At 41.3% G+C, this 121,896-nt stretch overlaps 4 protein-coding genes across 7 annotated transcripts; 2 read left to right on the plus strand and 2 right to left on the minus strand.

Annotated features, from left to right (window-relative positions):
• Positions 1–12,084: 12,084 nt before the first annotated feature.
• Positions 12,085–19,840, minus strand: C5H6orf52 (chromosome 5 C6orf52 homolog). The gene is made up of 4 exons (XM_046004180.1): positions 19,771–19,840; positions 19,352–19,548; positions 15,547–15,592; positions 12,085–12,293 (listed from the first exon to the last, which is right to left on the minus strand). The coding sequence occupies exons 1-4, from the start codon at positions 19,838–19,840 to the stop codon at positions 12,136–12,138; spliced, it is 471 nt and encodes a 156-aa protein (XP_045860136.1). The 3' UTR covers positions 12,085–12,135.
• A 5,650-nt stretch (positions 19,841–25,490) lies between these two features.
• Positions 25,491–38,955, plus strand: PAK1IP1 (PAK1 interacting protein 1). Its single transcript, XM_046004114.1, has 10 exons — positions 25,491–25,834; positions 27,848–28,013; positions 31,056–31,176; positions 31,250–31,324; positions 31,852–31,904; positions 32,469–32,614; positions 32,708–32,805; positions 37,145–37,244; positions 38,171–38,291; positions 38,439–38,955. Exons 1-10 carry the CDS (start codon positions 25,748–25,750, stop codon positions 38,654–38,656), a joined length of 1,185 nt encoding a protein of 394 aa, XP_045860070.1. The 5' UTR covers positions 25,491–25,747; the 3' UTR covers positions 38,657–38,955.
• Positions 38,956–44,959: 6,004 nt separating this feature from the next.
• LOC123941189 (transmembrane protein 14C) lies at positions 44,960–53,206 on the plus strand. 4 transcript variants are annotated; one of them, XM_046004105.1, is made up of 6 exons: positions 44,960–45,082; positions 46,091–46,157; positions 46,470–46,546; positions 47,398–47,499; positions 51,703–51,790; positions 52,688–53,206. In XM_046004105.1, the coding sequence occupies exons 2-6, from the start codon at positions 46,135–46,137 to the stop codon at positions 52,740–52,742; spliced, it is 345 nt and encodes a 114-aa protein (XP_045860061.1). In that variant the 5' UTR covers positions 44,960–45,082; positions 46,091–46,134; the 3' UTR covers positions 52,743–53,206. The 4 variants fall into 4 exon arrangements, with proteins under 4 accessions (XP_045860061.1, XP_045860062.1, XP_045860063.1 ...); XM_046004106.1 differs by having other exon boundaries at positions 44,971–45,082; positions 46,076–46,157; XM_046004107.1 differs by having other exon boundaries at positions 44,974–45,077.
• A 7,958-nt stretch (positions 53,207–61,164) lies between these two features.
• On the minus strand, positions 61,165–120,637 carry MAK (male germ cell associated kinase). The gene is made up of 15 exons (XM_046005657.1): positions 120,616–120,637; positions 114,517–114,852; positions 103,084–103,138; positions 102,278–102,399; positions 98,555–98,634; positions 95,097–95,229; positions 91,507–91,678; positions 90,450–90,617; positions 86,277–86,588; positions 81,067–81,239; positions 77,727–77,875; positions 71,236–71,367; positions 69,501–69,572; positions 66,758–66,877; positions 61,165–62,654 (listed from the first exon to the last, which is right to left on the minus strand). The coding sequence occupies exons 2-15, from the start codon at positions 114,615–114,617 to the stop codon at positions 62,500–62,502; spliced, it is 1,944 nt and encodes a 647-aa protein (XP_045861613.1). The 5' UTR covers positions 114,618–114,852; positions 120,616–120,637; the 3' UTR covers positions 61,165–62,499.
• Positions 120,638–121,896: the final 1,259 nt, after the last annotated feature.

The raw sequence follows: 121,896 nt of genomic DNA on the forward strand, positions 1-121,896 counted from the left end.
TCATTCATGGCCATGTGGTTTGACTCTTGTTCTTTCTTTCTTTCTTTTAAAGATTTTATCCATTTATTTGACAGAGATCACAAGTAGTCAGAGAGGCCAGTGCGGGGTGGGGGGGTGGGAAGCAGGCTCCCCACGGAGCAGAGAGCCCAAGGCGGGGCTTGATCCCAGGACCCTGAAATCATGATCTGAGCCAAAGGCAGAGGCTCAACTCACTGAGCCACCCAGGTGCCCCTGATTCTTGTTCTTTAGAACTCCCCATCCCCTTTTAAATTGTCTTTCCTTTGAGAGCTTCTGGTGACAAAATTAGACTTTTTTTTTTCCTGAACTTTTTGAAATTTTCTATCTTAACATCATGCCCCAGGATCCTTTCCTTCACCGTCAGGGCAACTGTTGACTAAAAGGCCTCAGACTCTATGTGCTCCTGGTCACAGGAAAGGTGTGAGGACCCCAGACTGAGAAGCACTCTTTCTTGTGTAACCTGTGACCTAGAAAACAGACAGTGTGGTCAGCTATGAACCCCAGATTAATGATCTGAGCCCTTCCATTCTGGTGATGTTGGTCAGACACAGTGATCACAAATGGAGAAGCCGATAAGAGACAGAGTAATTACATTTTCCCTCAACCTGGGGACTATGCAGTCTAGGGAGCGTTCCGAAAGATCAGTAATTCATTCACAGACAGTGGTAACAAGCAGGGACTAAATGTAGACATGCTGTCAACAGCCTTCCTTCTAGCTGAACATTAGTAAGCGATCACAACACACCAGAATATTATGACACAAATTCCTTCTTCTTCAAGGCCTTGGACCCCTTTGCACGCCGTCCACTGAACACTCATTTCCTTAGGAGAGCAGAGGTTGGCCAAAGGGTTGTCTTAGAACTGGCCAGAGGGCTGGATGATCTCTGAGTTACCTGGAACCCCAGTGACTACTGATTTCTTCCCATCCTTATGTGACTTCCCATAAAGATGGATATTAGTACATCTTACCGGGCTAAGTTAACTGCTTCAGAAATAAAAAGAGAGTTTGCAAAGCTGGCCAAATTGACAAACTAAAACATAGGAAATTCAATTGCTTTCTTGGAGTATCTCTAAGAAATATATCGGGGAAAGATCCCACCAACATGAAGTACACATAATAATCTGAATGAGATACGTTCAAGATAAGAGGCAAGGTGGGAAAAATAGTTTTAGCCTCTGTGACTGACAAAGATTTAATATTCTCCTTCTATATGAAGAGGGCAATTATAAATCCATGAGAGGCAGTTTAAGTTTAGTTTAAAAGAGGAAGAGGAGGATAGGGTGGGGGGAGTTGGAGTTGAGGACAGATCGCTTCACAGTTGCTGCCGTAGAAATACCAGGAGAGAGGAAGAAGATGGTGAAGTGGCAGATTTAGTATTGGTGTGTGAAAGTCCCTAGTTAAAAGGGAACTTGACAGGACCCAATCTTCCCAACTCCTTGGATTTTCTTTGTCTAAGAACGACAGCGTGTTTCCAGTGGGGGAAGGGTATTGCTGGGGTTGTCTCTCTTCCTCTACAAAATTAGTGTGTACAATAGGCATTATAAGAATTCATCAAGATGTAGGGTTTTTTGGTACCCCAGCAATTCTCAGAATACATACGGTCCCTGGAGAAGCATCAGTACCAGCTGGGAACTTGCTGGATATGCAGATATTTGGGTTCCGGCCTAGATTTATAGAATGGGAAACCCCAGGAGTGTGAGAAGAGCCATGTGTGTTTACCTAGCTGGCCAGGTGGTATTCTGACGCATGCTGACCTTTGAGAACTGCTGTCATTGTTAACATTTCCCTTTATTATTTCATGAGAAATTCAAATAAGCAGCTTATGTGTTTAATACATATTGTACATGTTAAGTCATATTTATTAAAATGCTAATAACATCTTACATCTACAAAATGAACTTTCTAATGTACTAAATTTCAGTATCTCAATAAGTAAAAGATGAACAGAGGTGGATCCAGGAGAGGGTGGTTCTGGGTTGGTCACTTTGTCTTTTTTTTTTTTTTTTTTTAAAGAAAAAAGCCCATGGAAGGACAAACAGCAAAGCAAGAAAACATGCAAATTCATAAACGGTCACCCAAAACATGGTTTGTTCAGGGAAACGCCACATGTTCCAGTGACTTATTTCAATCCTTCTGTCTTTTTCCTCATTGACTCTCCAGGTGTCCCTGGACCCTTGGCCCAAGGATTCTCAGATATGAGTCTTAGAGCCATGAGATGTATTTTCCAGAAAAATATTCATAAGGGTTGCCATGGGAACACTTTCTCTCTTATTTTTTGGGTCCCTCGTTGGGACTACATTTTCAGCATTAGAATGAAAGGAAGAAATAGGATGGCATTGAGAAAGAGAGTGTCTAGCTAGAAAGAACTGTCTGGATCACAGCAAGTGGCCAAGAATTAATGCTCTGAAAACATGTTAATAGATCTGCAGTAATTATTTTATCTTAGGGATTTAGAGTTTTAGGACTCTAAGACACTTTGGAAATCCTCTGATCTCGCTTGTTTTATAGATATGAAAAGATAGAGACTAAATGACAAGCCAGTGAGAGGCAGAAGTGGGAACAGAACGTAGCCATCCTAACTTTGCGTCTAGGATTGTGTCCCTATCATCCACTTTCCCTTAAATCTTTTTTTGGAGTAATAACTACATAGAACCCAGAGATTCCTGGAAGTTCTCGGAGATCACTCGAAGTGTTACTATTTGGCCAGCCTTCCCCACTCACATATGTATTTGTTTGATGTGGGACCATTGACAAAATTCTTGGGCATGTTTTGTCTTCCTGGCTCACGTATCATCTTTAAGGTACGTGCAGGTATGAAAACGACCTCCTAAGTGTGAACCACAAGAGAGGTTCGCTCTGGTTTTGTTCTCAGTCACCTTCAAGGGAACAGTTCGTGGAAAAGCCCTTCCTCCCTCCCCCTCCCTCTTCCTCTCTGTGCCCGAACGTGTCTGTCGGTGGTTTTCACAGCTTAGTCTACGAAGAAGGCCGCTGTGTGACAAGGTCTCACTGGTCCTTGACAAAATGAGAAGGAAAGAAAGTGTAGCAAGTTTTTCAGAAAGCTAGCTTTCTTAGCTATGAAGTACTATTCTTTCTTTGAAATTAAGTTCTTCCTCTTTTGTTTTTATATTAAGATGCCCCTTAAAAATGAAATGATGGGAACAGATGATGGAAATCCAAAAATAATAAAACAAGCAAGCAAACAATAAAACAAAAAGTTGGCCATTATATATAGATTTCACTTCCAAAAAATTTTTTGAATCCATGAAATCAAAATGTGTGTGAGAACCATATCTCTAGGCCAATGCTCTTTTTAAAAGCGCTCATTGGGGGTGGGGGGGTGCCTGGGTGGCTCAGTGGGTTAAAGCCTCTGCCTTCGGCTCAGGTCATGATCTCAGGGTCCTGGGATCGAGCCCCACATCGGGCTCTCTGCTCAGCAGGGAGCCTGCTTCCTCCTCTCTCTCTGCCTGCCTCTCTGCCTGCTTGAGATCTCTGTCTGTCAAATAAATAAATAAAATCTTTAAAAAAAAAAAAAAGTGCTCACTGAGGAGCCTGGGTGGCAAGGTCAGTTGGGGTCAGACTCTTGGTTTCCTTTCAGTTCAGGGCATGACCTCAGGGTCATGGGTTCAAGCCCCACTTTAGGTTCTGTGCTCAGCATGGAGTCTACTTGGGACGCTCTCTCCCTCTCCTCTGCTCCTCCACGCCCGCCCCCCCCCCACAATGTTCTCACTCTAAATCAAGCAATCTTACAAAAAAGTGCTTTTCATCACCTGTGACGAAAAGCCAGTTTTTTCTCTCCAACCAGGTGTGGAGTGATGCCTTTGTAAAAGACAATGACATAAATTATTAGAAAAGTGAAATGCTCCTTGGATGCTGCAGTGATACCAGATTGCTCTACAAGTTTCCACAGCAGCTCAGCTTCTGCATTAACCTTGCTGCAGACTGGTGAAGCGTCGGCGGACCAGCTCTGGCCTGCAAAGCACGTGCTCAGTACACTAAATGTTTCATTGACAACATCACAGTCTTTCCAACACTAGGCCCTGCAGAGGTGTGATGGGAAAAGGGGTTCTGTGGTCCAACCCATTCAGGAAATGTGCAGCGTCTTTCATCTGGTTATATGGGGAATAATACTGCAGAATTTCTTTCTTTCTTTCTTTTTTTCCATGTTTTAAGGTTTTATTTATTTATCAGAGAGAGAGAGAGAGCGCACAAGCAGGGGGAGCAGCTGGCCGAGGGAGGAGCAGACTCCTGGCTGAGCAGGGAGCCTGATGTAGCCTCAATCCCAGGACCCTGGGATCACCACCCGAGCTGAAGTCAGAAGCTTAATCAACTGAGCCACTGAGGCGCCCCGGCTATCTTTTTAATGTCCTTCTCTGAACTCTGGTGTTCTATAGATCGCAGTTTGGGAAGCAGTGCTCTGAAACACAGCATATGCCTGTGACTTGGAGGAAACCACTGACGTCACCTTCCCCGTGCTAACTTTCCGTTTGGAACTTCGAAATGAGCCATACTAGAAATGTGTGCATGTGCTGGTGTGCTCACACTTCTTCCCATGACTGCACCTTATTACGAAGCACAATTAATCCAGAGTTTCCCTCTCCCTGTGCCAACGGATACCCCTTCTGAACCTCATTTCTATTTCCTCCACCTGCTGCTCTAATGAGACTCCTGCGCCTTGATACCTTTCGCCCTTCTCTAGTTAGTCCGACCGTTAGCCATTCTCCCTCATCCTTTCCTGTTGTGCCCATGAATTCACCACTTGGTTGTCAGGTGAAGCCATCTTTTTCCTTTAAATTCCTCCGTTAAGCTGTTGCCAGAGCCTTCTTTCAGAGCCACAAATCCAAGCATGCCACAGCTCTGCTTACAACTCTTCCCTACCTTCTCAGCAGCGTTCTGTGACAAGGGACGAGAGCATCCCAGCCTTGTGCCTCCCAACCCTGAACCACGCCCCCAGCCATTGTGTGCTCAGAACCCTGGAGCCCTTCTGGCAGGTTTCCCCACAGGGTAGGATGGCAGTGAACGGAGTGAGACAGATGAAAAAAGGCTAGAGGAGAATAGGACATTGTGAGATCAGGCTTCTCGAGGGACTGGCAACATGACTCATAGGGTACCTTAGGTTTCTGTCCAGGTGAAGGGTTATGGGGAGGACGTGTGGCTTCTAAAGTTCTAGCTTGGACAGAGGAGGAACTCAGCAAGAAGGGATGAGAAGAGGAGTCGACTCTTGGGAAGGATGTAATAAAGAACGCAGATCCACCGGGAGAAGGGAAATCCTTCCCTTCCAGAACTTCCAACAGTACACAGCAGAACTGCATTGAAGTCAACAAGCATGGTCATGGCGGCTATGAAGCCACGGACGACTTTAAGGAAATCCCCTCACAGTGAACTGAGTCACCCAAACCCTTGCTTCTTGACTATACAAAGATGATTAGGTGGGACTAAGGTCCAATTTGAGACCATAAAAAATTAAATAAAATCCACCACCTCCAATAGAGAATTATTTCTACATCCTGATCTCATCATAACTTCCACAGTACTCTGTACATCCCTGGGGCATGCATTCTATTTTATCTTGTATTTTAGCAGTTTGGGAAGTTTCTTTAAGCTCATGAGCCTCTCCAGGTGTGACCAGATGCCTGATTCATCATGCAAATCTGAAGTGGGATGTCTAATATTTGTTTATGGAAGAAATTACTGCTATAACTCCTTGGTTTGAAACTTGCACTCTCTCACAAAATTCTATTTCAGATTCACCTCTGCTGCTCATGCAAACAAAGGCAGTTGATAAATTCCCTTGCAATGACCTGTTCATTGAAAAGTGAAGAAAAAGCGTATCTTACATAAGGGCTCATTTTAGAGAGTCCAAAGAATCTAAAACAGTTTCCTTCTCAGGGATGTGAGATGTTTCGTGTCTTTTTTAAAATATTTTATTTTTTGTCAGAGAGAGAGTGAGAGTCATCGCACAAGCAGGGGGAGCAGCAGGTAGAGGGAGAAGCAGACTCCCTGCTGAGAGCCCGGTGTGGGAGCTGAAGGCAGATGCTTAACCGACTCAGCCACCCAGGCATCCCTTACTCTGTGTTTTCGACTCAGCCACCCAGGCATCCCTTACTCTGTGTTTTTTTTTTTTTAAGGTTTAATTTATTTATTTGATGATAGAGAGAGAAAGGCAGAGAGGCAGGCAGAGAGAGAGAGAGGAGGAGGAGAAGGAAGCAGGCTCCCCGCTGAGCAGAGAGCCCGATGTGGGGCTCGATCCCAGGACCCTGAGATCATGACTTGAGCCGAAGGCAGAGGTTTTAAGCCACTGAGCCACCCAGGCGCCTCCTCTGTGTTTCTTGATGTCTTATTCATTTGCAGTCACTGTTAATATATGAGTGTCTGTGGACCTGGTGACTTACAGGGTCTATAAATCTTCTAGCATGTTTGTTAACAAGTTTGAGCTGGAGTCATAGCTATAGGAATGCCTAGAAGTGAGAATTGATGAGAGAGCCCTAAATCATATTGAAGTCCCAGTGGAACGAGATTAGTATTTGCTCCTAAATTATGAGCTACTTTAAGGAATATCCTACAAATAAGAATATACTACAACATAGGAATATACTGCAATAAGAAGACCAATAACTCATTTTGGAATACATGCCCTATTTTCATCATAGATCTTGCCTAGAACCCATTGCAGACCTGTGGCCTATCCATGAATTTGCAGTAAGAATATCCTCAGGTCGGGGCACCTAGGTGGCTCAGTGGGTTAAGCCTCTGCCTTCAGCTCAGGTCATGATCTCAGGGTCCAGGGATCAAGTCCCGCATCAGGCTCTCTGCTCAGCAGGGAGCCTGCTTCCTCCTCTCTCTCTCTCTGCCTGCCTCTCTGCCTACTTGTGATCTCTCTCTGCCAAATAAATTAAAAAATATATATATCTCCTCAGGTCACTCTGAAGGCAGATGACATTGGAACAAAGTTCAGTCTTCTGCACTTGGCACCTCGTCACCAATGGCTGTTCCCCAGTGTTTAACCACCAATCTAACCCATTTAATCAAAGCCCTTACGTATTTTGTGTGTTGCCCCAAAGAAGGAGATAAAACTAGGTGCCTTTCCCCATCTTCATGAGAGGAGGGCCCAACTATTTCATACATAGAAAGTCACTGTAAAGCAAAGCAGATTCTTCTTGTTGTGCCAAACATCATTAAAGGATTAAACATGCATGGAAGTAATAAGAGCATTGTTATCCTAGAAGAAAGGTACAACAAAACCCCTTGAATTTCAAGAGCTTTGTAAAAATCGGCCTTACTTCTTAGTGGAAGCATCAGTCACCAGAAGAAAGACAGTGGAACTAACTTTTGAGGTGGCTGTGGTCTATGCCCTCCATGGGCAGATGGCACCTTGGGGAATGGACTAGTGAGCTGAGAACACTGATGGCCAAAAACCCTATTACTTGGAGCTCAGGCCTCTTTGTACAAGACATCCTGGTAACAGAATGTAACCCCCAGACACTGCTTTGCCTTCTGCATTCATACCCGCTGCATTCATATCAGCATTATCTGCAATGGGCAAAACAGGGAAACAACCCAAGTGTCCGTTGATGGATGAAGAGATAAGCAAACTCCAGTGTGTACCTAACAATGGACTATTTCTCAGCCATAACGAAGAATGAGATCGTGCCATTTGCAACAAGAGGGATGGACCTTGAGGGCATTCTGCTAAGGGAAATAGCCAGACACAAAAGATCACATCTTATATGATTCCCTTTCTGGGAAATACCCAGAAGAGGCAAATAGAGACAGAAAGTAGAATGGTGGTTGCCGGGGCACCTGGGTGGCTCAGTGGGTTAAAGCCTCTGCCTTCAGCTCAGGTCATGATCTCAGGGTCCTAGGATCGAGCCCCACATCTGGCTCTCTGCTCCTCAGAGAGCCTGCTTCCTCCTCTCTCTGCCTGCCTACCTGTGATCTCTGTCAAATAAATAAATAAAATCTTAAAAAAAAAAAAAAAGAATGGTGGTTGCCAGGAGCTAGGAGGAGTAGGAAATGTGGAGCTATTGTTCATTGGGTACAGAATGTCAGTTTTGCAGATTGAAAAGGGTTCTGGAGGTAGATGGTGGTGACGGCGGCACAATGGTATGAAATATCTAATACCGCTCAACGTTACACTTAAAAATGGAGAGTCAATTTATGTTCTGTATATTTCACCAGCAATAATAATAATTTTTTAACCCTGCTGCAAAAGTGTTCCAGCACCCGTGAGGGCAGCCACTGCAGCGGGGGTCAACTCCCACCTCCCCACCTGGCCCAGATCTTCACTAGAGTGGGGGGGGTGCTTTGCCCTCCTGCAACCCCAATCTCTACCTTTCTCTACAGTCAGAGGCCCGAAACCTACCCTCCAGTAATAGCAGTAGATTCATAAAGTTGTCTATCTCTCCTCTCCCATGTCTAAATTCCTCCAGTTGGAAGTGCGTGGGGCTCAAGCATTGCTTGATTGAATGTGGCATTTATTAATAGTGGTAAGACTAAGAAGAGTCCATTACAAATTTGGTAATTTTGGAACACCTATTTGACATGCAAGGTGAATAATCAAGTAAGCAGTACGATAAAGATACACGTAAGGTGGAGCTCCAAAGAAAGGTCTGTGCTGCAAACATAAATGTGGGCTTCTTGCCCAGAATGCATAGAGTGGAATGGGGGTGGATGAGCTCACCTGAGAAAAATGCAGAGACAGAACCTGCAGCGCTAGGAGGTTGTTAACTAGCAGGCTCAAAAGGGAAACTACCACCCAAGTCTTTCTAACCTGCTCAGATGGGATGGCCAAATTGAGAACCTGACTAAATTTGGACACTTTTGGTTGCAATGAGGGAAACTGAAGGAAGAAAGGAATCATATTAGAAACTGAATGATTCCTAAAAAGGAAAGGGTAAAAAATAAAAAACTGGAGAGTACACACCACCTGACTCTCTCCCATTAGAATGACTACATGCTTCTCTCTGTAAATTAGCTTTATCCTGGAATTGGAGCCATTGCTACAGTAGCTCCTGGACCCCATCTCTCCCAGCTTTACATCAGAGGACTGAGTGTCTTCAAAAATTTGAGTGAAGATTTGATGGGTTCAACGAGGTTATGAGATCACTCTGGCTTAGGCTGTGTTGGAACCCAGGGATAGAACAGTCTTTGGATGTGTTCAAGAAGGGTCATCGAGAGTCCACAATAGCCCAACTATAGAAAGAGCTCAGATGTCCACTGACAGATGAATGGATAAAGAAGATTTGGTATATAAATACAATGGAATATTATGCAGCCATCAAAAAAGAAAGCTTGCCATTTGCAATGACATGGCTAGAACTAGAGGGTATTATGCTAAGCGAAATAAGTCAATCAGAGAAAGACAATTACCATATGATCTCACTGATAGCAGAATTTAAGAAACCAAGCAGAGATTCATAGAGGAAGAGAGGAAAAAATGAAACAAGATGAAACCAGAGAAGGAGACAAATCATAAGAGACTCTTAATCTCGGGGTGCCTGGTTGGCTCAGTGGGTTGAAGCCTCTGCCTTCGGCTCAGGTCATGATCCCAGGGTCCTGGGATCGAGCTCTGCATCAGGCTCTCTGCTCAGCAGGGAGTCTGCTTCCTCTTCTCTCTCTCTGCTTGCCTCTCTGCCTATTTGTGATCTCTGTCTGTCAGATAAATAAATAAAATCTTAAAAAAAAAGAGAGACTCTTAATCTCTGGAAACAAACTGAGGACTGCTGGAGGGGAAGGGGGATAAGAGAGATGGAGTGGCTGAGTGATGGACTTTGGAGAGGGTATGTGTTGTAGGAAGTGCTGTGTATTGTGTGAGACTGATGAATCACAGACCTGTACCCCTGAAACAATACATTATATGTTAATATTATAAAAAAAGAAAAAGAAGAAGGAGGGGGGGGAGGAGGGGGAGGAAGGAGGAGGAGGAGGAGGAGGAGGAGGAGGAGGAGGAAGAAGAGGGTCATTGAAGATAGGAAAGACCTCACCAAAATCCCAAGATTGAGGAGAACCTGACTCTTGATTTCAGCTCAGGTCATGATCTCAGGGTCGTGGGGATGGCCCCACGTTGAGCTCTGAGCTCAGTATGGAGTTTGCTTGAGATTCTCTCTCCTTCTCCCTCTGCCCCTACCACTCATGCATGCTCTCTCTCTTTTACTCTCTTTCTCTCAAATAAATAAACCTTAAAAGAAGAAGGAGGAGGAGTATAAGGAGGAGGAGGAAGAAGTGGAAGGGGAAGGAGAAGAAGGAGAAGAGAAGGAGAATCCCAAGATTTGAGTCGGAAAAACATTTCCTAGAAAATATAGGCTGACATACAAAACCAAATGTCCACTATACAACATGCAGACTGTTGAGGCAGGGGCCTGCTTACCATAGGTACAGTGGATAAAGGAAGCAATGATGCCAGCCTTGTTCCCTCTCCCTCTTGACAGGTCACATCTCAGTGACTCTAGGATACCTGTTGGCATGCAGACCATGAAACCCCAATGGAGTTCACTCAGGGAAAACTGAAGCTCACCATGAGGTCTTAAAACACCCTAGAACAATCAATGGAGACCACCACGGGCCCACACGGTCAGCTCGCTGCATTTCCCCCCTCTTCCATCACAAGGAAGAGTCTCATCCTCCCAGCCTCCAAGAAGGCTGCTCGATCAGAAACAAGGGTCCATAGGTCCACACAACTCTAAAGTTGCCTCATCAGACACTGGAGAGCCATCCCGTTGGCACAATGGTTTTCTTGTTCTTTGGCAAAACATAGCTATGCCAGAAATTAAAGCATTTTTCCAAGCAGTGGTCATTACTAGGTGACTACAAGGTTCCATCTTTGGTTTTCTTAGCTCGCTGCTTGCAGCACAGAAATACTGCCCATCCTTGCTCTTAGGTACTCATCTGCATGGACACAAGAACCACAAGCAGAACTGCAAAGTCAATGTTGATTATCTAGGACCCAACATAGGGTCCCAATGAGGGTTATCACAGCCAATTAGGTCACTGTTAATTCTCAACAGAAGGATTTGAATAGGTCTGAGGCCTTCATGGGGCACACATTAACCAGTGACCAATGACCACTGTTACCCAGAACTTTCCTAGAGGCATCCAACTACACCAGCCCCTAATATTTATATACAATGTTGACAGAGTAAACATCTGTGTTTTTGTCCATTTTTCTCCTGTTTAGAATTGAGAGCTCCTACCCCTTTTGCAGTTATCACTCATTCCAGTTGGCAGCAATCATTGCTTTTCATACTGCGTTTGCCACAATCTGGTTACTATCAGGACAGGAGTCCTCTGCTTGCAATTGACTTTGACCCTATCATTACTAACCTGAAAATTCTGAAGATCGTTGATCTCCAATAGAGATAGCTGGTCATTCTTGCTTTCTGTGCTCCACAACCCAGCATTTGCTACTTCCATGTTACCCTTGTCCCATCTGGTATAGACAATGTAAAGACATTCTCATGCTTAAGCTGATGTTTACCCTTTCGTAGGACTAATAAGAAGCAGTAAGAGATCAGAGGCAACGCGGGCTATTCCAGCAACAGGGCAGGAGTCTTGCCAACGTATATATTTATGCTGATGCTTTCGTTCTATCTTTCACTTAGTTCTTCTCTTATTCTAAATCTAGACATTCTTAATCAAATATTCTCAATTTCTGCATGGGGCAGGATATATATTGCCCCACCAAACTGAGTTTCAATTACAAAACTGCCCCAAACTTTAAAGCATCATCGTTCACTTGCTAACTTCTGCTATTAATTCCCACCAAGCCAGATGATGTGGTACCATACTCTTTATATATTTATATGTTTATCCATTCATGCACCAACCAGTTCAGGTCAGGCCCATTTTCCTATTAGACCTATTTTTAAATGTCTTATAGTTCAGCTTGATCTACCACGATAGGGTGTCTTTTGGCACTTACTTCATATAACACGCTTCCAGAAATGGATGTGCTGGTAAAGTTGATTTACATCACATTTTATTATGTCATTCACATGCAAGTTCTAGAAATCTGCATTGACATATAGCATCCAGTACCTTCCTGGAAGAATTTTTTTTTTTTTTTTTTTTTTTGCAAAAACTCAAACAAAACAGCAGGCGATCAGTAGGATCGTGGGGTAAGCTTAGTGACCACCATGCTTCTCCGGGGGCTCATGTGGGATTTCAGAGTGAACTGTATCCAAAGGCTGCCAGTGGCAACTCATGAGAGAGTCGTAGAGCTCCTCACTTTTCACCATAAACTCCTTGTTTAATTCCTCAATATTCACATGAAGGTTTGGATCTGCGAAGGCAATACAAAAGTTTTATAGAACACATATAGGCAATGGCTTAAAAATCAGAGTTTCCCAAAAAATGAGCAGGAAAATATTGCAGACATTTCATGTTAGAATATTTAAATTGCATGCTTTCTTTCAATAAGATTTGAAAGTAGAAATTAAAGCTGGAAAATCATCACTACCAGACTCAAAGGGGATCTGTGTGGTGGAAGAGATGGAGGGGAGGGAGGGAATCGAGCGAGGTTTGGAAAAGGAGTGGACAGGATTCGGAGATGGACTCACATTGGGGCCAAAAAGAAAAGGAGGGTCAAGGATGAGACCGGAGTTTCTAGCATGAGCACCCGGGGGGACACACAGCCAGGGATCCCAGACCAAAACCGTAAGATGGGGCTTTGAAACAATAAACATGCTGCTTTATTTGCTTAACTAACAGACTGATGTGAGTGATGCAAACTAGATAAAGCAACTAATTCAGAAACAGAGGGAGGCCTGGCCTTCCTTCTTTAAAACCTGGAACTCGGGGCTCCTGGGTGGCTCAGTGGGTTGGGTCTCTGCCTTCAGTTCAGGTCATGATCTCGGGGTTCTGGGATCGAGCCCCGCATCGGGCTCTCCGCACAGCAGGAAGCCTGCTTCCTCCTCTCTCTGCCTGCCTCTCTGCCTGCTTGTGATCTCTGTCTGTCAAATAAATAAAGTCTTAAAAAAATAAATAAAAATAAAACAATAAAACGTGGAATTCTGTGATCAGGTGGTGTTAAGTTATCGTGAAAGCATCAGACCTAGATCTTCCTCCCAAGTTGCCGGGTTTCCAAGGTTTTTAATGCCACCCCTTGTTTTCTCTCCTTGTACTGAACATAACCAAAGAAGCCCTCTCGTGTTCCTAATTTTTGCAAGCCTTAGCTCATTCAGGACCGTCATTCTTCTACTTCCAAATACTCACATGGGATCATGATACCCATTTGTATTTATATGTGCTGTGCGCTAAATGTTTGTGTCCCCCTCACATTCATATGTTGAAACACTTCCAACGTGATGGTGTTTGGAGATGGGGCCTTTGCGCGATAATTAGGGTTGGTTGAGCTCTGAAGGTGGGGCCCTAGTCTGATGGGATTAGTGCCCTTACAGAAAAGGACAGCAGTGCTGGGGCACTCTCTCTCCCGCGCCTGGTGAAGATACAGTAAGGTGGCCATCTGCAAGCCAGGAAGAGAGCTCTCAGCAGGCACTGAATCAGCTGACACCTTAATCTCGGACTTCTCAGTATCCAGAACTATGAGAAAAAACTCTGTTATTCAAGCCACCCAGTCTGTGGCATTTTGTGAGAGCAGCCCCAGCTGACTAATGTCCTTCTATACTTATTTTAGAACCAATATCATCAAGTAACTCTAAGGCATCGTGTATGTTTCATGAGCCATTTCCCACTTTCTTCACTGGAGCCATTCGTGACTATGCGGTCTGTGTGGCCTAGAAAACAGATGCAGTGTGGTCAGCTATGAACCCCAGACTAGTGATCTAGGCCCTTCCAGTGACGTTGGCCCTAGTGGTAAAGAAACCAACAAAAGACAAGCTCATTACAGCTTCCCTAAACTCGTGGGCCCTCGAGACCAAGTTGTCCACCACAGCAGACACTCATCACCTGTGGTTACTGAGCACTTGAAAAGAGACTAGTCCTCACGGAGATGTGATGTAATATACACTGCATTTTGAAAACTTGGTATTAAGATTTTTTTTAAAAATCTCATTCATTTTTATATTCATTACATGTTTAATGAAATATTTGGGGTGTGTTAGGTTATAAGTATTGAAATTAATTTCATCTGTCTGTCTGTCTCTTTATAGCTTTTGTTTTTTTAATTTAAATTGGAAGATTTAAAACTGTCTACATGGGTGGATTGGTATATTAAGTCATTTCCCCTGGACAGAGCTGCTCCAGCTCTCCAAACAGCTTACACTAACTGGTGAAGGCACTATTCCCTGCCAGATGCTGTTAAAACACTTCAAAGCACTTCAGAGCTATTGTCCTCATACTTTCTAGGAGGTCGATTTTAACATCCCATTTTACAGATGGGGATGCTGATGCCCTGGAGATGAGTTTGTCTGAAATTACAGCACTCATAAGTGAAATTTGTGGAATTTCTGGAATTCAGGTGTGAAAACCCTGGAAGTCTGCACCCAGAAAGCACACTCTTTGTAGGTTTTCCTTTAATCTTTACACTGTCTGCGGGACTGATGCAAGCAGGGAGATTTGACTTACGCTCGCGTGTCAATCAAACATATCTCAATAAAACTAGAACTGCCCCATCGCATTTAAAGATCAGAACAACAGTTGCATTTCATTTGAACATTGAACACTGCTAACCTGTGACTACAAAGTCACAAGGCTGTGGGTGGGTTTGGTCTGGTAGGGGTGTCCTGGGGGTGGAAGAAGGGATAAGAAATAGACAAAGGTCTTATCTCTGCCTGTCTTTTGCACTTCTCTTTCCTACAACTTAAGTATAATAAGCCAGACATTTTCTTCCCTTCCTCAAAGAAGGCATGGTCAGAAACTGGTCCTGCTCTGGGCAGATGCACTTTGTGTTCATACAGATCAAGAACTACAAGGGGAACTTCCTGACACCACAGACAGGGCCTGTGACGTCCTCCAGGAACCAATAACCCTGAGGGAAGCTAGGAAGCCAGACCACAGTGAGCACCTCATACTTCTCCCCTTAGCAATCAAAATTAAAGCAGAATTAAGGGGGTACCTGGGTGGCCCAGTCAGTTAAGCCTCTGCCTTCAGCTCAGGGTTCTAGGATCAAGTCCCACATCAGACTCCCTGTTCAGTGTGGAGACTGCTTCTCCCTCTCCCTCTGCCGCTCCCCTTGCTTGTGTGTTGGCCGTGTGTGTGTGTGTGTGTGTGTGTGTGTGTGTGTGTGTGTGTTTCAAATAAATAAGTAAATAAATAAAATCTTTTTAAAAATAAAGCAGAATTAATCCCAAAGTTTACATTTATGGAGGAAACAGGTCTTAAAAACAGCTTATTATCTTACCATTTGGAAATGTCCCCATTTCCTAGTTCTTCAGAAAGACCCAAACAGGTGGCTTTACTCAAGCTTCCCACAGAAGCAGTTTCCCAAGACCAGACAAACTGCTGAAGAAAATAGCTTACGGGACGTAGGTGGGAATTTTCCAGTAGAATCTCTCAGCTCCTAGCCAGCTGAGTAATGAGTAACCTGGAAATGGGTTAGCTTTCTTTTCGGCCATGGCACACAGGGTTTCTGTTACCTTCCAGTGGCTCTTCATCTTGCTTCTCTGCCGGTGCTGTGCTTTCCTACAAGGAAATCAGGATGTTGAGGGAAAAAATCATTTTTTCTTAAAGGTTTACTATCAACACATGATTTAAAGAAAACATTAGCTGTCAAAATTATGAAGGACTAGGGGCGCCTGGGTGGCTCGGTCATTAAGCATCTGCCTTTGGCTAGGTCATGATCCCAGGGTCCTGGGATCGAGCCCTGCATCGGGCTCCCTGCTCAGCGGGAAGCCTGCTTTCCCTCTCCCAATCCCCCTGCTTGTGTTCCTGCTCTTGCTGTCTCTCTCTCTGTCAAATAAATAAATAAAATCTTCAAAAAAATTATGAAGGACTATACTTATGAAATAGGTGAATGAAGTCAAAGGAAGAAAAAAATCATCAAGGAGGAGCATGCCTGACAAAGACATCAGGGCTCTCTGAAGCTTCTGGGAACCAACTGGTCTTCCAGGGCCTCACATGAACTGGACACCAGGGACCCAGGCATCCAGACTCCACAGTCCCTGAACTAAATGCCCAACTCTCTCCTGGGGGCTCTGCCCTTCCTTCCAGAAGACAATCTGCAAAATCTTCATGAGCATATTCTCCTTGTAGCCTTCTAATCACACCCCAAGCCCACAGCTCAAAGGACCAGGACGGTCCATGCTTAAGCAGATAAAGAGACCATAGAAAAGCAAACCAGTCAATCAGAGAAGTAAATTCCAGAAGCACTCCCCAGATGAATCTTGGTTGGTTAACCCAGATCCTATTGGCCCTCCTGGGACAGTTAAGTTTTTATGATTCCTCTCCACAGGCACCTGTTGAGAACTGTCTTTGTTAAGGATATACAGCTGTTCCAAGGAACCAGCCCACCCAGTAAGAGCCCTGGTAGCTCCGGGCACCAAAGAACTCAATTAAGCCTCCCTTGCTAAAAAAAAAAATGAGATTATATCGAAAGCCAAAGACCCCCTAGCTCTTCTTTTCAATCTATCCGAAAGTATGCCTCCCTTCCCTTCAGAAATAGATCCCGGTTTGGAAAATAAATTATACGGTTACCGTAAGTTTCATCTCACCATTGGCATATTTTTCCTATTTAGAAAGGGCAAAAACAGCCAGAATCTGTGCTTGAATGAAGCCTTTCTTATGATACAATATTTCCAAATAACTTCACATTTCCTCTTTTTCAGTAGGTGTTCTGGTAAATGTGGATCCTACGCTACCAGGGTGGGGGGAACAGATGCTCTCTGGAGACAGAGTTTCTCTCTGTGTGAGGGGCACCTGGGCAGTGCCCGGTGTTTGGGACAGATGCACTGAGGAGCCCAAAGACCTGAGAATCATATTGAAGATATCCACTTCCTCCTATCTTAAGGCACACTGTCAAAAGGCAGGGGGCTCTTGGGAGGCTGAGTTCTTGGAGAAAGAAGAGCTAAGAACACAGGTGTGCTATATAGTAGGGGAAACAGGCAATAAACTGTGACATCTAGCAGATGTCACGCTTCCTTAGGCAAGACTAAAGCAAGGGCATGTGATCGAAAGAGGCCCATGGCACACAGCCTTACCATCTGGAATCTTGATCTGCTCCTAACCAAAACCCCGCCAGGAAAGCAGGCAGGCGGCACAAGGGTGCTCACCACAGCCACCAAAGAGAATATATTTATAATTCTTGAAATTGCATGTTATAGTAGTAATTTGCATGGAGAGTAGGCTGAAAATCCCAGGAGGTGTCAACAAAAATGGAGAGAAGAAAGTGGGGGGCGGGGGTGGACAAGAAGAGAAAAAGAGGAGTTAATTTCTTTTAAAAATGTTACTTATGTTTCTTTGTTCTTTCATTGTTGTTGTTGCCGGGTCTCATTGTCTTTTATTTCTCTGTCTGGTGTAAATTTCTTCATTTTCTCAGAGTTCACAGAAATCAGGAAATACTTTTGTTTCCGAAGTTGCTGATATACTCAAACCTATACTTTTCTATTTAAGATAAAGTTAACCACCAGAAGACACATAGACCATTTCCCAAAAGGTCAAAAGAACTGAAGGGGTGGAAAAAAAAATGTGCTAAACCTCAGGCAATGTAGCAAAAGTTTTTTTTGTTGTTGTTGTTCTGTTTTGTAAGTGATGCAATATCAAACATCTGCTAAAAGGATAAAACCTGATTTGGGTTTAAAAAGAAAAAAAGCCAAGAAATCTAACAAGGTATTTTCTGTAGAAGAAGGCACACCTAAAACAGACTTGAAAAACTGAAAATGAAAAGTTTGGAAGAAAACAAACCACAAACAAATGCAAGTGTTAAAAACTGAGGGCTTAACTATTAAATTTAACTCTGGGTTTAAGGCACAGGCCATCCCACAAGGAGGACATTACCAAACAGATTGGAGACAAAGTTAACACTTCGACAGCTACATGCTAATTTCCATAATATGTAAGTATCCACACAGTCAGAAGAAAGGGGCACCACCAACAGAAAAAAAGAGATGGATAAAGGACATCGAGGAGGTCACCCAACACAGATACCAAGAAACAGTTTAAAAGGTCTTTGCTTTCAATAATAGGCAAACGGCTTCCTCACCTGTCACAGTGATTAATCACACACAGAGACATAGAGAGGCAAGCATTCCCACAGCAGCCATGAAAAGTGTAAACTTAGGAAAGCTTTTTGATGTGTAATTTGCTGTCTGAAATTCTAAATGTTCTATCTTTGATCCAGACCTTCCACTTCCAGAATTTTTAAAAGATCTATTGGGGAGAGGGAAAGAGAGAGAGTGTGTGTGTGTGTGTGTGTGTGTGGTGTGTGTGTGTGTGAGAGAGAGAGCGCACATGCGTAAGTGTACAAGTAGGGGGAGGGGAGAGGGAGAGAGAACCTCAAGCAGACTCCTCACTAAGCCTGGAGCCCAATGGGGGGCTTGGTCTCACAACCCTGAGATCATGACCTGAGCCAAAATCAAGAGTTGGGACACTTAACCAACTGATCCGCCCAGGCACCCCTCTAGAAATTTAGTCTTAGCCAAAAAACATTCAAATACTCGGAGATAGGTGGAAGTTTGTTAAAACACTGAGAACATTCAAAGTGTTAGTCAATAAGGGATGAGCTAATATCATAGCACATCCAAATGGGCAACTTTTAAAGAAAGCTCTTTATTAAAAAGTCAATCTTTGGCGGGGGGAGGGGATCCCTCCTAAGGCAACCTATAAGCAGAAGCAAGCAAAGAGTAAACCATTATGTACTACTCAGTCTGTTCTTGTTCAAGTCTCCCCCACCTTCCCAAACAAAAATAAAGCCCAATCATGCTGATTTAAGAAGAAGAGAAGAGAAAAGTGTAGAGAACACAGATGCACTTGAACGAGACTTTCTTCTAAGTGGGCAGGAGATGGGGAAGAGGGAAAGGATGGGAAGAAGGCTGGGGGCAGTTTCCCCTTCCTTACTCTAGTACCCCTGTGCGATTTTAGAAATTGCTTACTTTAGGAACCAAAATATCAGAGTATCTTTGAAAAGCATGTTAATGTTTTCTGCTATTGCAAAACAAATCTACCTCCACTCCTGTTTTGAGTAAAATTGAATGAGAATCTAAAATTTAGTAGTAAGAATTTGGGCATACACATCACCAGCCTAGGGTTTTTGCTTTGGGAAGATAGTCATGACTTAAATTGCCAAATTTCTCTAGTCATCAGCTTTTACTCTCGGGTATTAAAATGGGGAGCTAAAGCCATGGCTGTGGGAATTAGAATGAGAGCATCTGGGGGCGTGAAGTTAGGAAAAAGATGCTTCTAGTTTGGGCACGTGGATGATCTAGGAACCAGTTCAGGGAGGGATACCTTAGGCGTGACCAAAGTTCCAGCTGGGGGTGCAGAGGTCTCCGGCACAGAAAGGTCAAGTCCATTTCCTTGCGCTGCACAGCCACAGCTATAGACAGAAAGGGAGTAACCGCTGTGCTGTTGCTCAAACCAGTTCCCAGAGTGGTAAGCCTGGCAGGGCTGGAGCACTGGCTTCCCCCTAATAGTGGAGGAGAGACAACAGGAACCACATCACCAACCAAGGCAGGCTCTTCAGAACCCCAGGTCTCTTTCTTCTTTCCCAGGGGCGAAGGGGTAAGAGTAAGGACGATTTCTGCATTAACTGCTTAGGAACGCCTATTTCCAAAGCGATAGTTTGTAAATTGCCAAACATCATGTAAGAAATCGAGCACGGATGGCCTTCATTTTCATTATTCAGAGTAGAGACAAAACAGCTTACCTTTGCCAGTACCAGTAATAATGATTTTGTTGAGCTACGCCAAAACCTGCAAAACTCTCCTGTCCCGCCATTTATCCAGAAACTTGACAAAATGAGACCAGGTTCTCCACGGTTTTTATTCCTGCGTCAGTAATTCCAGGCCAGGGGACTAACCTCTCTCCTGCCTGCAAATACCTCTCACAGATGCCTGAGAACAGTAATCACACTTAGTGACAATTCCTGCTAGGCAATGAATGGCTTGACTTTCATTGCGATGGGGTTAAGGTGTGGCTGGGGCAGGCGTCCATAGGGGTCACCTGGGAGGGACTTCTGCAAAGTAAGGAGCTGGCTTTCATCCTGCTACCCCCTCTCCCAACTGCTGGCCCCAGGGAAGGCAGCCAGAAGGCAGCGGGGACAGAGAGGAGGGAGTGTTTGAGGGACCAACTGAAGTTTCCATCCCACTCCCTACAATAACTAGTCATTTGTAATAACTAAAACCTTAAGACAAAAACCGCAAATTAATGTTTCCTTCCTCGGCTCCACTATCTGCTAACTATTCGAACCAGCAATTAGTGGACTTTTTTTTTTATAGCCCATACAGGTTGAAATCATTATGCTGACCAGCTGGTGGAAAGAATGTGTAGAAGGAAAACACACACACACACACACACACACACACACACACACACACACACATGTCATACCCACCTCCTTAAAGCCGGTACAAGAAAAACATTTTAAAGAATATTTCTGTGGTTCAGAATTATTTTTAAAAACACAGTAAAGAAAAAATAAATAAAAAACACGGTAAAGTATGGCTTCCCAAATTTCAGTGTGCTGTTGGAGTTACTTCGGCATGTTGTTTACAACGTAGATCCCAATTTAGTAGATTTGGATTAGACCTCAGTCAGATTCTGCTTTTCTAAGTAGCAAGCCTACACGAAGCATCAAAATGTTAAGAAGGTAACTTTTGAGCAGACGTAGAGGCACTTCGGGTCTGGCCATTTCCCTGCAGCTTATTAATAAGTGCTTGATGTAGCCTATATTTACCCGGAATGTAAAAAATCATCATCGTGAATTCAAATCATTCATTCACCCGTTATTTTCTGAACCCCTCCTTACACAAAGCCGGGGTGTGTCTCTAGATCTCCCCATGTTTCCTGGGAAATGGTATTGATGACAGCTGGGGGCCACATTGTTAGGCCAGCCACTATTCAAGATTTTCTTCCGTAATAACAGAACCCTGACTTTATTTGGATGCAGAGATAGGCTTCACTAGAGACATTTCCTAGCTCTCCCTGCACAGGTAACTGCCCATGCGCTGACTGGCCAAAGTCTAGCTAGTAAGATGTAAATAGAATGATGATAAGGGGATTGAGGAAAGCTGTGTGGGGGTTTGTCTAGCTGGAAGGAGACCTCTTGTTCTTGGCCCTTTCCCCAGGCAGAGTGCTGAGAGCATACACACGATGGCTGGAACCCAAACTCTGCAAGTATTTTGGCCTATGAGGTGACAACATGTAGGAAGTCATGCACAAGAATATAGGATCTGAGGGGCGCCTGGGTGGCTCAGTGGATTAAGCCGCTGCCTTCGGCTCAGGTCATGATCTCAGGGTCCTGGGATCGAGCCCCGCATTTGGCTCTCTGCTCCGCAGGGAGCCTGCTTCCTCCTCTCTCTCTGCCTGCCTCTCTGCCTACTTGTGATCTCTCTCTGTCAAATAAATAAATAAAATCTTAAAAAAAAAAGAATATAGGCTCTGAAAGAGAAAACAGGTCTGGGTCCCTGATGACTGTGGGCTCTTGGTGCCAGCACTACCTCAGATTTCTCTTACTCAAGAGATCAAGTCTTGTTGAAGTCATAGCTGCTTTAGGTTGCTGTATGATAGTTAAACACAGTTCCTAACTCCTACAGCAGCTTGGCCATCAAATCAAACATACCAGTTAAGGAATCTTTAGTAAAACTTAAATGAGTTTTTTGTTCCTTTTTTTTTTAAGATTTTATTTATTTATTTGACAGACAGAGATCACAAGTAGGCAGAGAGGCAGGCAGAGAGAGAGGGGGAAGCACGATCCCCACTGAGCAGAGAGTCCTATGCGGGACCCAATCCTAGGACCCTGAGATCATGACCTGAGCCGAAGGCAGAGGCTTTAATCGACTGAGCCACCCAGGTGCCCGTGTTCCTTCTCTTCTTTTAGAGCTGTATTTCATAAAAGGAAAATCGGAATTTTTGCTCTGAATGGGTGAGAGATGAAGCTGTAGTTAGAAAGGAAAGGACAAGCTAGACATTGGTAAGAAGGTGGTAAGGAGGCTGAGGAAGGGAGGTCAGTGTTGCATGTTGAAATCACTCAGCGTGATGACGGGAGCTGGGTACCGAGGACCCTGAGCGGAGTTCCAGAGAAGATGGAACATTCAGGGGCTTTGTTGATGACAGTGACAAGGAAGGATTCATAAATATTGTTTTCTTCTCTTAAAAGCCCCAAATGACGACTTCTCATATTTCACATGCATTAGTCCCATGAAGCAGGTGAAGCAAATTTATCCCAGGGCAGACCATTGGCCAGTGTCCAGGGGAGGTAACCCACACTCAGCTTCCCTTAGCTATATGTGCAAAGGAGACCAAAATCCTCCGGTGAGATGCACAAGCACCTCTGTCGTCCTACACGTTGACACTTGCTGCCTGCCACAGGGAGAAAGGAGGGTAATTGAACAGGAATATTAGACTCTCATCTTTCTAACAAGGCTGATTTTCCCCTGCTATACCCAGCTTTTATCCCAGTATATCCGCCTTACCAACCGCTGCCCGCACCCTCCCCCAAAACAAACTGGCTGTTTTTCTTTTAGCCAACCAAATAAAGCCAGCCTCTCAATAAATATTTGTTGAATGAATGAATAAATCAATGCATGGCTCAAGTGTAGAAAGCTTTTCAATCAATAATTTAAAAGCAAAACAACAACAAAAAAATCCTGTTGTGCTTTAGAGTTAATGAACTCTTAACAGTTGGTTGTTTCTTGGCAACTGTAGTTTTCCCAAGAATGAGATTAAATGGCTTTTTGCATCCTGCGTTTGGAAAGAGAACAGGACATTTGCAGGAAGTATGCTCAGTTTGAATCCAGTCGAACAAGTATGTAATTCTGTATTGTTTCTTTAGACAGTGAAAAACTGCTTTTTTCTTCTTTGTTAAAGAGAAAGTTTGAGCCCAAGGAAATGTGAAAAGCAGGGACACCTGGGTGCTTCAGTCATTAAGTGGCTGCCTTTGGTTTAGGTCATAATCAAGACCTGTATCCGGCTCCCTGTTCCACAGGAAACCTGCTTCTCCCTCGCACCCCCCTCCCCCGCCGCTTGCGTTCCCTCTCTCACTGTGCCTCTGTCAAATAATTAAATCTTTAAAAAAATATATATGAAGCAGCAGCACTAGGCCTGTTACTTAGCTGTGTGGTTCTGAAGTTACTTTTCTAGACCAATTTCACATTTATAACCTCATACTGGGTAAGTGCATTTTAACTGTAGAGGGATTAATCCTTCTGAAAATGTAATAAACTTTTATCAGTGCTCTCCTCCAAAAAGATGCATACACAAATTTGCATATAATTTCAGGGGATTCAAAGCCTCCAAAACTTATCCATAAACACCCTTAGGTGGGGATCACCTGGATAAATGCTCTTTAAGGTCTTCCGAGCTCTGTACCTGGTTCCAGTAATTTCTAACAGTTAAAAAAAGAAAAAGTCCTGCACGTTGAGTTATGTTTATGCTTTTTACACTATGACTTTCATTCTACAATCAGCTGTATTCTAAAAGATTCCTAGTTGGAGCAAAAGACTTTTTCTAGCCATAGTAGTCTTTAAAATGTGACAAGCAGGTCAAAGTGTGACAATCTGGTAATGGATGCTGAATATAATTAATTACACTGTTACAGTGCTAAAATTAATTTCAAAAAAATGTACTGAATGAGTACTAATTCTTATCAAACAGTAGTTGAGATTTCCCTGGAGGTAAAGAGGCAGAGCCCCCAGAGGCTTTCCAGAGACAAAAGAACACAGAAAAGATTTTTAAAAATTATTTATTTCTCAGAGAGAGACCACATGCAAGCATGCACAAGCAAGGGGAGCGGGCAGGCACAAGCAGCAGACTCCCCACTGAGCGGGGAACCCCAGGCTGTACTCCATCCTAGGGCCCTGGGATCCTAATGTGAGCTCAAGGCAGGCGCCCCTTGAGGCAGGTTTGTTCAAAGATTGTTTTCTTTCTGGATGGATGAGAGAATATCACTTTTACATTAAAATAAATGGATATATCATGAAGTCAAATGCAGTAAGTCATATTTTTCAAGATAAAATATGAGACCTCAAAAAAATGTCCTGTTTACTCATTCTTTGTCCCATGCGCAGGGGACACGCACTGCAGCCACACACCCTTTCACTTGAGCGGTTCTCTAGTGGCAACAGTCAAGAAGCGGTCAATAGAAAAGAAACAGTAGTATAACTTGACTTTTTGTGGGTAACTAGCACAAAGGGAAGGCATTAGATAAAAGTGAACGGCTACGCGTTTCCAAGACCTAGAGTTAGCCTACAGCGTTTCAATGCCTGAGGAAGGCTTTCAGGTGGAGTCGCCGAAGTGTTCAGAAGACCGGGCCTTCCTTGCGCGTCAAGGGCAGCCAACGCACGCAAAATCATTTCTGCAACACTCAGACCAGTCAATGAAAATAAGCCCGAGTTAGATACGTAGTGGCAATTCACAATCCCAGAGAACAATTTTTTTTAAAGATTTTATTTATTTATTTGACAGACAGAGATCACAAGTAGGCAGAGAGGCAGGCAGAGAGAAAGGAGGAAGCAGGCTTCCTTCCCAAGACCCTGGGATCATGACCTGAGCTGAAGGCAGAGGCTTTAACCCACTGGGCTACCCAGGTGCCCCGAGAACAAATATTCTTGAAAAACAAAAGGGTCAAAGTGCCACATATCAGCGCTAAACGGGGGTTGAGGAACTGACACTTACAGATGCCATCTACCTCCTGCTTGTCAAATTCACCTGCTGTGGCATTTAAGAGACAAATTATGACGCCAGATTGTTTCCCATTAGGTTTGTGCAAAGCTGCCATTTCTACCAGACTCCGAATCTCCACACTTTATGAAAATCTAAAATGTCAATCAAGGCAGTCTTGGGTTTCACGAATGTTTGGTTTTGCACCTGAACCGGGAGGTGGTGGAAAGTGAAACGGGAGATTTCCTTCTGGAACGTTCACGTAGGATTGGCGGCGCGCTTCTTCCTCGATCAGTCCGTCTTTACACCTTTCAAGTAAAGCGTCCTCCTCCCTCCCAGGGGTGTGCGGCAACGTTGGCCAATGGGACCCCAAAATCAGACTGGCGAATCCAGCGGGAAGGAAAGGAACGCAAGGCGGGATTATCCCGGCGGGCAGACAGAAGCGCAGGAAGCGGAGCTCCGCGGCTGACTTCGCGGTCTGCTCTAGAAACCGCTAGCCCTGAACGCCACCCCCTCTTTGCCCTATTACGAGAGAACGTGAGAAAGGCTCGTTCGTGCTTCCGGCCAAAAAAGGAAACCCAATTCCTGTCCCCGGTCTCACAACCCACAGGTGAGGTGCCTCCACACGCACACCCGGCCACAGCGAGAAGCCCCGCCCAGACTGGAAGAGGCCCCGCCTCCTCTGTGACGTTACGGAAATGAGGGGCTTCCACAGAGGATGTCCCGCCCTACTCCCCTTAGACTTACCTAGCTCGCAGCCACCTAGGATATGCCTGCTTGTCCCTAACTTTTTTTCTCCTTGTCATGAGAACTTCCTCATGTGGCGTCCATCTTTATTCTCCTCTTGGAAGCTCCGCGTGATCTTCAAGCGCTGAAACCGTTTGCAGGGAGGAAGGCGCCCCAAAGGCAGCCTGAGATCGTGACGTAATTTGAGCGCCGACGCAGGAAGGACCCTACTGCCTCTGGCATCCGCTTTCGTCACTCTCAGCTGAGCGGGGCTCGTGGAAGAGGCACGTGCGCTGCTGAATGGAGCTGGTGGCTGGTTGCTATGAACAGGTCCTTTTTGGGTTTGCTATACAACCGGAGGCGGATACAGGCGGCGACCCCAAAGAGGTAAGAAGGTGCGCGGGTAAGTCTGGTCGGCTTCCTTCACGGTGGAGGTAGGCACATCATCAGAGCTAAGTAAACGCATTGATCTCTTAGGGATTAATTGATGAATCAAACTCAAATGTGTAATTTAGTTTTTAAAACATAGAGTAGGCGTTTCATAAAACGAGATCATGTCTGTTGGTTTTAGTAGACATTCTGAGGATGGTACAAGAAGGAAGCTGGCATTCCAGCCAACAGGCCAATGAGTCATATGTTATGGGTTTAAGCCTCGCTCCCGTAAGTTGACAGCCAGTTTTACGTGCTCAGGATTTAATGGAAGAACAGTTCGCCCTTTTACGGAGTTTTGTCTTGGAATTTTACTAAATATTAGAGCAGGTTAGGATAAACCCCCTCATTGATAAAAAGAAAAAAATGTGTTCCGATTCATTCAGTACTTTTGGACCTTTTACCATGGTGCCATTAATTGGCAGTGGAGGTACAAAGAAACCAAAGGAATGGATCCAGCTTGCAAACATAAGAAGAGCAGAGGAGACAAATGCATGGAGAAAATGACAACAAAATACAGGTATTTTCACTAGATGTGTGAGAAAAAAGGTCAAGTAAATTGTCAGTAGTGAAACAAGTAGTTAGGACATATCCAGGACTAGAAATAAGATCTTTTAACTTTTAAGCCAGTAATATTTTTCCCTAAGCAAATCTAAGTATCTCTTAGAAATCTATTTTTTAAATACTGCTTTATGAAGTCAAGGTGTCAGTCTTGAATGAACCAGAAAACTGGAAGTATATAACTTGACTAATTACTTTTGTTTATTTTGTTTCTACCTGGTTATTAATCTGTTTTTGGCTGAAAGGTGACATCTCTTGTGTGCCTAAAGATGATGCTGTTGTGTTACTCATTGTAAAAAAGTTGCTCCGTTGTTTCAGACACATAGTAGTCTGCACAGCAACCTCCTGAGTTATCCCTGTTTTATAGATGAGGAACCTGAAGTTGAGATCTATTGTGTGACCTGCTCGAGGGCACACGGCTAATATTCGGGAGACCTGGGACTCAAGTCCCCAGGTGTCTCTGAAACACAAAGCTCTTACATTGTCCACTACTGCTGCTAAACCTAGACAGACAATAGCTCAGATAATCAACATTCCTTCTATAATATGCACAAGCAAAGGTTGTTTTTGATTTATGGCTGGAGCAGCCGCACAGGAATATTGTACCGTTACTCAAGGAGGCTCCCTTGATCCTGGTTGATGTCTGTTACTGCAATTACTTTGCAGTAACCCTTCTTAAGTGTGTTCAGAGAGGTCTGATGGGTTTTTTTCTACTGCTTTGGTTTGCTTTGCTAATACTTTTGATGCGTCTCCTTCAGTTTGAAGTGTGAATGTGCATTCAGCTGTCAGTCATTCTTTGCACTCAACCAGTCTCACTTATTCAACCCCAAAGTTGCATATCAATAAGCATAGAGTTCTTGAGACCTAATCATTGGTCATTTTAATCACTTACATTGGTACTAATGGAAGGACACATATTCTTTATCCTGTTTATTTTTCTTTATAAGACTTGTCATTATACTCATCTGCATGCGACATCATATTTGTTTAGTGTTTGTCTCTCCCGCCGGGATGGCAATTCTATTAGAATAAGGACTTTCTGTTCTTCACTGCTCTGTATCAACTGTCTACACTGATGCCAGGCGCACAGTAGTCATTTAGTATTTGAATGAATGAACGGTATGCAAGTCTCACATATAAGTAAATATATAAGCAGTTAAGGGTTTGGATAGGACCTAAAGTAGTCTGGTCTCCATACTTGCTTTGGATTCATGATACCCAACATTGCCCTTCCATTTCCTTGCTGCCTGCTTTATTTCTCAGGCTCTTTGTTTTTCTTAACCTGCTATGATTGTGTATTTTTTTCCCTGTTCATAAGTATCTACTGGTAGTTTTCATGAATTGTGGAACCTCTTAAGTGTTTCTAGAGAACTATGATACGATTGTAACATTGTGTATTTAACTCTCCAGCAAAAATGGACTTCTGTGGCTGACTTCACTCACCATGCCCACACTGCCTCCTTGTCAGCGGTGGCTGTAAACAGTCGTTTTGTAGTCACTGGGAGCAAAGATGAAACAATTCACATATATGACATGAAGAAGAAGATAGACCATGGGGCTCTGGTGCATCACAATGGTGAGAAAATTATATCCTCTAATATGTTAAGGTATCATTACTTTACAACTTGACTTCAGTTGAAGAACTCATTAGGTGTCTATTTTGTAGCAGGTTCTATGCTAGGAAATACAGAAATGAGAAAAATGTCTTTTATTTAATCCTTAAATTCTCACAGTCCATATTGGGAGACAGAGGGGAGGCACTTCAGCTCACACTGGAGGGAGTGGGAGGAAGTGACTTTTCATTGAAAACTTCCCCCAAAATGACATCTGACTGAATTGTCTTAAAAAAGAAGTACCAGTTAGCCAGGAGAAAGGGCATTCCAGACAGAACAGAAGCATGAGGGATCACGGAAGCAGCCTCGTGTTCAGAGCTCACTTTATTGAGAGAGTATCACGTGCCCAGCAATGTGCCAAGAAGCTACAGTTGTACCTTCTGTTCATAGAAGAGAAAACCAAGATTCAAGGATGTTAACTTGACTTGCCCATGGTTATGAAACAAGGGAACAAGAACTCACATCTAGGTCTAGAGCCCATGTTTTTAACCGCTGTGTGCCTGGGGAACTGTAAGCAAATCAATATTACAAGAAGGTTAAAACAGAGGGTGGGGTAACTGGAGAAGTAGACTGGGTAGTCCTTAAGAAGAGGTTAGGGATTGATTTTCAAGTTCAAATCATGCCTGGGTTTTCCACAGTGATGGTGAAGTTGTCCAGGATGGTGGTAGATCAATGAGTAGGGAGACTGAATAGGTGTGTGTGTATTCTTTGTTTTTTTTTCCAGTATTGAACATTGTGGCTTTTTTTTATTGTATTTTCCCAGGGATACTCTGCTAAGGATATTGGTTTCCTGCAATTAAAGGCAGATGAGGCCACCGCGCATTGGTTCTAGTGGTATATTTGGAGTGGTCAGTGTCTTTTTTAGGGCCTTTGTAATTTTGACAAGCATTCTCCTTTTTGAAGTGTTTTTTTTTTTGTTGTTTTTTTTTTTTTTGACAGAGAGGTCACAAGTAGAGAGGCAGGCAGAGAGAGAGCACAGGAAGCAGGCTCCCTGCTGAGCAGAGAGCCCGATGCGGGGCTCGATCCCAGCACCCTGAGATCATGACCTGAGCTGATGGCAGAGGCTTAACGCACTGAGCCACCAAGGCACCCACATTTTCCTTTTCAACAGAAGCTAGGCTTTGAGTGAATTCAACATATGTTCCTTTTCCGTTCTGTCTCCTGATCCCAGTTCACACAGGAAAGTTTCTCTGTCCCTTGGGCATGGAAGAAATAAGTAAAATAAGTCTGGTCTGCCTAAAGCCACTGGTTCAGGTGTTCCCCAATAGGAAAAGGAGTGACTGAGAAGGAGTTTGGATGGGGATGACGTATGGCTCCTGATTTCTTTCATTCCTTGCGTAACTCCTGTTTGTTTGGAGTTTTCAAATTTTTTTTATTTATTAGCACATGAGGTGGGGGAGAGGCAGAGGGAAAGGGAGAAACAGACTCCCCAGTGGGTGGGGAGCCCAATGTGGGGCTCCATCCCAGGATCCTGAGATCGTGACCTGAGCCGAAGGCAGATGCTTAACCAACTGAGCCACCCAGGCGCCCCCAACTCCTGTTTTTGTAATAGTTGGTAATAGAACAGCTCTTTTCCAAAGTAGGAAATAGGATAATAGGAAAGAGGAAAACAAGGGCAAAGATGGCTAAAGACTCCCGCTTTGATAAAGTTGTATGTAACCCCATATATTATTAGTGCTTTTTGGGGTGGAGGGGTGCAAAATTATTCATCAGAGATCTTTGACTTTTTCAATATAAAGGACAACATAAAGGGTTGAGTAGGATGTGGCAGATGAACAACAGTGACCCCAGGGTTCATACCCTTATTCTGAAAAGGACAAAAAAGTTAATATTTAGGCTTTGTGTCTGTGTTTTTGGTTTTATTTGGCTCTGCTTTTGCAGTGTAAAAACAGTCATAGACATTTTGGAACTGAACAGGTGAGTCTGTGTTTCAGTAAAACTGCATTTATGAAAACAGGCCACCAACCAGGTGTGGCTTACAGACAATAGTCTGTTGACCACTGAGCTATAGGGCAGTTAAGTTGGGTGACAGGCTTCAAAGGATAGGGAATTTGACTTGAGGAAAAATGTATAGTGGTGTGCATTGCTTTGGGGAGTTAATGCTGGCTTCTTCTATCACCTCATCCCTACAGCGAGGTTAATATTTGAGGACAGTGAATATGTATGTCTTCCAGTTCCAAGAGCTGTAGGAGAAATTCATGGGAGATGCAGCCTTTAGTCTGGGCAGAGGGGAGTGGAGTGTGTTGTGAAGTTGAAAAGATAAAGGAAAATTTGTGAACCACATATGGGAGATTATAGAAGGCATAGTTGAATAGTGGAACAACTTATAAAATAGTTCTAGTAAATTCTTTTTTAAAGAATAAAAATATTTTTAAATTAAAAATTTTAAAAATTTTTAACTAATCTCTACACCCAACGTGGGGCCCAAACTCAGAACCCCAAGATCAAGAGTCATATGCTCAACCAACTGAGCCAGCCAGCGCCCCTCTAATAAATTCTTATGACAGTGAATGAGAACTATGTACAAATCAAAAGCAGGTCTGGAGGGATAGTAATTGGACTGTGGATAATTAGGTCACTAACTCACTGTTTTGAAAGTAGAAGTCATATGGTTGTACATCTTGGTTTTTTCCCCCAGATTAGCTGGTTTACTAGTTGGTTTTGACTTCTGATCAAACTGTCCTCACCAGCCATCTCCTAAATTTATGATTGTGGAGATATAGAGCCAGAAAGTGAACTGATTTGTTGTGTCTACAACTAGAGAAATTCTGCTGGTGCTCGCTTCGGCAGCACATATACTAGAGAAATTCTGCCGAAAATATTTGCATAGCCTTGAAACTGTATGTTCTTAATATATTAAAAAAAAAAAAATGGATCTCTTCACCTAAGACTTTAAGGTATATTTCAATAATACTAAGACATTAGATGTTTACTTACTTTCAAACCAGAAATGGAGTTTGCATTCAAAATGACTATTAAGTTTGCCTTTCTTGGTTTTTCCACAGGTACAATAACTTGCCTGAAATTCTATGGCAACAGGCACTTAATCAGTGGGGGAGAAGATGGACTCATTTGTGTGTGGGATGCAAAGAAGTGGGAGTGCCTAAAGTCCATTAAAGCTCACAAGTGAGTCTGGCTTTCCCATTGGTGGTCTCTAGGAGCCAGTCACGCTGGAGACTAACTGTTGGTTTCCCTTTAGAGGACATGTGACCTTCCTTTCTATTCACCCGTCCGGCAAGTTGGCTCTGTCTGTGGGTACGGATAAGACGTTAAGGTAAGTCATTAAAGCCGAGAGCATCTTTTCTAAGTTGTGGTCTTTGTTTTCCAGGGACAGCAGGAGGCTACCATCAGGGTATATTTTAGTCCAATAATTAGATTCATTTTTTTGTCTCATCTCATGGCTATCAGCTATTGAAAGGTAATGCAGTACAAGAAAAGGTGCAAAGCTAGTGAACCTTTTCACAACGGTGGAGAAAAATGACAAGCTCCGTGTTCACATGTACACTGTACATCCCAGTCATTGCAAGCTGTGAAATGAAGAGGACGGGGGATCCTAAAAACAAATGTTTTAGGAGGTGAAATATTTGGAAAATATATTAAACATTTTAAATATATGAAAGGGGTCTAGGAATGGATGAGTTAATCTTGCTTGATAGTATATATTTCAGTGTTGCTGTAAGAAACACGATCATTCTAACTAGCTGCCTATGTAGTAAATTGTCGTTTGAGTAGGTCTTCATCATGTTTTCCTGTAAACCTAGTAAAAGTGATCATGCCGTAAGTGAGCTTCCTTTTTTGCAGAACGTGGAATCTTGTGGAAGGCAGATCAGCATTCATAAAAAATATAAAACAAAGTGAGTACTTTAATTTGGAATGTTTTTTGTAACTTCATAGAATATGATAATATAGACTTTACATATGTACCTCTATTTCCCTTCATAATGGTGGTTATCTCCTAGGGCAATGCTTTAGATTATTTTCTTTTCCCATTTTAAGAGTATGTATTTATTTGAGAGAGCACAAGCAGGGGGAGTGGCAGGCAGAGGGAGCGGGGGAAGCAGGCTCCCCACTGATCAGGGAGCCCAACATGGGACTCGATCCCAGGACCCCCCAGATCATGACCTGAACTGAAGGCAGATGCTTAACCAACTAAGCCACCCAGGCGCCCCCCATTCCTTTCCTATTGTAGATGGAATTCTGGTCATGGCTGTCACCTGCCAGTTCTATAACTTAATTTTGAATCCAGTTCATTTCCTAAAACTTAACTTGCAAAATATATACCAGAAGTTCATTGTGCAGGCTAAATAGGATATTGGAAGGGAAAATGCACAGTGCAACTATTTGCTGTTTTTATTACTACTCTGATCATTTCATTTTTTGTTTATGAAATCAAAAAGCTTTGTGTTTTTAACTTACAGATGCTCACATAGTGGAATGGTCCCCAAGAGGAGAGAAATACATAGTCGTCATACTGAATAAAATAGATGTCTATCAGCTTGACACTGCGTCTGTTAGTGGCACCATCACAAATGAAAAGAGAATATCTTCTGTTACGTTTCTTTCAGTAAGTGATCAGAAACCAGTGGTGGAATCTTTGTGTCTGTGGTGATGGTTGAATTGGTGATGACATTCTGGATATTCTTTTTCTCTCTGCTAGGAGTCTGTCCTTGCAGTGGCTGGAGATGAAGAAGTCGTAAGGTTTTTTGACTGTGATTCACTAATGTGCCTCTGTGAGTTTAAAGCTCACGAAAACAGGTATTTTTTTTTTTTTTTTTGCCAGTCTCTATGTGTTTGTATGTGTAGAGTCTTCAATAAATGTTACATATGTAGTAGTTTCATAAAGCAGGGTACATGTTTTCTCGTGAACAAATACGGAGATAGACTTTGTACATATATATGATTTCTGGTGTGTGAGAGGATGGTGGAAATGTCTTCTTGGCATTAAGTAATGCAAAAGTGGGGAAGTTGGCGCCAGGACTAGTGATCGCACAAGATCTTTCCCACTAATATTATTAAACTTGGGGCCTGAAATCAACGAAATCTGAAGAGGAACAAAGAAATCAAGCAGTCGGGCTTTGCCAGGACCTCTCTTGTCCTTTTACTCTATCTATTCCCCTTGTCCACTGCTTCCCCCTTTGTACACTAGTTGTTTTTCCCACAGGAGAACTATGTGACAGTACTGACTTCTGTTTCATGCTGGTCTTTCGTAACCTGTTACTGCTCACTGTGTTTCTAGGGGGAGACACTGATTCTCAGAGTAAAGAGCTAAGTGGCTTGGCCAAGATTACCCCACTGTTAGGTGAGGGACCTGGGATCCAACCCAGTTCTGTCTGCCTCTGCTTTTTCTACTGTTTTAGAAAAGGTGATAACGTGCAGTTATACTGCAATATGTTTCATTTGTGTGTTCTGTGTCTTAAGTAAGTTCTAGTTTTTATTTTCTAAGTAACTCTTTTTGACTACTCTGAATACTACAGCCAGTGTACAGGCCCTGGTTTTTCCCTGCATTGGGAAGTGTTCGTTCAAGGCCATTTCAAATGCACTGTTAACACTAGAACACTTAAGGTAACCCTTCACGTATTTTGCCGTTCATCCATTCATTTAACAGGTATTCGTAAGCATCCATTTAGAGCTGAACTAAGTTTTTAAATGATGAACAAAAAAGACAAGGGCTTGTATTTGTGTTTCTTGTAGTGGAGCAGCAGATGATAAAGAAGCAAATAATTATAACAGGAAGGAAACAAAGATGTGCCTTAAGAATAATAGCATTAATTTGTATGAATGGGGGAGGGAGAGGGTAGGACTTTACAGATGAAGAGAGCTGTTTCCCAAGGGAGGAGAGAACCAAAGGCATAGTGCGCCCGAGGGAGGAAAGAGCTGCGCATATTTTAGCAACAGATGAAAGAGCTTTGTGACTAGATCAGAATGAACCAGAAGCTGTATAGCCTTGTAAAAGGGTGAGGAGTTTAGATTTTATACCAGGGCCTTTGTAGATTTTGTTTTGTTTTTTTTTTCTCACTATGGAAGAATTTAAAGGCAGACAGACCAGTTTAAGGAAGTGACCCCCATAGACCCACCACCCAGCTCCAGCAGTTGTCCGTTTATGGCCAGACTTGCTTTTTGTATCCGTCCCCAGCCCCTTCCTCCTTCCTGTGTTTTTTGTTTGTTTTTTTAAAGATTTTATTTATTTGACCAAGACACAGTGAGAGAGGGAACACAAGCAGGGGGAGTGGGAGAGGGAGAAGCAGGCTTCCTGCCAAGCAGGGAGCCCAATGCGGGGCTCAATCCCAGGACCCTGGGATCATGACCTGAGCCGAAGGCAGAGGCTTAACGACTAAGCCACCCAGGCACCCCGCCCTGTGTTATTTTTAAAAGGATCCTAGTTTTGCAGGATTTTAAACCTGGGAGTAACGTGATTTGATTCATGATTTTAGCCAGTTAGGCTACCCGATGGTCCAGAAGAACAATGGCAGTAACTTAGATGGGGTTGGCGGCACTGCAGGTGAAGAAATAGATATGTAAGAGGAAGCCATGTTTGTCTCTTCATCCTGAACTTGGAGACTCTTGAGGTTAGGGACTTAAATATCTTTATTTCCTTTATGATAACATAATTATAGTTATGATCATCCTGTTGACTCTTTTTTAAACATTTTTAAATTTAAATCAATTAATCAACATATAGTGCGTTACTGGTTTCGGAGGTACAGGCCTGTGATTCATCAGTCTTATATAATACCCAGTGCTCATTTCATCACATGTCCTTCCTTATGTCTATTACCTAGTTACCCCATTTGTTTCCTATGCATAAGAGTCTCTTATGGTTTGTCTTACCCTCTGGTTCGTCTTGTTTTGTTTTTTCCTCTCTTCCCCTATAATCCTGTTTTGTTTCTTAAATTCCACATGTGAGTGAGATCATATCATAATTGTCTTTCTCTGATTGATTTATTTTGCTTAGCATAATATCGTCTAGTTCCAGCCATGTCATTGCAAATGATAAGATTTCATTGTTTTGTTTGTTTGTTTGTTTTTTAATGGCTGTGTAATGTTCCATTGTATATATACCACGTGTTCTTTATCCATTCCTCTGTGGATGGACATCTGGGCTTTTTCCATAGTTTGGCTATTGTGGACATTGCTGCTATAAACATTGCTATAAACATTGGGGTGCACGTACCCCTTCAGATCACTACGTTTGTATGTTAAATACCCAGTAGTGCAGTTGCTGGATTGTAGGGTAGCTCTGTTTTCAGCTTTTTGAGGAACCTCCATGCTGTTTTCCAGAGTGGCTGCACCAGCTTGCATTCCCACGTCTGTCATTTCTTGACTTGTTAATTTTAGCGATTGTGACTGGTTTGAGGTGGTACTGCATTGTGGTTTTGATTTGTATTTCCCTGGTGACAGGTGATGTGGAGCATTACTTCGTGTGTCAGTTGGCCGTTTGGAAGTCTTTGGAGAAATGTCTCTTCAGGTCTTCTGCCCATTTCTTGATTGGATTATTTGTTCCTTGGTTTGATAAGTTCCTAATAGATTTGGATACTAGCCATTTATGTGATTTGTCATTTACAGATATCTTTTTCCATTCTGTCTGTTGCCTTTTGGTTTTGTTGACTATTTCCTTTGCTGTGCTAAAGCTTTTGATCTTGATGAAGTCCCAATAGTTCATTTTTGCCTTTGTTTCCCTTGCCTTTGGAGACCTATCTAGCAAGAAGTTGCTGCAGTCAAGGTCGAAGAGCTTGCTGCCTGTGTTCTTCTCTAGGATTTTATGGATTCCTTTCTCATATTTAGGTCTTCCATCCATTTTGAGTCTATTTTTGTGTATGGTGTTAAGGAAATGGTCCAGTTTTATTTTTCATGTGGCTGTTCAGTTTTCCCAACACCATTTGTTGAAGAAACTTTTTTCCATTAATATTCTTCCCTTCTTTGTCAAAGATTAGTTGACCAAAGAGTTGAGGGTCCAATTTGGTGTTTTCTGTTGTATTCCATTGATCTCTTTGTCTATTTTTATGGGAGTACCATATAGTCTTGATGATGAGAGCTTTGTAATAGAGCTTAAAGTCCAGAATTGTGATGGTACCAGCTTTGGTTTTCTTTTTCAACATTCTTTTGGCTGGTTGGGGTCTTTTCTGGTTCCATACACATTTTAGGATTATTCCAGCTCTGTGAAAAATGCTGATGGTATTTTGATAGGGATTGCACTGAATGTATAGATTGTTCTAGGTAGCATAGAGTTTTGTTGTTGTTGTTGTTGTTGTTTAAGATTTTACTTTGACAGAGTGCTCACAAGCAGGGGAAACAGTAGGCAGAGGGAGAAGGAGAAGCAGGCTCCCTGCAGAGCAAGGACCCCGATGTGGGGCTCGATCCCAGGACCCTGGATCATGACCTGAGCTAAAGGCAGACACTTAACCTACTGAACCACCGAGGTGCCTCTAGGTTGCATAGACATTTTAGCAACATTTTGTTGTACCAGTCCATGAACATGGAACATTTTCTATTTCTTTGTCTTCCTCTATTTCTTTCCTTAGTTTTCTGAGTACAGATCCTTTGCCTCTTTGGTTAGGTTCATCCCTAGTTGTCTTTTGGTTTTGGTGCAATTGTAAATGGGATTGGCTCCTTAATTTCTCTTTTTTCTGTCTCATTGTTAGTGTATAGGAATGCAACTGATTTCTGTGCACTGATTTTATATCCTGCCACTTTGCTGAATTTCTGTATGTGTTTTAGCGATTTGGGGTGGAGTCTTTTGGGTTTTCCACATAGAGTATCATGTCCTCTGCCAAGAGTGAGAATTTGATTTCTTTGCCAATTCGGATGCCTTTATTTCTTTTTGTTGTCTGATTGCTGAGGCTAGGACTTCTAGTACTATGTTGAACAGCAGCAGTGATAGTGCTTGATGGTCCATTTTATCTTGGAATTTGGACCCTGAAAAGGACTCACTGACTCATGGGAATGTGAAGCATAGTTATATTTTAGTCCTGTTCCTTATGCAGTTTGGAAGCACTTGGAACACTGAAAAATCAAGAGACGTGCATAGAAGCTTTATGACAGTATCATACTATCTGGGAGAAAGGAGCCTTTATGGTGTTTCATATTTCTATTCTAGGGTAAAAGACATGTTCAGTTTTGAAGTTCCAGAGCATCATGTTATTGTTACAGCCTCGAGTGACGGTTTCATCAAAATGTGGAAACTTAAGCAGGATAAGGTCAGTGTCTTCACACAGTATAAATCAGAATAAATGCACTTTAATGCAAGTCTTACTATCAGTGTTGCTTTGAATTAAGGGAGGCAGAATAATTTTCAGGGCAGAAATCTTTAAAAAACTTAGTCTCTTCCATGCATGTTTGATAGTCATAGTTTTAAAGTTGGGCTTTGAGAGCTACCTTGGCGGTTAGTGTTGGTGAGTCTGAGCTGGCGGGGTACCAGAACTCTGCTTTTGCAGGCAGAGAAGTGCTACTTTTTTCTCTTTTGTTTGTATATCAATATTCTCTGTAAGATTTTGTTAGTTAAAAATACTGCCATTCCTAAAAATTTGAAAATTACCGATTGATAATGGAACTAACAATAGTTTTGAACTAGGTAATTGGAAAATTAAATTCCCTTTAGTAGTCCACTCTTACAGATCCCCTTGGTTGTTTATTCTTGATTGCCCTATAAACACATTCTGTGAATGCGGTTTGTTGCGTGTCTGTGCAGGGTTCTCTGTTAAAACCTAGAAATGAACAAGACATGGTCCTTTTCCTTAATGAATTTACAGTTTCTGAATAGTCAGAAACATGCTCTGCGAAGGACACAGCCAAACCAAATGTGAATCAAGATAATAGATTTCTTCTAAGCAGCATGTTTTATTCTCAAGAAAATACTATAACTTTCGTGCTCGCTTCGGCAGCACATATACTAAAATTGGAAAGAAAATACTATAACTTTCAAGTAAAAAACTTAAAATTCTGACTGGCCGTCTCAGAAAGGTATGTAACTTTTGATCTTGGGGTTGTAAGGTCAAGCCCCACATTGAGTGTAGAGATTACTTAAAAAAATAAAATCTTAAGAAAATAATAAGTTCACTTGATAAAGGAAAAGGAAATTACTTAAATTTCCCCTATATTATCATGAATTCTTCTTCTGTTTTAGAAAGTTCCTCCATCTTTACTCTGTGAAGTAAAAACTAATGCCAGGCTAACGTGTCTTGGAGTGTGGCTAGATAGAGTGACAGACACACAGGAAAGCCTTCCTTCAGCTGCAGAGCCTTCTGGTAAGTGAAAGTCAACATTTTTAGAAAATTTGTTAGCTCTTGAATTGTTGAAATGGAGGAGATCCGGGTAACTTTACTTTATTGTCAACCTTGTTTATTTGAAGAGGGGAAAAGTGGTCTTTAAATGTACTGTCTCTTGTGTTTTAGTAAGTAAAAAACAGTCCAAAATCAACAAAAAGGAAGCCAGCGGTGTCGTGCAGGAAGAAGAAAGGCAGTCCATACGTGACTCAAAGCAATGCGGTGTAACCGGTGACAGTAATAAGCCAGTGAAAGCAAGTACTCTGGTGTCAGCCAGGAGGAGGAAAATGGTAGAAATGTTGGAAAAACAGAAGAGAAAAAAGAAGAAAATACAGATGACACAGTGAATCCCACATTTCTCCTATGAGAAAAACTTCTTAGATGGAATCATTCTTTTCACATGTACTCCCCAAGTAAAAGCTAGAAATTTCTTCTTTTGGAGAAAACGTACAGCTTAAAAAAACAAAACAACAACAAAAAACAAACACTTTTATGTGTTTATTTTTAACAGTGGCAAAACTATTTTTGGTAGGCAACATTTTATTATATATCATGGTGATATATACTAGGTTAATGTGTAATACATTAATTTTTATTGTTGTATAAAGCAAATAAAGATCTTTTCCAAATATTGTAATTCAAAATATACACAGGTTTTTTCTTTTTTTCTTTTTTTTAAAGATTTTACTTATTCACCTGAGAGAGAGAGCAAGCAAGCACGAGTAGGGAGAACTGGAGAGGGAGAGGGAGAAGCAGGCTTCCTGATGAGCAGGGAGCCTGAAGCAGAACTTGATCCCAGGACCCTGAGATCACAACCTAAAGCCAAAGGCAGACGCTTAACGGACTGAGCTACCCAGGTGCCCCTAAAATATACACAGTTTTGAACACATTCTTTACCAGAGATGGGTAAGAGTTGAAGTTTTCCTCCTGAATGGGTGAAATATGATAAAACTGCCTTACTTTGACTTGTTCAATGGCTCTAGTAATTTTAATGCAGATTTTGTGCATAATCTGAACAAATTTTATACTGTAACAACAGTATAAAAAGATTTTCATTCCAGGAGGCAATTTAAGACAAACTTAAAAATCATGGACACATGAAACATGTATGTATAAAGCATATGTTTAAACTTAGAGCTGTGCGCATAACAAAGTTAAGAGGGAGATTACCAAACCTCATTAAATTACTTGGCTTCCAAGCTGTGGATGACAAGGTAAGTGAAGGGTCAGAAAATGACATTTTCAGGGTTTTTTTCATCTGTTTCAGGCCAACAAAAAAAATTCACTTAGTTAATCTAAAGTAGTCTTAAATTCAGCCTATTGATTATAATCTTGTCATCTCTTACTATATCCTCCAGTGGATTCTTGGGTGGTTTGAAAAGACACACTAATAGAGGGTTCATAGATTTGAACTAGCTGACCGCTGCCAAATACCTGAGGCCAACAGGGAATCCCTCCTGCTCCGGCAAAATGAGACCTCTGACACTTGGACACTGAATTGCCACTCCCTTCACAGGAAAGAAATCATCTAGGCAATGAGCCAAATTCTGTGTTCCGACATGTCAGTCCACCTCTTCGTTACCTTCAGGCCTACCAGCAAAGATGAATATGGTTTGGGTTTTTTTGTTATGTTTTTGTTTAATAATTTTTTAGAAGAGTTCAAGGTTTATAACCAAATTGAGAGGAATGCACAGAGATCTCCTGTATGCCCCCTGCCTCTACACACACCCAGCTGCCCCCATGATCAACATTCCTAAGAATGGTACACTTTTTACCAGGGATGAACATACATTGATGTATCATAACCACCCGAAGTTCATAATTTACCTTAGGGATCACTCTTGGTGTGTACACTGTAGGGACAAATGTATAATGACATATTAATATGATCCACATACTTCCTCTGCCCTGAAACAACTCTCGTGTTCTGCCCGTTCATCTCTCTCCTACCCAACTTCTCATAATCACTGATCTTTTCATTGCCTCCATACTTTTGCCTTTTCCAGAATGTCCTGTAGTTAATCAATTGTAACCTTTTCAGATTAGCTTCTTTCACTTGGTAATCTGCATTAAGTTTCTTCTCTGTCTTTTCATGGCTGGATGAGTTGTTTCTCCTTAGTGCTCAGTGGTATTCCATTGTCTGTGTACCACAGTTTACCCTTCACCTACTGGGGCACATCTTGGTTGCCTCCATGTTTTGGAAGTTGCGGTAAACATCCATGCCTAAGTTTTTGGATGGACAGGTTTTCAACTCCTTTGGGTAAATACTAAGTAGTGTGATTGATGGGCTGTATGGTAAGAGTATGTGTACTTTGGTGAGAAGCTACCACACTGTCTTCCCAAGTGACTCTACCGTTTTTCATTCCTACCACCAATGTCTGAGGGTGCCTGTTGCTCCACATCCTCACGCAGCATCAGGTGTTGTCAGTGTTCTGGATTTTGGCCAGTTTCGTGTGTAGTGGTATCTCATTTTCATTTGCATTTCCCTGAGGACGTATGTGGAGCGTCTTTCCATATGCTTATGTGCCGTCTGTATGTCTTTGGTAAGGTATCAAAATATCTGGCTTTTTTTTTTTTAATAAGACTGTTTTCTTACTAGTTGAGTTTTAAGAGTTCTTTGTATTTTTGATAGCAGGCCTTTATCAGATGTTGGATGGCTGAGGTGGAATGCGTGCTGGTTGGGAGTGTCCCAGTGCCTGAGGTATTGGGGCATTCCTGGTGAAATGCTGAAGTCGGGTGCAGGCCTGTTGGGTCCCAGAACTCCCTGTGCTAGGGCCGCCTTGGTGGACAGCTGGAGTTGGTGTGTTAGGAGTCCAGGGCTCACTGGAGCAACCCAAGCAGTGGGCTAGAGCACCTGGACCCTGCTCCCTGGCATGCTATCCAGGTGGAGGGGAAATGTAAACCAAGGCGCTCACTGGCATCTCCTACCCCAGAGAATTCCAGTAGTTCTCCCACCATTTGGTAGACATTCTAGGGTTAATAAGTGGATTTCCTTTACTTAATAGTTTAGTTGCCTTTAAACTGTTGGTTCTTTTTTTTTTTTTTTTTTAAGATTTTATTTGAGAAAGTGTGTGGAAGAGAGTGCGAATATAAGTGTTTGGAGGGAGGAAGGGCAGAGGGAGTGGGAGAAGCAGGCTCCCCACACAGTGGGGAGTCTGATGTGGGGCTCGATCCTGGGACCCTGGGATCACGACCTGAGCGGAAGGCAGAGGCTTTAACCCAGTGAGCCACCCAGGCGCCCGAACTACTGGGTTTTTGCCGTGCTCCAGGGATGAGGAAATCCACATGTGGGTTCCTCAGTGATACTACTCCCTGCTGCAGGTTGTTGCTTTGGTGGTGTGGTCTCGTTGTTACCATGTCTCTGTCTCTTCTCCCCTTCTCTGTGTGGTCCCTCTATTCATTGTGCAGAAGCTATTCAATCAATGTTAGTTCTTCAGAAGTAATTCTCTGCATGCAGGTGTAGATTCAGTGTGTCCATGGGGTAAAGTGAATGCAGGTCTTCCTGTGGCGCCATCTTGAACCACCTCTCTCTTCCTCATGTTTTAAGTTGATTTAATAAACCACATGATTCAACCATTTTAGGTTAGTCTGTGAGCCTCGCTGTTCAGTGATCTCTGACAGAATTTACCTGGTAGTATCCTTGGAAGCCATGACATTGACAACAGGTCATACAAAACTGTATAATTTATTTGGGGGAATTCATGTTCATTCTTTTTCTTTTTTCCATGTAGAAATGTATAGTCTGCATATAGTCTTCACCATCTTAATGTTGAATTGTCTACTTTGATACTTGTGTGTGAGCAGATTCTCATCACAAATTCACTCTTTCCCGATTTAGACTGTGCCATGTGACCTAGATCTCCCCCCTCCTGTTTATTCGGTAGCCTGTATTGTGTTCACCATATGCCAGGCACTACCTTAGGAAGGAAAAGTGTGATCCCCACCCAAAGGACAAAAGTTTTGGTAAATGTTTCATGTTTCATGAACCAGACTAATTCTATCTTGGACAAAGCCATGATGACTGTTTTGTGGCCTGAAACCTTCTTGAGCACAGGTCTCCCCATTCTTTGCTTTTGTTTAACCACATCCCTAAGTATACCCTCAGGGCATAGCATCCTTGATCTGCCCTGGAGACATGAGACACATGCAAGTCTACTTGTACTGTGGCAGCCAAAGGAACACTCTGTCCCCCTAATAAGCCATTACTTGCCAAGCTAGACTTGTCAGCTTGGCAGATCTCTCAGGTCTTAATGACTTCTTTGACTTTTGGTGGTCCTTTTGCATACACCCCCCTTTCACAGAACACATGTAATGGCCTGGGATAGTCAGGGGCGGCTTCACTGATGACTTTTTAATAAAAAATGAGATTGAGGGGGCACCTGGGTGACTCAGTGGGTTAAAGCCTCTGCCTTCAGCTTAGGTCATGGTCTCAGGGCCCTGGGATGGAGCCCCACATCAGTCTCTGCTCAGCAGGGAGCCTGTTTCCTCCTCTCTCTCTGCCTGCCTCTCTGCCTACTTGTGATCTCTGTCTGTCAAATAAATAAATGAATAATGAGATTGGGATTTTAGACAAGAATAAAAAGTTATTTCTGGCAGAAGAAACGGGGTGCTATCTCAGCTAAAAGAGACATTTAACTGCAAGAAACAAAGAGTAACTCTGTTTATTCCAAACTTCAACAGAGGGCATGGGGATGGATTTATAACAGACACAGTTGCGTCTGACAGAAGCTAGGGTAGGAAGAGAACCAGAGCTCAGAAAGGGACAGGGTGTGATCAGGGCAATCTCTCCCTCTTGTCTCCTCCTCTCTCTGCATATTGTCTTCATTCTTCTTTCTGCAGACCAGCCTCTCCTTTTATTCCACATCTGCTCATTCATTCAACACATGCTTACTGAGCATCCACTCTGTGCCAAGCACTATTCTAAGTGCTGCATAAACACCCTCATTCTCTAGGAACTTACATACTAGGGAGGAGAGATGATTTTATAATTAGTAAGTTATACAGCACTAAATATGGAGGTAAGTGCCATGGAGAAAAATACGCTGAGAATTGCATATGCGTTGCAATTTTATTTTAGTTTATTTTTGAAGATTTATTTTTTTGCGAGAGCACAAGCAGGAGGCAGAGGAAGAGGGACATGCAGGCTCCCCACTGAGCAGGGAGCAGGATGCAGGTCTTGATCCCAGCACTCTGAGATCACAACCTGAGCCAAAGTCGGACGCTTCACCAAATGAGCCACCCATTTTAAACCAGATAATCCAGGAAGGCCTCACTGAGGAAGTGACAGCTGAATGAAGACATAAAGGAGAGGAGGTGGTGACCTCGGAGATTATCTGGGAAGTGCTGGGCAGCTGAAGCAACAGGTGCAAGTGCTCAGAGGTGGGGACAAGGAGGCTGAAGCATGAGCAAAGACGAGATGAAAGTGAGCTGAGGGCAGGGAGGGAGATGTGTAGGACTTCACAGGGCATTGCACGAGAAAGGGGGCCACTAGGTTTTGGTTGAGGAATGACACAGAGGCAATATAATGTGAAGTTAAGGGTGTAGGTTTTGAAAGAACTTACTTCAAAATAGCAGCTCCAGCCAGAATGAGGATTGTAGGTAATTTACTTAATTCCCTGTGGTTCAATTTCTTTAAGTCTAAAGGACAGGAGTAAGATCACGGTGGTTAAAACGAAGGTTTAAGTTTACACCTGAATAGGGAGGAAGGCATCCCCAAATCCATTCTGAGCTAGTTTTAAGTTAAGTCCCGTTGTTGGTTGTTCAAAATCTTCCAGTAACTCAGTGAGGTTCTGGCATACTGGAATTACTCAAGTTCTTCTTAGTCCTTATCTGATTTCCCGGGTTAGAATTAGTTATGGTAAACACAGGCTTCAGTTTTGGTATCTCAAAGGCAGGAACTGCTGTAACTGGAAAGTTTTTGTTTGGGAGTATGTATGAGCTGCAGTCTCCTTCTTTCACTCAAGATTGTATTTATAAGATTTATCTACATTGATTCTTGTAGGAGATTAAGGAGAGAGAGAGACAGACATCAAGGATAAACACCCAAATTTTGCTGTACAGCAATCAAGTGGTCCTGCAGGAAACACGAGGAAGAGAAGCAAATCTGTAGCGGAATGGAGATTACGTTTTGTGGACACTAGGGCATACAGAGGTAGTGGAAATGATATTTAACTCATCCTCTCTCCTCCTTTACATGCTGCTCACCCTGGTTTGCGGTCACCACCTCTGCAGGAAGAAAGTACTTAACCACTGTAGGCAAAAATGTGATCTGGCTAGAGCACGCCTCCGGTTTACACCAGGTAAACCACAAGTCCCTCCACTAAAAGGGTCTTTCAGAGTCCATCCTCAGGTGCCCTTCTCTCGTATCCGTGGCCCCGCACCTCAGGCTGGGCCCAACTCGCGATGCCTCTTGCAAGATCCGACTCAAATTCTGGGTTTCAGGCAGGCTTCTGGAGAGCCGAGCTTCTAAGGTCGGCTGCCCCGTGGGAGCTGCGACAGTGGAGGCGTAGCACAACTCCCCGCCCCAGGTCCCGCCCCGTCTCCGGGACGCCGCGCTCGCGCCTCGACTCCTCCCCTCAAGCCCCGCCCCATGCGTCCCCAGTTCCCGGGACGCCTGCGCGCGGCGCGACTCCACCCCTCCACGCCCCGCCCCACGTTCCGCCTTGGCCTCGGGACGCAGAGCGCGTGGCGTCGCTTCCGGCGGGACCAGTACTGTCCGCCTCACGGCTTGTGCGCTGTAGAAGGCCGGTGTGGACTTACGGCAAAGCGGTTCGGTACTTGGGGATTGTTATTCTATACCTTTTTGACTTTGGGGGGTTACAGGAGAGGCTTTGCTGCCGCCCACTCTTCGTCCCTCAGACCCAGGCAGGAGCGTTAGGCTGCGTCATAGTTGTCTTTCTAGTCGCGCATTTTGTGCTTTGCTTAAAAACTGTGAACCTTGCAGAATCCCTGTGCTTTTGAGACAAATGCTTACCGATGTAGCGTGGTGGTGACTAGTTTCCTGTGGATTTTATTGCTTCAGCTCCTTGAAAGTCTCAGTAACTCGGTGCTACTTGGAATTAATCACTGGAATTCCCCTGCCCCACAATTAAAAGTTTAAAACAAAACAGGTATAAATTGCTTCCAAGCTTTAAAACTCATTGGATACCAAATGCATTTCTTTAAGAAAGTAGGGGTTGCACCCTGCTTCGCCAAGAGCGAAGTGTCCCACGTTAACTAGGACCTGGGCTTTCCAGTATTTTACCCCCTCGCCGAGCTGTCGAACGAACTGTGATTTGGATGCAAGAGAAAATTGCCATCTAAAAGTTTTGCAGATGTTGAGGATTGCAATAATTGAATTCTTTGGGCAAGGGCAGAGAGGGGCAATTAAAATAGCTCGATTAAGGACACAGGGGATACTTAGTTTCTGATTTAGTAGTAAATCAGGAGCTGAGGAGAAGGTAAACTCATTGTATGGAGCTGGTCAGTGGATTGCGTTCCGTTTCCTGTAGGCCTGTGTTATTAGAATGGAGGTTATTACCAAAACGGTTGGTATCTGCTCAGCATTTTACTACGTGCTAAGTAAGCACTTTTCCTATTACCCTGTTTAATGCTCACAGGAGCCCTGGGAAATTTCTACCATTCTTATCCTTCTGTACAGTGAGGGAAGCTGAGGCTAAGAGAGCTTTGAGCTTGACTCTTCTTCGCTCCTGAGGGGTGGAGCTGGAACTTGGGTCCATTTCCTTCTGACTGCTGGAGAGGCCTGCAGTTAACCATCTCTGATCCAGCCCCCGCCTCCGCAGGTGCTGGCCTGGTGTACTCTGTCTGGTCAGAGTGAAAGAGAACAATGCAGAAGGACTCTGGCCCACTGTAAGTACACTGAATGGGAGAGAAATAGCCAGCAACTTCTCAAAACCAGACCTAGCTTCCTTATCTGGAAAGGATTTTAAGAATAGACTGCTGGCGAGCACAGGGTGTGTGGGAGGGTGGCATGCAGACCTGGGACCTGGTTTTGAGTTCCAACTCTGTCACTGACTACAGCAAGTCATCTGACCTCTGGGATTTATGTTCCTTTGTACAGTGATAGGACTGTTCTGGAATGATGTTTTAATCCCATCTTGTAATTTTTTTTTTTTTTTTTAAGCCACGATTGGCACTGATTTCTTATGCTCTCATTTTCAGAGTGCCTTTACATTGGATTGGTTTTGGCTATGCAGCCCTGGTTGCTTCTGGTGGGATCATTGGCTATGCAAAAGCAGGTATGATTTGTAGCCACTTAAACCGCTAAGATTTTCACATTGTTGCTGGTAGAGTCCCTAAAGTGGGATCTTGTTTGAGTCAAGTTTGCTTTAAGCCCTCTAGCTTGAGGGCGGGCTTATTATCAGTATAGCTGCTCTTGCACTTGCTTTCCCATTATCTGGTTGACCTACGTCAGGCTTCTTGTCTACTCACTTGTCCTTTGGTTCTTTATCTAAAGCTGCTGGGCAGGGGTGGTAGTAGGTTGTTATTATCATTGACTACCACACATCAGCCTTCACCCCAGAGTGTCATCTCTGTGCTAAGTAGGAAGAAACCTCTTTTCTTTCCCTGCTCATGTTTTTGAAGTCTCCTCTTTAGACGTAGGTCTATCAGTAAATGTGCTGTTTCTGCCTCTGTTCTAGCCTGCATCTCCACCCCAACACACACACACACACACACACACCCCAGAATTCTTAGTCTCCAGGTTTTTTTGTTGTTCGTTCGGGTTTTTGTTTGTTTGTTTTTTTAACTCACTGCCCTTATTTCCCTCTCCTTTGGGGGATTTGCCTGAGTTCTGACAGTTCCAGCCTTGACAGGTTAGTCAGGCCTGGTTAGGAGCCCTTCTTTTCACCCCAGATGGAAGTATCTGTCTAGTTAAAAAGGATTCGTGTGCTATTACCCTGCCTTTTCTGTAAAATAGCAAACTCCCCCAAAGTTTTCCTACTTAAGAGCTCCTTGGTTATGAACTGTCTTGAGAAAAATAATTTTTTTTTTTTGCGGTTTTCCTTGTAGGGGAAGGAAATCTTGTGAATTCTGTTAATGAAATGAGTAGCTGACATTATAATGCAGGACTCTCTTTGCTTTCTTACAGGTAGCGTCCCGTCACTGGCCGCTGGGCTGCTTTTTGGTAGCTTAGCAGGCCTGGGTGCTTATCAGCTGTCTCAGGACCCGAGGAACATCTGGGTGTTCCTAGGTATGTCAGTGTCGCTCTCTCTCTCGTGCGATTATGTATCCAGGGTCCTCTGCCAAGAGGCTCTGGTTTGGTGGAATTTGGCAGGTTCTTCACATGAAGACAGTTTTACTACTTCTGCCAAGTTCTAGGGAAGTTTTAAAATTGGGGGTGGGAGGATTTGTGCTGGTTTCTGTTTGTTTTCTAAGTACAGAATACAGAAAGGTTTTCATGCCTCGTGAATTTAGGTTTAGCCAATGAAATTAATAGTGCTGTGCAAGGCAAGTCTATGTCTCTTAATCATTATGATGGCCCACTGAAGACTGTGCTTGAGCATTCGCAGAGGATCACATGTCAGACTTAGGTTTGCATCAGTATTAATTATTTGCATTTGAAAATATTAGCCCTTTAGCACTGAGCTAAATGTATGGCAGAGGCCGTGCCTCCAAGGAGCCTTTACCTTGATTGACATGAAACCGCCTGCGGGGCTGCGGAAGTGCCCTGTGAGCTGCACAGAGAGTGAGGAGTGCTGGGAAGGGAAGATTACTACTTACCAGGGTGGCTTTGGGGGCATTTTTATTGAGCTGCACCCATGTATCGGGCTATGTGCTAGGACTGTGGGCATCTCACTGTCTCAACAGACCCGCAGAGTTGGGAAATTTATAGTTCTGGCCTTTAAAAGTATAGTGGGGAGAACAAGCATGTTAACGGAGTGGTTTGCACAAGTTGCCATGGGCTGGGCCGTAGAGGTCAGCAATGGCTGATGTGGGGTGTGCTGCAAAAGGAGGAGGTGCCCAGCTCTCGGTCTGCCTCACAGCTCCCTCACTCAAGTTGCCTGAAAGACTCTCAGACTTCTTTTTTCCCATTTCTTTTTTTTTTTTTTTAATTTTATTTATTTGAGAGAGAATGAGAGGAGGGAGGTCAGCGGGAGAAGCAGACACTCTGTCGAGCAGGGATCCTGATGTGGGACTCGATCCTAGGACTGAGGATCGTGACCTGAGCCAAAGGCAGTCGCTTAACCAACAGAGCCACCGAGGCGCCCAAAGAATTTATTTATCTCTCTCACTATCAGAGAGCGAGCAAACACACAAGCAGGGGGAATGGCAGGCAGAGCAGGCAGAGGAAGAAGCAGGCTCCCTGCTGATAAAGGAGCCCAATGTAGGACTCGATCCCAGGACCCTGGGATCATGACCTAAGCCGAAGGCAGACGCTTAACCAACTGGGCCACCCATGTGACTCACTTTTTTCCCATTTCTGATTCCACTCCTCCACTCTCAGCACTGCCTGCTTAAAGGAGAGCAGCAGTCATCACATGGGGCTGATCGTGACCTGAGCCAAAGGCAGTCGCTTAACCAACAGAGCCACCGAGGCGCCCAAAGAATTTATTTATCTCTCTCACTATCAGAGAGCGAGCAAACACACAAGCAGGGGGAATGGCAGGCAGAGCAGGCAGAGGAAGAAGCAGGCTCCCTGCTGATAAAGGAGCCCAATGTAGGACTCGATCCCAGGACCCTGGGATCATGACCTAAGCCGAAGGCAGACGCTTAACCAACTGGGCCACCCATGTGACTCACTTTTTTCCCATTTCTGATTCCACTCCTCCACTCTCAGCACTGCCTGCTTAAAGGAGAGCAGCAGTCATCACATGGGGCTCCAGCGTGCCGTCAGCAACCATACCTTCCGCTGTGCTGTGTCTCTTCTCTCCAAGGCCAGTCTCTCCACCCAGCCTTTGGGTCTCTTCTCCCTGACCCTCTGGAGTGTTATTCTGCCGCAGATGCCATCTCTTACTGGATTCCACCATGCAGATGGCTCCCTCCTGCCTGTGTTCATGTGTGTCCTCTCTCACCCAGTGAGGAAAAAAGGACCTTTTGTGACCCCACTTCCTTCTCCAGTTGATGCCCTTCTTCCCCTTTAGAAACTTCTCTTAAACAGTGTGTTATGCTGCTTGTTTTTATTTCTTCCCCTTTCACATTCTCGACCCACTCAGTTTCATGTTTTTGTCTCCTTTGTCCATGGAAATAGTTTTCCCTGATTGTGCCAGTGACCTGAATTTTTCAGAATCCAGTTGTTTTTTTTTTTTTTTTTTTTTAAAGATGTTTATTTGAGAGAGATAGGGCACGTGCACTCGCGAGATGGGGGAGGGGCAGAGGGAGAGAATCTTGGGCAGACTCCCTGGGGCTCAATCCCAGGACCCTGAGATCAGGACCTGAGTCAAAATCAAAGTTGGGTGCAAAAAGAATGAATACTGTTATGCTGAAAAAATAAATAAAATGGAAAAAAAAAAAAGAAAAAAAAATCAAAGTTGGATGCTTAACTGACTGAATCACACATGCGCCACTGCAGTGTACATTTTTTAATCCTCATTCTAGTGGCCTGTTAGCTTTCTCAGCATAGCAGACCAATACATTTTCCAGTCTCCTGTTTTCCTTTTTATTTACTTGTTCTCTTTTGTTAATCCATCTTCTTTTTTGGCTATTAAATGTTGAAGTTCTTAAGACCTGGCTCTTTTTTTTTCTTTTCTTAAGACCTGTTTATTTATTAGAAAGCTCAAGTGAGCAGGGGGAGGGGCAGAAGGAGAGGGAGAGAATCCCAAGCAGACTCCCTGCTGAGCACGGAGCCTGATTTGGTGCTCAGTCTCAGTACCCTGAGATCATGACCTGAGTCAGTATCAAGAGTTGACTGCTTAACTGACTGAGCCACCCAGGTGCCCCAAGACCTGGTTCTTTTTATATTCTTTATACCATCTTGCTTGGCTCATTGGAGCCCAGGCCTTAAATTACTATTGAAACAGGTCATTGATTCACAAACGTGTTTCTCCTCCAAGGTTTACTCTTAGATATACAGTTACGTGCTTGAAATATTTTGTTAGTTGTCTCAAGGCATATACCCAAACCTGACCTCTTGTCCTCACATAACCTTGGTCTTCTGGTGTTCTCCATCCTTTTGGGTCTTGCTCTCCTGCCCCCCATCTTTCTGTCTCATTCACCAGGAAGTCCTCTTGACACCACCTCCAGCACATATCCTGAATTGTCTTCTCTGTCTCCATGGCCACTGTCCCCATCCCAGTAATCCTGTATTTTGCCTGCATTCCTGAGGAAGTGTCTTAATTGGTATCCCTACGTGCCCTGATTTTGCTGCAGTTCCCCTGGAACAGCTAGAATTTAGTTTTTACACTTTTCTTCTACTCATGTATCCCTCTGCTTGATATCTTTGAATGACTTCTCATCTCTCTGAGGATGAAGACCACAGTGCTTCGTATGGCTCTTGAGGCTCTGTGGTCTGGCCCCTCTTCCTCACTAGCCGTATTTTAGCTTCAGTTCCCTCTCACCACAAGGCCCTGGGTGTATTATTCCTCTGCATGGAATGTGCTTTCTTCCCCCTTTAGTTCATTCACTCCTACTTTTTAGATCTTCGCTTGATCTTTACTTCCTCAGCAAGTCTTTTCCTGCTCTTCCTATATAGGCTGGACCCACTGTTTAGAGACCTTTTTTTCTTTTTAAGATTTTATTTACTTGATAGAGCATGAGCAGGGTGAGAGACAGAGGGAGAAGCAGACTCCCACTGAGCAAGGAGCCCAATGCAGGGCTCCATCCCAGGACTCCATGGTCATGACCTGAGCCACCCAGGCACCCCTGTTTAAATACCTTTTTTGATGGGGTGCCTGGGTGGCTCAGTGAATTAAAGCCTCTGCCTTCGACTTGGGTCATATTCCCAGGGTCCTGGGATCGAGCCCTGCATCAGGCTTTCTGCTCCGCAGGGAGCCTGCCTTCTCTCTCTCTCTCTCTGCCTGCCTCTCTGCCTACTTGTGATCTCTGTCTGTCAAATAAATAAATAAAATCTTTAAAAAAAAAAATACCTTTTTTGATGATAGTTTTGTCCTCCAGCCCCTAGTGCAGTGCATGGCATATAATAGGTGTTTTAACAAATGTTGAAAAGAAGAGCATGCAGTATAAATACATCAGCAAAGATAGGAAAAAAAGATCTGTGGCAAATTTGGAGAAAACTGTGGCTGAAGAGTGGTAGGAGGTGAGGCCAAGAAGGCCTTTTGGCCCAGCCTGTGAGGGCCTTACATTCCAGTATTTGTTCTTAGCCCCATAGAGCGTGGGTGGCCGTGGGGAAGGAGATGACAGTATGAGATGGGGTCTGGCCCTTGAAAGATGGGTGGGACTTCTGTTCTCCTGCATATAAGATGTAATGATCTTTGATTCTTTTTCTCTTTCCCATCAGCTACCTCTGGAACCTTAGCTGGCATTATGGGAATGAGATTCTACCACTCTGGAAAATTTATGCCTGCGGGCTTAATTGCCGGTGCCAGGTATTTTCTTTTCTCTTGCTGTTCTTCACCAGTATGGAGTTGTTTCATGCCCCCCAAGACTTGTGCATTCAGAGATTTACTACTGCTATGCCTGATGCTGGATAGCAGTTGAGGTGATGTAATTTACATACAAATAGGGAAAGCTGCAGAAACAGTAGTTGATTTAATGCCAGAACGAAGTAAGTGTGTTCATGAATTTGCTCTCACATAATGCGTTTTGGTCTGTCCTGGCTCCTGCCTACAGCGGGAGGAGCTTCATGAAAAGCCATGACTGCCTCTCTTTCTGGGACTTTCTGCATGAGTTTCATATTTCTGAGTCGTGTGGGCATCCTTTATTATTAAAAATTTTCCTATAGGGGAATTTTGATTAAATCTTACTGTCTCAAACCAGATTATTAAAAAAAAAAAAAAAATTCCTCAAGTATAATACAGATACTCTGAGAACAGAATTTTTAAATATCTGGAAGAAGATCCCTTACCTGATTTTGATCATAGTTATGATGCTGTCAGGCATAATGCTTTATAGTCAGTGTAGACCAAGGTCAAGAGCAGTGAACTGGGAGACTGGAAGTGTACCATGATCCAGCTCTGTGACCCTGGAGAAACCTTGGTCTTCCCAGCCTTCCGTTTGCTCATCTCTTTGAATTAATTGGCTGTTAGATGAGGAGCTCCTGATTCACATGTACTATTTTAAGGCAACTGGGGTGCAAGACTGTCCCTTGGCATGTTATTCCTTTGGTACTTCCAGGAATGGAGGTTCACCTGTGCCTGCTCTGTCTTGGCATCTCCTCACCATGTAGTTTTGAAGGACCTGCAGTTTTAGTTCTTGAAAAAATAGTCAAGTGCCTGTTCTGTCCTTTACCTGATGTTTTTTGTTTATGTGTTTCTTTTGAACAGTTTGCTGATGGTCGCCAAACTTGGAGTTAGTTTTTTGAATAGACCCCATCAGTAGTAGCCATGTCCCGCTTGGACTCATGAAGAATTTAAAAACTTCCACTATTTTTAGTGTATTAAGAGAAGCAAGTGCAGCATTTTAACATTTTCTGACATTTTACTTAATGAAACAGAACAAAAACAATACTGAACTTTGCAGAAGAAATCAGTCATTATCATTACAACCTTAAAGAGGTGGGTGGTATATAACCCAAGAGCTTCTTATATATTCTCTTACAGTTTGATTCTTGAACGTGGTGTTATCTCTTCTTTCTGTATCTATGGGTATTTCTGTATCAAGGGGTAAAATGTTGGGTATCAACATTGGGGGCCTGGAAACCCCATGCCCTACTCAGAACAGTATGAAAAAAGTCTCTTAAGAGCTTTAGGATTTTTGTTCTTTGGCTCATCCTAGAGCACAGACCTACTTTGGAATTATGTCAAATGAAATATCAATGAAAATAAAGTTTTCTGTAAGTAATATTTTCTATGGTGTCTTCGTTGCCAGAGCTGTCTAGATGCAGAATGAGATCTGAATAATAGGAAACTATAGGAATGTGAAAGTGTTCTGTTAATATTTTATTTAGTAATTACCTATTTTGAATAAGGACCAAGGAAAGTTAGTTATAATTTGATTATACATTGCACTGCTGCTCGTTTTAGAACTGATCCCTTCGTGAGGATTTCTAAGATTAGGACTGTGTAACAAAAAAGAAAGAAGAAAAAAGAAAACATGAAAATGTGGTTAACTAGCTATTCTATAAATATGAAACACCTGATACTTGAATTACCAGGTTTGGTCTCTACAACATTAAGGGGACACTGACATTTCCACCTCTGCACAAGGTGGGTGTGACTGGGTAGTGTATTCTAGACTACACATTTCTGTTAATACAGCTGGGATCATTGGGGTCATTGGATAGCCTCATCACAGCAATAACTCATTAAACTTTCGACCTACTGAGACTTCATGTCTTTTTCTTGCACACACTATTAATAATAACTACTCCTAAATAGGAAAGGGCTGGTGCTTAATGTCACATACTTGTGAATGCTTGATTAAATAAAAAATGTTCCATGGTTCCTGGCATAGTCAGTAGTCACCTTTTTATCATGTAGTTGTACCAAATTCATGGTTTAAATTACAAGAACAGATCCATTTATAAATAGCTAATTGGTCTGTGGTATGACTTCATGCCCTGGTGAATCAGATTATTGTGAACTTCTCAAACGTTAGTCCTGTACAGTCTAAAGGAAAATGGACAAAAAATCAAGTAGGCAGAACATTGCATGATCTTCTTGATATTTTAAAAACTGATTTTTATAGAAATGTGTTTGGGAAAAAAATAACTGGTTATAGGTAGTGTTATAAAGGTCAGAATGCCATAGGGGGGCCAGGTGTTCTCTTGAGCAGTGATGACCAGTCTGTGTATTATCCTTGTTCACAGAGCTAACCTTTATGCTTTCACCTGCCCAAACCCTGCTATGTGAGGGCCAGGTAGAAGTGAACACTAGTTCTCACTTCTTGTTCCCCAGGTGTTTCAGTCGTATGAACTGTAAGAGCAGAGGCACAGAAAGAAATTAAAAAGCAATACTCATATATTAATTGATCAGATACATTTTGGGTTCTAAACTAGCCTTTCTGTGATTGTCTTGACATTTAGATTGCTTGCATATCTTAGCTATTATAAATAATGGTGCAGTGAACATAGGGTACATAAATCTCTTTAGATCGGGGTTTTTGTGTAAGTACCCAGAAGTGGAATTGCAGGGTTGCATGGTAGTTCTAGTTTTAATTTTTTGAGGAACCTCCATACTGTTTTTCATAGTGGCTGCACCAGTTTACATTCTGACCTCCTCGCCAACACTTGTTATTTTTTTTCTTTTTAATACTAGCCCTCCTGACTGGTTTGATATTTCATTGTGATTTCAATTTGCATGGCCCTGATGATTATTGATGTTGAGCATCTTTTCATGTGTCTGTTGGCCAGCTGTATGTCTTTGGAAAAATGTCTATTCAAGTTCTGCTTGTTTTTTATTAGATTATTTGTTGTTTTGATATTAAGCTGTAGAAGATTTTTATGTGTTTTAGATATTAACATGTTAATCAGATACATGATTTGCTGCAAATATCTTCCTCCATCATTAGATTGCCTTTTCATTTTGTTGGTTCCCTTCTCTGCAAAAGCTTGTTTAGTTTGATGTAATCCCATTTATTTGTGTTAGCTTTTGCTGCTCTTGAATAGGAAACTGGTCTAAAAAAATTGCTAAGACTGATGTCAAAGAGCTTACTGCCTCAGTGTTCTTCTTGGAGTTTTATGGTTTCAGGTCTTATGTTTGTCTTTAATCTATATTTATTTTTGTATATGGTATAAAATAGAAATCCAGTTTTATTCTTTCACATGTAGCTATCCAGTTTTCCCAGCACACTTTTTGAAGAGACTGTCCTTTACCCATTGTCTGTTCCTGCCTCATTTATCATAGATTGACCATATATGTGTGTGTTTGTTTCTAGGCTCTCTATTCCGTTCATTTATGTATTTGTTTTTGTGCTGGTACCATACTGTTTGGGTTACTGTAGCTTTGTGGTATAGTTCGAAATCAGGGACTTACCTCCAACTTTGTTCTTCTTTCTCAAGACTGTTTTGGCTGTTTGCGGTCCTGTAATGCCATATAAATTTTAGGATTCTTTGTTCTAGTTCCATGAATAATTTTAATATTTTGTTTAATATTTTGATGGGGATTGCATTGAATCTCTTAAGATTGCTTTGGTAGTCAGGACATTTTAACAATGTAATTCTTCCAATCTATGAGCCCAGTGTGTATTACTTATTTGTGTCATTTTCAGTTTCTTTCATCAATATCTTATAGTACAGGTCTTTCACCTCCTTGGTTTTATTCCTAGGTATTTTATTCTTTTTGATTCAATTATAAATGGGATTGTTTTTAAAATTTCTTCATGATAGCTTGTTATTAGTTTATAAAAATGTACAGCTGATTTTTGTATGTTTATTTAATATTCAGTAACTTAACTGAAATTCATTTGTTCTAATAGTTTTTTTGGTGAAGTCTTCAGCATTTTCTATGTATAATTTCATCTCATCGACAACTAGTGATAGTTTTACTTCTTCCTTTCCAATTTGGATGCCTTTGATTTCTTTTTCTTGCCTAATGGCGGTGGTTACGACTTCTAGTACTATATGTTGAATAAAAGTGGTAAGAGTGGGCATTCTTGTCTCATTCCTTGTCTTAGAGGAGAAGCTTTTAGTTTTTTGCTGTTGAACGTGGTGATAGCTGTAGGTTGTCATATATGGACTTTATTCTGTTGAGGTTTGTTCCCTCTATACCCACTTTGTTGACAGTTTTAATCATTTTTAATCATGAGTGGATGTTGAATTTGTCAAATAGTTTTTCTGCATCTATTGAGATGATCATATGATTTTTATCCTTTTTTTTTTGTTGCTGTTAACATGTATCATGTTGATTGATTTGAGGATGTTGAAACCATTCTTGTATCCCTGGCATAAATCCTACTTGATCATGGTATATGGTCCTTTGTATTGTTGAATTCAGTTTCCTGGTAATTTTTGAGGATTTTTTCATCCTTGTTCATCAGGGCTCTTAGCTTACAATTTTCTTTTGTAATGTCTTTGTCTGGTTTAAGTAATAATGCTGGCCTCCTAAAATGAGTGTGGAAGTGTTCCTTCCTCTTCAATGTTTTGGAATAATTTGAGAAGGATAGTTACTAACTCTTGTTTAAATGTTTGGTAGGATCCATCTGTGAAGCTGTCTGGTCCTGGACTTTTGTTTTGGGTGGTTTTTAAATTGTTTTGATTCCATTATTTGTAATCGGTCTATTCATATTTTTTATTACTTCATTATCAGTCTTGGAAAGTTGTGTGTTTCTGGGAATTTATCCTTTTCTTCTAGGCTTTCCAGTTTGTTGGTGTATAATTTTAGAGATCTCTTACGATCCTTTGTATTTCTGTAGTACCAGTTTAACTTCTTTTCCATTTCTGATTTTATTTATTTGGTCTCTGTTTCATCTTTTCTTGATGAGTCTGGGTAGAGGCTTATCAATTTTGTTTATCTGTTCAAAGAACCAGCTTTTAGCTTCATAATTTTTCTTTTTTCCTTCCTTCCTTCCCTCTTTTCCCTCCCTCCCTCCCTTCTTCCCTTCCCTTTCCTTCCTCTCTCTCTCTCTTCCTTCCTTCCTCTCTCCCTAGATCATTTATTTCCATTCTGATCTTTATTATATCCCTCCTTCTGCTAACTTTGGACTTTTTTGTTGTTGTTCTTTTTCAAGCTCCTTTAGGAGTAAAGTTAGATTATTTATTTGAGATTTTTTATTTCTTGCTTATTTTTATAAACTTTTCTCTTAAAAATTGTTTTTTCTGTGTCCTGTAGATTTTGGAAAGTCTTGTTTTCATTTTCATTTGTCTTAAGGTATTTTTTGATTTTCTCTTTTTCTTTTGACCCATTGGTTGATGAGTAGCATACTGTTTAGGCTCCATGTGTTGTGGGTTTTTTGTTTTCAATTTTATTTATTTTTTAAAAAGATTTTTATTTATTTGACAGATAGAGATCACAAGTAGGCAGAGAGGCAGGCAGAGAGAGAGGGGGGAAGCAAGCAGGCTCCCCGCTGAGCAGAGAGCCCGATGCGGGCCTTGATCCCAGGACCCTGAGATCATGACCTGAGCTGAAGGTAGAGGCTTAACCCACTGAGCCATCCAGGTGCTCCTGTTTTCAATTTTATTTTTATAATTGATTTCTAGCTTCATTGTGCTTGGAAAAGATGTTTGATATGATTTAAGTCTTAAATTTATTGAGACTTGTTTTGTGACCTCATGAGATCCTACTGTGATCTTGGAGAATGTTTAATGTGCACTTGAAAAGAATGTATTCTGCAGCTTGAAGATTAACTGTTCTGTGTATATCTAGTAAGTCTTTATGGTTTGATCTATTACTTAAGGACAGTTTTTCCTTACTGACTTCTGACTTTTTTGTCTTGATAATCTATTAATGTAAGTGGAGTATTAAAGTCTTGCGTTGTTACTGTATTATTGTTAGTTTCCCTCTTTATGTCTGTTAAAATATTTGCTTTACATGTTTAGGTACTCCTGTGTTAGGTATGTAAATATTTGCAAATGTTCTATCCTCTTCTTGGATTGACCCTTTTATCATTATGTAAAAACACTTTTGTTGCAGTTTTTGCTTTAAAAGTTTTGTCTGGTAGGTATTGCTACTCTAGCTTTTTCTTTCCATTTGCATGGAATATCTTTTCCATCTCCACTTTAAGTCTGCATGTGTCTTTAGATCTGAAGTGAGTCTCTTGTAGACAGCATGATGGAATGATGGGTCTTGCTTTTTTTTTTAAATCCATTCAGCTACCCTATATGGTTTGTTTTTGTTTTTAATCTTTTCACCCTGTGTGTTTTGATTGGAGCATTAAGGCCAATTAAAGTAACTTAAAGTAATTATTGATACATACTTGTTACCATTTTGTACATTGTTTTCTGGTTGTTAATTTAGTTTTGTTTCTAATGTCTTCGTATTTTAGAGTTACATTCATTTAGTTTTTTGTATTTCTGTTAAGATTGTAGGATATTTTAGCTTTTGTTGTTACGATGAATGGAACCTTTTTCATATGTATTTTTAAATTAGGTAACAGTCTGAACAAAATTAATTTGACACTAATATAAGTACTTTTTGACTCATCGAGCATATTATGTGCCTTAGGTTCTTAGGTAACATTTATTTAGTCTTGTGGCTTTATGCTAAAGTTAGAAATAATAATATATTTGCTGCTACTGACAAGATCAACATTGTTCTAGAGACACCAGACAAAACAATAAAACATGAGAAATAAATTTGTATAAATGCTGGAAAAATCAAGAAATTAAACATTTTAAACAGTTAATATATTTATCTCTCTAGAAAACCCAAGAGAAGTAATTAAAAGTATACTGAACTAATGAGAAAGTTCTATAAAGCAGCAAGAAAGAGTAACACTAAAACCCAGTAGCTTTCTATTAACAGTCATACTTATTCTGTTCCATACTGTTTGCAATACCTAAGCCTAAGCCTCACCATTTTTTAATTTTCTAGTAGGACTCCTTGATTTCATGGTTTGGCTCAACAATTCTCTACCCAGCAGGTGAGGCATATGTCAAGTATATTTTGACTCCTACACTTAAAACCATTCAGTTGTCTCTCGACATTTAGATTTCTTCTTTAGTCTCCCTAATGTCCTGTTTTTTTTTTTTTTTCTTAACCCCATCATAGTTTGCCAGTATACAATTTCATATGTGTTTATTTAATGTCTCCCTCTAGAATATATGTTTTATGAGGTTAGGGAAAATGACCATTTTGTCACTACTATATATACTTCACTTAGTACTTAGTAGGCATTTAGTAAGTATTGCTGAATTTATAAATTGATCAAATACACTTTTTAAAAATATACTTTCTGGGGCATCTGGGTGGCTCAGTGGGTTAAAGCCTCTGCCTTCAGCTTAGGTCATGATCCCAGGGTCCTGGGATCAAGCCCCACATTGGGCTCTCTGCTCCGTGGGGAGCCTGCTTCCCTTCCTCTCTCTCTGCCTGTCTCTCTGTCTGCTTGTGATCTCTTTGTCAAGTAAATAAAATCTTAAAATAAAATAAAAATATATATACTTTTTAGGACCATTTTGAGAAGACAGTCCAGAGTTCCCATAGACCCCACACCTAGTTTTCCCTATTATTGATATCTTAGGTTAGCATGAAATATTTATTAGAACTTATGAATCAATATTGGTAAATTAATTGAAGTCCATATTTTATTCATATTTTCTAAGTTTTAAAAAACTAATGTTATATTTCTTTTCCAGGATCTCAGCTAGGATCCCATGTTACAATTAGTTGTCATGTCTCCTTAAGCTCCTGTTGGCTATGACTGTTTCTCAGATTTGCCTTGTTTTTGATGACTCTGATAGTTTTGAGGAGTCCTGACCAAGTCTTTTGTAGAATGCTTTTCTGTTAGAATTTGTCTAGTGTTTCCCTTATGGTTAGTCTGGAGTTAGGAAATTTTAGGAGGAAGACCACAGAGGTAAATGCTGTTTTCATCACATAATATTAAGGTGACATATATGAACATGGTATTATTGTTGATGTTGACCTTGATCATCTGGCTTCAGGTAGTATTCAGTCAGGCTTCCCCACTGTGAAGTTATTCCTTTCCCCCCTTCCTATACTGTGCTCTTTGAAAGGAAGTCACTGTGAACATTCTGTACTTAAGGACTAGGGAGTTGTACTCTTTCTTCTTGAGGGCAGAGTGTCTATATACATTATTTGGGATTCTGCACAGGAGATTTGTCTCTTTTCCCTACTCACTTATTTACTTATTTATATCAGTATGGACTCCAAGATATGTATTTCGCACTTTGGGTTATAATACAATTACTTCTTCATTTTCTTTCTCAAATTATTGCAGTTTGGACCATTAGAAGCTCTTCTGTTAGGAGCTCCTGTGTCTTTCACCTAGACCATCAATGTGGGCTGCTTCTGCTTATTGGCTTTTTGTTTTTGTTTTTTGTAACTCTTACTTTCTAACACTATAAGATCTCCAGTATCAGCTTGTGTATTTTATGCTCAGTACTAGAATCAGCCATCTCTCCAGAAAGCCCTGGTTCCTTTTACTGGACGGTGGTATTAGAATTCAAGATCTGGATGCTAGATTGCTACTGGGGTGAGCAGCTTTATTCATAATTGCCCAGACTTCAAAACAAGATGTTCTTCAGTAGGTGAATGGATAAACAACCTGTGGTGCATATATACCATGAAATATTAGTTAGAAATAAACAGACATGAGCTATCGAGCTAAGAAAGGACATGGAAGAAACTTAAATGCATCTTGCTAAGTGAAAGAAGCTGGTGTATGAGTCCAGCTATGTGCCATTCTGGAACAGGAGCACGGTGAAGATGAAGAGATTGGTGGGTTGTTAGAGGTTTGGGGGGTGGGAGAGAAGGATGAATGGGTGGAACATGGGATTTTTAGGACAAGGAAACTAATCTCTAGGATACTGTAATGGTGGATACATGGCATGTATTTTGTCAAAACCCACAGAGTATACAACACAAAGCATGAACCTTAATGTCAATTGTGGACTAAAGTTGTACTGATACTGGCTTATCAGTTCCAGCAAATGTCCCACACGAGTGCAAGATGTTAATAATAGGGGAAATTTGGGGAGGGTCCCGAAGGGGGGTATATGGAAACTCTGTACTTTGCAGAGAATTTTTCCATAAACCTAAAACTGCTAGAAAAACAAAAATCTATAATGAAAATGACAAATAGCCCTCAGAGTATAAGTATAAAGTTTAAAAGTATAAAGAAAACATACCAGTTAACCATATTTATTTTAATATCTATTGAGAAGTATAAAAGCTTCCCAGTAACACAAAATAATTTTTTAGCTTTGAGACATTAATTAGAACTGTACAAATATATATAACCATTACCATCAACATAAATAACTCTTCAGATTTTAACATTTTTCAACAAGGTGAGCTGCATCTTCTATACAAAAATACCACATTACTGTCATTTTATGATGCCTTTGGATAATGTCCACGAGATGATACCAATTACATTAGCATTTTTTACAAAGTCAGAAAATATATAAAAATAGCAGTTGATAACATTATTATTCTTTAAGAAGAATATACAGTACTAATGTCCAGTCCATAAAATGGCAGGTTTAAATAGAGTAGTCCCTAGTTCAAAATGTGTATTTTAAGTACCAGTTTAGAAATTAAAGAAAAAAAGAATTGTACTAAGTGAAATCACTGCTATAGCAACTGAATGCATTTGCTCTTCAGAGTAAATGGCAAGGTCGGAGCCAGGTCAGTGATCTGCAGCAGCAACAGTTTGTTTTGGGGGACAAGCTGGCACACCTCATTTTTGTGTCTAGTAGGAACATGGAAGCAAAGTGTTTTGAAAGTCTGATGAACATACGTCACAGTTTCAAGAACTTTCTTAATGATGTGAAGATGAGAGAACCTTGACTTGGTCGATCTGGGAGTCTTCGAGCCATTGGGTTTGATAGTCACCATGAATTCGTGGGAGTTGTGTTGGTCAAAATCAAACAACAGATTCTCCACTAAAATTGGGTGACATAATTTTGAGATCTTTATTATTAAAGATAAATTTATTCCTAGAAAAGATACCCTGCTCAAGATGGAATTAACCATCGCTTCCATAATTTCAAAGTAGAAAAGCATATGATAAATGAGCGTCTTTTGCCATTGCCAAACTGGTAGGGTAGAGCCTTAGCCAGATAAGAACCATAACTGACAGCCCACAGAAGTCCACCCAGTTGCTATTAAAAAAACAAACCTTTGAGGCCAACTGAGGAAATGTTAAATTAGTTTAGCAAATAACAGCTGAAACACTCTAAACACTTTCTGAAGGCCTTTTTTAAAAAAAAGATTCTTATCATACTTAGTAACTATTAATTTGTAGATCAAATACTTGATACTTTGGCAAATAGTTTATTCAATACTTTGTAAAGTCCTACCCGTATATCAGCACTGTGGGCAACCGATGCTAAGAATATGCATTTCATTTCTAGGAAAGAAAATAGGAGATGGTTTTTGCTCTTTGAATTGAAGTACCCACTACTGTATATTTCTTCCAGAACTCAGTAGAAAGAGACATGACATCTGTAGACATTTCCTAGGGTCAGGGGACTTGCAGGGCTCCATGGAGCAGTGCTGTGGGGCTTCACAGGAGACTCCTACCGGTGGCCGCCATACTTGGCCACCCAGTCTGTCCTTCCATGCACCGAGGGAACCGGCTGTGCACGGTTCACAATATTTAGATTCTTGGCCGTGGGATTGTAAGTAGGTCCTGAAAACTGCCCCCGACCAGGTTTTGTGTTCCAGGTATATTCTGGAAGAAATAAGAATTGGAAGTTGGAATTTTATTCATTTCATTAACAAATTTAAAGTCAAGCAATTTATCTTTTTTATTTTATGGGGGAATCCAGAGTTTATCTTTAAAAGATTAGTTCAGTGGTCTCTAAGACTTTTTTTTTAATATTAAAACCAAAAATTCTAGTATACTCTTATGTTTATACAGAATTCTTAGTAGCTTAAGAGCCAATATTTCTGGTTTACAGTTCTGATACTGCTGCCGTTTCTTTTTTGGGTTTACTCAAATGCCTTAACACATTTAGGTAGGCAACATCAACCAGGAGGACCAAGAAATTCTGGGTTGAGGTTCAACGGGCAGTACCCACAAATGACAAAGCAATAAATCATTTTATAGAGAACTTCAGTCTCTTCTCCAGTCCTTCCCACACCCACCGTCACTTCACATTTCCAGCGGATTGTCAGGTGTTCTCTCTAAAGAGGATGTTTGATCTGTCCATTTGAGATCTAAGTATCTTTTCACACTGCGTGGTGGCTGTCACACTTGGATTAAGCTCCTAAGTGTCTATTTTGAAATGAGTCTAACCATTTTGTACACCTAGCACTATACCATATTCATGTACACAGTTTCCCTGTTTTTGTTGTTTGTATCTATACTTTCTCTGAACCTGGAGGGGACATTATAGGAGCAGGATGGGTCCATTGTCCTGCTGACCTCCGCTCAACAGGGAACATAGCATTAAGTGAGGAACTGCCCAGGGAACACCCTGTCCTATCCTCTCATTCTTACCAGGTTTAAAATTCTCCAGGTTAAAGCTAATAGAAAGCTACCTAATGAAGCAGGGACAAAGTGTTTAGAAGAGCCAGTTAACCCTTAACTGTTACGGAAAAACTGATTAAACCACTAACCAAGTTTTCCAGGAATGGCCCTTTACTTCTAACTCGTGGGAGCGTAGAAAAGCACCAGTGTGTTGAATTTGTGAACCCAAACCTGAGGTCTATAGGCCAAAATGGTACTGGGCATAGATGATAGCGGTGGTGGGAGGGTGGGAGAGGAGGGAGACCGGCCATAAGCCCTGGTGATTCAGAGAACCCCTTCAGCTAATAGAGTGAGGCCCTTGGGGTGCAAAATGAGGGATTTGGGGAGTAACAGCTTTTTCTCCAAGTCATGACATAGCTACGCCAAGTCCTAAATGGATTTGAGGGAAACCGCGTCCAGGCAGATACTTTTAAAACCTTCTTGGAAGAGGGGATCATTTTGCCAAGAAGGGTATAGTGTTGACATTTAGATTCCTATCTGAAAGATAATAGTTTTAGGATTCAAGCACCGTTGCTGAAGAACTTAGGGGCGGACAAAGGATCCGAGATCTCGTGGGAGGGCAAGAAATGCTTTTGTGGGGGCGCCTGGGTGACTCAGTGGGTTAAGCCGCTGCCTTCGGCTCAGGTCATGATCTCAGGGTCCTGGGACCGAGTCCCATATCAGGCTCTCTGCTCTGTGGACAGCCTGCTTCCCTCTCTCTCTCTCTCTGCCTGCCTCTCTGTCTACTTGTGCTCTCTCTCTGTCAAATAAATAAATAAAATCTTTAAAAAAAAAAAAAAAAAGAAATGCTTTTGTGTCTTTGCCAGACCAGACCCTACACGTCCTGAGCATGGGACAAACAAGCCTCTAAGGTTTGCTGTGCATTTAAGAGCCACATGTGTCCTATCAGGGGCTTTTAACTTCTTGTAAAAAAATGTTTGCTTAAGGAAAGATGTTCATCTGCAGTTAAGAATTTAATCAGGGGCGCCTGGGTGGCTCAGTGGGTTAAAGCCTCTGCCTTCGGCTCAGGTCATGATCCCAGGGTCCTGGGATCGAGCCCTACATCAGGCTCTCTGCTCAGTGGGGAGCCTGCTTCCTCCTCTCTCTCTGCCTGCCTCTCTGCCTACTTGTGATCTCTCTCTGTCAAATAAAATATTAAAAAAAAAATTTAATCAGTGCCACCACTGTGTCACTTTCAGCAAGAAACAGAACCTCTGTAAGACAGATCATGATAACAGTACTTTCTGTAGTCGAGTTAATGAATGTAGTGCACTTAGATCAGGGCCCTCCCTGCTCTTGTAAAGGGTGGCTGTCCAGGAAAAAGTCCCTCCTTAAAGTCCTTGTTACCATCAGAGCAAGGGGAGGAGGTGATGTTAGGAAGTCTGGATAAGAGATTACATGGGAAAGCTGGAAGAAATTAATTTACATTTTCTTCTCAAAACATGAGAGTGAGGACAAGGAGGAGCAGAGAGGGAGGCAGGCTTCATGAGAAGGGGAAATAGTTGAGTAAATATGGTAATGACCTGGTTTTGTTTTCTTGTGGGAAACTGCCACCCAGGTGGGAGTGCTGGAGGACACATCTCTTACAGAACAGTGGTTTCCCAAGGACTTGCCTTGACCACGAGAATGATTAATATTTACTTCTTTTTTTTACCTATCCTTCTACCACCATCTGTAGGAAAATCTGATGAGCAGAGTAAATGAAGAGAGAAAAAGTTATGAGAAAGCATTTACTAAAAAAATGTAAACAGGACTATGCATGCTAATCTGACAGGATACTTAACATGTAAAGGCCTTCAGTATCTTACAAAAATAGTCTTAAAGATACCTACTTTCACTTTGTAAGAGCAGGCACTCAGATAAATAATTTGATACATTATGATTTCCTGCTTTTATTTTAAAAATTGCTATTAAGCCATGGCTGGTGGTGACTTTCCATAAGGTTGCTTAAAATACCTGAGGCTTTGAAAAAAAAAAACAAACCATTGCTGTATATCAAGTGTTCACTTACATATTTTGTTTCAGCAGAGGGATAAGGAAGCAGTTCTTCACAGATAAGGTAACTGAGTACTGTTTATTTCTACTCTGTTAAGAGATAGTAAATTAGAGACGTCCAGTGCTTTTTACAGTTTTAGCTCCAACAGTGTGAACTTTAAAGACTGGCAGCTTGAATCAGGAGTTCTAAGATAAGCCCCTGGCTAGGACACATCCCAAGATTACTTTTCTTTTTCTTTTTTCTTTTTTTTTTTTTTTTTTAGATTTATTTATTTATTTATTTGACAGAGATCACAAGTAGGCAGAGAGGCAGGCAGAGAGGGAGAGAGGAGGAAGCAGGCTCACCACCGAACAGAAAGCCCGATGCGGGGCTCAATCCCAGGATCCTGAGATCATGATCTGAGCCGAAGGCAGAGGCTTTAAACCACTGAGCCACCCACGCGCCCCCCCAATATTACTTTCCAAGTGAACTTCGCTCTTACATTACAACTTTGTATCTTACCAAACTTCTATCTCCCTTCGCCTTTAGACACTTTCAGGAGGACCTCTATTTTAGATTAGAATCATTTCGAGAATGTTCATAGCCAGATCTGGTCAAGCTCAAGTACAGAATCATGACCCTGGTCTCTGGCCATACCACCCTGAACGTACCCCATCTCGTCTGGAAGCTAAGCAGGGTCGGGCCTGGTTAGTACTTGGATGGGAGAATCACGACCCTGACGATCAAGGGCATACCCTTGAACGTGGCTGTCCTGCCACGCTACCGAGGAATCAACCCTTCACCACCCACTGTTGCAAAGCCAGCGTGGTGTGGAAGTCCTGCCACCATTCTGTTCAGTACAGTGGAACTGCAGAGGAGATGGCGCACGGACAGTGTCGCAGCATTGGTTAAAGTTCCGCTCTGGGCTAGGTGCCAGGTGGGAAGCTCTGAAGGATGCCATCTTCCATCTCGTTGGCTGGCACAGCATGTTCCTTGGAATTACCCAGACCCAGCTGCTGTCCCGGCCGCACCGCTGACCAGCTGTGTGACCCTAGGTAAACTGCTTCATGTCAGTTTCCTCCTCTGTAAAGGGCTCCCTCGTCCAGTCTTGTGAAGAGTAAATGGCATAACGTGTACCTGGCAGAGAGGAGCCATTTAGGCAGAGGGAGCACTTAGGACAGACCCTCAGACCACAGCTTCAGAAGAAGAAAGGACATTTTGCCAAAAACTACTAGAACTGTGTTATTGAGACTAATTTAAAAGTCTTCACTTGGGGAAAGTGATGATATAAACTTGGAAAGCGCTCCTTTCTGATCAGAAATCTCAAAAACTATGAAGTTGTTCTTACCTGAAGTTGTTGCACTGAGAGGTGCTAAGTGTATCCTCTGGCCAGCTGAGCCCACTTCTTTTTTGAGAAAGGAAGGAATATATCCCGACTGATTGTAAGTAGCATAGCTTCCAAGATTTCCTGGTAATGCATCATAAAGTTTCATAGTCAGAAGGTGAGTATTTTAAAGCACCAGAGAGTAACGAATTCTACACCCCTCCCAATTCTAGATTCGGTTTTTTGAGTATTGACTATTCCAGGCGCTGCATAATAGCTTTACAGATAATCTTGTTGAGTCCATGTAATGCCCCTTTAGATGCCTATTTTATCCACACCTTGTGGCTCTTAGAACCTGCCTAAATGATCACAGTAAGTGACCGAGCTAGAATGTGAACCCAAAGCTGTCTGCCCTGAACATACCAGTTTTGTTTTTGTTGTTTTTTTTTTTTCCATTTTATTTATTTTTTCAGCGTAACAGTATTCATTCTTTTTGCACAACACCCAGTGCTCCATGCAAAACGTGCCCTCCCCATTACCCACCACCTGTTCCCCCAACCTCCCACCCCTGACCCTTCAAAACCCTCAGGTTGTTTTTCAGAGTCCATAGTCTCTTATGGTTCGCCTCCCCTGTTTTTTTTTTTTTTTTAATGACTTCTTTCTTAACCTGAGTGTGTTTCCTGCCAGGCCGCCCCTGGCCCTCCTTTTCTTCATTCTGTAAAAATCACTATAGTAACTGTACCTGTTCTCATAGGGTTGCTGTAGAGAGTGGATGAAATGTATGCAAAGCACTTAACAGAGAATCCGGTGTTCAGTAAATGTCAGCTGTCATCAACCTCATTCTCATCACTGTTAGTGAATGACGGCCTTGGGGCAGTAGAGTGATGGGCTGAAGGTGGGAGAGCTAAAGGCAGAAGACAGGATGTCTTCTGACAGGATGTCAGCTCGAGCTGAAATGAGAGTCTGAACTAAGGGAGTCACAAAGGCAATGGTGAAGAGAACTAAGTGAATGTATGGGGTAGGAGGGGAAGGGAAAGAGGACTACAAACCCCTCAGTTTGTATCTTAGGTGACTAAGAACAGCAACAGGTTTGTTGGAAAGACATGATGCCTGTGGGATACTGGAGTTGTGGTTGAGCGGGCTGGGAGACGCAATTAGCCAAGTATGGCAGTTATGGGGCTATGAGCTTGGAGGAGCCAGCTCAGAGGGCTTGTGGGTTGTGCTAAGATCCAGAACAGAGGCCCAGGGAACACCAGCATTAAGAGACAGGAAAGAAGAGGACCCGCAGAGGAGAGGGAATAGAAAGGGTGGTAGACGATAGGAACAGGGTCTGAACATCCAGGAGCACACAGTGTGTAGAAAGAAGGAAGACGGAAGGAGGCAGAGATCTGATGGGATTAGCCCGGCTGTGGGATCTGGCCACTAGGATCATGTCAGGACCTGGCAGGAGCGGTTTCAGTGGCCTGAGTCCAGGTGAGGACAGACCACAGTGAGCTGAGAAGCAAACTGGAAATAGGAGGAAAAGGAATAGAATTTCTTTCAAGGAGCCTCGCTGTGCAGGAAAGGAGACACATTTGTCAGCAAGGAGGTGGAATAGGACTCTGATCGTGATGGTGAGCTATGACTGAAGCATTTCTTACAGCGTTGCTGGTTCGCAAGTCTGGCCTCTGAACCTCTTGTCCCTGATGTCTGTCACAGCGCTCTGCACAGGAGGCCCTCAATAAGTGTGTGCTCTTGAACCAACAAATGCCAAGCAGCAGCGTCACCACGGAAGTGAGACTTTAGACAGTGAACACGTCAGTTTGTTCAATTTTTAACACTACGGAATTCTGCATATGCACAACTGCCTAATTCGACCTTTCTTTTAGCTCCGAGTACCCATTTCTAAATCACTAATCAGCCTTTTATGTCAGAAGATTTTTGAAAGGCAGTTCACGGCAGTGATCCCATTCAACAGCAGCTTCAGAACACGGCTCTGGCTCTCCTCTGCGTCCTCAGAGCAGACGCTACATGCTTACGGTGACAAAAATCCTAGGGTTGGTTATATAGTAGTACCTTGGTAAATATCATGTCCTTCATTTTCTACACAGGAAACTGACTTAGGGAGCCTAATTGACTTGCCCACAATCACAAGGCTCCTGAGTGACAGAATGGGGATGGGATATGTCAGATTCTAAAAGCCATGTGCTGAGCAGGTAATGGGCTGTAGGGAGAAAGTCGCTAAGGAAAATGCCCCCAAAATCCATTATTTTGGCTTATTACTTTAGAAGTACCTTATGAGCTGCAAAGTTTCAGGCTGGAGCCAATAGTTAGCACTGTTTACACCAGCAACAGTGCATCTCTAGGAAATCCACCACCTCTATTAACCTGGTTAACTTTTAAGTGATTGTTAATGTGTAAGGAATGAGTGTCAGAACTTTAAAAAAGATTTTCCAGGAATACCGATTACAAATTAGAAAATATTCTTTTAATTCTTATTCTCAGTAGTTTTGCTTCATTTATATAAATTGTCATTATTAATTTAAGAAAATGAGCCTAGAGCTTTAAGAGCAAGTTAGTTTAGAATCCTGACTGCTAAAGAACGGTGTTCTTGATGACGTGGAATGCTTCTCTTTCTCCCAGCCCTGGTCTGACTTCTAAAAGCAGGTGACCTTGGTTGGCCGTCATAGTGGCCTTGTATGACAGGATTCAGGGCAAATGTGGAAAAGAAAATTGGACAAGATATTCAAAGAACAAGTTGTACTCATCTACAATGCCCAGAAATTACCTTGTGGGTCCTCTAATTCAGGAAAACTTTCATTGCATGATAGTTTTTCAATTGGTTTAATTATGCTTTCCTCTGAAGAGAAGGCAAGTGGAAGGAAAGAATGAATAAGAAGAATGTTTAGGAAAAGCAGAGAAACAATGGTTAGATGATTAATGAAAAAATCAGGAAGGACATAAACTGTTCTCACGTGTGGTCACAGCTTTCCTTTGACGCCAGCCAATTCTATATTCCCCTGAGATGCAGAGTTGTAGTGGGATCATTTAAACTCATTTGTACTTAACCAGCTGGTTCAGTAAATATTATTTTAAAATAGTGGGAAAAAATAAGTAAATTAGTGCTGCCATATCTGATACCTCAGCACTATTAAACAGATAAGTTGAGTCCTCAGAGCATCTGGAAAACTTAAAATGTCCAGAGTGTGTTGTCGTATCTCAGAACACCCCAGTAGACTACTCACTTGCTGCCATCAGTGATCACAGATATTTTTGCATCCAGTTCTCTATCATCTGTCTTATTATAAGAACTCTGCTTCTTCACACACTTTAGACTGTTGCGTAAAATTTTTCATTGTAAGTTTTATAGTTCGTAAAGTTGTCATTTGTGGGATATTTATAGACATTTTAAAATAAAACTATACATCTCTAATTTAACTTTAAGCAATGGGATTTAAATACCATGGTGATTTTATGGCTACCAATACTGACTTACAGAATACATAAATACATTCCTTTTAGCCATTGGAAATTTCACATTAATCTCATTTCTCTCTAAAATTTTATTTTCATTCATGTCAGCTCCCAAATTTTATCCAAATATAATTTTAGGCTTAAAAGTATTTAAGTTGACTGCTGAAAAGTATGTATAAATTGAAACCTTTGAAAAAAAATGTTTATAGCCATAAGTATGTTAAAGTACTTTTTTTCTAGATTAGGTTCATTATAATTACAATAATTCTTTGCATATAATTAATCAAAAAAGATGAATACTATAAATTTCGATTACTGAACATTGAAAGGCATTGTTTTTTGGAGAAATTCATCTCACTGAGAAAGATGTCCTTGTATCCACAAATGAGTATTGCTTATTGCTAAAATCAGGTTTCAGCAACAGTTCTGTTCCTTTTTCTCTTGTTCCTTTTTGGAGATGGAAGCGCTGAGAAACCTTGTTTAATGTAAACAGATAGTTGGGAATGAAAGGTGTTCTGTTACAGCTTTGTCACAACAGTCTTTGAACTCTACTCAGAGCTCTAGACCAAAAATCATACGGTGATTTTGAAAATGAGTTTTCATTATCTGTCAGCTGATAATTCATTTAGGCTAAGAACTGGAAGCCACGTGACTTAAATAGGATTTGTTCCCCAGTCATCAAGAGTTACTCACTTTCTCAACATTGATCCCAACATAGGAAACTGTGTCTTTGACTGGCACCCCCGAGATTTTTATTCTTTGGGGAAACAGGAAACATACCCTAGTAAACAGAATTTGTCTTTTCTTTTGTAAAGTCAGAGAATAGAGACCCATTGTTCAGGAAGATGCATTTTTTAGGACAGAATCCATATGGAAGTTGAGATCTGGCAAATGATTGCCTTTAAATAATCTGTGCTGAAGTACCAGTTAGAAAGGTTTTGTGTACCCCCAAAATTATCTCAGTTGGAGGAAGGTAGCTTGCAATGTAGTTAAAGATCTGCAGAAGGAAAACAATGTAAAATTATACTTTAAATGTATTTTTGCTTTACCTGCATTACTCCTTTTGAAAGCAAGTTCTGCCCCCACGGGTCCCAATGACTTAGGAAATAACTGATTACTCCAAGTATATGGGTTTATATCCTTTCCACTGGCTACCAAGGACACATTCTTGGGATTTACACCTTAGAAGAGCAAAATAGTCATTTCAGAGGTTAGCGTGTGATCATTAACTTGAAGGAAAAATATATAATACACTTCAGATGAAGACCAGAAGTAACATGGAGAAGGAGAATGGCAATAAATTTATGTTGCAATGTAGCAGATAACTGCCTTAACCTGAAATACTTCCAATAACCTGGAATCCTCACAGTGTATTTTATAAACATAAGATGTTTTCTGTCACACAAGAAATAATAGGTTAAACATTGCCAAATGTCTTACAAAAATGGAGATGGTAACCACATTTTCTTCAAAAAGATACTTCCTTGTCATTTACTTGTTTTCAGCATGAACTCTGGGCCAGCCCTGGAGGAACACTTAGTGTGGCCAGGAAAACAGACGTGTGACCAAGAACTCAGGGGAACCGAAAATTTGGACACAGATATGTCAACATCTATGAAGCTTATTTGTATATGAGACCTGGTAAATTCTAAACAAAGTATTTCTGATTTTCTGAAATCTGTGAAACGTGGAGTCAACTTTGGACTTGGGTACTAGTGGTCAAAGGGTGGTGTTTCAACTTTTTAAGAGATTTGAAAATTTCCTGAACTTGCTTGCTTTTTACTGACCATAAATTGGATATAACATACAGGACGGTAAAGACCTCATGCCATCGAAGCTTCTGGGTTGTACATGAGTGTTTTCTTCAGCTAATACAAGAAAAATCCTCACTGGGGACTACCAATAATGTAGGATATTAGCAGTTTTTTTTCCAGGTGGGACAATCTCTTGCTTTTCAGAGTGAACTCCTTAGCAAAGTTTCCCATTTATGAGACATATAATAATATCCCCAGTTCTGAAGACACAAAAAAACCAGGTTGCTTTGTACACAAGGTTACTGGTCACCAGTTTCTAATGAAACACCCCGCCAGATAAATAATTTGCCTTTCTAATGGCATATAGCTCCATACAGATTTTGGTTTCTAATAAAACACTTACAAATTGAACTACAGTAGGCAGTTACCTGACAATAAAGAAGATGCACTTTCTAAAGATAGCAATAACTCATGAAAAAGTCTTCACCAAAAATAAATAAATAAATAAATCCTTATTTTGCTGGCTTGCCCTGAAAGAAAGGGCAAGGTAGGGGGACAAACCAAAAATCACCTTAAATGAACTGTTTTCCTAAGTGTAGTTCAAAAAGAATGGGCTCTTGAGTACCTCAATTGTTTTTTAATCAATTAGTCTTGTGATATCCCTAGTTTTTTTTTAAGTAAATACATCCATTAGCAAAGAAAATGGCTTTAATTCTGTCTTTTTGAAGATTCCAGATTTCTTGGAAATAGACACAGTCTAGACTGTTAGGTCATTTACATCTTAGTTGACAAGCTTTTACTGGGCACCTTCTATATAGCAAACACTGGGATAGAGGTAGAAATGAACATACCATCATCTCTTGCCTCAGAGGAGATGAAATCAGTTAGCAAATATTTAGTGAGCACCTATCACATGCCAGGCAGTGTATATGGCATTGGACAAAAAGTGGTGAACACAGCACACTAGTTTCTACTCTTGTGGCTCTTATAATTTAATGGGAAGGGAGACATTAAAAGTTGTAAATAGATAATTAGTGGTATATAAATTGTTTAAAAGAATCTGGTGCTGAGGGGGGCAGGCAAATAACAGAATCAAGTTTCTTTAAAAGTTCTATCACTCTTTCTTTAAAAAATGGAATTTTAAGGTGAACTGTGAATCTGATTGGGGGCCAGGAGGAGGTGGAAGGCGTGTTCTTGGGAGAGGCCACAGTGTAGGCTGGGGACCGGAAATGGGGAAGCCCTGGGAGAGAGTCCGTGGACAAAGGAAGAACAGGACTGGCACAAAAGAGGCTGGAGAGGGGAGTAGGGCTCAAGTCACATAGGGATGTGTGTGTCCTGTGAAGAAATTTAAAACATGGTAGGAAAGGCGAGTGTAGAAATGACATGGGACATTGAAGACAAAGACCAGGGGAGCGGGAAGGAGGAACAGAAGTAACAAAGGGACTCAGCAGGGCAGGGTTTCAAAAGCGCTGTGGAGGGAGCCGGTCTCCTTGCCAGCGTGGCTGCCTCCGTGCATGCGGGCTGGAGTCCTGGTGCTGGGAGCAGGACGGGAGACCAGAAGGCACCTCCGAGAGATGCTTTGTGCTTGCATCGCACACTCTACTGCAACTACCTTGCTATCGTTAAATACCTAAGGCTTACAGGGTGAGCTGAGCGATGACTGCCGTCGCATTGTAAGTAACAGAAAACAGAATCTCAAAGTCTTGCTCCAGTACACAGCCGGTCAGTAGCAGGTCAGTAACTATGACTCTTGCGTCTCTCTCCCTGAAGGCCAGTATCACAGATCTGCCAGTTCTTGTCTAATGTCATGCTGCCCTGAAAGTATATGGTACATTTCTAGAGCTCTCGTGATCCTAAAAAAGTTGATGCTTAATAAAACCTTTTATGTTTGGATTTATAATTTAAAAAAAGAAAAAGAGGACCCCCCCCAAAGATATTCTTTTTTTTAATCCTGAAGATACTCAATTATAAAAATAACTTTGGATCACAAATGTCAAGGATCACTTATTGCGGTTTCTATCCTCTGCAGTTGCTGGGTCATGATAGGTGCTCAGTAAATGTTTGTCCAGGTAACTGAACTGAGCTCAATTCTAGTTTCAAATCTCATCCAGCTCTAGAGGGGCATCCTCAAGACAAAAAAAAGGTCAACAGGGGAATAGTAAGGCTCAAATTGAGATTTCATGCACTTCTAATTTCAAGTCTGTTTATTAAGTTTCGATTATAGCCATGCTTGTGAAGCACAGTGATTTGCGAAACTGTTACATCTCTCTTTTAAAAAGAAAGTGATCTGACCAGCCTCAGATACCCAAAATATGTCCCAGAAAATGACTTTAGGGAGCAGAAATAGGAAAACAGGGTACATTGCATCCATTTATCCTAACAAAAATTTACAGTTGCCTTTCCCACCACCAGAGGGCTCCCTTGTATAGATAAAAATACCAATTTTGCTGAGTGATTTTTGTTTTTTTCCCCAAACGGAAGAGTATTCCCCATGAACTTGTGTTCTGGGAACTTTGCTACATCCCTACTTTTGCAGTCAGATCAGAACTCCCTCACAGTACCAACACCAACATTTACAAACCTCCAGGTATCTAGATAGAGATTACAAGGGAAGTGACTTTGGTGCTTTCAGAAGTGCCCCCCGTGTTTTATGGTCTTAATTCCAACTCTTCTCCCCTTCCTAAGGACTTCAATCCCTCAGGCATCGCCCTCCCGTCCGGCATGATTAATGCCTCCCTCTGTAAGCGATCATTCCGGTCCACATGTAGATGAGCTCCAAAGACCCAGAATCCCCACCATTGATGTGCTCCCTGAGCTCGCTCCAGTATGGCTCTGTTTTCTAAGCTCTTTGCAGCAGAACATCTCCAAAGAGTAGTATGCCTGTTCAGTCGCTACTTTCTCACTTCTCATCACTTTTCAACCCATGCCAGCCTACTTCTCACCATTCCAGACTGAAACTGCACGCCCAGGCTCATCAGGGACCTCTCCATTGTCAAATTTGATTGGGCATTTCTCTCTCTTCTTATAAGCTCTCAGCAGTAAACTCTTTCAGGTAAATGCTCCCTTCTTGGCCTTTGGAAACCACCTGTGCCTGGTCTCCCCATCATCTGCCTGACTCCTATTTCTCAGCTCCTTCTCTACCGCTACCGTGGTTCCCACTCCCAATCTCTCTACAGGTGATCCGAGTCAATCCATGGACTTAAATACTGTCTGGGAGTTGCTGCGGACTCCTACATCTGTTCTCCTTTGCCCGGGTCCCTCCTCAGCATTCCTGATTCTTCCCTACTTCCACCTGAGTGGCCTCTCCACACCGACATGTTTCACAAGCATCTCAAAAACAGCTCACGAACGGGACTGTCCACCTCTTTCCCACCCAATCCTGTTCCTACACAGTCTCCCCCATCTCGGAGCACGGCACCACCACCCAGCTCAGATTGAAGCTCCAAACTCCCTTTTCCCTTCTTTTCTACCAACATCCATCAGCAAGTCCACTTCCAAAATCTATCAAGAGGTCGTCATCATCAACAACTGGGTCCCTGTAGGCCATGGTCATCTTTCCCCTGGAGGACTGTGGTAACTCCCAGCTGGCCTCCCTGCGAGTAGCCTTGCCCTGTTGCAATCCGTCCTTTAAGGAGAGTCTAACACACGTGTTGTGCGTCACTCACCTCCTAAGATTCCTTCAAAGGCCTCCATGGGACCTGGAACAAACCCCAAATTCCTTCCCCTGCCCTCAAGATGCTGCCTCATCTGAACTCTGCTGGTCCCCCCCGCCCCCACACTGCTCTCCCCTCAGCCCTTTAAGCTCCGGATAGGCAGCCTGTTGATTTACTCAAGCCAGCATCGTTCCCTCCAGCTAAAACCCTTCTCTCAGCTCTCCGCTTGATCGCCTCCTCCTCCTCCTCCTTCTGGCATCAAGTCAGAGGTGAGGGGATCGGGGAGTGCCCCCCACAGCCACCCTCCAGGTCATCTCTCTGCTTCCACAACACTCTTCACCACCTGTGAATTTGCCTTTTCTCTCTGCACTAGAACGTAAGCTCCCAGAGAGCACGGACCTTGTGTGTCTTGTTCAGTGCTCTACAGATATCTCAGTGCCCAGATCATTAAGTTCCTGGCACATATTAAGTGCTGCATATGTAGTGCTGAGTGAACGAATAAAAACAAAGGAATCGACAGCATCCGTAAATGAAGGTGTGTGCTACCCACGGGTCCCACAATGTCTTGCCCTCCATCCGCACGGAGACCTGCTTCTCATCCACTAATAACCAGCTGGGCCACCCCCTCTCTAAAGGCTAAAACAAAATAGACATTGAAGCCACAGATCTCCAAATACCCAGGGTTATAGTTTTAGCTCCTTCCTGGATAACTTCATGCCAGTCTCTTCAATCTCTCTTGGATAGGCCAGTATCTTCCTTCTTACTACTCAGTAGAGAAGTGCAGTCTGAACGCTGGCCTTGTTCTCCCTACATTTATTTCCACTTCTTTGACACGTGTGTCTAAACCTACACAGCCGCCGTGCCCTGTTTTCTCTCCTGTCCATTTCTAAAGCCCTTCTGTAATTTCATTTTTTCCCTTTCAATTATTGACAGTAGGAGTGGATCTCTACTGGATTCCTAGAACTGACATTTATATGGTTGCCTAAAAGGTATACAGAAAAATGTTACACCGCAATCTCACTGCTAACAATCCAGTTTCAACCTTGTCTCTTGTCTTCCTTATTCCTCCTTCCCAAATTCCTGGGAGAGGAAACCATGGCTTGCTTCTGGGGACTTCCTCACATGAACCCAGTGGCCTTTTTACTACATTCAGAAAGCTGTAAATAGCCATGCTCACAGGTGAAAAACTTTCTCTCTCCCTCTTCTGGGACTAAAGATATATCTGTGTAGATGCATAGTCAATTAAAAATTGATTCCCTTTTAGACTCCATTAAATTTAAACTTTTCTTTTTAAAGTGGATTTTGAGGAGAAAAATGCTGCTTGCAGGCACAACATAAACTCCCCACCATCTGTCTAGATCTTTCTCCTAAGCTCCAGGTTCATATATTCAGTCATCTTAGATAGATCAACTCAGATGTTTGCTAGGCATCCCCACCTCAACTCCAGTTTCTCCACTTCCATACCTCCTGTCCTCTCCTGATCTTCCCTTTCTCAGCTAAAGTCACCACCATCCCCCAAAAGTCATTGCCACGTTAAAAACCCAAAAGCCAACACTAATTCCTGTTGTTTTCTACCATCATCCATGCTGGTCTATCAGCAAGTTTTATCTTTCCACTATTGAAATACACTGAGCTTTTACCCATTTTTCTGTCTCCACGTTCGCCACTCTGGAGCAAGCCATTACCATCTCTATCCAGACACATGCAGCGGGCTCTTAACCAGCCTCCTTGCCCCTCTTGAGTGCATAGTATGCTCGACCTACCTTGATCTTTCAAAATCATAATCCAGATCATTCAGGAAACAGTGTAAAATCCCACATTTTATGAAATGGTGTAACGAGGGTGCAGAATTATTTTACCAAAATTTAGCACTTACTTAAAGGCATAGCTTTGGTGGATGAGAGTGGTATTTTTTTTGAAGCCTGTTCTCATCTTGATTTTTGACTAGGCAGAATTGACAGAGGCAAGAGACTGCAAAAAATCCTCGGAGACAAGTACTGGCAAGGCAGAGCCAGCAAAGAGCACTGTGATTAGACGTGTTATCTTACTGGTGCCCTTCCTACAAAGATTCCAAGACACTTGAGCCTGACCTGTCTTCTAGTTGGCAGCAAACATTTCATTTCCACTGCTTACCTGGAAGGTATCTTGATTGCCTCAAGTAGTACTGTTTAGCTGTTGAGGCCTTTGACAGTTCAGAATCAGATTTTAGGGGAAAAGCAGCAGGTAAGCTCTTGTTTTCCCCTGCGGAGTGGTGGGAGCCGGAGGGGACGGAGTCTGGAAGCCTTGAAAACCAACATAAGGCAGCATTACAACGTGAAAACATGTGACTATGACAGGTGCTGTGTTCTCGCCCACCCCCTGCTCATCTTTTCAAGGGCAAGGTCACCTCACTTAAATGGTTTCCATCAGAGTCCTTTTGCTGACAGGGACACTAAATGACAACTTCTCCCCCAACAGATACTGGGCTGTCCACACAATCCTTTTTCATACTAAACATTATGCGACAGAAAGCTTTATGACTGAGCAGCGCACTGCCTGTGTGCGATGTTTCTAGCTTTCCGGCCACTGCTACAGTTGTGGATTTATAACAGGGGAGGATGGAACGTTGAAAGGAAGACAATCATAGCCCCCCTCGCCTGTCTGTGAAAGCAATGTCTATCAGTAAGGTTGTCTGGGACTCCCTCGGAACGACCCTGTCTTGGTTGGCCCTTTGATCTTCTGACTGCCCCAACCTGCCCTGGGGTAGCCCTAGACACAAGGAGGACCCTTTCATTAAAAACAGCCTCACCCATTTCTGCCTCCTTTCCCTCTCCTTCAGCCCACCGGAGACCTACCAACTGCTGAAAACCTACCCGTTTTCAAAACTGCTCTTACCAGAAAGACTTTGCTCTCCTCCTCAAAGTGATCTGCGCGTGAACAGAACTCTGGAGCTCCTTAGAGCTCCTTTAGTAGCAGAACCGAATACATGTTCTGTTCTTGTGTTATACATTTCCACTGCTATACATTTGACGGGATGAAGACAGACTACATCCTGTTCCTACCTTTGCTTAATACCATCTAGGTGTTTAGTAACTGTCTATCGCGCATGCATACAAGTGTAAGTACAAATATCTTGCTTTTGTTTTGTTCGCTAAGAAGACAACCTAATAAGTGAAAGTTTCACACTTTAGTATTTGATCTGTTGTATTCTTTTTGAGTCAGCCTATGCAGAGAATAGCAGAGTGCATTCAATTCACCAAGTATTGTACAGAAGAAAGGCAGACATCTAGATAAGTTTTGAATTAGGCCTCATCTGACTTTAGGCGACCTGTTTATCTAACCCGTCTGACTCTCAATATTTTGTTCTACACTATTTTTACTGGAGCACGAAGATTACAAATTAAAATTTAGATAGGCACTTAATATATGGGAGTATATGAATAATTATTATTGTTATATGTCTAAATTATATAAAGCCATTTGAAGATACTAAAAAATAAAAATGGAAGAAATACATGTAAAGAATTCATTGTCATACAGTTTTTCTTTTTTTTTTTTTTTTAAAGACTTATTTATTTGACAGAGAGAGATCACGAGTAAGCAGAGAGGCAGACAGAGAGAGAGGAGGAAGCAGGCTCCCCGCTGAGCAGAGCCTGATGTGGGGCTCGATCCCAGGACCCTGAGATCATGACCTGACCCGAAGGCAGAGGCTTAACCCACTGAGCCACCCAGGTGCCCCCTGTCATACAGTTTTTCTAAAGACTTTCAAGAGAAAAGGAATAAATGATATTGAAACATTTATCAATTTTTCCCTTACCAGGATTAAGTATATGGACTATAAACTTGATTTTAACAATAGATTTTGATTCAAATCTCTTCACCTAAAAACACCTGATAAAATTCAGCTGGAATTGAGATGACTTAGGTTTAAAAAAAAAGTTTTCAAGTCATCTACACAGTAATCAATGCAGATGCAAATGATCATTTTTTAAAAAAAAGCAACTATGTAGCTCTCTACATATCTTTAACTTGACATGTATAAGTTTTTACCATAAATTAAATCATTTATTTCTTATTTCTTAATAGTAGATAGAAAACAGTAAACAATTCATATGAAATATGAAGATGAACTATAATTGGAGTATTTCATGGTGTGAGTTAATAAAGTTCTAAGTACCTTATTCCATAAAACACTGAATCTTCAAAAAATTATGTACAATGTGTATCTGTAGGTTTTGAAAAAAGTCACAGTTTCAGAGACTATGGACTCTGAAAAACAACCAGAGGGTTTTGAAGGGGCGGGGGTGGGAGGCTGGGGGAACCAGGTGGTGGGTAATAGGGAGGGCACGTACTGCATGGAGTACTGGGTGTGGTGCAAAAACAATGAATACTGTTACGCTGAAAAAAATAAATAAATTTAATTAAAAAAAAGAAGTCACAGTTTCACAAAACATTCTAGTACATTTAAAAGAATAAGCATCATTAGGCTCCAGTGTTTTAGTGGTTCTGAATCCCCATGCTTTCCAACACTGGCTAACATTTCTAATGTGGGGTTTTCTTTCCCCTAAAAGAAATACGTATAGGACAACAAAGCCTTCTGAGCTGAAGATGGCAGTCTCCTGATTTCTCCCTTTGCATCTCAAAGGTGGTTATGCATTCATGCCACTCCAGATTCGAAATGTGAGAGGAGTGACCCTCTGGCATAAAGTGGGAGGGGGATTAAGCATGTTTGTTCTCAAGTTCATGTACTTTACGGAAGAGTACCCATGGAACTTGAGCATCTGGAAACCTACTGACAAAGAATTATCCAAGCTCAAGTCCTCCTAACAGAACCTTCCATGTACTTCAGAGGCATGCGTGTCCCAAAGTAAATGCCATATAGCTATTAGATAAAATTCCCTGCCTCCTGCCAATATTTTTCTCCCTCTTTTGTTCCAAAGAGAAAAAAAAAAAAGACAATATTTTTCCAAGCTTTTGTTCATAAAATTTAACCCACCCTCACCTCAAAGTTGAAAAGCGCGCTAATGATGACTTAACTTAGAAAAGGGACTGCCGGAGATACGAAACTTCCAGAAAAAGTTTAAGAAATGATCAAAAGAGTTTAGAGTAGCAAACAAATTAGTGAATCTGAGCACCATCAGAGGAAACCATTACTTTTATAGATAGTCCTTTGCTTTTCTTCAAATAGGCATACCGATTTCAAATGGGAATGATGGTGATCATAATTCAGTAGGGCACACTAAAAACTTTACAAGAACTCTTCCCCTCCTCCTGCCCCGCCGGACACACACAACACTCAGCCATTAATACTGAGAATCATTACCGCGAGAAGTCAAGATTCTTACCTTCCCAGAGGTATGTGTAGAGATCTGGGGTATGTGGAAGAAAACAATGGTAAGCTACTTATTGTCTTTGAACATCTTCAGTTATATGTAATGAGTAATGTAAGTTGATACATGATAAAAATATATTTTCCTGGAATGTGATATCTTACCGAAATGGAGAATCTTTTTTCCTCTTTTCTTTGAATATATTCATGCTTGGCTTCTTGGAATGGGAGGCTCCGAGATCGCAGTCCTCAAATTCTTCCCAGCTGTCTCCAGACTTGAACACAGTCTGACCCCAACGCCTCCTAGCACTTTTATGACCCAGTGTGCCATTTGGCTTCTGTGGTGGAAAATCAGTCATCATCATCTGTAGTCATTTGCTGAGTTCCTTTTATGCATAAGCTATTCTACTCGATACCAAAAGTACCCATTCTCAAGGAGGCTTCCATAAAGTTAAGAAGATACACATATATAGGTTGAAAAGTATTAACGAAAACCAGTAGCACATGCTAAAAGTATGATAGGAGGTGAGAGGGAGGAGAGATCTCTGGTTTTGGGCTAGGGTGAGACTTGAATACTTAGGATCAGAATTGACTCCTCACTGATTTATAATTTGGAAAACTATCATGTGTGACTGTGTCTCTTTGGGCAAGTGACTTCTCAAAGCCATGGTTTCTTCCTCCTTAAATGGAGATAGGCAGTATTTCTCTAATTAGTGTTTCTGAATTTAATATAAAATATCTTGAAAGTCCTTGGGATATGGCCTAACATATAACAAGAGTTATATTAAGGTTAGGTGGTATGGTTGTTGTTATTATTATTGTTGTTCCAGAGTTTGGAAGAGGAAATATACAGAGTCTGACTTTTTAATAGAAAGGTGCCAGGGGCACCTGAGTGGCTCAGTCAGTGAAGGTTCAGCTCTTAATCTTAGCTCAGGTCTTGATCGCAGGGTTGTGAGTTTGAGCCCCATGTTGGGCTCCATATTGGGCATGGAGCCTACTTTAAAAAAAAAAAAAAAAGGAAGAAATTAAAAAAGAGAAAAGTGCCAGAGTTTGTTCCAGGAAGAAAGTGTAGACCTTGCTTATCAAAGCAGATGGTTGGTGCTGGAAGTAGTGGAGGATGGGGTTGCAAAGACAGACTGATGCCGGCGTTTGAAGGCCTTCAGTGTGTCTAACGAGTTGCAGCTCTCCCGTGGGCAGTAAAGAACACTGGATGTCTTTGAGCTAAAAAGTGGTGAGATAAAGGCAGCATTCTAGAAGGCCAAGCTCTTCAAATAGGAAGTCTTTACAGTTATACTGGCATGGTCATGAAAGAATACATTTGCTCTTAACAAGGAATAAAAGGACTGGACTTTGCGTCTCCCTGAACAGAGGTCAGAGAAGAGTGTGGCACACACCGCCGGGTTACCCACTCTGTAGCCATTCATCCCATCTTCCTTCCTAATAGATTTCGTTCAGTGCAGCAATATGCCTACTTAAAAATACATGAAATCCCAGCCTCCTTCGCAGCTCTGTGTAGCCATGTGACATGACCTAGCCAATAAGTTGCCAGTGTAAGTCTACTGGAGGGACTTCCAGGAGAGCAATTTTTGGACTCCCCTGGCATACCAGTGGCTTTCACTCTTCCCTCTTCTAAAATGCAGAAGCTACCCCCAAAGGAGCGGCAGCCATCTTGTGGCCATAGGAATGAAAGCCACCTGCTAAGTATGGCAGAACAGGAAGACAGAAGCTGTCTGGTGGTTCCTTCTATATCTGCACCAGCCCTGGTTTGGCCCACCATCTGACTTCTTGTGACACAAGAAAACAATACGTTATTCTTTAAGCCTCAGTGGTCTAGTTTCCATCCTAAGTCACAGAAGAATGTAATCCTAATGGATGCAGACAGGAAGGGCAGGGATGACTAAAAGTCTCAGCCTGCTTGTTTCAGGATGGTGGCTCTATTGATAAAAATAAGGAATGAGGAAGAAAACCTGGCCTGGACCACACAGTGATTTTATTCAAATTTATCTGGGGCAGTTGGGGGGGTACATAAATGGAAAAATCCAAAAGGCAATTGAAAGTCAAGGAATTTGGAAGCATATACAGCTATGTTTCGGGTAAGAAGATGTTTAAAGAATGGATATACTATTGCTTGGAGCCCATGGTGCCTTAGTGATGGCTGATGACAGAAATGGTGTTTGCCGACCTCTATTATACTATTGTTTCCTTCGCCAGGGAAAATTAACTCTAGACTAAGGAGAATGAAACGATCTAAGATCGCAGACAAGTAGAGCTAATCAAAGGTTATAGTTAGTAAAGTGTGAGCCTCTTATTTCCGTTGAGTTGTTCTTTCGGGCGCTGATGCTGTAGGCTGCTGAGCCGTGTCAGTAATATCAAGTAGTCTTATATGTCTGAGAAGACTGGAAAGTGGCAAATATAAACAATGTTTGTAAAGTAGAAGGTGGATTTTTGCAAATTACACTTTTAATACGTTTGGTATAGGATAAGGGCAAAGACTCTAAAATCAGTTATTAAAGGGAAAGTTTTTGAGCACGGAGGGAAAATGTGGGTAAATCGTATAGGTCACCATTTTTTTATAAGAAGCAAACAATACATGATGCAGGGCGCCTGGGTGGCTCAGTGGGTTGAGCCTCTGCCTTCGGCTCAGGTCATGATCCCAGGGTCGTGAGATCGAGCCCTGCATCGGGCTCTCTGCTCCGCAGGGAGCCTGCTTCCCCCTCTGCCTAGTTGTGATTTCTCTCTGTCAAATAAATAAAATATTAAAAAAAAAAAGAAGCAAACAATGAATACATGTGGTCTCTGTGGCCTTCAACAGAGGGGCTGACGGTCTTTGATGCTGTCAGTGAAATGAAGTGACAAAAGGACAACAAAGGTGGGTCAGTACTGTTACAGACTCAGTTTGTTTCCCTCCGAAATTTTTATGTTGAAATTTGTATACCCCCCCAAATTTATACCCCAAATCTAATGTGATGGTATTTGGACAAGTGGCCTTTGGGAGGTAACGAGATTAGATGAGGTCATGAGGATGGGACCCTCATGATGGGATTAGGAACCTCATGAAAGAGTTCGCAGAGTTTGCTTTCTCTCTCTGCCTTCCCTCTCTGCCGTGTAAGGACTAGGCGAGAAGGCATTTTATACAAACCAGGAAGAAGGCCCTCACTGGGAATCAAAATCTAACACTCTGATCTTGGACTTCCCAGCATCTAGAAAATAAATTTCCAGCTTAAAGCCTCCCAGTCTATGGTATTTTGTTCTAGCAGCCCAAGCACAGAAAGTACATTATTCAGTAGTCTGACCAAGAGTACTCTCAGTGGGTCAGCATCACTGTACAAGAATGTCCCAGTGGCCTGCCCAAGGGCTCATTGCCATTCTGTTCATCTTGAAGATATAGGAGGAAAAAAAGCAAATGAACAACTAAACCAATGCATAGTGACATGCTAGGCAGAATGGTTGAATTGACAAGACAAAAATAATTTAGAAATTGGAATGGTAAAAGTAAGGTCCTGCAATTTTTTGAATCTTAGAGATCATAGTTTTGTAATTTGCAAAAATCCCATACACAAGAAAGAAGTAAAGAATATGTGATTTAGCAAAAGCACTTGTAGAAAATAGACTTGGGAATTTTAGTTCAATCCCTTCTCTGGAACCTATTAGCTATCTAAAAATTGAGCACTAGGATACTGGGTCCTATAACTTAGTGAATGCATACAAGGCCTTAGCATAGTATATCGCACTTAGCAGATATTCAATAATATTCATTTCTTTTCTTTTCCTCTCAGTATGAGTCAACATTTGATGTGCCTCTCAAGAGAAAAAACAACAATAAAAATGTAATCTTTGGTGACATGAGTGCACATATGGTTCTGGAATGTTGGAGGTGATTCACCCATGAATACTCCCTGCCCATGGTTTGCCTCTACTTCTGACAGCTTCTTTCTAAATCGGAAGCAGGTTGGTGGGGGACTCAAAGGCTCCTTCCTACACAGGAACCAAGGATTACTCAGTCAATGGTGAATGGGTCATGTGTGGAGTGCGAGGGAACTTAGGATGTTTCTTCTAGAGAAGAGGACAGGTAATATAAGGGCTATTTTTAGAGACCTGAATGGCCCTTTCTGGAAGAGTGATAAACTTTTATTCAAAGCTACAGAAGGGACACTTGGGTGGCTCAGTGGGTTAAGCGTCTGCCTTTGGCTCAGGTCATGATCTCCTAGGTCATGATCAGGTCCTAGGATGAGCCCCGTATCAGGCTCCCTGGAGAGTGGGGTGTCTGCTTCTTCCTCTGGCTCTCCCTCATGCTTGTGGGCACGCGCGCTCTCTCATATAAATAAAATCTTAAAAAAAAAATAAAGCTACAGAAAACCAGATTTTAGCTCAGTATAAGAAAGAACTTCTAAATAGTCAGAAGCGTCCCAAAGAGGGGGCACCTGGGTGGTGCAGTTGGTCAAGCATCCAGCTCTTGGGTGTTGGCCAGGTAGTGATCTCAAGGTTGTGGGATTGAGCCCTGTGTTGGGCTCCACACTCAGTGTGGAGTCTGCTTGAGAATCTCTCTCCCTCCGCCCCTCCTGCTCATGTGCTGTCTCTCTCTAAAACAAATCTATCTGAATAAAAAATAAAGAAAAGAAATGCCCCTAGATGATGCAGACTCCTAGATGTAGTATGGACAATTAATTCATCTGTTCAACGGGTAAACTGAGAAGCCAACCATGTGCCAGGCCCCTTTCTGGGTTCAGGGCAGACATAAGAACGACACATAAGATACATAAGAACGAGGCAATTAATAGCACAGGAGACTAGGATTAGTGCTACAGGGAGCAAGGCCTGCTTATACAAGGACGGCGGGAGGGGTAAGGAATTAGACAGTAGTCGTTGAGATCTCTCAGTCCTTAAAATGCCCACAATGCAAATGCATTTGGGAGTATACATCTTGAGGATGCTGCTCATGTGGCCCCTGATGGAGCTCCCTGAACTGAACAAAAGAAGTAGGAAGAGAATCTTAGACAGTGCCTGATACTTAAAACTCATTCTGTTCAAGTTCATTAGTATTTAAAAACAGTATACAATTACTGTTCAAATCCTTAAGATTTAGGATCAGCTCTCTCGAGTCCCAGATTCTATTAAATTCTTTGAGTTCTTTTGCATCTGAGCAACTGTTAAAGAAAGTCTGTAGCACCCAAGCTTTATCACATTCATTTTGGCTGTTTTTCTTTTCATAAACCATATTAGAATTTTAGGTTATCTCTTACAAAGCTCCTGCTAGAGGAAGCAGGGACTTTATTTAACATAAGTAATCTTTTATATCTTCTCCCACATTTTTAGGAATAAAATCCTAACTGAGCCTAGAAACCATTGCATCCAAAGTGTCGTTATGGGCTACTTACGGTCGGCATGGTTCTGACAATACTTGGAAACAGTGTTTGCGGCTGTTTCTGCTGACCCGGCTGCTTTGACGCTGGCTGGACACTCGTGTTCTGGGGCGGCTGGATGGACTCCAGTGGCTGGTGGCTGTTCTTCGGTTGGAGCTGTCTGACCGTCTGGTCACTTATGTCTGGCAGGGGCTTTAATTCTAGATCCCCTAAAGATGGCTTTGATTCTACTGGTTGCACCTGCTTACTTAAAGATTGTTTCGATTCCGGATGATGTGAGGAAGGGCCTAATACTTGACCAACTTGAAAATACGAGTGTTTCAATGCCTACAAAACATGGAAATAAGAAATGGAAAACAGTTGCCCCTAAATTTACTGCACATAAACGACTGACTGACAGCGGGCTTGGCATACAGCACTAGCCTAGATCAGCTTCAAAGACTTAGAAAGCATCCAGTTTTCCCTTCTGCTACCTTCAAAAAGGTGACCAGGAAATAATGATTTAGGACATATATTTCATTGAAAAAATAAGGTACAACATAGTAGGAAAAACATAAACCTCATGGGTAATGTCCAGGCAAAGCAACTGTTGTATTTGTATGAAAATAAAATCCAGCTTATAAACACGGGCTAAATTTGATGTGATTAATTCAAACTAAAATGCTAGATACCGATCATGGTTTTAGAGTCCCTCCAAAGCCATTCAGGAATGAGTTAAGAAAACCTTCTACGGAGTTCATGTTAAATGATTAACTAGAACATTATATAAAATTCAGGGCCACTCTTAGCCGAAGGATAGCTACATGCCTACCAGCAGTAAGAAAAATTCTAGGAAAGGAGATTACAAGTGGATATGTGTTAGAGCTTATTATAGTACTGTATCAGCAGAGAGAAGATATTTCTGGGAAGAAAATATAAAAATAATAAAAAAAGATCATGTTTGCGTTTTCACCAGATCAGCCAACCAGCCGCTGCTGCTGCATGTAGGTGGTGGGCTGGAGGGGAGGGGCCCCTGACGACTGTCTGGCCGCACAGTCTACAGGAGTGGTTCTCCCGTGGGTGGGAGGTACGACTGTCATCTAGACATGCTACTAGGGTGCTGCTGAACATCTCACAATAACAGGATGGTCCTCACAACAAAGAAGGATCCAATCCAAATGTCACAATGGCCAAAGTTGATTAAAATTGGTCTATGGAATGTCTGAAGCCTTCCATACAGCTCAGCTGTGGATACTGATCCCTTTACTCAGTAATCATACGCCTGGATTATAGGAGGAAAGTTCCCAGTTCTGCGGTTTGTGTTTGTATGTATGGGGGGACGGTAAGGAGAGCACCTGAAGGTAGCCAAGCCCTATTACCCTGTACATCCTGCGTGAAGCCGGTTCCCACTGATGTGTGAGCACAGCTCTGACCCACAGTTAACTGCAAGGGCAGTTTTTGAGGGGACAGAAGTAGCCTTGTACATGGCTCCTGTATTCTGTAAGTTCACGTCTCCTAACTCAGTCTTCCTGTTTCCACTAAAAAGCAGGGCTATGAAATAGTGGGCAAGAAAGAGGTTAAGGGCGGGAGGTATATTTCAGCAGATGTAGAAAGAGCCTTTACTCTGAGATGTCCCCTACCACAACCGATGTATGTGTTAATTACACTGACGTTTCTAAGTGGAGCTCTACAAATATAGGCAATTTAAATACATCAGTACCTGGCGCACAGAAAGCACTCAATTTCTTAATTAAGTCCTATTAATTAGTATGTCAATACTCCTAAATTAAAAATGTACTATTTTGGAGCTAGAAACTTTATAAGTGTGATTTGCAATTTCAAGGCTTCATCTGTAACAATTTTTCCTCTTTAAGATATCAGCTACTATCCTTCAAGAAGAGGTGAGTCTTTAAGAAGGAACTTGTTTTTTCCTGTTGATTTGGGGAATATTTGATCATTGCATAGAGAAAGGATGTATGGAAAATTCTCGAGAAGAAATTAAAATAGTCTGCAGTGCCAACACCAGGAAAAAAGTATTGCTCACATTTTGATATTTTGCTTTTTTGTACTTCTTTCTAGTCATGTGATATATATATATATATTTTTTTTTAAATAAAATCATGTTGTATGTATGATAGTCTAGCCTACATTTAAAGTTAGCATTTGGGCTTGAGAAGTCTCCAAAATGGTTACTTTATTTTAAAAATTCCATTTTTAATGGGAGCAAAGTAGTCTGTGTTAAGGATACATACACCTCCAATGCACAGTTTTTAATTAGCTTTGAACATCTGTGGGCATAAATCATTATCCAACTTTCTGATTGTTTCCAACGTTCTTGATATACTACATTGCAAAACTTTTTCCATTACTTAGAGAAATAGCCTTTTAGCTGTCTTTTGCTGGTTTGTTGTTGTTTTTGCATTTTACCATAATGAACAATGGCTGCACATTTAAAAAAAATAGTTTTTGGTAATTTTTATTTCTTTTTCTGATTTTTTTTTTCTCATTTAAAATTATTTAATTTGGAGAAAACATTCCAATGCCATAAATAATTATTATTATTTTTTTCCCCTTTTTATTTATTTATTTTTTTTTCAGCGTAACAGTATTCATTCTTTTTGCACAACACCCAGTGCTCCATGCAAAACGTGCCCTCCCCATCACCCACCACCTGTTCCCCCAACCTCCCACCCCTGACCCTTCAAAACCCTCAGGTTGTTTTTCAGAGTCCATAGTCTCTTATGGTTCGCCACTTTTTCTGATTTTTAAAAAATGTCGCATGCCCACTTCTTTTTTAGGTAAGAGTTAAAGACTTTTATTATATTTTTATCACAAAAGTGAACAAATATTTAGAAACATTGGAAAATACACTGTCTCATTTGTTGAAAAGAATTCTTGCTCCTTATCTTCCAACCTTAGGATTTTGATAAGAGAAAAAAATTTAATTTTTATGTGAGCAAATCTGAGTTTTTCCTACAGAGAACAAACCAATGGTTACGAGAGGGGAGATGGGTGGGGGTATAGGGGAAATGGGCGATGGGGCCTGAGGAGTACACTTACGATGATGAAAAAAAAAATCTGAGTTTTCCCTTTGTGGTTTCTTCTGTTACTTTTATACTCATCTATTTCTTAGCTTGAGATTAAATAATCACGTATACTTTCTTTAGTCTTAGTAGTTTAGTACATCCTTCTTATTATTTAAACCTTCTGGGATTTACAAAAAGTATGGTAAGAAATAACCTAAATTTACTTTTTTCCTGAGAATTAACTAACTGTGCCAGTGACAGTCCCCTTCCCCATGTTTACCTGCTGCTGACTTACAGCTTCCGCAAGTCAGGCTCTCTGTCAATTCTTACGCGAGTCCCTTCCCTGTTGTAATCCTCTCACTTTACAGACTATTTTAATATCTGATCAGGAAAGCTGTTTGGGCCCTACCACTGTCCTCCAATTACTTATTCTTGTTCAAACCTGTCTTAACTATTCCTTCCCATTTGTTCTTCTACTTCACCGTCAGAAAACACTTCTCAAATTAAATTTTTTTAAAAGCCTCATAAATTTTTGGTACTTTTAATTCTGAATTTATATCTAAATAACAATAAGAATACAAGGAAGCTTATTAAGACTTTTTCAAACTAAGCAAAGACAACCATGGCATTCTGGACTGTGAGACTCATTGTCTGTAGGTGTCCGAGGGCTGGGCACAAAGGCGCTGAGGGAGGGCGCCACCTGCTGGCTTTTTGTGGGAGCTGGAGAGTGACCAGTACTCCAGTCCAGTTCTTGTGTAGCGTGAACAAGAACCCGCCTCTAAACCATGGGAGAACACAGAAAGTCTCCTATGTTGCACAGTTGAAGAGATGCCCTGTTACTCCAAGTGACAAGTTTCTTCCTAATTAGCTGTCACATGCCTGAATTTGTATCATTAAAGAAATCAATTCCTTTCAGCCTCAACCTCATTTGAACCACAAGACACAGAAAATCATGGGAGTGGCTGTTTTCTCAATTCTCCCAGGGATGTTATAGGCCTAGAAACGAATTCATGACATATTGGATGCCTCATGTTTTCAGGCTTATTTACAGGTTGGTAAACCCCTGGTTGAGAATAGACTTGCTTTGTAAACGAAAATATCCCTGGTGGTATAAAATCTCAAAAGCAAAAAAAAGAAAAGAAACGAAAAGAAAAAACCACAGTATCAGAGGGATTCCTCTTACCTGACTTGCTGTTGGTCGCTTCTTCGGATCCCAATTCAACATTTCAGTCATAAGCTGAATCGCTTCATTACTGGCATTGGGAATAAGAGTTTTTAGGTTTATAGGAACACACTGGGGAAAACGGAAGTTCATAGAGGATGCAAGCTGGTACCCTTCTGGCCAGTCACTCTGTTTAAGGCATATACAAGTGGGTGGGACAGGAGAACAAAAAGAAAATGGTTTTTAGTGATCGATTTAAAAATACAGGTATAATACAAAAATCACTGGTGGTTTAGTGTTGATTTATAGAAACAGAATGAAATACCAGACCTACAACTCAGTGCTATATATAGTATAGAAAGACTATTAAACTCTTGTCCGCTTTTTAGATCTTAATGATGATACCCAGCCGACTTAGAATAAATAAGGCACAAGTGTATACAAACAGCTGATCATCCCAAAGACCGTCAATATGTTAGACATTGCGTCCACTGTAAGAAACTGCACATAGTTAGGAAATAACAAATTACACGAAGCTTTAGTAACTATGTTTACTTGTCTGATTTTAACTATAAGGCACATACTTAAATAATTAGGCTGTAATTATACATACTTATTAAGTACATATCAGAAAGTAAGGTCTGGCTGCACACAGTAGTTAATTGGGAAGTACTCAGGTCGAGGAATCAAATACTCAAGGCAGAGGTACGTAAAATGAAACAGGAAGGGTTGAGAGGAAGTGGTCCAGGACACCTGGGATTCTAGAGTTGATGCCAATGAATATTTGCAGAGCAAATGGGTAAAAGTCTAAGCAAGGATGGCCACGAGGTCATCAACTGGTCATGAACCCAAAGTAAATATACAGAATTCTAAATAGAATGTTCCCTTAAGTTCTTAAATGTAAGAACCCTTTTTTTCTTCAGTCTTGAAGGATTCTGGCTTCTCATCCCACCCAATTAAAAAAAAAGGATAAGAAAAATAACCATTAAAGCATAGCCTATTTGAAAATGAAAATATCAGATAGCGAGGTAAAAATCATAATCAAAAGTTATAACAACTTAAGGACAAGAGTACTCACTTTTTTGGGAGTCCCTAAAACTTGGCAAATCTTAAAGATTTCATCGACCTCACTTGTCCCTGGGAAAAGTGGTCTTAATGTATATAGTTCAGCCATTATACTCCCAACAGCCCATATATCAATGGGAGAGCTGTACACGGAAGATCTTAATAAAACTTCAGGGGCACGATACCTATGGAAATAGAAAACAAAACAAAACGGGCCATTTTGGTTAGAGTTGGAAAGATGGAGAAATGGTGGGGTTTGGTTATACATTTCCATCAAGGAACTGGTACCAATTGCCTTCTATGTATTTGGCATTTGCATAGCATGTTGGGGCTCAGTTGGACATACACATTTCCCCTGACTACTGACAGTTGGCAGAGTTAGAGACAAAGATAAATGAAATATCCAAGTGGCCTAAGTTAGGAACTCAAATAAATAAATAAGGAAATAAGTATTGTAAGACAGGGTTGAGGGGGGACTCTGAACAGAAGCAGATGTATTCTGAATGAGAACAGTAGCACAATTTTATAAAATATATCCATGATGTATTTATATGAAGGATAGAAAACAAAAGATGAAAAAAGACTATCTCTAAGTAGTGGGGTTTTCCTCCTCTTTTTACTTATCAGATTGAAAGTGCTGATTCCTTCAGTGGACTCAGTTCCCCCAACTGACAATATCTTCAATGGAGAAAAATACCCTATTTATGAGAGCAAAGGTACCTGGTGGAAAAGTAGTCTCACTTCTAACTTTTTTTTTTCACATTGAAATGTGTAGATTTAGCAGCCCAAATATTTCACAGTATTGTCTTTTTGCTTCTGTTCCGAGTACCCTTCTTTGACAGGTATATAATTTGAGATATATAATTTGAATAACACACAACTCATCCATTTAGAAGCGTATGACTCAGGGGCTTTAAATATATTCAGTAAGTATGTAATCCATTATCACAATCAATTTTGAACATTTTCATTGGCCCCAAAGAAACTTCACACCTCTCCAATATCCCTGTATCCCCAATGCTAGTCTACTTTCTGTCTCTAGAGATTTGCCTATTGTGTGTACTTCATACCAGTGGAACCATATTCTGTCCAATCCTTGTGGACTGGCTTCTTCCACTTAACATGTTTTTTTTTTCTTTTTAAGATTTTATCTATTTATTTGACACGGAGAGAGAGAGCACAAATAGGCAGAGGGGCAGGCAGAGGGAGAGGGAGAAGCAGGCTCTCCACTGGGCAGGGAGCCTGACTCAGGGCTCAATCCGATGACCCTGGGATCATGACCTGAGCCGAAGGCAGTCGCTTAACCGACTGAGCCACCCAGGTGCCCCGCTTAATGCGTTTTCTAGGTGCATCCAAGTTGTACTGTAGCACCTATCAGTACTTCGTTCTTTTTACCACCAAATAATATTCCATTATATGGCTATTGCACACTTTAGTTATCCATTCATCAGTGGATGGGCACTTGGGGTGTTTCCAATTTTTGGCTATTATAAGGAATGCTGTTGTGAACATTCATATATAAGTTTTTGTGTGGGTGTGTGTTTTCCTTTCTCTGAGATACAGAAGTATGGAATTTCAGATCCCATGGGAACTATATGCTTAACCACCGAGGAACTATGGACTCTCCTGTGCATTTTACATTCACACCAGCAGCATATGATGGATCCAGTTTCTCTGTGTCCTTGCCAATACTTGTTACTATATTTTGATATTTTTATGAGATACAATTAATAGTTTTGAAAGTCTTGCCAAGTTTAGATGTTGAAAACAAGTCTTCTCAATTACATTCCATTTCAGTATAGCATCTAAATTTACCTGGTTGAAAATAGATACTCAACCAAAAATGGAACTGTGCTTCTTCCCCCCAGAAGCTCCCCAGTATTCCCCATCTCAATTAGTGCCGACATCATCCTTCCAGCTGCTCAGTAAACAGAGCAAAACAAAACAAAAACCCTCTTAGAATCGTCGACTCCTTTATCTTATACCGCACATCTGATTCATCAGGAAATCATGGCTGCCCTACTTTAAAAATAGTACCTCCATGGCCACCAGATCCGAGTCACTGTCATTCCCGGCCAGTGTAACAGTCTCCTACCTGGTCTCCCTGCTTCTTCCCTTGCTCTTCTAAAATCTGTTTTTAACCTAGCAGTGAGAGTTTTAAGACCTGGCGGACCACATCGCACCTCTTCTCAGCATTCTCCAGGGGCTCCCCTGTTCACTAAGATTAACAAGCCACCACAGTCCTTACGATGACCTATAAGGACCTGAGATCTTGCCCTCCCTTAACTCTCCAGCCCCATTTCCTACTGCAGCCCTCCTATTCATTCTCCTCTCTGCAGAATTCACACACGGCTTTCCTGTCTCAAGGCCTCTACACTCAGCATTTTCTCTGCCTGAAACCTCCATGCCTTGGCATCTCCTTCACAGAGAGACCCTCTGTTTAAAATGGCAGCATGCCTTTTCCCTCCCCTAGCCCTCCTGCTCCCTGTCCCTTTCCGTATTTTATTCTTCTCCATAATAATGTATCATTATCTGATTTACAAGTATTCTTGTTTTTATTGGAATGTAATACACATGCAGAAAAATGCATGTATTGTAAGAGGACAACTTGATGAACTGACACAAATAGAATATACCCATTGACCCAGCGCCAAGACCAAGAAACTGGGTGTTATCAGCATCCCAGGAGGCCCCTCTCCTGCACTCTGGCAGTCACTACGCAAGTAACTGCTACCCTGACTTCTAACAGCAGAGATTAGTTTTCTGTTTTTGTACTTTGTAGAAATGGAATCATACCATATGTACTTTTTTTTTTTTTCCTGTTTGGCCTCTTACTCTCAGCATTATATCTGTGAGACTCGGTCATATTGTTGCATGTAGTGACTTTGGTTCGCATTGCTGTAAGACATCCCACTGGATGAATATATTTTGCTGCATGTGATGGACATTTGGGTAGTCTGGAGTTTGAGACATGAGCACATGTCTTTTGATGAACATGTGCATGTCTTTCTGTTGGTAACTCATGATATTTTTAGCTTATTTGGGTTTTTTTTTGTTTTGTTTTAATATTTTATTTATTTATTTGACACAGAGAGAGAGAGAGAGAGAGAGACCGCACAACCAGGGGAGCAGCAGGCAAAGGGAGAGGGAGAAGTAGGCTCCCCACTGAGCAGGGAGCCCAATACAGGGCTCGGTCCCAGGACCCTGGGATCATGACCTGAGCTAAAGGCAGATGCTTAATGACTGAGCCACCCAGGCGCCCTAACTTGCTTATTTGTATATGGGATGTCATGTAAGCAGCATGAGATCGACGGTTTTTCTGTTTCGTTCACTTCTGTGTTCCACATGCCTGAAATAGTGCCTAGCACATAGTAGGTGTTCCACAAGTGTTTGTTGAATGAATGAATGAATGAATGAAATCTCTTTTCCTTCAGAATAGTTGTGACCCAGTCCTCCTCTCTCCACAGAATGCAAAATTCAGTTCAATATTTTGTTTTAAATACTCAAAAGGGAACCTCCTGAAAGCTATGTTAATGACACACTGTAGTAAAGCTTCAACATAGACCTCCTTCTGCCTCTACAGAGTTGCATAAAGGCACTCACCATCTGGTAGAAACATAATCAGTATATGGTGGCTGCGATCTTAATTCTCTTGCAAGTCCAAAATCAGCAATTTTCACAAGTTCTGGACCCATACAAAGCAAGTTTTCTGGTTTCATATCCCTATGAAAAAAACCTTGGTAACATAGAGAGGAAAAGCAGTAATTGAGAATTATGTTTAAATACATTTGACTTCTCAACAAAATATAACCGAGCCTCTCTGTTGTAATTAGGGATGTGAACTTGGGGAGAAAAATTCATATGTATTGTCTAAAAAGTGATGGAGGTGGGGACCCTGCTTTCAAAATTTGATAGGGAAGTTCACACAGTGTATGAGGCCATTTAAAATACCCACTTAGAAAAAAATAAAATAAAATAAAATACCCATTTAGCACATATTTCTATTTGTGAATCCAGTAAGTTCAAGCACTTGGGCTAGATACGGCCACATTCCAATCATCTCCAGTAATTTGCACAACTTGAAGGAGGTATTATGGTCACTATTGTGGAGTAAATGAGGAGGGAGAAGCCTGGAGAGAAGGAACCTAATTAAAGGCCGAGCAAAGCTACATAATCAGGCTTATGTCATTTATTTGAAAAGTCCATTAAACAAAAATAGAACTCCACACATTTTAGCCAGTTCCTTCATTTACAATTACTTTTTTTAATAGCTCAGTTCTCCCCTGGCAGCTGCCTTATTGAAAACCCCAATTATTTACCAATTCAGTATGTAAAATAAGTGGTTACTGAAGCTGAGACGCAGGGCAGTGAAACTGAGGCAGAAAAGGCAGCAAGAAGAACATGAAAGCCCTCTTGTACATTTTTTTATTATTTTTATTTTTTTTTAAAGATTTTATTTATGTATTTGACAGACAGAGATCACAAGTAGGCAGAGAGGCAGGCAGGGCAGGGGAAAGCAGACTCCCTGCTGAGCAGAGAGCCCGATGCGGGGCTTGATCCCAGAACCCTGAGATCATGACCTGAGCTGAAGGCAGAGGCTTAACCCACTGAGCTACCCAGGCACCCCTCTTTGTCCATTTCTAAGGGGGATCTAAAGCTTGCTGGCTGTAGACAGATGGCCTGTCTTCTAATGACCTTGTAAGGTGAGAGAATCCAGAAGGGTCCTGGTCATCGGTTGTACTCATCGTGGTGAGGGGGTTTTCATGTAGCTGTAGCCTAAACTTTTTAAGTCAAATTTTAAGCCCGAGCTTTTGATTCCTGCTAAGCCAGTGTGGGCTCTAGGTTTGTGACATCTACAACAGTTGTGTACTCAGTTTATCTGGGACTTCTTACTCAAACTAGTTGCTGAGATCCATTTCACGAACTTCCAAGGGAAATACACTGCACTTTCGTCACATGCAGACCGGAACAGGAGCACACATGGAGGTGCGTCAAGCAACATAAAATCATACAGAATGACACCAATTGCGCATCTGTACAGTTGACGTTTCCCCCATTCTCACAAATATATCAGTGACTTGGTCCTTATTTTAACTAAAATAATAGTCTTGTTTTTAGTTAGCTACTATTTTAAAAATATTTACTCAAAGTATTACATCCGAGATCTTCACTACAGCAAGAATAATGAATATAGCATTCGTAACAATGTCTGTTGGTCTTGGGGTCTGGTGTCCCCAATCCCTGCATCATCGGTTGTATAACCAGCCATAAGTTATTCATATTATTTATTTGTAGCAGCAGTTTTTAAGCCCTAAACTAACTTCTCCTTCAACCACTTTTGCTCTGAAGATGCTGGTATTCATATACATATCCAAGGAATGGAAACCAGTTTTATTACTAGCCTAAAAAAATCAATTATCACAAAGCTTTTCCAAAATCAAATAATTTATAATGCTTTTGATTTTTCCACACCATACTTGTTTCTACTGGCATAAATTAACTCAGGTAAATATCATGAGTTACCATGCTGCCCAGTGTTTGAAAATAGGCTGAATCATCGGAATTCATTATGAACAATTAAAATAGCATATATCTTTGTTTCCATGTAATTAATAAATAATTTTAATCAGTGGATTGTAGTATATCATCATAGGCTTTAGACATTATTTTTAACATCTTCCTTTTCTTTTTTAAAATTTAAATTCAATTAGCCAACATATAGTAGTACATCATTCGTTTCAGATGTAGAATTCCATAATTCATCAGTTGCTTATAATACCCAGTGCTCATCCTATCTCGTGCCCTTCTTAATTAGGGTTTAGACTTCTAAAGGACAAAAAAAGTGGGATTCAGGAATATTCTGAGAATGCTTATATGGAATAAATGATAGAATTTTTAGAAAATAAATTACTTCCTGTAACAGTTAAAGGGAAAAGGAGAAAATACAAAATATGGGATGAAACATGAAAATGTTAACGATGGGGATTTTCAAATGCCTCTGTTCATAATGTAGCGGTGGTCTGGCATAAACTCTTCCCATTTAATATCGAAATATCTAGGGATTCTAAACAAATGTTTGCCAAATACTTTCATAATAATCATGTTAAGTTTTTGGATGAATTATTTTGGTTTGATAGATACATAAAACACTATAAATGAAGATCACATAAATAAGAAATTCATAGAAACAAGAACAAGCACTTTCTTTAATTTCACTCAAAGAACAGAAACAACTAAATGTAAATACTAAGAAAACTATAAAATACCACAGCACTGTGCTTTAAACGGTTTAAATGTGGGGCGCCTGGGTGGCTCAGTGGGTTAAAGCCTCTGCCTTTGGCTCAGGTCATGATCCCAGGGTCCTGGGATCGAGTCCCACATTGGGCTCTCTGCTCAGCAGGGAGCCCCCTTCCCTTCCTCTCTCTCTGCCTACTTGTGATTTCTGTCTATCAAATAAATACATAAAATCTTTAAAAAATTTAAAAAAACTGTTTAAATGTTAATAAGTGGTCATGTGATCAAAGCATTCCAATCTTTTCCAAAAGAAGTGTTCTTTGTTTCTTTTGTTTTCATTTCCATTGTAGAATTGGGGAATGAGGTTGTAGGTTGGGTTTATGATAACTGAGAGCAAAGGCTGATGATCAAACTGTTAACAGGGGCGCCTGGGTGGCTCAGTGGTTTAAGCCTCTGCCTTTGGCTCAGGTCATGATCTCAGGGTCCTGGGATTGAGCCCCGCATCAGGCTCTCTGCTCAGCAGGGAGCCTGCTTCCTCCTCTCTCTCTGCCTGCCTACTTGTGATCTCTGTCAAAAAAAATAAATAAAATCTTTAAAAATCTGCCTCTCTGCCTACTTGTGATCTCTGTCTGTCAAATAAATAAAAATCTTAAAAAAAAAGAATTATAGAAATTCTAGGTCTTTTAAAATAAAATTGTCAGTGTGTGTAGCCCCATACTCCAAATCTGTAGTTATTCAGTATAACACTATTTAACAGATTATATATGATTCCTGTGCATGACCTTGACAGTAATCTAAAGAGGCAGGGAAAGGAAATTTAAACTTACCATGTTTATGGATAAATGCCAGCCCCTGCAGTATTTGATACATAATATTTCTGATGACTGACTCAGGGAACAGCTTGTTTCTGTGAAGACAGGAACAAATAAACAGTCATGTAATTCTGTTAACCAACCAACCAAAACAAGAGGGCAGATGTTCCTCCTCCCTTGGAACCCCTGTTGGTTTCATGATCATGGTTAAGAGTGTGATTTATAGCTTTATAGTTGTTAAGGTTACACATTTAAAATATGACAATTAGAATTTTTGTCTGTTTTCATGTTTTATAAAAACTCAAATCCAATAATGGATGTGTTGCACAGATACTCAGACAGCTAAATTTTGAACTGTCTTGAGAGGAGCAAAGTCAATTGGAAAACTGATATCCGTCAGATACACCAAGCGTGCAAATACATAAAATGTAGGCTTTAAGAGTTTTAGGGGCATAACTGCTTCAGTTCTATATTGTCTACTAGTACTGTCCAGTGGAAGTATAGTAAGAGCCACAAATGAGAACCACTTACGTACTTAAATTTTCTCTAGTAGCCACATTAAAAAAGCAAATGAAATGTGAAATTAATTTTTAACAATATATTTTATTTAATATATACCACATATTATTTCAACATGTAATCAATATAAAAATTAATGAATTTCCTTTTTTTGTACCAAGTTTTCAAAGTCTGATGTGTATTTTAATTTTACATTTAAAGCTCATCTCAATGCAGACTAGCCGTATTTAAGAGTTCAAGAGTCCCATGTGACTAGCAGCTACTGTACTGGACAGAGGGGCTTTATATAGAATTTATATGAAGTTTTAAAGTAAGATCGTAATAGGGACTAAATTAAGACAAACATTAATTGCTAACATGCCACAAATTAATGTGATGAACACATTAATTTTTTGACCCTGAATTAATTCTTTGACCCTGAAACCATGCTGTTTTGGAAGTAATCATTTTAAACTTCGAAAGCTCATCATAATTTCAACACTTTTTAATATCTTTATTACAGCATGATTGATTAGATTAGGGTGTTTATTCAAAATGTTCTCAACATGTAGAAAATGGCTTATTTCTGAATATCATTAACTATATTATATGCTTATGTAATGTTTTAAAATATCCCACTAAATGGGCTAAGAACACACAATAGACAAAGAAAGATAAATTCTGGTCTTATATCAAGATTGAAAATAGTATTGATCACATATTATTGAAATATTTTTAAACTAATTTTGGTAAACAACAAAATAAATTTTAAAAGAAACAAAATATTTTTATCCTTGCCAACAATTTAAATTTATAAAAAGAATGCTATAAATTAAAGATGCGGTTACAACATAAAGCAAAGATTTATGTATATTGGCCTTCAGGTAAAATAGATAAAAAAGTTTACTCAAATAAAAAAGACTTAAATTAATCATCCTTAAAACAATGTTCGGGAAGTTAAGCTACCAAAAACAAGGTGTAAAAATACCACTTAACCCCAGATAGCTCTTTACCATGTACCATTGTTAATTGTTAACAATTGTTAAATTTATACCTTTGACATTAAATAATATTCAAACAATATCATTTTTAGTTCCACTTAATTTAGAAATCTGGAACTGAATCATGAAATTCCAAAGTTGATTCTTTTTAGTGTTGATTGACTATTGCATTAACCACTTCCAATAACAGATACAGACATATATATATATACATATATATATATATATACTTATCTATCTTAAGGAAAAACATACACACACATACACACACACACACATATATATATGTGTGTGTGTGAGATTACTTATATATATATATATATTTATATAAAAGTAATCTCTACATCCAGTATAGGGCTCTAACTCACAACCCTGAGATCAAGCTCTACTGACTGAGCCAGCCAGGTGCCCCTTATAAAGTTTCTAAATCAGATGAAAGTATAATGTTTCAAATATTTATATTTACTTAATTTCTTTTTCTTTAACACATATATCTTAATATATCACGCATAGGTTTATCACTCCATACATTTTATTTATTTATTTTATGTTTTTAAAGATTTTATTTAGTTTTTTGACAGAGAGAGAGACAAAGAACAAGCAGGGGGAGCAGCAGGGGGAGCAGCAAGGGAGAGGGAGAAGCTGACTGCCCATCCAGCAGGGAGCCCAATGCGGGGCTTGATCCCAGGACCCCGGGATCATGACTTCAGCCAAAGGCAGCCGCTTAGCTGACTGAGCCACCTAGGTGCCCCACTCCATACTTTTTAAAGAGCATAATTATTAGAAGCCAAAAATTTAAGATTGTCCATCACCTGATTAAGAAACTATTTGGATTTTTCAGTATTCTAATCCAGTCCTAATCCATTTGCATGTATAACTTCTATATTATCAGTGTCATATAATTATAATTTTGACTTCTGTTTTTATCCACTCGGGCATTTTCATAATTTTCATAACTATCATCTTTAATGGCTACAAAATAATTCCATCAATATTATAAACTATAATTACCCATCTATTCTCCCAATAGTAATTTCTTTTAAGAAGTTTAAAGAGATAAGTGAAGCATGCTATAATCATTTAGCAGAACATACTAACTAGAGTAACTGTGAAGATTATATATGCATAACAAAATGTTTGTCAGTGAATCAATCAAATAAAAAAATGATCACCATTAAAATTGCAACTATGTAAAAAAACAGGCATGGCTGGTTCCAAGGGCTAGAAAGAACTCTAGAAAAACAAACACTGATTTGAGGGGTAAAAATTTTTTTTACTTTTAACTGCTATTAATGTTATAATGATAGCTTGTGGAACCTAACAGGCAATCAGTAAGTATTTTTTGAAAGAAGGAAAAAATATGATTAAAGAAAACTTCATTCACCATCCCTAAGGATTACCTCGAGTGTGTATATAATGTGTATATGAAAGAAATACAGAGAGAGCAGTCATCATTCCACTGGGAAGTTTATTTCTAAAGTACTTTAGGATCTTCTGTTGAACAACTCTGGCTTTAAAAGCAGGTAAAATGGTCATTAATCTACCACATGTGACCATCAGTTACCACCAAAATATTAACCTCCCCAAGCTCAAGGCAGATACCTGAAGCTAGCTCTCTTTAGAGATTCTGTTCATGGGTTTAAAAATGAAAATGAGAATTTTTTTGCGATTGGTAACACATTCAGTTTTATCGTTCACTTAAACATTCTAACAAATGAACTTATTAGATCCCTTCATGAAAACTGCCTCATTCCTTTCCTCCCTTTTTTCATTCACCTTTCTCAAATTGCTTGCGAGAGCAATGAAGGTAATCTCAATTTTGTTCACATCTGGCTTTATTAGTATTAAAACTATAGAAGGATTTTGGGGGTGCCTGATTGGCTCATTGGGTTTAAGGGTCTGACTCTTGATCTCAGCTCAGGTCTTCATCTCAGGGTCATGAGTTCAAGCCCCATGTTGGGCTCCACTGGGCAGAGAGCCTACTTAAAAAACAAACCAATAAGCCAAACTATAGATAGATATTGTTTCAAAAGAATTGATAGACAATCTTTGTTTACATCGGTGACTATGTCAAAGCTGGTTCTTCTTCAAGGTTATAAAGGTAATGGCTAATTAATTTACCTCTACCTCTTGGAGTGACAAATCTGTACTGTAAAGTGTAGCATATTGAAGGGATCCAAGAAACTCACAGAGGAGATAACAGGGAAAACATTCTAGTTTTTATAAAATAAAGACATACCTGTCTTTCATTAATTGATAGAGGTTTTCTTTCATATATTCAAATATAAAATAGAGATGGTCATTTTCTCTGATAACTTCTTTTAGTTTAATCACATTGGCATGATTGAGTTTCTTCAGAGACTGTAACACAGCAAATAAGCATTAAAATTCTTAAAGCAAAGTTACAGAAGTTGGCAAAATCTCATCAATCTCTACAATAATTACTTAAGTAATCTTCCATTTCTTCTGAATTCATGAGTGAATTAAGTCTTAATGTCTATAGAACATCTTAGAACACCGATTTTAAAGTAAGTAGTAATTGTTTTAAGTAATGGATGTAAGTACAAAAATAAACCAAGCCAATAATACCTGCCAAACATTTCAATCTGTCACTTTTTTTTCTCAGTCTATTCACTAGGCCTAAGTTTTTTCTAAGTTACATTAACTATGTGTAGTTCCATACAAAGGTATCCAGAAATTTATGCATATACAATATACAAAAATATACAGCATAAAAATAGAAAGAAATGGTATGTAGTAATTAAAAATTGTCTTTCCTTTCATAACATGAATTAAAACACTCTTTTAAAAGTGAGGGTATACACTGAAATATGAGTGTATAGTTTTTTCTGTTGTTCTCTACTGACATTCGGGTAAAGAAATGAGAAATTACTTAGGAAGATAAAGAAAAAAACATAAATACAATTATCTTTGGAATGTTTCCTACAAAGAACAGAACAATCCTTTTAGCTACCGTCCTCATAAATGAGACAGGGTGAGGCAGAGCGAAGGCCTCCTAGGGTTCTTACACCTGTAGGATCTTACCTTAACTTCTCTCAAGTTCATACATTCATCCCAAGAATAGAACTTTCTCTTCATTCTGAAACGAAACAAGAAAAGCTTAATGTACGGGGACAGAGGATTTGAAACAAAACTTATGCTGTTGGCTTTCTTACTCTAGTATTCACTCTGGGTAACTGTGATCTCCCCTCCTCCTTAAAAGGAAGTCCCCTCTCTTCTGTGTATCTCAAGGCAGTTTGGTACAGGTGCACGATTATGTTCTATCTGAAATTCTGCTTTAAACACAATGGTGAAAGGATTACCATCAATCTTCCTTTCTGGGTGCCTTCTCATATTTCCCTCATCAGTTTAATTGTGCTTTTCTAAAAGGTCCCCTTCCAAATTTTCTCTTTCTAGAACTTAACAGAGAAATATGAAACACTAAAGTGGAGAAGGGAAGAAAATCACAAACGCTGGTAAAAAATTTAGTGATTAACTTGAACTGAGGACTTCTTTATCATTACCTCTTCTTTAAACCAGAAGCCCATAAAGTTAAGTGATTCAGGTCAACGAAAATTCAGAAAGCAACCAAACTTGAGAAATAGCTTTCTTTTTAAATTTTTTTTCTTTATTTTTATTATTGACGTTTAGCTGACATACAATGTTGCATTGGTTTTAGGTATATAACATAGTGATTCAACAGTTATGTATATTATGAAATGCTCGCCATGATAAGTGCAGTCACCATCTGATACTATCACAATATTATTTACTCTATTCCCTTTGCTCTACTTTTTATCTCTGTGATTGATTTATTTTATGACTGGAAGTTTGTACCTCATCGTCCCCTTTACCTATTTCTCTCATCTCCCCCCACCCCGCAACCACCAGTTTGTTCCCTCTATTTATGAGTCTGGTTTTTTGTTCATTTGTGTTATTTTTTACCTTTTAGATTCCACATATATAGGAAAGCATATGGGTATTTGTTCTTCTCTGACTTGTTTCATGTAGCATAGTACTCTAGGTGCATCCATCTTATCATAAATGGCAAGATTTCATTCTTTTTTATAGCTGGATAATATTCCATTGTATATATATATACCAGATCTTCATCATCACTATTTTTTTTTAGTTTTTATTTAAATTACAGTTATCATATAGAGCATATTAGTTGCAGGTTTACAGTAGAGCGATTCAACACTTCCATACATCACCCAGTGCTGCATTGGTGGTTCAGTGGTAGAATTCTCGCCTGCCATACATCACCCAATGCTCATCATGACAAGCACCTTCCTTAATCACCCCCATCATTTGTTTCCCCCATCCCCCACCCCCCCTCTGGTAGCCATCAGTTTGTTCTCTGTAATGAGAGTCTGTTTCTTGGTTTGCCCCTCTCTCTCTCCCCACCCCAACCCAGTTGCTTGTTTTGTTTCTTAAATTCCACATATGAGTGAAATCAAATGGTATTTGTCCTTCTCTGACTGACTTATTTCACTTAGCAGAATACTCTCTAGCTCCACCCATGTCATTGCAAATGGCAAGATTTCATTCTTTTTTATGGCTGAGTAATATTCCTTTATATATATTCCTTTATACAACTCCACATACCATCCCCCCACATCTTCTTTACCCATTCATCTATGAATGGATACTCGAATTGCTTTCATATCTTGGATATTGTAAATAATGCTGCAGTAAATATAGGGGTGCATATATCTTGTGAAATTAGTGTTTTTCATTTGGGGGGAATAAATAGCCAGTAATAGAATTCCTAGACCATATGGCAGTCCTATTTTTAATTTTTTGAAGAACCTCCATACTGTTTTCCACAATAGTTGTACCAATTTACATTCCTAGTGCACAAGGGTTTCCTTTTCTCCACATCCTTACCAATGCTTGTTATTTCTTGTCTTTTTAATTTCAGTTATTCTGACAAATGTGAGGTGATATCTCATTGTGTATTTGATTTCCCTGATGATTAGTGACACTGTACATCTTTTCATGTGTCTGTTGGCCATATGTATTTCTCTTTGGAAAAATGTCTGTTCAGGTCCTCATCCATTTTTTAATCGGATTATTTGTGTTTTTTCGTGTTGAGTTGTATAAGTTCTTTATATATTTTGGATATTAATCCCCCATCAGATATATTATTTGCAAATATATTCTTCCATTTAGGAGGTTGCTTTCCTGAATTTTGTTCTCTATTTTCCTTCTTTGATCCCAATGTTACCATTAAAGATAAATATACCAGAAGTAATAAAGGTAACAAAATAATTCCACTATAAACACCACAGATAGAGGGTTTTTTTTTAATGAACATTTTTTTAGTCACCATGCAAAATGAGAGAGAAGAAAAAAGAGGATTTATGTTCTAAAAAATATTTCTTCAAGTATAGAAATTACAAAACTGGATTATGAAAACAAGGACCCTACGAGCACCTGGGTGACTCAGTCAGTTAAGCATCTGACTCGTGATTTCTGCTCAGGTCATGATCTCAGGGTGGTGGGATCTAGCCCTGCCTCAGGCTGCACGCTCAGTGGGAGTCTGCTTGAAATCCTCTTCCTCTCCTTCTCCTCCCTTCCCCCCATCACATACTCTCTCTATCTCTCTCTCAAATGAGTAAATACATCTTAAAAATTAAAAAAAAAATCCTATGTGCCCTACTGTTTTCATTTAGTAGTATAATCTCCTATTGAGGTGTTCTAGAAGATTCTCAGGAAGCTTAAAGTTATCTTTATTTATTAAACTAATTCCTATAGGAATTATTCAGAGTCCCTTCAACAGTGTAATACACAAGGGTAAGGAAATGAGTAAAGGAATGGCAGCACAAAGCATTGGCAGCATGCCATGGTTGTTAAGAATGTGGGCTGTGGAACTGCCCTGCTGGCTTCAAACCCTTGCTCGGTGACTCACTGATGTATGACCTTGTACAGGCTCCCCATTGACCATTCTGTGCCTCAGATTCCACAGTTACCAGTAGAATTACTGCATATGAAAAGCCTATTGCAAATTGCTTAGTTCAGTGCTCAGTAAATACTGGATGTTCTTGTTTTTATCAGTATCAATGATCAGCTACAACAGACATGAAGGGCATCACTGCTATTATTTCTAAAGTATCCTTAGTGAATCAGAATTTCATTTATTCTGATTAAGGTGCCAGAAATTTATGGAGGTTTAAGAAATTGATGGTTTACAAGTCACTTACCAAAAGATACATTTCCATCCTATAGATTTATAAATATCTTGCTAATATGATAAGGCAAATCTAGCACAATGTTAAATTTAAAAGTCAATTCAAAAAAAAGTCAATTCAAATACAGTATATAAGAGAAGTTTAAGAAAATGATGAAATCCATCCAGAACTGCACATATAATGTTATTATTCTTAAAAATTATAAGATTTTTTAAAATCCATTTTTGAGACAATAGATAATATATTCCTTTTTCAATTTCGTAAAAATTGGAATTTTTATTCTATTTGAAACTTTGTACTAGCTGCATCCACATATTCTAATATGTTCATTTCTTCCCATCAATTACTACTACTCATCAATACTGCCCTAAGGCAATGTAGGTGTCTATGTGCAACAAATACTGACGTTTCCTTATAAAACAATTACCCAATTTCTTCAACCAATGTGAAGAACTTACTTGAATTTTAAGAAATTAAGCCAATTTGTTAGAATGATAGGAAAAGGCACTTCCTTTTAGATTCCCCGCCTTTTTCTCTTTCATTCATTCAACACCTATTACATGCCAGGGCAAGGCACAAATAAGAACCAGAGACGGTGTCATGGCACCTCCCATTTAACACAAAATAGGCTTTAGACTAGTGAACACAAAACAGATAAATTAGTTACAAGGACAATGAGATAAGGGGATCGTTTCAAAAAATTTAATGGCCTGGCCTTTTTGATAAGGCAGTATGGGGACACGTGAGTGGCTCAGTTGGTTAAGCCACTGCCATCTACTCAGGCCCAGAGTCCTGGGATCAAGTCCCACATCGAGCTCCTTGCTTGGTGGGGAGCCTGCTTCTCTGCCTCTGCCTGCTTGTGCTCTCTCTCTCTCTCTGACAAATAAATTGATAAGGCAGTATGTCAGCTATGACCTGAAAGACAGAGGGTACCAGCAGGTGAAAAACTGAAAGACTGAAAAAACAGAAGTTTCAACCAGACAGACAGAGCTAGAAAGAACTGACTGGTCAAAGGAAATAAAAGACCATTTCAGGCTGATCCTTATTAGTAATGCCCTGAGCTAATTTTCATGTCTATTCCCAGCTAGTCGTCTGAAGAAAAGGATAGCACTTTCCTAGGTCGCTGTTTCTGCTCTGCTTTTTCTCTATAGCACTTACCATCTCTAACACCCTCCCCCTCCTCAAATGTAAACTCCTTGAAGACACCGCCACATGCCTATATCAATTTTTGGCATACAGTAAGTCCTCAATAAATATTTACTAAATGATAGGATGAATTTCTGTACCCACAGATGGGCTCATGAGGAACTATCCCACAAACAGGAGACCCTCCAAAATAGAATTGCCTTCCAAGGCCTTAAAGAGCAGAGAGCTTAATAAATATTTTAAATTTAATGAGATAAGAGGATCTTACTACCATCCACTAGAAATGAATTGTTACAGCCTTTTGTTCATTTTTGATGGCAGCAGATACAAGGTTTCTTGCCAGAGATCTAAATTAAAATTTCCCAAAGAAAATTTTCAAAAAGGTACCTTTTATCTTTTTCTTTATAGTGTTCTCCCAACTTCTAACCACTCGTCCACCAACTCATCCTAGCCAGTTTGACGGCATTTCAAGACTGCTCAAAAAGCTTGCCCACTGCTTACTGAATCAAGTACAGACTTTCTTCCCATGTTCATGTCTCAAATTGTAACACTCTGACATCTACCAGCTGCCACGCCACACCCTGGTTTCTCCCGGCTATCTCCCTACTGTGCTAGCGCTCAGACTTCTCTATTTCACTCCTCAAACATCATTCTCCTGACTCTTCTGCTTAAAACACTTTCAGAATGAAAAATACCTTCATCCAGATAATGTTTCCCTTCAAGGGGACATGCTTCTTGCTCACTTTGAAGATTAACGATAAAGCAGCTCTTCATCTGCTACACAAAATGTATTCAACATGGAATTTATTTGGAATTTTTCATCCAACTTGGATGGATTTCAAGTGTTATTCCTACAATATTTGTGGCCTGAATTTGCAGTGCCTAAAGTTTTATGCCACGAAGCACAAGATGATGGTCCTCATCCGATATTATGGAATGTAGGTTGTTTTGGTAACAAATAGGGATACATTGAGAATGGAGAATACAGGGTCTAATACTTCAAGCCAAGTTCATTGCTTTGCATCAGGCTCAAGAGAAATGGCATGATTGTATGATTCTTGCAGGTCAAAAACCATCCTAAGATTATGTCTGGTCAAGAATTTTAGGAGTAATGAGTGAACATTCATATTGATAATCCTGCTGGTAGCCTGTCTTCACAGTTCTTCACTCCAAAGAGCTGCTCCCTTCTATGATGCCATGGGCACTCATAAACACCTTGCTGTCATGAGGAATGGGTCTACCCTCTAAGATCTCAGCCTTTCAAACTTCACACTCTGACCACATCCTCCTATCTTTTTATCATCATTACCATTGGATAAAACGTATATGTCTACTTGTTGCCTCCTCCTCTAGCTTGGATCCCATGGTCAGCCTTCCCACCCACTGTCCCTCTCAAGAGCACCTATATATTCTGATGCCCCCCTCTCCCATTCTTCTACTACTCCTGCCCTGCCATCCTCCAGTCTCTGCTCTCCGTACAAATCCATGAAGACTCTACATAAAGTCACGTACATGCTGCCAGGAGCTCTACTTCAGTATTCATCCCATGTACTCGGGGATTCTGAGAGTGGATTCTGAGAGTACTCAGAAAAGCCTTCTGTGACTGTTTTTAGCAATTAAGTGACATGTACTCCATGACTATTCAAAGTTCAATGCCTCTACTACCCCACTTTTTACTACTCCTTGCCCTACTGCAATCTGGCTTATCTCCTCTTCTGTTTCACTAGAACAGCTCTCACCACAGCCACTAATTATACCATGTTCTCCAAGTCCAAAGAACACCAATATTGGTTTGGGTACCAGAAAGCCATTTCTAGCCTCCTCCCTTCTGCCTCCTAGTATAGAAGCTGGAAGAGTAGATTCTCACCTCTCAGCCTCTCTTGTACATAAGAGAGACCATCTGGTCCATTTCTAGCCAATAAGATGTAAGGGGAAGTCATTATGGGGCTTCTGGGAAACAAGTTTACTTAGAATTTGAGAGAAGGGTTTGCTGGTATCATTCTCCCTTCTTCGCACCCTGAACCATAGATGCAATGCCTGGAAATGAAGTAGTCATAATGTGGCCATTAAGTGACATGCTTGAGGGCAAACAAATGTTAACGGCTCAGTGTGAAGAAGATGGAAAAGGCCTAGCTACAGTTCACTGGAGTCATCAAAGTCCAGATTTCCCGATATGGAAGAAAAATGATCTACTTATTTAAGCCATTGGTTCTATCACTTGCTATTTTACATTCTTTTCACTTAGAGCAAGAAACATTCCTAACTACCTAAATGCTTTTCAGTCATTAGTTTTTAGTTGTCTTCTAGTTGAGCACTTCTTTATATTTTTCCCTTGGGTCCATATATTTTCTACACTGTCCTGGTTTTCTCCCTGCTTCTCCGGTGGCTCTTTTTCAGGCTTCTCTACAAGCACCTACCTCTTCCAAGGCCCATTTCTTTTTTCTTTTTCTTTTTTTTCCCAAGGCCCATTTTTATATGATGGGATTTCTTAGTGCTCCCTATGAAGAGCTCCTTTCTTTTCCTTCTATATAGCTTCAATTAGCATCTGTAGACTAACAACTCCCAAATCACCAGCCCAGACCTGTTTTGAATGCAAATATTCAGTTACCTGTAGGCCTCTTAAAGTCATCATGTCCAAAAGTGAACCCAGCTTTACCACTAAGCCTGGGATTTCCCCTGTCGTGGTGAATGGGTGAATGGCACCACCAACATGCATTTAAGAATCCCAGGAGTCAGTCTGGACTCTTGCACATGCTTTACTCCTTTAACTCCAAGCCCAGTGACCAGTCCCTACAGAGCCTATCTCCTAAATGTCCCTTGAATACTTCTACTTATGTCCATACTCAATGCAGTTTTTCTAGATTAGGTCACTGCCACCTCTAACCAAGATGGCTGCTTCAGTCTCCTGACGGGTCACCTTTGATCAAGTACCCACTCTTTTGCTAAAGGGACCATTCTGAAGCAATATTTGATCACATCAACAACTCTCCCGCTTAAAATCCTTCATCACCTTCTCGTCAGGATAGACAAACTCTTTAACCTGGCTTCATGACTTCACCCTTTGGCATCAGGTCCTTCCTCTGCCCCACTCAGAATCTACACTCCAGCCCCTACTTCAGTTCCTCAGCCCCAGGCAAGCCTTCACATTCTCTCACATTCTTCACATTCTCTCATCCGGGTCTTCATATGTATTATCCTTGCTGCTTAGAACATTCTTCTCCATCCTTTTTTTTTTTTAATCTTACTTATTTATTTATTGGAGGGGAGGGGCAGAGGGATGGAGAGAATGTCAAGCAGACTCCATGCTGAGTGCAGAGCCAGACTCGGGGCTTAGTCCCACAACCCTGACGTGACCCGAGCCGAAACCAGGAGTTGGACGCTCAACCCACTGAGCCACCAGGTGCCCACCTCCCCTTTTTCTTGATACTCTTTTCTCATTCTTGAGATCTCTCCTTCTACGGGAAGTCTTCCAGCATACTTCTTCGGCATCATGTCTCTGTGCTCCACTAGGACCGTCATTCCCCCATCATAGGACTTAACTGTATTTTGTATTGTAACTTGTCTAATTTGTCAGTCTTCCTCACCACATTGTAACTCCTCTGTCCCTTCCCATTTTGTCCTGAGCACCAGTGTGGGAGCTTTACAAGTGTGTGCTGAATGAATACTGACATTTTCTTCAAGTCTTCCCCATGAGCCCTCCCCTTCTCATTCATTTTTGCCGTGTCCTTACTGAAGTTTGGAACGCCATCTGGCAGACACTGAGTTGACTGTCCAAAGCCACTCTTCTCTTTGTCTTTATTATCACAGCTTCTCTACAGGGAAACAAATGCCCGGCTAAGTACTCGGTCTCCCAGTCTCCCTTATAGCCAGGTGTGCTGTGTGACACACTTCCGGCCAATGACAAGTAACCAGAAGTCTTCTGGAGAGGGGTGAGGCGGCTATGGGGTTTTTTTTAAATTTTTTGTTTTATTTATTTGACAGAGAGAGAGATCACAAGTAGGCAGAGAGGCAGGCAGAGAGAGAGGAGGAAGCAGGCTCCCTGTGGAGCAGAGAGCCCGACGCGGGGCTCGATCTCAGGACCCTGAGATCATGACCTGAGCCAAAGGCAGTGGCTTACTCCACTGAGCCACCCAGGTGCCCCAAGGCGGCTATGTTTTGAAGACGGAAGAACCTAGGTCTGTGTTAACAGCATGGACAAGGTACTGGCCCTGGGCTGCCTCCTTCAAGACTTTTTCTTATGTGAGAAAAATCCCCGTCTAAGTTGCTTTTGGTTAGGGTTTCTATTCCATATACCAAAGCATTCCTAAATTATATACTTATGGCTTCTTCTCAGCCCTCAGACCTCTTACAGTTTTGGACCCTTCAACGCTTTCAAGGCTTTATCTAGGTCTGTGCTGGTGAGGCTCAATTCCCTGTCTTGTGAAATGGAACAGTGAAACAAACACATGATTTTGCCATCCACAAGGAATAAAAAGCATTTTGTTCAATAAAACAGAACAATGGTAATAACCCTACATGACTCCACCAGGCCAACCTCATTCTCATCTTTTTTACCCCCTCCCCAGAGGCCACAGCTTTCATGAATTATATGTGTGTATTTCTAGTTCTTTGAAAACATCTGTATGTAGTGCTTGCTTCAGCAGCACATATACTAAAAATATTTACATGTATACGTTTATTTATGCATAATGAATATCTGCATGAGTTTATACAATGATTTAATCTATAAATAAGGATGGTTTCATCTCATTTTGGCTAATACTGATGCCTCTTTTTTTTTCTCTTATTGCATTCATTAGGATCACCAAAGCAATCTTAATTAGTAGGAATATAGCAGGCAGTCTGGTCTTAAAACCAACCTTACCAGCAGTCCTTCTAATATTTCACATCAAGATGATGAACTGTGTAAGTCTTACCAGGTTAGGGGAGTTTCTTTTTATTCCTATTTGCTAAGAGCATTTTTCCCCCAGTCGTGAGTGGGTATTGAATTTTATTAAGCCCATTAAGGTAAATACTTCATTTCAGTTATGGCACATTGTACACTTATTTGACAATAATGGCTATTGACAATATTTTATAAAGTTATTTCCTTGTATGTGTAATGCTTTAGATCACATTTCAAAGTTTTTAACATTTGATGAGCATTTGTTAAAGCATTTTAAATTTTAGACTGTCATCGTTTGGTTGATGTGGTAATTGGTCTCCAGGACTCATTCTGGAGGAATCCGACTGCCATGTCGCGAGAGGACTCACGCAACCCTCTGTAGAAGCCCTTTGTGAACAGGCCACTTGTCAACCATGTGAGTGAGTGTTGTGTTGTGGGCTAACCTGTGTCCCCCGCCACTACACTCACAAATTCATATGCTGAAGTCCTAATCCCCACTACCTCAGAATGTGACCTAATTTAGAGACAGGGTCTCTACAGAGGCAGTGAAGTTAAAATGAAATTAAGGCGAACCTGAATCCAGTATGACTGTTCTTATAAAAAGGGTAAATTTGGATACAGAGACGAGCACAGAGGGAAGGCCATGTAGAAGAGACATGGAGAGAAAATGCCATCCATCGGCCAAGGATCTATTCTAGATCCTTGGAAGGAACCAACCATGCTGATACCTTGATCTTGGACTTCTAGCCTCCAGAACTATAGATCTGTAAGTTAGCCTGGTTGAAGCCGCACACAGTCTGTGGCTGAAACCTTGTTACAGCAGCCTGTTCTTGGCTAAATTGCCCCCACCAAATCCATACGTTGAAGTTAATAAATATCCGAGTGTGATTATATTTAGAGACAGACTCTAAAGAATCAATTAAGGTTCAATGAGGTCTTTAGGGTGGGTCCTAATCCTATTTTACTAGTGTCCTTATAAGAAGAAGAGATTAGGCCACAGACTAGCACACAGAAGAAGATCCTGTAAGGACACAGGGAGAAGACAGCCATCTCCGAGTCACAGAGAGAGGCCACAGAAGAAACCACCCCTGCTGAAAGCGTCATCTGTGACCATGAACCTGTCAGAACCGTGAAGAAAGAAATCTCTGTTTAAGCCACCCATCCGTGGTACTTCGTTATAGCAGCCCGGGTCCACTAACCCAGGGAGCCACCTTCCAGGGGATGCTGCAGGGGATGCTGCCGCCGGCCTGCAGCTGACTGCCACCTCAGCAGACACCTGGAGCCAGAACCATCCGGCTGAGCTACTCCTAAATTCCTGACCCCCCAGAAACTGGGAATTCAGAACGGTTTGTTTACACTTGGGGTAATTTATGAATGTATAACAGATAACAAATACTGTAGATTCAGAAGAAGTAACTAAGTTAATAATAGTTAATTCTAGGGGCTCCTGGGTGGCTCAGTGGGTTAAAGCCTCTGCCTTCCACTTGGGTCATGATCCCACGGTCCTGGGATCGAGCCCCATATCCGGCTCTCTGCTTTGCGGGGAGCCTGCTTCCCCCTCTCTCTCTCTCTGCCTGCCTCTCTGCCTACTTGTGATCTCTCTCTGTCAAGTAAATAGATAAATCAATAAAGTAAAAAAAATAATAGCTAATTCTATTTCATTGGTAAGCTTAGGAGAACAGCACATACCATTCAGAGCTCAGTTTCATATATGAACGCCATCTGATTCTGAGGCCCATCGTTTTAAGGAAATAACAAACTCTACTCTGCACTCAACTTTAAATTCTAAACAATTTCCGGGTGCCTGGGTGGCTCAGTGGGTTAAGCCTCTGCCTTCAGCTCAGGTCATGATCTCAGGGTCCTGGGATCAAGTCCCGCATCGGGCTCTCTGCTTGGCAGGGAGCCTGCTTTCTCCTCTCTCTCTCTGCCTGCCTATCTGCCTACTTGTGATCTCTCTCTCTGTCAAACAAATAAATAAAATCTTAAAAAAAAAAATTCTAAACAATTTCCAAACATGAGCTTCAGTTTCGGCTCCTATTTGTAGAGCTGGACAAACCAGAAAACTCAATCCATGTACGGGGGGACAAGCAGAACTCCCTTCTGGCAGCGTCCCTCCAGAATGACATTCCCCCATCAGCTAAACAAGCGCGGGGGGGGGGGGGGGGGGGGGGGGGGGGCTACACCAGAACTCTTTCTGACGAAAGGGAAAGATCAGCGCGCTTGCTCCAAGCGCGGCAGCGTCGCACACGGTACCTTTTGATGGCCACCAGCTCCCCGGATTCGTTACTCTTGCCCATCAGCACACTCCCGTAGGTGCCGTCCCCCAGCTGTCTCATGGTTATGTACCGGTTCATCTCGGAAACCCGGTGCAACAAAAGTTGTCGGCTGAAATGACTTCTTTGTTGAATAGAAATGTAAACGCTTCTTTATTTTTGTGTTTTTTTGTCTCTTCCCCTCAGACTGCTGTTGCTACACCGGTAACAGGTTTGTCATCATTAGACGCAGGCTCTTCCCCAGGATTACAAAGGTTCAGGAGATAGAGTGATATGGAATCTGGCAAGGAAACAGTGCTTCCATTCCTAGAACACCCTATTTAAAAAAAGAAAAATAGAACAAGAAGAAAGAATTTCATTAAAGAAATTTCATTTCATTAACTGGTAACCGAAGCACAGGGAAGAATTGTAATATACATACCAGTGGGTTAAACATTTGTCAGTAAGTCCTTTGTGCTACGTGGAATGGGGTTCCCATATAACAGACTGATAATGTTCATTTATGACTGCTTCATTTACCTGGTGCCATGCTATTTCTGCCATTATATTCAGTAATACAGGCTTAATGATTTGTAGGATTCCTTTTATACTGAGTATAATCTGTATTATTCCAAGTCAGATATTGGAGAATCAGACAACTATAATATCCATTCCTTGAATCACTTTTTGCATTATGTTTAATTTGGCCCATGATCCCTTATGTGAAACCCCTGGGCCAGATGTGTTTGGAATCCAGGAATCTGTACATTTTAGAAAAGTAATATGGTGGAGATAGCATAAGTCACGTAACGCCTCCCAAGCAGCATCTTAATGTAGCTGCAGAAAACTGATGCAAGTCCACAAAGTAAGATAAAATAAAGGAAAGTGCACAAAGTAAAAAATAAACACCGGCATCACATCGTGCAGTTCATGTTACGTTGCAATGTTGCACAAATTATTTTAAATTCATTGTTCAGAGCTTTGTGAATTTTGAAACTGCAGATGAGGTACTATGGGTCCATGTATATTAGAAAGGTACAGGTTTCAGTAGGTCCTGATTGTATTACTGCAATTGAAGAAAAACAGAACAGAGCTCTGGCTTTCCTGTGTACCCCATTACGACATTCAGTAGTTTCCTCCCGTTACTCCCTCCTACTTCTGTTTCAAGGAACTGCTTCTCATTTCATTCTTACATTGCTTTTAAACATCTCTGTCATGCTGTTACAGGCTTTATGCTAAGTTCCAGATGGTAACAGAATGCTTGGCACCATTCAAATAATTTGTTTTTAAGTGCTTTTTATAATTTGATGCTTCATTCAAAGATTGCTTTGCCTTCACTGTAGTACTGTTTCCTTGCCACCAAATAAAATTATAGAAATTGTTTCTCTCTTATATGCAGAAATTTCGGACCCATAGGACATCAAAGTAGCTATGACTTCCAAAAGCAGGCTTTCAGGAGGAAGAAGCAAAAGTGCAAGGAAGGACAATAAAACTATGTTGTTTCCTATTACGGGAATGTGTTTGTCCACAGGAAAGGTGGGAAGAACCCTGTGGGACTTTTAAGGAACAGGGTGGGGTGTATTAGGGTATCGTTTATTTTACTTCATATAGATAATACCCCCTCGAAAGTCATGTGTGAATTAATTTAGGCTGTGCTAACTGTGGCCAGGATCTTAAAAAAGAGATCACAATAGTAGATTCTGTACCTATTTAGGTTTTTTTTTTTTTTCAGCTTAAATCTGAGCAACGGATGCCAGCAAATGATTTTCCATTTGCCTGAAAATGGAGTTTTCTGTAAGTGAGCTTTACAATATACATACACATGGAATCGAAATATTAAGGCGTTTATAGAAAGGAAGTCAACACCCCTTCCCTATGGCTCCTGACCCACACAGGTATTTGCTTTTCTTGATTTTTTTTCCTTTATCTGCATAAGGAAATTTATTTTTGAAAGATCTTTTATTTTGTTGTTTTTTTTTTAGATTTTATTTTTAAACAATCTCTACATCCAACATGGGGCCTGAATTCATGACCCCATGACTCCTGAGTCACGTGCTCTTCCAACTGGGCACCTCTGGGTTGTTTTTTGTACTATGTGCTGTGATTAAACCAAACACGGACTAAAATGCACTATTCTTATCATTTAGAATTTTATTAAGTCAATATTTTGCAATTTGTTATCAACGTGTTAAATTGTTTGACCTCTTTTCCAGCTAGTCTCACTTAAGATGGCATACACTTCCCTTTTAAGGAAAAGTGCTGTCTACAGGTTTACTGATCCCTTCTGGTTAAGTAACAATATAGAGAATATATTTGTCTGTAAGGCCACAGTGTTCATCGCATCAGTAGGATTGTAATCTATAATATAACATGTCAATAATCAATAAGAGAATCAATGATGGAGTCAGTCTAGTACTTGCATTAGGTTTGAGGCTGCTTTTTTGTAGGGCAGTCCCCAACTTCTAAAAGAACCCATTCATACTGGCTTTTACAATCACTGATGAAGCCAAAGGAATTGCCCCCCATCCCCATTTTCCTTCAAAACCGTGCAGAGTCTGCCCCACAATGAAACCTACCCACCCCGACCTCCACTTAAAGATTCCTAACCCATTTCCTTACCCTAAAATACCAAAATGCTAATGACCAAATGGAAATTGCGAATGGTACTCCTTACCCCTACTAGACCCTGAGGCCGCATCTGGCTCTATACCCAGAAGGACAGATAATAATGGGCCAGAAACAGTGGAGGGGAAGAGAGTAGTGCAGGAAGAAGGGAGGAAATAGAGCAAAGACAACAAATTTCTTAATTCAGAAATTCAGTGGGATAATAGTGTTATCTTTTCTTTCATGTTAATACCTAACTGAGGACTACACTGAGGGTCTGATAGGCAGGAAGTAATGTAGGCAATTCTGGAAAAAGACCTTTTGCTTGAGAAGGGGATGAAAGAGGGAGCTGCCCAGGTGGGAGCTGAAATGCAGAGGTGAGAGGGTGGCAAGAAACAACAGTCAAATTTTACCTCCAAGTGACTTAGCCTCTAAAAGTGGAATTAATTACCTCTTTATCTTCCACTATTAAGATCCTCAAGCACCGTCATTACCAGTATTATCAGCACTACAGATCATTCACTCATGGATGACTTTCTGCATTGGCCTGGAAACCCAACCATTTTTGGACAGGAAATTGTAGAAACTTCATGCCAAGCCTAACCAAACACTTTCCAAATAAACGTGGAAATACAGTTTATTTCAAGTGAGTGTGGCCACAGCATAGGGTCTACTTATATCCAGGGAAGAATAAAGAGGGGACCCAGCCATTTCTCAGCTTGTGTCATTTAAGGGATGGAGTGATGAAGATTATGGATACGACATAGATTTTTAAAAAGGTCTGATTTGGGGCTCTCAGAGAATCTGTCCAGTTTAAGCCTACCTAATCTTTAAGTAAAATAAGTTTACATACTATACTCCCCAACAAAAACCTTAGAGAGGACTCTTTTCAGCCATATTAATTACAAAACAGTTTTCCAGGGTTAGAAGCTGACCATTTCAGCTGTCCCTGTATCCTCCTTGAAAATATAAAGACAATGGCCTCATGTAAAGAGGCACAGATATCCAGGTGAAGACTTTGTTTTTTAATCATAATTCCCATGTTTCTATTCGCTGATGGCACATAAACAACTACTTTAACCGGTGTAAACTGCTAAACTAATTACCAGTCAAAAGCAATAGATATAAATTAAGAAAACAGAGGCTGCCTATGGGTCCTCAGTTCACACACAGTAATATTTCTCTACAGGTTACATTTATTCTTCTCTGTTGATCTACAGAAGACAAATTCTGATGAAGAGAGATGTAGTAACATGACCTCTTATGTTTGTGAATATTTCCATCTCTAGAGCTGACTCTTGAACAACGCGGGCTTGAACTGTACGGGTTCATTTATATGCGGATTTTCTTCTGAGCAATACCAGACAGTACTGTGAATGTATTTTCTCTCTGATTTTCTTAATAACGTGTTCTTTTGTCTAGCTTACTTTATTGGAAGAATACAGCACATAATACATATACAGAATATGTGTTAATTAACTGTTTATGCCATCAGTAAGGTTTCTGGTGGACAGTGGGCTATTAGGTTTTTGGTGAATCAAAAATTATAATAGAATTTTTGACCATGGGGAGGTTCACACCCCTAATCCCTGCATTGTTCAAGGGTCAACTGTATGTGCATTTCCATTTATACGTACATACATGCAACAAGGCAGGACACAAGTAAATGCAATACAACTATGATCTTTAATTTAGCAGAACTGTTAGGAACTTGGAATTTTCTACAATTAACCTACAATATTTAGTGACTCTCCTATGGCTAAACAACATTATAGTTTGATTTAAAGAAAAGAGATTTGGAGCCTCAATTATAGACCTACATTAAACAAATACCCTTTTAATTTCTCTCCCATTATAGTTTTCTTGTTTTTATCTAAATGCAGGATTACCATGTATTTAAATGCGCAATTACTGTAAACTTAAGCTGCATTCTCAAGGGCTTCTGCCAGCTAAAAGGGACTTAGACAGGATTAAAGAAGATTAACACAGAGGACAAATGGAGGGTAAAACTTGCCTCTGCCAATCACTGAACAGATAACCTTTGGAACTCTTCAGCTTGTCTTTGCAGATCCTACTGGAACGATATCACTCCAACGCTGGCATTAACGTTTTTAAAAAATAATAACGTTTTAAAAATCACCAAGTTGCTTAAGAGCAAAACAAAAAAAAAAAAAGTCTCAAAGTCACCAAGACGCATGTTTTACAGAAATTGAAAGGAGAGCTTTTAGGGTGGAACAACAAAGATTGCGTGTTTAAAAAAATACCGGCATGTGCTTCGCGCTAACATTCACACATTATTCTGAAACTAAACAAAATAAAAAACGACCCCAACGAAGAGATCAAACAACCTTGCGCAAGGCCAGCTTTGCACAGGCAGTTAAGGGGCCGCCTTGGGTGGGGGGGGGGGGGGTCTCCCTTCCCCACACGCTGCGGTGAATTGGGGGATGGTGGACGTAAAGTCCGAAGCCTGGAGAGTAATTTGTGTCTTTGGTTCAAAGAATTTCATTATCATTAGGACAGAAGTCTGCTCTTTCAAAATGATTATTTAAATATAATTCCTCTCCTTAAGAACTGAAATTGCAAGACCCTAAAATCAGTTTTATTGCTCCCCACTCCCCTTCCAGACTCTGTCCCTAAATTAAAATATCTTATCTGCGGTAAGAAAGTTTTCATCACGCCAGCTGTCTCATCATTTTTCGCAAACTAAGGTCCTTTAAAAGACTCCTGGGGCCGGGGTCCTGCCGATGTACCGGAACGGGTCGTCCCCGGGCCCTGTGGGTCTGGCCGCCAGCGGGTGATCCCCTGGCACCCCGGCAGCCGGCTTGGCGGAGTTACTGCTGGGAGCCCCTCAAGGCCATCCTGCGCCGGGATTCCTTTGGGAGTCATTTGGGATGCACGAATGAGAGCAGAATTTGGACCCAGTTTTCTTTCTTTTCCTTCCTTTTTAATTTTGTAGTAGTTCTGAACTCAATTCCGCTACCTTCCCGAGACGCGATCCCGCTTCTGACTCCTCACTCCTCAAGTAGTTTCTCCCTCAATCCAGTCACGCCCAATTCCTGGCAGTCGAGCGAGCGGTGGACGTGGGGAATGGAGGGGAAAGGGCTGGGGCGTAGGGGCGTAGGGGGATCAAAACGGAGAGGTTCGGGGGTGGGGGTCCTCACACTGAGAGATGCCCGCCGTCTTCCTCCCGCCCAGAATCTACCACACCGTCAAGGAACACGGAAAAGTGGCCCAGAAGACGTCGGAGAGCAAGGAACCAGGGAGGCGCAGAAGGACCCTACCCCCGCTTCGCCCTCGCCCCCCGGGTCCATCTCCCTCCCGTCCCTCCCCCTACCAGTGTCCGGGGCCCTTCTCTCGGCGGAGGTTGGCCCTGGAAGGACGCGGCACCGAGGGGACATGCCGGGCGGGCCTCTCAGGACAGGCTCGGGCTGGATCGGACGGAGGGTGGCGGCCCCGCAGCCCGCTAGGGATTACCTGCCCAGCACCGGCCGCTTACCTCTTTGGCTCCCTTGTGAAGCTCTGGCGTCTTGTGTGTTTCGTCTCCTAGGAAACGGCGGGGGCGTGCTCAGGCTTCCGCGCTTCCTGCCCGCTTACACCCCGCCCATGGGGGGCGTGGTCAACCCAGGCATATCCGCCCCGTTCCGTAAGCCCCGCCTCCCTCGGGGCAGGGCTTCCGTTAACACCCGGGCGCCTTGAGAGCTAGCGTTGTTTGTATTTGGGGCTTGGGAAAGTCTTGGTTACCTTCGCAGATATTTTGCCGGAAGTTCGTTTGCTTGCCCTTTATTCTGTTTTGGTTTCGCTTGGATTCGTTCTACAAAAGAATTTGATTCGTTAAATCTGGTTTGCAGACTTGGAAAGGGCAGAAGAAAGATACACGTTGACCTGTACTTAATTTGCTTATGCATGTACCACCTGGGGGAAATTTGCTCTCGGATTGCAGTCCCTTGTGTCAGTCAACTGTTCAGGTATGTGTTACCTCCTAGGCCACACTTCTAAGTTTGTTTTCATTTATTCATTCAGAGAACCTACTAAGTACCAGTTAGTTGGTAATTCCAAGATAAACTAATGTGTTTGTGTAAATAAATGAGTAAATAGTAACTAGCCTAGAGTTGTGAGAGGAGGAAAAAACTTGTGTTGCTTCAAAAAAAAAAAAAAAAATGTCCAGATTGCGTAGCAAGAGGGTTTATGACTCAGAAGCAGGAGATGAGGCAATGATGTATCCATTTAGTAATCATCTATGAGGTATCCCCCCCCGGGCTTGGTGCCAGAATAATGCCAAAGTAAACAAGACAGTTATGCTCATGGCCCTCTTGTAGTATAAAGCAAAATAGGCAGAAAAGTAAAACGCTTTTAAAGTGACATGGAGGCCTTATATGCCCAATTATGAAGTCTAGGACTTACCATGCATTGATGGGGGAACCGATGAAGATTTTCCACAGAGGAGTGACGTGTTCATTTCTGTATTTCAGAAGATCACAAAAGCAACAGTGGGCGGGGCAAATTTCAGCAGCGAGTCTGGAGGCAAGAGAAGGAAGGCAGGTGATGGCAATTGATCAGGAAGAAATGATGAGGTTCTGACTGCAGCAGGGATGATGGAAACAGACGTGAAAGGGACAGAATTTAAGGGATATTTAGGTTTTTTTTTTTTTTTTTCTTTTCTTTCTTTCTTTTTTTTTTTTTTGACAGGCCCGTCTGGCTTCGATGAGTGGTGGACAGTGGTGTCCAAAACTGAGTTGGGAAATGTTGGAAGAGAAGCAGATTTGTAGGTGCTGTATGG

Source organism: Meles meles, chromosome 5 (assembly GCF_922984935.1).
Source record: "Meles meles chromosome 5, mMelMel3.1 paternal haplotype, whole genome shotgun sequence".
NCBI lineage: Eukaryota > Metazoa > Chordata > Mammalia > Carnivora > Mustelidae > Meles > Meles meles.

Excerpts from the sequence above, each read along its gene's own strand:
- PAK1IP1 (XM_046004114.1), top strand. The coding sequence starts at position 25,748 with ATGGAGCTGGTGGCTGGTTGCTATGAACAGGTCCTTTTTGGGTTTGCT. Across the intron at positions 31,325-31,851 it reads GGTACGGATAAGACGTTAAG|AACGTGGAATCTTGTGGAAG; the intron begins GTAAGTCATTAA and ends CCTTTTTTGCAG. Across the intron at positions 32,806-37,144 it reads TTTAAAGCTCACGAAAACAG|GGTAAAAGACATGTTCAGTT; the intron begins GTATTTTTTTTT and ends TTTCTATTCTAG.
- MAK (XM_046005657.1), bottom strand. The coding sequence starts at position 114,617 with ATGAACCGGTACATAACCATGAGACAGCTGGGGGACGGCACCTACGGG. Across the intron at positions 95,230-98,554 it reads GGCATTTATCCATAAACATG|GTTTTTTTCATAGGGATATG; the intron begins GTAAGTTTAAAT and ends TATGTTACCAAG. Across the intron at positions 66,878-69,500 it reads TGAATTAGAGGACCCACAAG|GAAATCTTGGAAGCTATGCT; the intron begins GTAATTTCTGGG and ends ATGCATTACCAG.
- LOC123941189 (XM_046004105.1), top strand. The coding sequence starts at position 46,135 with ATGCAGAAGGACTCTGGCCCACT. Across the intron at positions 47,500-51,702 it reads GAACATCTGGGTGTTCCTAG|CTACCTCTGGAACCTTAGCT; the intron begins GTATGTCAGTGT and ends CTTTCCCATCAG. Across the intron at positions 51,791-52,687 it reads GGCTTAATTGCCGGTGCCAG|TTTGCTGATGGTCGCCAAAC; the intron begins GTATTTTCTTTT and ends TCTTTTGAACAG.
- C5H6orf52 (XM_046004180.1), bottom strand. The coding sequence starts at position 19,840 with ATGGCGGGACAGGAGAGTTTTGCAGGTTTTGGCGTAGCTCAACAAAAT. Across the intron at positions 15,593-19,351 it reads GAACTTTGGTCACGCCTAAG|GAAAGCACAGCACCGGCAGA; the intron begins GTATCCCTCCCT and ends ATTTCCTTGTAG. Across the intron at positions 12,294-15,546 it reads AGATGAAGAGCCACTGGAAG|ATCCAAACCTTCATGTGAAT; the intron begins GTAACAGAAACC and ends TTGCCTTCGCAG.